General features: G+C 37.0%; 5 protein-coding genes across 7 annotated transcripts; 2 read left to right on the top strand and 3 right to left on the bottom strand.

The window, feature by feature from the left end:
• Nucleotides 1-2,491: 2,491 nt before the first annotated feature.
• LOC109063554 (transcription factor E2F3-like) lies at nt 2,492-16,513 on the bottom strand. Its single transcript, XM_019080601.2, has 7 exons — nt 15,980-16,513; nt 13,845-13,947; nt 13,472-13,691; nt 13,182-13,349; nt 12,947-13,061; nt 4,279-4,417; nt 2,492-4,189 (listed from the first exon to the last, which is right to left on the bottom strand). Exons 1-7 carry the CDS (start codon nt 16,325-16,327, stop codon nt 3,915-3,917), a joined length of 1,368 nt encoding a protein of 455 aa, XP_018936146.1. The 5' UTR covers nt 16,328-16,513; the 3' UTR covers nt 2,492-3,914.
• A 1,349-nt stretch (nt 16,514-17,862) lies between these two features.
• Nucleotides 17,863-25,879, bottom strand: LOC109063530 (serum response factor-binding protein 1-like). Its single transcript, XM_042745513.1, has 3 exons — nt 25,746-25,879; nt 23,239-23,888; nt 17,863-19,658 (listed from the first exon to the last, which is right to left on the bottom strand). The coding sequence occupies exons 2-3, from the start codon at nt 23,866-23,868 to the stop codon at nt 18,054-18,056; spliced, it is 2,235 nt and encodes a 744-aa protein (XP_042601447.1). The 5' UTR covers nt 23,869-23,888; nt 25,746-25,879; the 3' UTR covers nt 17,863-18,053.
• An 88-nt stretch (nt 25,880-25,967) lies between these two features.
• maco1a (macoilin 1a) lies at nt 25,968-37,466 on the top strand. Its single transcript, XM_042745512.1, is given in 11 exon segments — nt 25,968-26,108; nt 27,236-27,377; nt 27,478-27,604; nt 28,823-28,946; nt 29,395-29,573; nt 30,640-31,135; nt 31,213-31,371; nt 32,469-32,651; nt 32,780-32,900; nt 35,504-35,678; nt 35,763-37,466. Coding segments are annotated over 11 exon segments (1,989 nt in total). The 5' UTR covers nt 25,968-26,028; the 3' UTR covers nt 35,966-37,466.
• Nucleotides 37,467-44,085: 6,619 nt separating this feature from the next.
• On the top strand, nt 44,086-58,749 carry ldlrap1a (low density lipoprotein receptor adaptor protein 1a). Of its 3 annotated transcripts, XM_019097225.2 has the most exons (10): nt 44,086-44,497; nt 50,707-50,849; nt 52,413-52,525; nt 53,018-53,132; nt 54,402-54,474; nt 55,349-55,444; nt 55,548-55,648; nt 55,781-55,815; nt 56,790-56,821; nt 58,044-58,749. In XM_019097225.2, exons 1-10 carry the CDS (start codon nt 44,413-44,415, stop codon nt 58,088-58,090), a joined length of 840 nt encoding a protein of 279 aa, XP_018952770.1. In that variant the 5' UTR covers nt 44,086-44,412; the 3' UTR covers nt 58,091-58,749. The 3 variants fall into 3 exon arrangements, with proteins under 3 accessions (XP_018952770.1, XP_018952769.1, XP_018952768.1); XM_019097224.2 differs by lacking the exon at nt 56,790-56,821 and having other exon boundaries at nt 44,147-44,497; nt 55,551-55,648; XM_019097223.2 differs by lacking the exon at nt 56,790-56,821 and having other exon boundaries at nt 44,153-44,497.
• A 7,893-nt stretch (nt 58,750-66,642) lies between these two features.
• fndc5b (fibronectin type III domain containing 5b) lies at nt 66,643-86,234 on the bottom strand. Its single transcript, XM_019100149.2, has 6 exons — nt 85,954-86,234; nt 77,481-77,596; nt 75,921-76,119; nt 72,608-72,697; nt 71,102-71,287; nt 66,643-68,934 (listed from the first exon to the last, which is right to left on the bottom strand). Exons 1-5 carry the CDS (start codon nt 86,030-86,032, stop codon nt 71,148-71,150), a joined length of 624 nt encoding a protein of 207 aa, XP_018955694.1. The 5' UTR covers nt 86,033-86,234; the 3' UTR covers nt 66,643-68,934; nt 71,102-71,147.
• Nucleotides 86,235-144,179: the final 57,945 nt, after the last annotated feature.

The raw sequence follows: 144,179 nt of genomic DNA on the forward strand, positions 1-144,179 counted from the left end.
AGCTGGGTAACCATTATAATGAGGTACAACCAAATGCTAAAAAGCATGATATAAATTAAAATTTATATGAAACTTGCAAACAAATGTTAGAATCAAAAAATAGCACAATATATCAATAGCAGTTAGTTTCACTATCATCATGTCATAACAACTTTCACTCAGCTAATGCTGAAAAACATGATTCTAATGTGATAAAAATTCTAATTTCAATCGAATGTGCAAAGAAGAAGTAAGAAGCAAAAAATAGCACAGTATATCAATAGCAGTTAGTTTCACTAGCATCCTGTCATTCAGTTGCCTTGGTATCCTTTACTACACTTCTTAGCACATACAGACAACCCATGACTGCTTTTCATGGCGTGCAAACATCTCCTCCTGAACTAGGAATATGAATACAAATCAATCTGGATAAGATCACTTACGCAGATGGATTTCAAATAGATGTATATGGTGTTTTATGATGCTTTACAGCATTACGTTATCCTTGTTTATAGTGTCCACAGACCTCTGACCACTGCTGCAAACACAGTGTGGCACAAAAAACCAAAAAGGATCCAGTTGAGCAGTCACACTCACTACTGAAACTCTGAAACAGAGAGCAGAGGGAATGAAGAGCAGCCTGCTTCTGATTGGACACATAGGATGTGGCGAATGGCAGCGTAGCGTAGTCCTCATCCAATCAGTATTCATCAAAACACGCCATGTGCTTTTATGAATGAGGAGAAGCGTATGCTGTGCATGTGCGCACGTGTACGTTCCAGCTTTACTGTAGCACTAATACACGTTTAGTGGAATGAATGACATGCTCCAGAACATAAAACAATCGTTTGTGGCAGTTCAACCGGGTGTTGTGGCTGTATGAGCACTTGGGCTAAAATAAAGGGTGCTTTTGCAACTGTCTGGCTTGAAATTTCCCACCGGAGTCTGTGCGGACAACAGCAGCAGCTGAATGAAGCATTAATCAAGGGCACACAAATATCAGTTTTCACATTACCAATGAGAACAGCTGCAGCCATTTGTTTTAACTGCTGGATGGATGCTATAATTTGAATAACTGATCAAATCTGTGACTTTCCATGAACCTAGTGTCTGGCAAGCAAAACTGGGGAATTAGGTTAAGTGTGTCTGGGCCCTCTTTGGTGTCTCAACAGTGGCCCCTACAGGCGGATTAGAGGGGCGCCACTCAAAACAAATTACATCATAGATTGCCTGCCCCATTCACTTGCTGCTTCTTGCAGACAAAGAGCAGACAGACTTAAAGCTGAGACACATTAGTCTAAACGTGGTGAGATAAGGGGCGTCTGTAGAAGAACGTGTCCGTCTGTTCCTTCTGATGATGCTGGCTGTGCTGATGAACATGGGGCACACAAAAATAATATGAAATTAAACATTTCGTCACCAGGGCTGAAATGATGTGAAATGTCTTTAAAAGGTTTTGAAATGATGATAATGCATTTCATTTGGCAAAAAAGCACTAGAAGAAGCCATGTAAAGTAAATATGCAAGTCATAAAAGTATATATTCTCATTGGGTTTCGAAAGCAGTTTAAGATCCACATTAAATGGCAATGCATTGATTATGAGTGGAATATTGTCAAGATCATTCTTTCAAATGAAGAACCTGCCATCTAATGGCAAGTGAGGGGGAAGACAGGCATCACAGGATGCAACACATTAATACAGAATTAAAAATATATATTACTGCTTATTTAGTCATTTAGAATATATTCACTACTAGTAAATTAGTGGTAAATATATTCTAATTAGAGAGAAAAACAAACCACTGATCAAAACGTAAATAAAAAAAATTTGACAGCACACTAGAGGATCATTAAGCTAAAAAAATAAAAAATAAAAATAAGTTCATCCAACCTTCCATTCATTATTTATTCTAATAGTTAATATTTTATTTGAACTGAAAATTTAGAAATTCCCCAGTGATTCTGCTTACTCCTAATATGGGTCACTATTTTTTCCCCCTCATGGCAGACATTTTCTTTTCATTTCAGTTAATACCAAACACCCTGACCTGACAAAATCATTTTGAATTTGATTCATAAGTCTAATTTCTTGTTAATATCATAATTAAAGTGGCACAGTATACGCTAATGGCGAAACTGGTCAAACTACACGCAACATCATCTTGTTCATTTTATTTTGTAACACTGAGGATTTGAGAAATTTCTCTCAAGAACCAATAAGGATGAACATATATAACCATCTCCTCAGAATGAACAAATTCTGAATGATTGATGTTTAGCACCAACTCAGGACATGACCACAGCATTTACATAGAACTGTACACACACACACACACACACACACACACGCGCATTACACACAAAATCAGCAGGGCAGAACATGCAGAAATTCATAACTTTATTAAAAACAATTTGCAAACAATTGATGCGCAGTTTACAATCCACATATAAAACTTCACATATTCACACACATTGGCACACAAAACTGCCTCTTAATTGTTTAAAAAAAAAAAAAAAAAAAAAAAAAAAAAAACTACATGAGTAAATCAAACTGCACAGTAGAATAGAATACATACTGGTGATTAACCATAACATTTTCTATGCAATACAGCTGCATACATGACCAACACCCTCATTCCAATGCAGAATCAAGAGAACTAGTGAGCATTACACTAATTCAAAATTATGTACCATAATTTACTTTAACCACAGCAAAAACTGCAATAAGTTACTTCACAATTGAAGTATTAAACGATTGAACTCTCCTAAAATGGTTACAGAAAATACAACTAAAGTAACAGATCGGCAGTCTCATTTGCAGGAATAAGGATTGAAAAAGAATTAGAACAGTGACCTGTTTATAAGCATGTAATGAGGCTTTTCCAGAAGATGTGAAAAAATAATAATAATAATAATAATTAAAAAAAAAGTTAATTTAATGGAATGGACAAAAAAGGAGGAGAAATAATGCTGGGGAATTAAAGCTACAAAAAATAAAGCTACTGAAAAACCTACAATTCTCCGTGGGACACTAAATTTTTCATAATCATGTGGCGATTTACGCCACAGATGTCCATGATGGCTTCGTAAGACTTCAGTCTTCAGTGCAATACAGATACTGAAATACATTCAACATTAAGGGGGACTAGACTTTGGAGACATATCCAAAGTACGCTTTCCAACCTAAATTTGAAAAAACAAAAAAAAAAATATTAGCCAAAACTGTAGTTCCAGAACTGGCAGAATCATTACATTGTTTACACAATGAATCACACCGAAATGCATCAACATTTCTTTGCACCAAATCATTTGGTAACAAAAGGGATAAGACACTGTAGCTCAGAAAAAAAAAAAAAAACCTTTGATTTTACCCAGAGATCACCACACAAAGCACTCGCTCCTTGATCTGTGCCCTGAGATGCTGAACACTGGCAAAAAGCAGACTAAATGAAGGAGCACCAAATAGACTTTGGATCATTCAATAAAGAAAGAACTCGCTGATCTTCTTTGATACATAGCTAGCCTATGATGCGGAGATTCTCAAATGGACAGACGTCCACAGATTGTGAGTAGAGAAATACTCCATTTTGAAGAAATTGTGAGCTTTCTGCGTTATTTGTAGAGGTGCCGTCAGGAAAACCAATATGACAAAGTTCACAGACAAATCACACAGCTCATGCAATTCACACTAAAAATAACTTTAAAAGGACATATTTTAGGATACAGAAACTCATCTATACAGTATCAGACAACAAAAACTTTGGATCCCGTAGCAGTAAGATCCATGCGTAAACGGTCAATGTCAAATGCGACAAGGATAATTCTAAAATTCATGAAGTTCAATCTGTAGTTCATCCTCAGAGTTATGCCCAACAATCTCGCCGATCCAGATTTCATTCACGAACTAAGCAGCACCATCAACTAACTTGATCGCTCATATCCTGAGCAGGTCATCCAGTGCTAGCGTGTCCAGGTCACAGGAGTCAAACAGATCACTTATGCCCTGCTCATCACTCAATCCCAGCATGTATTCATCGCTGAGAAGAGCAGGAGACAGCGGCACGAAGGGGATGGACTCCTCCGGCTGCTGGAGAATGGAAGACAAGGAGGAACTGAGGGGTGACATGGGGGCACTTTCAGTCAGGGGCCCATAACCATTAGAGCTGCCGTTCATCTTCACACCATCAGCCATTCCATCTGTAGCGGCTTCTGAAATAGAGAACAGGGGAAAAAAAAAAAAACTTGAAGGATGAACTCAATTGGAAGAACTAAGGTTTTGTTGCTATAGAAGTTCTTGCCTTGGGAGACTTTGAGAAAGGCAGGGTGATTTCCATTCACATCAAGGCCGTTTTGTAGCAGGCTCCCAGAGTCACCACCATCCGTACAGAGAAAAACATCAATGGGACCCTTGGAGCTACTCAGGTGGACCTGTAAACTCTGAATGGACATTAAAAAGGAGTTTAAGTATATGGAACAAATGCAAATCACTTTCACTTAAATGAGCTGCCTCTGCTAGATCCAAAGTAACCATTAGACCCTGTTTACACCAAGCGTATTGAGAAGCATTTTGGTGGACCCGAGCATAAGTAGACAAGTGAGACATTCCCACTTTTGGCCTCGTCTGTCCACTTTCAGTCACTTCTGTCTTGATTTTTTTTTAGGGTAGGGTCATGCGCATTTTACTTTCACTTTCAAATTAGCAGCAATTCAGCGTAAAGCAATTGTTCTTTTTCAGTTCATTTGAGTTATCCCTCTTTTCTTTGCTTTCCTTCGCTTTTAAACCGCTTAAAGGAAATTGTGCGCATTTTACATTCACTTTCAAATTAGCAGCAATTCGGCGTCAATTGCTTGAATGCAATTCAACATACCAATGGTCAGCTGTCAGTGAGCATTTGGCGGACTAGTTTTTTTGGTGTGTTCCACATGTAGGCATGTTGAATCAGTGCAGGGGCCATCAGTGAGTGTAACAACTTTGATTGGATGTTGAGTTTAGTGAACAAGTCCATACACAAATTAAATCAAAAGTGATCCAAACAAGCATTGTTTGTCATGTCAGCAATGAGTCAACTTTTTTATTGTGTTAAATTTACTGGTTGAACATGACAACACAAATCTAAACTACATGGTTTTTATAAATGAATGAGTCAAATTAAGAGGGTTTTTTAACCTGTCAAAATGGCTCTTGAATGAGTTTGACTCATGCCGCAAATGGTTCACTCACTCAGTGAATCAGTTTTTAGAGTGGTTATTGAGTTAACATCTATTTCACTCAACAGCAAGTCATTTCAGCCATATCCAACTCAATAAGCAGAGAGCTGTTAAGGCTCCCCATATACTCTTGCCTGACATCGCATTGTTAGGATTTTATTGATACTCATTAATATTATTGTCCAAAATTTGGTTCAAATGCAGCTTTATCTCCCTACATGAAAAAATTAACCACCATTCAAAACAGGCTTTTTAAAGGTCTAATGCATAAATCCAATATACTGACACCTAAATTTTTCCCAATTGTGACACTGACTTGCCAACTGTATTTACAAGAATACTCAACAAGGTGGGCATTTTGACATACTTTTGTATATTTGACCAATCAGGAAAAATCATCATCCCCATCACTCCAGCTCATTTAGAATTTTTTTATTTTTTGTGTCTGACCGCAATGGACTGTTATCGAAAAACCAATCCTGCTACACGTCAAAGAGCCTCAAGCACATCCACCTATTACATAATCATCATGGACCAATAACAGCTTGAAGTTGTTTAACAGGCACAGTGAAGCCTTCTGGAAAATTTGCGTGAAGGACAAAATTGAAACACCTTGGTTTCAGACAGATTTTGTTTGAATTGACATCATGCTCATGTATTGTACAATTTCACTTCAAGTATTTTTGCTTTCTAGTAACAAAAACAGTAGAACAGGTGCTAGCAAGACCAAGGTTGTGGGTTCAATTCCGAGGTAAAGATAGAACTGATATAAATGTAAATGTGTACCTTGAATGCAATTTAAAGGAATAGTGTCTAACAGATGCATAAATGTAAAAGAAAGAATGTTGGGGACTTTATGGTGCCGTACTTAAGAGAAAGTTCACCGAAATATGAAAAATTACCTGACGATTTACTCACCCTCAAGCCACCCTAGATGCATGTCATATGACTTTCCACTAACTATCATATGTGTGTGTTCCAGCAGATGATTAGGACGAAGGTGTAGCATGTGTTCCGGTGAGAATATTCTAGTCTCCTAAAAGCCGATTTTTGTTTACAGCAAAAGGAAAACCAGACTCCTCTTGGCTTATATCAAAATCCAGAAATTTTTCTTTACAAATCACCATTTTATACTTCTAATACATTATTTGTGTTTTGTTTTGATCTCCACTGCACTTCTGCGTTCGTCACTTCCCACTGGAGCTTACACTATGTTCTCGGCTGGAACACCACTCTCTCAAATTTTCCTGATTTTATCAATTAATTTGAATTTGTTTTGCCATGATTTTATTTTTTAGAAATCAAGGAATCGCGATTTTGAATAGAAATATTACCAAATGTTAGAATTAGTAGGGCTGGGTACCAAACTTCGATGCCTTTATGGTATCGAACGAAAAACTTCGATACTATGAGTATCGAAAAATTATTTATCTTTCGGTGCCAAATTTCGGTTCCAAAAGCCAAGCGGCGTTTTTTTTTTTTTTTTTTTTTGCCAAGCGGCTGTGTCTTGTGTGAGCTTGTAGCATACGTGCATGTAAGGACCTAAATTCACCGTGATTGGCTGTCCACCACCACGTAACCACAAAAAACAATTAAAATACTCTCATACAAAAAAAACAACTTTATACAATGTTCACAAAAAACCAAACCGTTTAAAAAAGCCAAAGAGGCCTAAAGTGTGGCTACACTTTCTAAAAGTGGATGCCGAGTCAGCAAAGTGCAACATTTGCGATAAGAGTATTGCAACCAAAGCCGGCAATACCACCAATTTAATGAAGCATTTGACCATGCACGGGATCAATATGAAGGCAGAAAGTTGCACGGTATTCGACTGTAAAAAGATGGAACCAGAGGAGCCTTTCACCTCATCGGAGTCAAACCTGCCCCCTTCAACATCATCTGGCATTTCTGAGATTGTAGCAGGTAAGAAAGGAAGATATTACCTTTTTAGCGAACAGAATTTAAAGTAATTGTTTACGCTAATGCGAGTGGTTTGAATGTGTGGATGCAACTCTGCGTTGCGATGTAACGTTACCTAGGCGCTAGCTATAACGTTATTCTTTGACCAGGCAACATCTTTGTTTTTCCAACGTAACGTTAGGGTTTCACATTTTAGAAATACTTGACAGATAAGTGTAATTTCACTACTTAAACCGAATGCATCCCCATGACGTTGACTACCACTTTATGTATGTTAGCTTGTGCTGCTAGTCGGTTGCTGTAGCGTTAGCGCTGTTATTTCCCCCTTCACATTAGCCTCTGCACCGGTCCACCCTGATGTTAGGAATAGGAAGACAATACCAGAAGGTGCCAATCCCTTCACACTGGCAGCAAGAGGGAAAATGTCCACGCAAAGATGAGATGAGTGCCACAGAGCAGTCACAAGGTTTATTGTTAAAGGTTTGCTACCTTTTTCGACAGTCAAGGCCCCATGGTGGAGGTGAGCAAGCTATCGATATAGAGTTTTTTTAAAAGGTAGTTTGCCAATATAGCCTCTTTTAGCCTGGATGACTGACATATTACTGTTATTGTCAGTTAAAAAAAAAAATAATAATAATATGAAACCATTATATTGTTAATGTTTTGTGCTCTAATGTCAATAAGGGAGATGATAAGCACCTTAAACCCCCAGTATCAGTCCCCCAGCAGAGACATGTTGTCAAATACACTTATTCCTGCATGGTATGCAGTAGAAAAAGGAAATCTGAAGAGAAAGTTGCAAGTTGTGGCTGATGTGGCGGTGACTGCTGATGGGTGGACCAGTGTGGCTCAAGACCACTATTTGACCGTTTCAGTCCACTATGTGAAAGAAGGTTCCATGATGGAGAATGTACTCCACACAAGGGCAGTCTACACGTCCCAGACAGGGGAAGTCATAACAGAGGAAATAGGAGAAATTCTAGATGAATTTGAAATAAAGCACAAAGTTGTAGCCATCACTGTAGACAATGCAGCAAACATGGATGTGGCAGTGAAAAAGATGAGCATAATAAAGATTGGCTGCTTTGCTCACACACTAAACATTGCTGCTAAAAAACTGTACAATGTGCCCTCCATTTCAAGATGGGCAGGAAGGATCCGTGCAATGGTTGTCTGGTTGAAGAGGTCTAGCCTGGCTAAACCTGTTTTAAAGGAAAAGCAGAAACTTCTCGGTAAGTAGAAATCAAAATACGCTAAACTTATCTTGTCTTGATTAAATTGTTTATTAAACTGTTACCCCAAATGGATAACCAGCTTGGCCCATCGGTCTCTCTCTGTAGGCCTTCCAGAACATGCAGTCATCTTGGATGTTAAGAACAGGTGGAATAGCCTTTTTCTAATGGTGGAGAGGTTCCTTGAGCAGTTCGCTGCCATCCAGGCAGCTGCCATGGACGCTCGGTTAAAGAGGTCAATGGAGAAGGACAGGTATTTGAATTGGCTTGTTCTACTATCAGTGCAGTGCTAAATATCTTTTAAGAAGTTAAATCTTAATAAAACTATGTATGTGGACATTTTCATATGTGAAGTGCTTTGAGGTCTCAGAAAAAGCGCTATATAAATTTAACAAATTATTATTATTATTATTATTTTCAGACTGGAGCGAGTTACTGATGATGACTTCAGAAAAGCAGAGGAGTTTATTAAAGCCATGAAGCTACTGTATACTTCAACACTTTGCATGTCCGCTGAAAGGATTCCAACATTGGGTCAGATTCTGCCCATCTTGGGGAAACTTGTGAACCACTTCACTATAAGTATAGAGAATATGTATGTTTGAGTCTGGCTACCCAATAATGTTGCCATTTTTATTTATTTATTTATTTATTTTTCTGTTTGTAGAAGCAGGCAAAGCTTTCTGCCCTTGAGATTTTTGCAGAGGAAGACATGGCGATAGAACTAACAGCCAACAGCATGACCAGCACCTCAGAGAAGATTCAGGAGGAGATATAGCTCTACAAAGGTTTGCCGTGTACACTCTCTACAGTGAATCCAGCGACTTGGTGTTGTGGTGTATTAAGGAAACAACACAAATCCAATCCAACCCAGCTTGGCAACCAAGGTACCTCACCTCACAGTAAACCACAAATCCACCAAATCAGAGCGTACATTTTCTACGGCTGGGGACACCATTAGCCAGGAGCGGGCCTGTCTGTTGCCAGAAAAAGCCGACATGTTGATCTTTCTGAAGAAAAACTGCTGAGCGGTTACCCACAAACAAAAAAAGATTTTTCAACATAAAGGTTTTTTTTACATTCCTTTGCATTTTAGTTGGTTCAATATTAGCCTGTACACAATATCATTTGCTTATTTATTTATAATATGTTCATGTTGTGGCAAAAAGGTTTCTCTTTTTTTTGTTAATTTTGGCCAAGTTAATATTGATACCAATCCTGAGTGTCTGCTGGCGCACCCCTATCCAAAAAGCACATCCAGGAAGTGTTAAAAGAAATCCTTTAATGTAAAGTGAAAAAAGAATATAACATGGTAAAAATAAAAGTTTTGTGTTTAATGTATTTGTGTTGATGTTGAAATAGATTTTAAAACATATGGTATCGAAAAAAGTATCGTTAGGAACTGGTATCGAAACTGAGGTATCGAAATTGGCACCAGATCTAAAGATTTTGAACAATACCCAGCCCTAAGAATTAGACACTTTGACAATATGCCAGTGATAACAGTAAAGAGAAAAGAACGATCCAACCACATGTCAGTGCACGTGATTAACCGCTCAAGTGTGACGTGCTCTGTGAAGGACCATAAATATAGCGCTAGGCGTCATTCACACAGAATGCGCTTTTGTGTTGACAATGATGTGACGTGGGCAGTGGAATAGGTAAAACATGCAAGATGGGAGTGAACTTATTAACTTGAGCGCAGTGTTTTTAGAATGGCGTTTCATGCATGAGACACTGCAAGAAATGCGAGTGCAACAGTCAAACACTTACATGTTTATACAGAAAAAACAATGGAAAAGCAGCGCAATCAAATAAAAAAAAAACCTGGAAAGAACTACTACTGTATGTCTCATATTTCATGTTTGCAACATGGTGACAGGCTGAAAGCTGCTGAAATTTAAAAAAAAACATTTAAAACATCAAGTCTACTGGTGTTATACCTTCAGTCATTTTAAATTTGAATTACCTTGACTTTTGAGATTTTCTAAAATAGATTTTCTTTAACTTATTTCTTAACACAAAAAACGTAACTAAGGCAAGTTTAGTAAAATTAAGTAGTTTTTCTATAAAAAGATATTTAACAAAAACGGTTTCTTAAACATTTACATCATTTTGACAATGTGTGCTGTACTTGGAATAGAATTTTCTTTAACTAGAGGGGTTAATAAATAAAAAGTAACTTTAAAAATTTAATAGTACAAATTTAAAAATGGACAAAATAAATAAATAAAAAAAAATAAAAAAAAATCGGTCAAACATTCTGGAAATTTTTTTTTTGCAAAATCGCCCAGTCTGTATGTACGAAAGTGAGCTGTGTGGAGCACTTTTTGTGGTGGATGGATGCACTTTATTGGACTTCAAAATCTCAACAGCCATTCACTGCCATTATAAAGAGCCAGGGTTGCGTTTCCAAAAAGCATTGTAAGCCTATGTTGATCGTAGCTCCATTGGTTTCAATGGGTCTACGATGTACTTAAGCTTACAATAAATTTACATAAAGGCTGCAGTTAAAAACAGTCATTTTATTATAACATATAAAATGGTTACCAACAAGGCTTTTGAGTAGTTGTTTAACATTACTAATGTTACCAACAAGGCTTTTGAGTAGTTGTCTAATATTACTAATGTAACATAACGCAAAATACAGTTAAGATTATAAAAAGCATAGAAAATAGTCCTCAACTTGTTTCATTCTTGATGTGAAATGTGTTAAAGGGGTGACTGACTGCTTTTTTTCTAGGCTTGATTGTGTTTATGAGGTGCTGTTTAACATGGGTTAATGCTTTGTTTATAAAAAAAAAAACGCATTTTCTCAATTTACCTTTATTCTACATCGCTCTGTCCCTTCTACTTTGAACGCAGTCTTACATAGCCAGACCCGCCAACTATAAATACCCAACATACCATGGCAGCTTTCTTTGGCCAAGGCCCGCCCATGATTCTGTTCCACGATCTTTAAATATTTTACATACTTTTGAGATTCTAGTGTTTAGTTGATCCTGATAAGCACTCATCGTCACGGTTGTAAACACGACGGCATTCTTCTTTCCTGAGGGGGTTGGCAGCACGGCATCTTTGTTTCCAGCCAGAACCTTAAAGAACGCTACACACACGCCGGGCGTGACGTTTAAGTCTGAGACTACTTTAAACGCTCCTATCAATTCCTAGTTTTATGAAGCCCCTCCCTCAGAAATACACAATGGGCTCAGACTGGTCCGCTGGTCCAGTGTTGTGATTTGCGCCTAGAGTCACGTCTAAACATCACGCCCCTCTCCTCAGCAGTATCTGCTCTAGTTGTATCGTAAACAATGACATTGTCAATATTGCTTATCAATTTGAGCCCGATTGAGACAGAGGATATTAGTGAAGAGAATCGCACAGGACCTGTGCAATCACGGCTCTTAATGGTAAGCTTTGTTGTTGGCTCATACTTTTAGATACGCTTAAAGCAGTAATACAGCATGCCAACCGCTCGCGTGTCCATGTAAAACACTTCTCATAGCTATGTGAATAATATCTGTCTGTTTATACACCGTGTATAACACAGTTTTGTTGGAGCTGACCAGCTGACGATCTGAATGAGAGAGAGAGAGAGAGAGAGAGAGAGAGAGATGCAAAGCAGGGTGATGCGAGGAACAGTATTAAGAAACGCTGTTTTAGAGCATTGATTTTGAAACTTGTGAATCCATTAGAATTGTTAGAAGACAGAATCGCAATTCATGTATAAGTAGACCTTTTTGTGCACCCCTAGTTTTAATGGCATGGCAACAACTCTTCCTCTTCTCTAAAGCAGCACAACATGGCCTCACCCTCTTTAGCCCCTTTCACACTGCGATTCCGGAAAATACACGGGTAATGTGTCCCGGCAATTGTTCCTGGGTCACTAGACTTTGCCCCTTTCACACTGCCAGTGATCTCCCAGAATGTGCATGCGTTCACACACAACCCGTAAAGTTCCCGTAATGACACGTGACATCAGGGTGTGACTTGTAATGTACGAGTCGAAAATGCTAGGCACGTTAACTTTCACTTAAGCTGGTGAACGATCTCAGCTTCATCGCGGAAAGTGAGGAACTAACTGATCTCTGCTTCGTTACAGTTTGCACATATTTGTTTCGCCGCGAACGTTGATCTGCCTTCAAAACACACTAAAAGAGTCGCGCGATAACGTGCATCATCACTACGACACACCCTTTACGGCATTGGTTCTGGCTTTTGTTCACACAGCGCTCGTTCCGGGACTGAACCCGGCAATATTACTAGGTCCCCAACTCGGGACGTGTTTGCGTTCACACAGAAGGTGACCCGGCAATATTCCGGCTGGTCCAACGTGCAATGTGAAAGGGGCTTTTGTTGCATGTTCCCAGGGGAGGGGTTTATCTGGGTTTATGTCATGTCACAAACCCAGGAAGTAACTTCTTGTAGTTCCTATGATCCGCTTTTATAGCCATTAAAACACCAGAATTTTAATAGACGATATCTCCGTTTTCATTGAACGTTCAGCATCGTAACTTTACAGCATCATTACACACTAACATTAAAAAAAGTGAAATCACAATCAACCACCCCTTTTATATGCATAAACAATCTTAAAATACTTTACCTCCTTTGGGTCAGGCACCTCCAACTTGGTTTCAGATGGAGCTTTAACCGCTATGACGGTTTGGTCTTTTAGGCTCTTTATTCTTTGGATGTCCTGATAGGTCACATAGGCATATGTGAGAAAGGTTAAGGACAAAAGAGGGAATTACTTTCATTCCTTCCAGTACTCTCGTTTTCTGATCTTCAGTGGCCATTACACACTTGAGAAAGTACAGATGAGAGCTAATAAAGGATATTTCTGACTGTGTATCTCCTCAGTCATCTGTTGGACGTTACGTGTGCAGGTCTGAATGAGCTCGTCCAGGCGTCTCTCCTCCTGAGTGAGCGCCAGCATCTCTCTGGCCAGGCTGTGACTCTGCACAGCTGGAGATGGAAGCCCACCCTCAGATGGCAAGCTGGAGCCCCTGCAAACAGCAATGAACAAGCCAACTCTTAAAACTCTTTACATCTAAACTAGGAACTCAAATATACTAAACGTCCAAAATAATCAGCATTGCTTAACGCAAACCACTCTTAAGTAACTCACAGCCATTGTATGTTGTTCTTTGACTTCTTCTTGATGAGGCGCACCCCCTCCAGCACGTTGGTGATGTCATACAGACGTCTCTTCTGGACGTTGAGCACAATGGCGGCTTTATTGAGGTCCAGCACTCCATCGGAGGACTGCGCAAGCAGTTGACAGAACTTTTTAGTCAAGAATCCCAAGGATGTGTCGTATCGGGTCTTCTCCGGTGGGGTTTTGGGAGCTGAAATGTAAGAAGTCATTCAATCATTCATAACTCTGCAGCAGAATGAAGGAGGGCTGGTTGGTGATGTAATTATATGGTTTAACTTAATATTAGGTGGCTCTACACGCATCACATCAGCAAAACCATGGAACGACAAAATGAACTTTATACCTTTGGGGACCTTCAGTTTAAGAGCTCCTTTGCGACTCCGAAGGGTTTTAGCTGGCTCGCTGTATTGGTGGTCTGTGATATCTAGCTCAAGTCTCCTTTTAGCCTGTTTCAAGAAAATAAAATATGAAAGTTGACCCAGTCTTTTAGGGTTACTAGATTCCATATACAGTATAAGCACTACACAACTGAAATGCACAGAAAAGCTAAAAAATCCCATTTTATGCAATATTTAGCTAGTCAATGCCCTCATTTTAAGAACAGAACACGTGCATTATTCATAGAAATTGTCTGAGTGGATTGAACCCAACACTTACGTTATTTGGAAAAGTTTGCAAAATGATTGGGTAATAAATCACAAAATCTGCCAATATATTGTCTGTGTCTATTAAAAAGTACATTTATCAAGAGTAACACCTTGTAAGTGCCTAAAAGTGATTTTTTTGCAAACCATTCAGGATTCATCTCACACAAAAAGCAGCAGATATTAGTTTTACCAAATAATACAACACTTAAGTCAACAGCCTTGGAGCAGGGGAAGCAAAATGGCTGTCCTCTATTACCAAAGCCTTAAACTCAGTGACCACTGAGAAACTTAAAGTACCACTGACCCCGAGATAATTATAGATGCAGTCGAGATCTATTTTTTGCGTTTTGCACGTTGCAAAAACGCTGCTGTCATCATAATGTGTTATATAGGAAACAGAGTTTGATGTCATAGGAAGTGCCCTTTTAAAGTGTTGCAAAAATGCATACATGCATTGCAGCTTGTGTAAATGGATAGATAAAATGCATATTTTTGTATTTGGGAAAAAAAAAAAAAAAAAAAAAAAAAAAAAAAAAACTTACTTTATAAACGTTTTATCAAAAAATCAGATTTTTATGAATTTAAGGTCCTACATGTCAAGTTACAACTTGCTATGTCTCTATACAAAAGAGAATAGATTTTTGTAAACCTTCACATTTTGCAGGGGGAATTTTTTTTAAATTTAAGATTTTTTAAACAGTCTCAAAATTAGCAATTTATTGTTTAAAGCAACATAATATTGACATTAAAATGCTCATAGTCGTATATTTAGCCTCACAGTTTTATGGTTTTGATTAATATTCACAATATAATCTGACTTAATCTTGTATGACATTATTTTGTTAGCTTTATTGTTGTTCTTTCATTCATCCCCATCTGCTTTTCTTACCCATGCTTTTTTTGTCCACTTACAATTCATTTCAGTTTTACATTTGTCGTTTTTAAATTGAAACCATCTAAATCTGAAGTAGTTATAATTGCTGCATTGTTTCACGTCATGAACCCTAAAAACAAAACAAAAGTTTGATCTTTTGATCAGCCGTTTAAGTTTGGGTAATATGCAAACCATCGACCTCACGCATGCCAAATTACTTCCTAAAGAGATGCCACTCAGGAGTTTTAGAAGTAAACAACGATAAAAACAACAGTTAGCAAAGCATTTGGCTTAGCACAGAGTCCGCGAGCTCAGAAATGACTCCATCCCCCATCCTAAGACAACAAACCAGGGCCTAGACTCCACTAATGCAAGCTTTTGCAAGTTAAGCAGACTCTTAGACTTACATTATACCATATCTAATCGATATTACACTTCATATGATCGATATCAGCGCTATATAAAGCGATTAACAGCAGCAGCCCTCGAGCTTTCGAAGAAAACTTTAAAAGGCGTGCAACTGGACAACCAACCGAGTTACAAATACTATACTACTGTTATTTTTAGTTTAAAATCAACAGTGCATTAAAGCATATTGTCTCATACAGTTACAGTCGTACTGTCTAATACAGAAAGTTAAATCGTAAAAACAGCAGGGAGTACATTGCGGAAATATGCATGTCTGTTTGTGGCAAACAGTCGTCATGCGTCATTACGCATTTCTGAGGACATTCAATAAATGTCTTAATTAGTTAAGTATCTAAAACGTGCTGATTCGTTTTGCACAATAAACCTGCCTAACGTTACTCCAGATACTGAATGCACAAAGCAGCTCCAGCAGTAGCCATGATGACAGCAGAAGTAGGCTAAGTGGACTTAGCCTAACGACTTAACATTTAACACAGGATTGAATGTGCAACACTTAACGCTAAACACAGATTTACAGCAGAGACTTACCGGGGGTCGTCCCAGTGCGGGTCGCAGTCCTGTCCCGTGTGTCGCTCCTTGTAGAGGAGTGGTGTACAAACTGTCAGCAGAAGCCTCGGGCACACAGACATTATTAGTGGACGGCGGTGTGGTTATTTGTATTCGGGCTGCACTGGAATAAGCTGCACACCGTCGATCGGAAACCGCGCTAAAAACACCGTGTTGTTCACCTCTAACAACCCCTGTTAACATGACTTGTCCCGGGACCGAGGAACCCCCCTTTCTCATGATCCTCAGAGGCGCAGGTTCCCTTTGTCCCACTTGTGCTTTGAGGCTCGTTTTCTCTTTAAACCGAGCGAGTGGATATAAAATAATCATAAATGACGAAAGCGCACAGTGTTAGGAACGCATAGCTGTAATGTGAGTGAAACTGCTAAAGCCTAAGACACCCGATGTAAGCGATTAAAATGCGATGCGAACTCCCTCTCGCTAGAGCGAAAAATGGCTCCAGGAAGCGGACAATGAAGTAGGGGATGAGGTTTACGCGCGAAAGGTCCTCCCGCGAAACTCAGATTTCCCGGGAAATATTTGAAATGGATTTGCATACGCGAAATCATTCGCCAGCACCGTTCTGGTTTCCGCCCTCGAGTGCTGACGTGTAGGTCACTGTGTAGCGGAGCCAATGAAAACGCACGATGGCGGATTTTTTTAATGCACCGGTTTGTCCTCTAGAGGGCGTTAGATATCCGACACATTCTTAGTGCACTACACAGTTTTTATATTCATAACACAAGCATTACTTGGCTCTTTAGATAGATTTTCTAGATTTTGTTGTTGTTTTGTAACAGGATGTGTGTTATTTTGCTATGTCGTCACATGCACTGCTCATTAAATTTGAATGATTGTAGAATAATGTAAAATCATTAAAAAAAAAATTTGTATTGATCATTTGGTAATAAAAACCGATATTTTTATTTAATAAATAAGAAGAGTTTGTCCGTGTCACTTGAATGGTTGTCCACCCAGTCGTTTTGGGGAGTCCTCTCCTTTAAGAAAAGGCCATCCCCTTTAGTGACATCAGAACAGGTTTTTTGTTTCTTCAGTGGCGGGAATTTCAACGACTGAAGTTGGTGACGTTTCAATTGACAAGTTTTCTTCGTCTGAGTTTGCTTACTTGCTTTGCCAGAGCTTAAGTGATTAGAATACTGTATTTTCGAAATATGTACGTTTAAATATACCAAATTCTGTTCAACTGAATAAATGCCTCATGCTTTGTGTGTTCTGCATTATGTGCCCACCCTGTCATCTTGATATTGTACAATAATATTTTGAATAATAATTTAATCACATCTATATAATCCAGTGTGTTCAATATCTAGGTGTGGGGGTAATAACATGCAAACAAAAAACTGCATCCAAATAAGAAGAAATACATGTGCGAGTTTCTTTAAAAAGACATGGTTTACAATTTTTTTTAATGTATTTATAACTTGAAAGCAAACAAATAACCGTTTAAGAAAGAGACATCATACCTTTCTGAAAATATAATTTGCATCTTAATTTTGCAATGAAAACATATTTAACAGTAATAAGTATGTCCATGACAGGAAAACTAAACTAATTTAAATTATTATAAAATATTGTAGAAATTATAATAAAATAACACTAAGAGGGACACCCTCCAGGGTTATACTATGGGCAGAGAATCTTTGTGTAAATTTTTAGAAAACCTTAAAACTAGCATACAGAGAGAAAAAAAAATGTATTGCAACTTTTAAAATATAATCAAATTGGCCATATTATAAGGTTAATATCAACAATACTTATGAGAACTTGGAAGTCTTTAATTGTGCAACTGAAAAACTGGAACTTTATGGGTAAAAACAAATAATAATAAAAAAATGAAAATAAAATAACTTGTACACAGTTTTATCTATGAGATATGTATTACACAATGGGAAATTCACATTGGCTTTGAACAGGAAACAAAAAAACAACTGTTTTACATCTGTGTTTTAATACAAATTCACAGTAAATAGTTTAACAGGAAGAATTTTTCAGTTTTAAAATATAAATGCATCAAATTAAATTGAGCAGCCTTTTCTTAATCATCATCATCAAATCTGATCTTTTTCCCTTGGAACACTGTGATTTGTGCCTGCTGTTCCTTTCTCTTCCTGCTAGCCTCCCATGAGGGATGAAGGGACTGCTGGGGTGGGACTGACATCCTGCCAGGTGGACCTCTGGGATTCCGCTTCTGCTCAAACTGTGGCCTTCCCCTTCCTGCCCCCGAAGGTCCCGCTTTATTTTGTTCAGCAACTTTAAAAGTCTCTCTGTTGGGATTGAATGGACCCGTCCTCCTTTCAGCGCCAAGGTCTTGGCCTTTATATTGAGATGCTTTCATCCTAAACTCAGGACCTTTCCTCTGGTTCTGGAATCGAGGAGGTCTTGGGCCATCACTGCGAGAGCCAAACTTTGCTTTCTGGGAGGACACGCTAGATTTGGACAACACTGAGCAAAACACAGACTGTAATTTACCAAGGTTCGTCTCATGGGGTTTGCCGGTGGCTTCCTTGCCAGTTTTTTGAAGCTCACTCTTTTTCTCCTCGACCTTACTTTGGTTACTTTTCCGTTTCTTGAATTTGCTAACTTTTCCCAGAAAGAAGTCATCATCATCACTCTCTTCAGACTGAGAAGACTGCTTATGGAAACGCTCCTCTGTGCTGTCATCAAAATATTCCTTCTCTTCCTCCTCATCTGATAAATCACTCTCTTCCTTGTCCTTTTCTGCCTCAACCCTCTTGGTCTCAGGCAAGTCATTTTTCTTTGGTGGCTTTAAGGTGGTCTCCATTTCTTTGCTTGCTTTACCAATGTTCTTCTTACTTACAGTTGAAGACTTTTCAGGAGAACTTTTGACATTAGGAGACGTGGCCTCTGCTTTCTTTGATTTGACTTCGACCCTTTTAGATTTTTCTGTTGTGATGACCTTGGAAGGTGGAACCTTTACAAGATCAGAATCTGTACTTTCTGTTGGCTCTGCAACAGAAGACGTGTGGATCTCAGTGGTAGGACTGTTCAGTTTTTCTTCTACCTCATCATCATCCTCTTCACTCCTCACACTCCTCATCTCACCCACATTCTCCTGGTCTTCCTCAGGTTCCTCATCTTCCTCGTCTTCCTCAGGTTCCTCATCCTCCTCAGGTTCCTCGTCTTCCTCAGGTTCTTCTTCTGATTCCTCATCTTCCTCAGGTTCCTCCTCTGGTTCCTCATCTGCATTCTTGGACTGTACCGTATCCAGTTTGTCAGTCTTCTTCTGCTCAGCTTCAGCAGCCTTAGCTCTTTCTTCTTTGATGGCTTCTTTGACCTTCTGGAGCTTGTTGATGAAGCGGGGATGTGTGGCGATGTGTGCAATGGCTCTGTCCACTGGGCTTGCCTGAGGGTCCTGCAAAACCTTCTCAAGGTCAACATTCTCCTGAAGTGCAGTCATGGTCACCTGATCCAGTTTAAGGCTCCTTAAAGCCTTGATTTCTTTCATGATTTCCGCAGCTTTTTCCTGGCTTTCCTTCACCTCAGATTCCTGACCCTTCTTCTTCTTCTTCAGAGAAGCCACTTGCTCTGCCATATTACTGATGATCACCACCCTTGTCCTCTTCACTTCCTTCCTCATCCTGATCACCTCCTCTGGGATGGCAACTGCTTCAGGTGATTCCTGTAAGAGGCAGTTATTTCAGAATAACCTTCAAGTAAAGAGTATTTCAGTGTAATACTGTTTACAGAAAGAGTGAATAAAAGAATGAGTTTCAATGGAATAGTTCATCTATAAAGGAACATTCTTTCATTATTTACTCATCTTCATTCCAAATCTGTATTCTGCTGTTTTCCAGTTAAACACAAAATTGAATTTGTGAAGTATGTACCTCTGTTTTAGGGTCAAAGATCTGTTTAATTTCAGTAGAGCAAAGAGCTCTACAGTCCAGCATTTTTTTTGTTTTAATCAACAGCAGCTGGAACATTTTTATTGTTAAGGTTCTCATTTACACTGTGCACACATTTATCTGCATCATAATTGGTAAACTTTAATGGAATAGTTCAGCCAAAAATTCATTCCAAACCTGTAAGACCTACTTTCATATTCAGAAAACAAATTAAGATATTTTTGATGAAATCCGAGAGCTTTCTGACCCTGCATATACAGTAATGTATCTGACATGTGCCCAGGCCCAGAAACATAGTAAAGACATTGTTTAAATAGTCCATGTGGCATCGGTGGTTCAACCGTAATTTTATGAAGCTATGAGAATAGTTTTTGTGTCCAAATAAAACAAAAATAATGACTCTGTCCAACAATTCTTCTCCTCTGCGTCACCTTCCGTCACCATTCATGAGAGTACGCATGCGTTGTGGTACTCTCAGAATTGTTGTTACGATTACGATATAATTACAGTTGAAGCACTGATGTCACATGGACTATTTTAATGATATCCTTACTATGTTTCTGGGCCTGGGCACATGTCAGATACATTACTGTCTATAGACGGTCAGAAAGCTCTCGGATTTCATCAAAAATATCTTAATTTGTGTTCTGAAGATGAAAGTAGGTCTTACAGGTTTGGAATGACATGAGGGTGAGTAATTAATGACAAAATTTTCATTTTTGGATGAACGAATTATTTAATCTTAAAGTTTCTTTGAATGAGAATGATCATATACACTACCATTCAGTTTGTCCCTTTGTTCACAAAGGCTGCATTTATTTGAGGAAAACCGTACAAAAAAAAATAAAATAAAATAAAAAAAAAATTGTAATACTCTGAAATATTACTACAATGTAAAATATGATTTTTCTATATGAATACATTTTAATAATAATATATTAATTTTAATGTAATTTATTCCTGTGATGGTAAAGAAGCATCATTACTCCAGCCTTCAGTGTCTTCAGTAATCATTGTAATATGCTGCTTTGCTGCTCAATATACAGGTGCTTCGCAATAAATTAGAATGTCGTGGAAAAGTTAATTTCTTTCAGTAACAAATTGTGGAACTCGTGTATTAAATAAATTCAGTGCACATAGACTGAAGTAGTTTAAGTCTTTGGTTCTTTTAATTGTGATGATTTTGGCTCACATTTAACAAAACCCCACAAATTCACAATCTCAACAAATTAGAATACTTCAAAAGACCAAAAAAAAAAAAAAAAAAATTGTTGGCCTATGTTCATTTACTGTACATGTACTCAATACTTGGTAGGGGCTCCTTTTGCTTTAATTACTGCCTCAATTCGGCGTGGCATGGAGGTGATCAGTTTGTGGCGCTGCTGAGGTGGTCTGGAAGCCCAGGTTTCTTTGACAGTGGCCTTCAGCTTATCTGCATTTTTTGGTCTCTTGTTTCTAATTTTCCTCTTGACAATTCCCTATAGATTCTCTCTGGGGTTCAGGTCTGGTGAGTTTGGTGGCCACTCAAGCACACCAACACCATGGTCATTTAACCATCTTTTGGTGCTTTTGGCAGTGTGGGCAGGTGCCAAATCCTGCTGGAAAATGAAATCAGCATCTTCAAAAAGCTGGTCAGCAGAAGGAAGCATGAAGTGCTCCAAAATTTCTTGGTTAACGGGTGCAGTGACTTTGGTTTTCAAAAAACACAATGGACCAACACCAGCATTTGACACTGCACCCCAAATCATCACAGACTGTGGAAACTTAACACTGGACTTCTCAACCCTTCCTCCAGACTCTAGGACCTTGGTTTCCAAATGAAATACAAAACTTGCTCTCATCTGAAAAGAAGACTTTGGACCACTGGGCAACAGTCCAGTTCTTCTTCTCCTTAGCCCAGGTAAGAAGCCTCAGGAGTGGCTTTACAAGAGGAATACGACAACTGTAGCCAAATTCCTCGACACGTCTGTGTGTGGTGGCTCTTGATGCCTTGACCCCAGCCTCAGTCCATTCCTTGTGAAGTTCACTCAAATTCTTGAATCGATTTTGCTTGGCAATCCTCATAAGGCTGCTGTTCTCTTGGTTGGTTGTGCATCTTTTTCTTCTACACTTTTTCTTTCCACTCAACCTTCTGTTAACATGCTTGGATACAGCACTCTGTGAACAGCCAGCTTCTTTTGCAATGAATGTTTGTGGCTTACCCTCCTTGTGAAGGGTGTCAATGATTGTCTTCTGGACAACTGTCAGGTCAGCAGTCTTCCCCATGATTGTGTAGCCTAGTGAACCAAACTGAGAGACCATTTTGAAGGCTCAGGAAACCTTTGCAGGTGTTTTGAGTTGATTAGCTGACTGGCATGTCACCATATTCTAATGTGTTGAGATCGTGAATTGGTGGGTTTTTGTTAAATGTGAGCCAAAATCATCACAATTAAAAGAACCAAAGACTTAAACTACTTCAGTCTGTGTGCACTAAATTTATTTAATACACGAGTTTCACAATTTGAGTTGAATTACTGAAATAAATGAACTTTTCCACGACATTCTAATTTATTGAGATGTACCTGTATATTTCTTATTATTATCAATGTTACAGTTGTGCTGCTAGGTATTTTGGAGCAAACCATGATGCATTTTTCAGCATTTTTGATGAATACATTTGTAGGTTTTGGTGGGGGGGAGTTTAAATCTTGTTTTCAACATCAAATCTCAGGTTTCAAATATCCTGTTTGTTGTTGTTGTTGGCGCATATAAGCAAAAACTGATTTTCAGGTTTACAATTTCAGGTTTACAATTTTCTGGTTATTTTTTTTACTTTGGCCTCATTTTGTTGTAGGAATGTGGATATGGAAATTGGCCATCGCAACTCTAGCAAAATGAATTAGTTAGATAACGGCACTCATCTATCAACAGTGTTGCCAAATTATAGTAACATTGTTGGCATGGTTTTGGCCAATGACGTTTGGTCCTGAGATACACATCTAACCTGACACAACGTGTAATAGAGGAATACTTGATTTGAAAGCATGCAGAGGGAAATATTTTCTGTGAGTATTGACTATCAGCCTCTTCTCTACACAAATCTATCTTATGACTTCAAGAGACAAGAAAAGATTGTGTAAAGATTCTTCAGAAATTCTTCTTTTGTGTTCTACTGAAAAAATAACAACAAATGTGTTTGGAACAACATAAGGCTTATTCATTTTGGGTGAAATATTCATTTAACACTATTTTGTACATTTAGATACAGTGGGTTTTATCTGGGAAGTACTAGGCAATTATAGTTTTGACAAATAATTTCACCTGCACTCAATCTAAACTAAAATATTTCACAAACAACACTTCAAACACACTTACCTCAACTGTTAGTGATTCTTCATTCTGACACTGATTGGTCTGTTCATTTATCGTCTCTAGACTCGTCTTCTGGCTCTCCTGTGAGGAAACATCAATCTCTTCTCGCCTGTCTTCATCTGTCTTTTTATCACCCTCTTCCTCTTTCAGTTTCTCATCATCATCTTCATCGCACTCTGAACCCAAATCATAATCATCGCTGTCTGCTTGTGACTGATCTAGTGATGTGGCATTTTTTGCTTGTTTTTTTGCATTTATTCTCTCTTCTTTGAAGGCTTTGATGGCTGCCTTTATGCTCTGGATTTTCTTGCTGAACTGTGGGTGTGTGGCGATGCGGGCGATGGCTCGTTCGGATAGGCTAGCGTCTTTATTCCGGCACACTTTCTCAAAGCTGATGTCCTTCTGAAGGGCGGCCTTGGTGACGCTGTCAGGCGTGATAGTCTTCAGCTCATGGATCTCCTCCCGAAGTCTTGCCGCTCGTCTGCGGAACTTCTCTAAGTCTGTCTCACTTCCTTTCTTCTTCTCCAGGACTGAGATCTGACGGATGAGTTTCCGGATGAGGAGCACCTTCAACCTTTTAACCTCCACCCTCATTTTGACCACCTCATTGCTGAGGATCAGTACTGCAGGCATCTTTATTTACTTTTTGAAAACTAAAATGAGAAAAAAGCAACAAGTAGTGTAAGCACACTGGTGAAAGATGATTTTTTATTATTTCTTTTTATGTTTTACATATGTTTTAACATCATCCTCATTAAAGGGTTACTCCACCCCAAAATGAAAATTTTGTCATTAATCACTTACCCCCATGTCGTTCCAAACCCGTAAAGCTCCGTTCGTCTTCGGGACACAATTTAAGATGATAACCGGGAGGCTTGTGAGCGCCTTTTTGGAGAATAGGAGCTGAATGCAGGCCATAGCGCCACAAGGATGAGCTGTTTTCTTTCAAATCAAAGCGTAAATACACGTAGAAAACGTATCCTTGTGGCGCGGCTGACACAGAATAGCGTACGCTGCCTGCGTTCAGGTCATATTCTCCAAAATGGCGCTACGGTGATACGGAGAGACACCGAGGAAACGAATTGTTGAATAAAGTTATTATTTTTGTTTTCTTCGTGTACAAAAAGTATTCTCGTCGCTTCATAACGTTACGGTTGAATCACTGATGGCAGATGGACTATTCTGACGATGCTTTTCATTCTTTCCTGGACCTTGACACTGTTATTTATTTGTCAGTCTATGGGACAGTCACAAGCCTCCCGGTTTTCATCCAAAATATCTTAAATTCTTTTCCTAACACTAACTAAGCTTTAAACATTTCATACTAAAATATCTCAAATCACTAATGACACAATTTTCATTATTCTTACTATTATCCCTTTAAGCCATGCTTCTTAATTTCATTTTCACCATTTTCTGTTTTAGATAAATAATCTGGAATAAAAATATTTTGCAACATCATAAATGTCTTTACTGTCACTTTTGAACAATTTAATGTATCTTTGGTGAATATAATAAAATAAGCTGGAGAGAGAGAGACAGCTTTAATTTCTGGACTAAACTATTCTTACAAAAACTACAAAAAAAAAGTAATTTAAAACAAAATATATGTTATTGAAAGTGTTCTTTTTTCTTTCTTTAATTATTTTTAAAGTTACATTTCAAGTCTTGTTTTCAGTATCAAATCACAGGTTTCAAATATAATTGTATTTTTTATAAATTATTAATATTTTTAGTAAAAATCCGTTTTCAGTTGTACAATAATTTTTTTTTCTCTAACTTTTGGCCACATTTGTTGTGAGAATGTGGAAATGGAAATATATTTCCATATTATTTTAATATATTTATAGATATTTTACACATACAGTATGAGCGAATTGTAACAGTAAGAAATTTAATAAATATTAAATAAATACGCACTGCACAGTGGTCATACTGCATCATAATTGCAGTGATCTTTGTGTACATCATCTTAAACATATTGATCAGAACATTTCTTTAAGAGTTTAAAACACAATGGACATTTTAAGACAAGTGAAATGTCATAAAAAACTAATGCTGAACAAGTATTTACATAAATGCAAAATAATCACACAAATGATTAAACATCACAACAGTGCAAGTAAAAAGTATGTGTACGTAATGTTTTAATAAAACTGAGTACTGTGTGCAACATTAGGCAACGCTAATATGATGTTGACATGATCAGATCTGTGAAATCAACACACTAATCTGTGAGTGACTTACAAACATTGCCAATAAACATAGATATAACCTCCCCACGAATTATTCTTACAAAAATGTTACTAAAATAACAATTAATTCTCGCGACATGTCTAACAAGTTTTTGTTTCTTCTCATCCAGCTCAAGCATGGCTGAAGGCATGTGTCGCAGTGATCCGAAGTCTTCTATTTAAAAACACAACGTCTGCACAATATGCCACCAGTTCCACTTCAGTATAACTATACAAACCATCACATCCACAAGTTATGTCAATGTTAACACTTACCTTCACAAAATAAACATTAAAATCAGACAGAAGAGTTGTCCGCTCAGGACGTCGCCATCTTGCCTTGGGAGAGCAGCGCAGAGCGTAGGGCGTCCTTACGTCACGAGGCGTCCAGAATAAAAATGGGAGGGCCTCACGCAGACTGTTTTTATTTATTTCTTCGTGTCTAGTGGAAGGAAAACACTGACAGTCCCGCATTCGCGTAGCGATGCGCATCAATATCAGGACGGTCACGTAGTTTCCCCTCGAGTGCTCAAAGTGACGGGAATCTAAAGGGTGGAGAATGAAGCGGCGCAATGCGGACTGCAGCAAACTCCGTCGCCCGCTGAAACGGAACCGAATCACCGAGGGTATTCACAGCAGGTACGGACGGAGAAGCTCCCGAGCACCGACCGCACCGTAATGGCGTCTCTAAACTGAGCTCGGCCGTTTATAAGCTGTCACAGTCAGATACAGATGACAGTTCACTCCGGCCTGAGTGTGTAGCTTATACCTGGATGCTGGCTTTGTGTATCATCCATAGGCTTCAATAGTGCAGTGCAATATTACACATAGTACTGGCCATGTCATCAATGTTCTTATGCAGCTGTCTTTTATAGCCATCATCACAAGATCCAGTTTATGCAAATGTGTTTCGGTGCTTAGCTGGTCACTGACTGCTCAACCAGCTACAAGACAAAAACATCTTGACCAACCGGTAGCTGGACTGTTGCTGCTCCGACTGGATCTTACAGTAGGGCATTGAGATGTCTTATGACGTGGATGACACATTATCGAAACGTTTCTGCCATCTACACTGTTTTCAACATGTGTTGGGTTATTGTAATGAAGGTAGTCCTGTACAAACTGATTGATTTTAGACTGGTCTTGTTCTAGAAATTTTTAGATTAAACCTTGTGCAAATTAATCTAGTTGTGGTTAATTCCACATGATGCTGTGTTGACCTAGGCCCATCTGAAAAAGAGAGAGAGAGAGAGAGTGTGTCTAAACACTATCCTAATGATTCTGGGCATAAAAGAAAAATTGATAATTTTGACCCATACAATGTGTTGTTGGCTATTGCTATAAATATACCCGTGCTACTTATGACTGCTTTTGTGCTCCAGGGTCACATATGGGGTTCCCACAGTAAAAAATGTCAGGGGGAAAAACCTGGAAGAGTCATGGAAATGCCTGTAGTGATTTAGTGAATGCAAATTTCTATGGCTATGGATGCTCACAGAAGGAGACTACTTTATAAAATGACTTTTGCACACAAATATGTGTAACATAATGAAAATTAAATAATTTATAATAAAAATCTATTTACTTTTTATTGTATCTAAATTAAATTGATACCTGATATATTAATAGAAATCCTCACTAGAAATTATTTTAGAAGTGCTTACATGCATGCACTATGGACAGCTGGGACAATAATCAAAATTCATTTATAAAAAGATTTCAAGAATTAATTTTTATGATTCTTCTGATTTCTCTTGATCTGGCAGTACCTTCCTGTACCTGAAGTTCCTGGTGGTTTGGGCGCTGGTTCTGCTGGCTGATTTTGTGCTGGACTTCAGGTTCGAGTACCTGTGGCCTTTCTGGCTTTTCATCAGGAGCGTTTACGATTCCTTTAGATATCAGGGACTGGTGAGTATTATATAGTATATCAGTTTTATAAACGTCTCTGAGTGACGAGTTCTACACAGGCTAAATCGATCATCCCTACACTTCTCGTCTGATTCCACAGGCGTTCTCTGTGTTCTTTGTGTGTGTCGCATTCACATCAGACATCATCTGCCTCCTGTTCATCCCCAAGCAATGGCTGTTCTTCGCCGCCAGCACGTATGTCTGGGTACAGTACGTGTGGCATACAGGTATTTCAACCTTGCCCAAGCCCCATCTGACTTTCCATGAGTATCATTTTAGGACTAAGGCCGCTTACACACTATAGAGTTGATTGAATTTTAGAGAACACATAAGAGAAATTATTTTGTGAAAGTAATGCGAAGTAATCATGTAACCGGAAGTTGCACAATCTGCCTTAGGCTTCCATTGAACAATGAATACTTCAGACTTGTGCTTTCAGAAACTCAGTTGACTGTTTTCTTGTTTGATTTCAAACTGTCCCAGTTTATTCCACATGTCTGTCCATGAACTGCTCTGTCAGAAGTTTTGCTAGCATGTAAGCACATAAAGCCTTTGTCGCTGATTATTCAGTGGCATAATTCAGGAGCATTCTGCTAAATATTACACAACTGTTCACTTTTATAGTAGTTACTAGAGAGGGTGATGTTGAAAGGGCTTTTCTTATGCAAACGATAGCATTTAGATCTCTTTGGATATTCCTTTATCTTGAATGTGTTTGAGGAGTGGGATTTTCTTTTTTCAAAGCACTTGTTGGTGATTGACATCATAGTTAATGTATTCATAGTTTATTCAAATTTTTTTTTTTATGTTTTTGAAAAGTCTCAATTTGATCGAACACAGACAGGGATCTTATGAAATAATATTACAATTTGAAATAACTGTTTTCTATCTGAATATATATTTAAAATGTAGTTTATTCCTGTGATATCAAAGCAGAATTTTTAGCAATCTTCAATGTCACATGACCTTTCAGGAACAGCAGAGATCTTTGATGGATTTTCAAGTGTTTCTGTCATTATATGGCCTTTTCTTGGGTCGATTCAGGGATACCTCAGGACAGAAGAGGAAAAGAATTGCTGACACTGAGTGATTGTTTCTTGAAAACTGCTTCAATATGCCTTGAGCTGTGACTGTGATTGCTCCTGCTGACACACAACTTGCAGCGTGTCTCTACAAGAGAGGGTGCTTTCAGCAAACTAGGGTTTTGTTTGCAACCTAGAGCTTGTTTTGTGAAGCCCGTGTGACGTTATTGATCTCACAAACAGCCAGTGGCCTTTTATGCAACCTCTTGGTTGTCTAGGTCACTAATGGGCTAGAAGTCATTATAGTTTGAAGAATTATACATTCCTAGATATGCCGTAAGAATGTCATAACAATTACAGGATTCTAGAGATCAATTGTTGAACATTACACATAGATTTCCCTCTCTCTCGTTTTATTTTCAGAGCGAGGTGTGTGTCTACCTACTGTTTCTCTCTGGATTCTCTTCGTCTACATCGAAGCAGCCATCCGATTCAAGGATTTGAAACATTTTCATGTAGACCTTTGCCGTCCGTTCGCAGCTCACTGGTAAGCTTTGCTTGCATTTTACTCGGCCGCATGTCATTGCAAACCTGTATGATCTACTTTCTGTTATGCAACAAAAGAGGAGAAATTCTGAATTATGTTCATGCTACTCTTTTCCAAACAATAAAAAAAAAAAGCAAAAACTCACTAGCTTCACTCACAATGCATCCTTTTGAGTTCCATGTAAAAAAGAAGGTTTTGTCATGTTGGGTGAATTAATATTATCTCTTCAAGTGCAAAGCCACACCACATTATTCTTCACCAGATATAACCATCCTATTATATCGCAGAAGTCAGCTTTGTATTTGTAAACACACTGGTGGCGTCTCCATAGCAGCAGATGGGAGGGTTGCCATCATCTGAAGGTGTCTGATGTTGAGTCATCACTAGTTGTACCAATCATGTTTTATTTCTGTTTTCTGTAACATGCTGTTCTGTTCCCTCATTGCAGCATTGGCTATCCCGTGGTGACGCTGGGATTCGGATTCAAGAGTTATGTGAGCTATAAGATGCGTCTGCGCAAACAAAAGGAGGTGCAGAAGGAAAATGAGTTCTACATGCAGCTCCTACAGCAGGCCCTGCCTCCAGAACAACAGATGCTTCAGAGACAGGAGCGAGAGACAGAGGAGGGTAAGATCACCGTTTGACCGGTTTCATTATATGATCACGTCTTCTTAATTTGTTAAAGGGGAAGCCATGCAAAACAAAGACAAAACAATTTTCATAATTTTCCATTAAAAGAAATTATTTTTGAAATGAAATGCATTAAATTAATGAAAAGTGACAGTAATGACATTTATAATGTTAAATAATAAATATTAATTATATAAGTTTAAATGCTATTCTTGTAATGGGGTCGTGAACTGCCTTTGTGTTTTATTTTGGACTGTTTCCTGAGGTCCACTTATAATGTTATCAAGATTTTTACATCAAAAACATCCTAATTTAGAAGTAATAGGTTATTTTCTGACCCCCCTCATCAGAACACTGTTTGAATAGGTGTGGCGGATTGTAGACTCAGAAGCAAACGCCCACTGCTGTGATTGTCTAATCGTTGTGTATGTTTGACAACGTACATTCCTTGTAGATGGACACTGCTGTTAATTTTTTTGTAGGTCAAAAATGCATAAGTAACTCAATACATATCAAGCGATTTGTAAGAAGAGACAAAGCAATATCCATTACTGTCAATATAATATACAATCCAATATAACTGGGCTTATCATTCATGAAAATTTAGCTTTGCCATCATAAGAAGATATTATATATTAAAATGGGAAATGGTTCCACAATTGGAAATCAGTTATCATAAACATGGTTATTTCAGTTTTATTAAAAAAAAAAAAAAAAAAAATATATATATATATTAGTACTTTTTGGCAACCGAATTAAAGAAATGAAGTTCTAGTTCAATCATCAGACACAGAAATGAAAGGGTCAACTTTAGTGCATTGTAGGAAACTGTGTGTTTTGGATGTATACCACACATTTTTCCTAATGGTATCGAGGTTTTCCATGCATACAGCAAATTTTCATACTGTGTACATTAAACATACTGCAAAAATAATATCCGTCATATGGTAATATTACATAGCCTTTTCATTTGCATGATGCTTTCCGTCTTGTTTCATTTGTAGTCATACAAGTCCGACAGCATTGCCATGTAACCTTAAAATCTCTTTCATTCATTTGGTAGCCACCTCAAAAGGCTTGTCTGAAGCAGACTCGGTGTTAGTGGCTCAGAACGGCACTGCTATTACCAAGAAGCTGCCCATCTCTCTGCCTGAACTGGAGTACAAGGAGAAGGGAGGGAAAGACAAAAAACAGCAGCAAAACAGCATAGGAATAAACAACAACATCCTACAGACTGTGGATGCTAAACTACAGGATATTGAGTATATGGAGAACCACCTAAACACTAAGAGACTCAACAACGAGCTCAGCGGCAGCGCCGAGAACCTGTTCCTGAAAGAGGAGGTGGGCGGTGGAGGAGGAAGCTCTGCCACCTCCAAACATTACAAAAACTCCTCCCCCCACAGCCACAACTCCACCAATGGCAGCGTACCATCCTCCTCGTCTAGTAGGAGTGAAAAGAAACAGAAGTGTGCAGGGAAAAACCTTGCACCTCACAGAGATCTGATGGAGAACTGTATACCTAACAACCAGCTCAGTAAGCCAGAAGCATTAGTGCGGTAAGACTCCTGCTGTGGTCTGATTCAGCAATTGGAGTGCGTTCGTCCTGTTCATTCTCCTTTTCTCTGTCTGGCAGGCTTGAGCAGGACATAAAGAAGCTGAAGGCTGACCTGCAGGCGAGCAGACAGGTGGAGCAAGACCTGCGCAGTCAGATCAGCTCTTTGAGCAGTGCTGAGAGGAGCATGCGCTCTGAGCTCGGCCAGCTCCGCCAGGAGAACGAGTTGCTGCAGAACAAGTGAGAAAGCAGCTGCTTAAAACCCATTCAAGATGATTACCGGTATATGCCAAAACACATTTTACATGGGACTCTGACTGATTAATTGAGGACCACTTGACAGGTGGTGTTTTTCATTGAGGGTGAATATTACTGTCAGTTATTTGAATATGTAAGACTGAAAATTCATCGTTGATATGATAAATGATTGTAATTGGCCAGTCCTAATCAGTGCTCAGAAAGGTACTGGTATACAGGTTGGGCCAATAATTTACACCTGCATAAAGGCCATTCAACTAAAAATACACTATGAAAAAATAAAATGGTTATTTAGACCATTTTTGTTATTGTTAACTAAAACTAGCTAATATTTTTTTGTTGTTGTTGTTAATTAAATGTATATTAGATACAAATTTGTTAATAAGATCAACGTTGCCTTGGCAAAAAAAAAAAATTATTTGTGGAAAATTATATAATAGGATTACAGAATCAAGACGGTTCTATTTCAAAGATTTATGTTTTTATCAAGATAATTTTTTTTTGTTCATATTTACTCATTTTTCAAATTATTTATTTCTAATTTAGTAAATTTTATAAAAAATAAATATAAACTTAATTTCAGCAATTGTTATTTAAATTTATATAGTGTGTGTGTGTGTGTGTGTGTGTGTGTGTATCAGCATCAGTGTTGGCTATCATAAAAAACAACAAAATTACTAAAAGTTTGATTTAAAAAAAAAAAATTACAATTAAACTAAAAACTGAAAATACAGAAAAAAGGTCATTCATAATATTAATAAATAATATAACAGCATATAAATAGTATTAAAATGACACTGATTTTGACCCATATAACTGACGAGTTAGACATTTGATTGTTTTAAACCAGTATATCCCATCAGTAATAATTTGTTATAATATATTTTATTTGAATATCACCTTTCATACTTTAAAATCTCAAATTGAAATGAAAATCATTACAATTGTTAATTATTAGTACACTACTAGCTTACTATTTTCCTGTGGTAACACCTGACTTTGTATCATCAGATGCTCATTTGCATCTCTCTACTTGCACTTGTTTATGGCAGTGTTGATTATGTGTGTCTCTGCATTAGGCTTCATAATGCTGTACAGGCCAAGCAGAAGGACAAGCAAACGATTGTGCAACTGGAGAAGCGGCTTAAGGCAGAACAGGAAGCGCGAGCCGCAGTGGAAAAGCAGCTTGCAGAAGAAAAGAAAAGAAAGAAGATGGAAGAGGCCACAGCCGCACGTGCTGTCGCTCTGGCAGCTGCCTCCAGGTGAGACTTCCCTCAAAAAAATATGCTGCAACCCCGTGTTCTGTGGAATATGTTGCTGTGTGTGTTTCTGTGTCTTGGTTTTGTTATGTCTGTGTGCTGGTGGACTTGACTCTCGCCTCCCTTCACAGAGGAGAGTGCACAGATTCACTGAGGAGTCGCATACGTGAGCTGGAGTCAGAGTGCAAGAAGCTCACACATGACATGAAGCTGAAGGAGGAATAAATCAGAGAGCTCGAGCTCAAAGCACAAGTAAGCCAGAACCCCTGCTGACATGCTGCTTTAAAGAGATACTCCATCACAAAATGAAAATGTTGTCATTAATCACTTACCCCCATGTCATTCCAAACCCGTAAAAGCTTCGTTCGCCTTCGGAGCACAATTTAAGATATTTTGGATGAAAACAGGGAGGCTTGTGACTGTCCCATAGACTGCTAAATAAATAACAGTGTCAAGGTCCAGGAAAGTATGAAAATCATCATCAGAATAGTCCATCTGCCATAAATTATTCAACCGTAACGTTATGAAGCGACGAGAATACTTTTTGTACACGAAGAAAACAAAAATAGCAACTTTATTCAACAATTCCTCTTCTCTGAGTCTCTCCAAATCAGCATAGCGCCATTTAATTGTTTTTGTTCTCGCACAAAAATTACAAAATGGCGCTACGCTGATTTTGAGAGACACAGAGAAGAGGAATTGTTGAATAGTCGTTATTGTTGTTTTCTTTGTGTACAAAAAGTATTCTCGTCGCTTCATAATGTTACGGTTGAATCACTGATAGCAGATGGAGTATTCTGACGATGCTTTTCATACTTTCCTGGACCTTGACACTGTTATTTATTTGGCAGTCTATGGGACAGTCTCAAGCCTCACTGTTTTCATCCAAAATATCTTAAATTGTGTTCCAAAGACGAATTAAGCTTTTACAGGTTTGGAACGACATGGGGGTAAATGAATAATGACAAAATTTTCAGGAGTATCCCTTTAATATGCTTCCCCAAGAGCAGTATTTACAATAAAGCATTCAGGGAGAAATGACCTTTGTGAGGCATATTGTGGTTCAGTTGGTGTGTGATTTGTAGGAGAAAGACATTTTAAAAACATTTAAAATCAACATTTTTTTTTTACTTCAGTGCCCATTAATCCAAAGAAATAATGTTTGTCTTTGTAATTTTTCATTAAATATAAACTTGTTCCACTGCTGGACCAATTTTCTTTTTCAGCTAGTGTTGTCTAGGCCATGAAGGCCTCTGGTTGATGTTAACTCAATACTCAAATAACTATTTAACTGATTTAGTGATGCAAAAATATTTTCATGAAAATACACCAAGATCAAAAAAAAAATAAGATCCGCACACAAGAAATATGCCAAAAAGCTCATATGCATTTATTATCCTGAGGCCACAAATAAAGTGCGAAAGTGCAAGTGTACCAAACGTTTTTGTGTTCAACCCTTCATCAGTGCTATGTTTTCAAGCATACACCTGCGCCCACTTAACAGGCCCATTTACTGTAATCATTACAATATACCGGACATTGATTATGGAACACCATATGGATAAACACACACATACACATTATATATATATATATATATATATATATATATATATATATATATATATATATATATATATATATATATATATAATATATATATATTATATATATAATATATATATTAAATTGTACCCATAGTAAATTCAAAGCCAAAAAACATAAATATTCACATGATTATCATAATTAAATCTACATAAATTATATCAGAGTAAAATAATTATATAATACATCTTTATCGATATATAATTTAACAAATATAGATAAAGTATCAAGCAGCATTTACAAAAAACAACTGAGAATTAATTCGTGTAAAAATACCACCGCTCGAAAGTTTGGGGTCATTAAGTTTTTTTTTTTTTTTCTTTTTTTTTTTAGTACGAGTCAAAATAAGTCTCTTAAGCTCATCAAGCTTGCATCGTAATATTGTGAAATATTATTACATTTTAAAAACACTATTAATAGATTTTAACATGTATTTTATTCCTGTGATGCAAAGCTGAATTTTCAGCATCATTACTCCAGTCTTCAGTGTCACATGATCCTTCAGAAATCATTCTAATATACTGATATGCTGCTCAGGAAACATTTCTGATATTATGTTCTTAATGTTTTGTGGAAACCATGATACATTTTTCAGTATTTCATGATTAATAAAAAGTTGAAAAGAACAGCATTTTTTTTTTAAATAGAAATCTTTTGTAACATTAGAAATGCCTGTGGAGTGCTTATGAGCATTTTAATGCATCCTTTCTGAATAAATTAGCTAAAGTAAAATAAATAAAATTTACCGACCCCAAACTTAGTATAGTAGTGCATAACAGTAGTATACATTTCTGATACGCTTCATGAGCAAATGATTTCCTGAAGTTCTCGGAGATATATATATATAGTGTGCGTGTGTGTGTGTGTGTTTATATGAATAGTGAATCAATAATTATTGATTCGCTGTTCATATAAAAACAGTTAAATATACACATTTGAAACACTTTTTTTTTTTTTTTTTTTTTTTTAAATTGATATTTGGTTTGATTTGGCCTGATTCCTGGATCAAAGTGTTTATTCACTACACGATTGGCTGCAGATTCTCATTCAAGTCTGGAAGCAGCCTCATAGTGTTCAGATGGATCAGATCTAATCTAAAGATCAATTTACCCCTTCATTTATTTTTCTCAAAATATTCTGTTTCACACAGAAATATCTACCAAATTATGGATGTAAAATAAGTTGAATGATGTTGAATGATGACTAAAATGTACCCTCAGATACTAAACTCTTTGTTTCTTTATGTGCAGGAATTGCGCAAATATAAGGAGAACGAAAAGGACACAGAGGTTCTGATGTCAGCGCTGTCGGCCATGCAGGACAAGACCCAGCACCTAGAGAACAGTCTGAGTGCTGAGACCAGAATCAAACTGGATCTCTTTTCAGCGCTCGGAGATGCCAAGAGACAGCTAGAGATCGCTCAAGGTCTGCCCCCTTCCTGTTTTAATGCGTCTCTTAGGCTCGTCTGCTTCTGCTCACTAACCTATTCTCTCTCTTTCCCGCACACAGGTCAGATTTTGCAGAAGGAGCAGGAGATAAAAGAATTGAAGCAGAAGATCGCAGAGGTCTTGGCGGTCATGCCCAGCATCACCTACTCGGCAGAGACCAACAGCATGACCCCTGTGACCCCACATTACTCCTCCAAGTTCATGGACACCAGTCCTTCCAGCTTGGACCCCAATGCCTCCGTCTACCAGCCGCTCAAGAAGTGAATGTCCAATCACATCGTCCACTCTGCTCTTTGATTAGTCTGAGAAGTTCAGTATGCAAACCAATGGGATGGGGTAGTATTTTTGTTTGATTTACCCCTCCTCTGTTAGTATGGCTCTTCTTTGTTGTTGATAAAATAAGTGGAGAAAAATTAGAAAAAGGGATGTCACATTGACCAGAACTGCCCTCCTTGTGTTTAAGGTTATTTTTGAAGCTCTTACACCTCAAATCTTTTCTTGGTTATGGCACTTCAGCCTGTTGAGGTTCTTTTGTCATCCTCCATCTGTTTTGTGAGGTCTTTATGAAGATCTTTCATGATTTTATTAGCGCCTCCTCATCTTTGTGTTGAATCTGAACGGTTTTATCTGCCAGTGACTTCTTTTACTTCCCTGGTATAAACGTACCTTCTTTAAGTTTATTAAATGTAAAAAGAAAAGGGAAAACGTATTGAAATGAGACCGTATTTGGGTATTTGGGATGGAAAAACAATGTGTTTGTTGCAATGTAGTGATTTAAGAATGCATTTCAGTTTAAGTATGACCACAGTATTGTGCATCTTTTTTTTTTTTTTTTTTTTTTTTTTTTGAGGGAGGTAAAAAGCATTTCATTACAGATGTTGGATCGGAGTTGGAAATATTTTAGGTGTCTGTTCCTCCCGTTGATGTTTCCTAAAAGGTCGAAGACACAAAAAAACCCATGTATTTAAAAAGGGACTGATCTTCACATTGTATTTGTTGAGAGAAATGCTGCATAAATATTCGAGAATGTTGTCATATTTTGCAGTCAATGCAAGTCCTTTTTGTTACCGGACAAAATTTAAATAGAATTTAGATGAAACCAGTTGAAAAGCTGAACATATGATGTCTTGTTTGCCAGTTGTTATGTTACACAGTGCCTTGAAATATCTTGTTTAATATAATACATGCCGTATTCACCCACCCCTAGAATCCATCTGATTGGTCAGCACACCACATGACCCTTTTTTTCTTTTTTCAAGAATGGCGTTTAAAATCATCTGCCCTCTTGTTGCCATGTGTTTTGTCAGGGCAGCAGCAAGCCCACTCTAGTCCACTAGTTTTCAATGGTCTGCTGTTTCTGTCATGTCTCTAATTTACATTAACATGTTCATTGCATTCTATAATACTTTCCGAATGGTTTGATTTTGGTAAAATGTGCCAACTTTTCCTCCCTTCCATCATTTAATGTCATTGAGGATAATGCAAACCATGCATCATTTCATAGAGACATCATTCAGTGACTGGGATAACACCTGAAAATCAGTCCATTAATGCTTCATGACAGAGTTCTCCTCCACATTTCTTCTTCAGTGGTTTAAGGTTTGTGTCATGATGCAGGCAGAATATGCTTGTTTGGTTTAGTCCTTGTTTTACAACAGGGCTTTCTTTTTTATTTGTCTACTTTTTGGAAAGTATTACTGTGGATTGCATTTGGTGTTTTTATGGTAAACTTTGTGGAGAGTAAAGAACACGCCTTTGTTTCTCATTGTTTGATCTTTTTATATATAGAACAAAGCTAAATGTTGGTTGTGTGTGTACAGGGGTGTAAAGTACATCTTTACTGTACTTGTTAGGGAAATTTGCACTTCATTCAAATGCCATTGAAATTAAATACTTTATAGTTACTTTTACAAGGGGAGAAAATAATATTTTTTACTCTTTTCAGTGTCATTTTGCCTTACAAATATGTAATAGGTCATAACTTATCTTTTCTCCTTCTTGCATAATGTTATGAATGTTTACAGCAGTCAAAGAATCCAATTTTAATGTGAGATTTAATTGGCTAAAAATCTGGTCATCCGTAATTGTGAAAAGGCTGCAGGGCAATTAGCACAAACTAAATAAAATAAATATAAAACAAAATGCAATATAAAATATATAAAAATTAAAATATATAAAATGTAAAATAAAATACAAAATATACCAAAAAAATCATTATTAGCAATAGAAATTTTAGTTGTTGTTGTTTAAGCTATTGCAGAGGCAGCATTTTTCATTTGTTTAGTTTAAGTTGAAGGACTAAAATAACTACAATGTTATAATAAACTAAATTGACTATATATATATACATAAATACACACACATATATATATATATATATATATATATATATATATATATATATAGACAGACCAATACAACAAAATTACAAATTACAAAATAAAGTTTAATTAGCAATATTATACCACTGATCTGCCTTAGGAAACATTTTGCAGATTTTTAACATTATTATTATTTATACAATTATTATTATTAAAGACATATTGAAATGCTAAAAAGTGCATGAAATTAAAAAATCGTATTTCACTTGTTTGATTTTACAATTTCATCAAAACAAGCCTTAGTTTCAATAGAGGGCTATTTTTTATAGCCACATGAAGGCGACAAAGATGAGATCGGTAACATCTCGGTTACGTATGTAACCACAGTTCCCTGAATAGGGAACGAGATGCTGCGGTGACGTCACCGTATGGGAACACCTTCGGTGTGACGAATGTCTGAAGCCCTATACCATCTCGCCAATCCTATTGGCCAAATAGCGCTTGGGCACCGCCCTACGCATGCGTACGCATCGTATACCCGGGCCGCCGCGCGCTATTTAGCTCAGATTTCATGAACTGAAGAGAAGAACGCTATCAGGTATGGAACGGCCGGGACCGCAGCATCTCGTTCCCTATTCAGGGAACTGTGGTTACATACGTAACCGAGATGTTCCCTTTCATAGGTCACTTCGATGCTGCGGTGACGTCACCGTATGGGAACCCTATACCATAACGCCTGACGTACCTGATAGCTGGGATCCAAGGAAGCATCTGCTCAAGCGGAGAGAACCCGGGAGCCAGGAGCCGTCCTTACATCCAGACTGTAAAACTTGATAAAAGTGCTCGGTGAGGACCATCCCGCCGCAGCACAGATATCAGCCATAGAAGATCCACTGAGGGCCGCCTGAGAGGAAGCGACTGCTCTAGTGGAATGAGCTTTGACTCCTAGAGGCGAGGCGAGACCGCGCGCCTCATAGGCTAAAGATATTGCCTCCACCAAACTAATGGGACATGCGTTGCTTTGTGACAGCATGGCCTCTATTCTTGTGTCCAAAACAGACAAACAGCTGGTCGGACTCACGCCATGAGGCTGATCGATCGACATAAGTCTTAAGCGCTCTGACAGGGCAAAGACTTAGATCTTCTGATCCTGTCCCAGCAGGGGGTAAAGCCTCCAGGACCGTCTGCTGAAAATGAAAGGGGTTCGAAGCGACTTTAGGGACATAATTAGGCCTCGGTCGCAGCAATACCTTCACAAAGCCTGGTGCAAAATCCATGCACGACGGCGAAACAGAAAGAGCCTGTAAATCCCCAACTCTCTTGAGGGAGGATAAAGCCATAAGAAGAACTGTCTTCAAGGTCAGGATTTTATCCGGTACGGTTTCCAAGGGCTCAAACGGATGTCCTGATAGACCTTGCATTACAATAGATAAATCCCATGAGGGAACTCGCACAGGGCGGAAAGGCCTCAGCCGTCGCGCACCTTGTAAAAAGCGAGAGACCAGCGGATGACGGCCCACTGAAGCACCATCCATATATACGTGGTTAGCTGAAATGGCTGCCACATAAACTTTCAAAGTTGCTGGCGTTACTCCATCAGAGAAACGGTCTTGAAGGAACTCCAGTACTGAAGCCACTGGGCAGTAAACTGGGTCTATACTACGAAAACCACACCAGGTCGTAAACAGCTTCCATTTGAAAGCATATAAGCGTCTCGTAGATGCTGCTCTGGAATTCATAATAGTCTCGGAGGTTTCCGCAGAAAGACCGGGACATATTAACTCACTCCGCTCAGAGGCCACGCCCACAGTTTCCACAGATCTGGCCTCGGGTGCCAAATCATCCCTCGTGCTTGCGATAGTAAGTCCTGTCTGAGGGGAATCTCCCATGGAGAGCCCACTATTAGACTGACCAGTTCCGCAAACCACGGCTGTGTGGGCCACCACGGAGCCACCAGCAGCAGCTGCTCCACTTTGTCCAGCCGTATCCTGGACAACACCGCTGGAATTAAACGAATTGGAGGAAAAGCATACAAGCTGGTCCTGGGCCAATCGTGAGCTAACGCATCCAAGCCTAGGGGCGATGGAGGGCATAGGGAGAACCACAGTGGGCAATGCGTAGTCGTGCTCGACGCGAATAAGTCCACTCTCGCCTCTCCGAATATCCGCCATAAAAGGCTCACCGTCTGTGGGTGTAATCTCCATTCCCCCTGCTCCAGAGTCTGTCTGGATAGCAGATCCGCTCCGACGTTCAAACGTCCGGGGACATGAACTGCTCGGATCGATAGAAATCTGTTCCGAGACCAAAGAAGAATACTCCTCGCCAGCCTGCACAGGGGGCGAGAGCGTAACCCTCCTTGATGATTCAGGTATGACACAACCGCCATGTTGTCTGACCTGAGTAGTACATGACGGCCGGTCAGCAGATTTGAGAAATACTGGAGAGCTAGAAAAACTGCCAGTAGTTCCAACCTGTTTATGTGCCAACCGCGTTGTGTCGCTGTCCACACTCCATGAGCTGGGCGCCCTTGACAAACAGCTCCCCAACCGGTCAAAGACGCGTCCGTCGTGACAGTCTCTCGGGAAGCACAAATCCCCAGCCCAACTCCGGCTAGAAGGAACTCGGTTGACATCCACTGTTTTATTGACATAACACACCTCCGTGTCACCGAAATCGTACGATGCGGAAAACAACGGGGTGAAATGTTATGACTTTTCGTCCACCACTGAAAAGGGCGCATGTGAAGTAAGCCCAAACGAATTACGGGGGATGCCGCTGCCATCAGACCTAACAGCCTGAGACACAAACTCACCGTCACTGTGCGGCCTACTTTGAAGTGACGCACGCATGACGTGAGAGACTGAATGCGCGGGAGAGATAGTCTGGCTGTCATCGCGCGAGAGTCCAAAATCTATTCCCAGAAAGGTTATCCGTTGAGAGGGGATTAAAACACTCTTCTGGAAATTCGTGCATAAGCCCAGGCTGCTTAAATGATTCAGCACTAAATCTCGGTGAGAGAGTGCTTGAGTCTGTGATTGAGCTAACACCAGCCAATCGTCCAAGTAATTCAACACACGAACGCCCTGGAGCCGCAACGGGGCCAGAGCTGCGTCCATGCATTTTGAAAAAGTTCGGGGAGCCAGGGCTAAGCCGAACGGAAGAACACGGTATTGATACGCTTTGCCCTCTAAAGCGAATCTGAGGAACTTCCTGTGTCTCTTGATGATCTGAATATGAAAATATGCATCCTTCAGATCGATCGTGACAAACCAAGTGTTTGGTTGAATCTGAGACAAAATGGACTTTACCGTTAACATCTTGAATTTGCTCGTCCTGAGTGCAAGATTCAAACGGCGTAGATCCAATATGGGTCGCAAACCGCCCCCTTTTTTTGGTAAAACAAAATAGCGGCTGTAAAAACCTGACTCCATCTGAGAGGGGTGTACTTCTTCTATAGCTCCTTTCTTCAGCAGAGCTGTCATTTCTTGCCGCAGCACCGCGACTTCCTCTGGTTTCACAACCGTGGGAAGAATTCCGCGGAAAGGAGGCGGGCCCTTTCGAAACTGAATGGTGTATCCGAGACGAATCGTGCGTAACACCCATTGCGAAATGCCGGGCAAGCGTTCCCACGCGGCCCGAAATAGCGTCAGTGGTTTCAAGGTTTCCGCCTTTTTCAGCGTTTTCATACGCGTTAACATGCCCGAATACGGAAAGCTCGCGGCGTCCGTAAGACGGGGAAGCGCGCGCGTCAAATCCGTTGCATCTCGTTGTGTATAATCCTGAAGCGTGTCCACGGCAGGAATTAATCCAACAAGATGAACATCGGGCTCTGCCGCTAGCGAAAAAGCGGCGGCTGTATGAGCCGTCATAAACGGGCCGTCTTTGCCAGACCCTTGTAGCGTTCCTCGGATTCTGAAGGCTGAATCGCGCAGAGTGTCTGAGGAAACGCCTGACATGGTTGCTCGATCCAATGCCGCTCGAAGCGCCTTTTGCGGCGAGACAGTCAATGTTAGAGCGTGGGGACTGCAGTGAGAGGGTTGGATGCGCGAAAAACGTTCCAATAGCGCTCTCTAGCGGAGGGCACAGTCCCTGGCAAGCAGCGAGAATATCAGGAGCTGCTATTAGGAGCCCGAGAGCGAGAGGCATTAGCTGTCGAACTCAGGTCTAATCTTTTCCGCTGTCGCTGGCGAGCTGGTGGAAAAGCCTTAGGACCCCAGTCCTTACGAGGGGGCGCCATAGGCGAAGGCTCTTCCCGTGAGGCAGCCCGTTGGCGGTTTTTGAAGAGGTTGAACGAGACCGCGCGCGGGCGCCTGCCGCCGTTCAGTCTCTCTGGGTCTGCGTGGAATCAGCTGGCGGAAAGCGGCTGATTGCTGTTTCGCTGCCCTAAATTTATCCACCAACCGACGTAACTGCCTCTCCAAACAAAACCGTCCTTAGAAATGGGCGCGTCCATGAGAAAAGATTTATCCTTTTCTTTGATATCGGTGAGATTCAGCCAAAGGTGGCGCTCAACCATAATCAAACCAGCCATGGAACGGCCCACTGCCCGAGCAGTATGTTTGGTAGCGCGTAGCGCCAAATCCGTTGCTCGACGCAGCTCTTTCACAGCCTCGGGTGTGATGCCCTCCCCCTCGTCGAGATCCTTTAAAAGCTCCGCTTGGTAGGCCTGGAGGACCGCCATAGAGTGGAGCGATGCGGCTGCCTGGCCAGCAGCCATGTAAGATTTCCCGACGAGGCTAGACGTGACTCGACACGCCTTCGAAGGAAGGAGGGGGCGAGACTTCCATGCCTTGGCCGAATTAGGCGCCAGATGTTCGGCGAGAGTCTCCTCAACCGGAGGCATCGCTGTATAGCCACGGTTCGCCATATCTGAAATGGTGGTGAAATCCGCAGCCGCAGCGTTCGTGATGAGCGCCGAGTAGGGCTGCTTCCAGGACCTCGAAACCTCCTGGTGGAGGTCCGGGAAAAAAGGCAGGGGCCTACGGGGCTGCGCAGGAGCACGACTAGTTAAAAAACGGTCGTCCAGCTTAGATGAAGGTTGGGCCTCGGCCTTCTCAACCTCCCAATCCAGTCCCAGCTTACCCACCGCACGAGAGACCACATCCAACAGCTCGCTGTAGGAGGGGGAAACGCGCTTCTCCTGTCCGCTAGGAGGGAGAGGGCTGTCCGTATCTGCCACGAAGTCCTCAGACTCCGAGGCCGCGGTGGATAAGACGTCGTCGTCGAACTGCCCACAACCGAAGGAGATAGCATCGTATGCCTCCGGGGTGGGCTGTAAACCCCCCGTCCGAGAACACAACGGGTTCGACGAAGGTGGCATCCTGCACTCGGGTAGGGGAGAGCGAGCGATGTGGAGAAAACTCCAGCGCCGCGCTGTCGTCGTAAGTGAGGTCGCACATGTCTCCCCAAGCCATCGCCTCGTGCGGTGCCTCGGCAGCCGCAGAAGCGACACGGCGGGGGTTAGACGCGGGGGCGACCTTGGAAAACACTTCTACCCTCGAGCGCAGTACTTTAAGTCGCAGGCCATCACAGTGGGGACAAGAGGAAAGGCCACTAAGCGCAGACTGCGCGTGATGTAATCCCAAACAGACTACGCACCTTTCGTGAGTGTCTCCCCTTAGTGATGAACCTGGTACACGGTTCCTTGCACTTCCGAAAGCTCATCGCGTCCGCGAAGAGGAATTAACACTGCTCGAGAAAACCGCTATGAACGCGAGATGATTCCAGGGCACAGATGATTCTCTTTCCTGAAGGAAATGAAATCTGAGTGAAATAGCGCGCGGCGCCCGGGGATACGATGCGTACGCATGCGTAGGGCGGTGCCAAGCGCTATTTGGCCAATAGGATTGGCGAGATGGTATAGGGCTTCAAACATTCGTCACACCGAAGGTGTTCCCATACGGTGACGTCACCGCAGCATCGAAGTGACCTATGAAAGGGAACGTAGATCCCACTATGCTCTCACATGTTTTTCGTGTCTTGCTATTCTGGGAATCACGGACTGTATTCTAACCTTACAAATGTTGACTCGTCAGGCATTATAGGGTGGAATGAACACATCACGGCGCTCATACCAGGTTCCTTATTAGTAAATTGAAAAAAAAAAACCGCTCTTGTTTGATATTCGCGCACAACCATTTGATAAAGCGTGAATCTGACGTGGCTTCGAATGGATTGTTTAACGCCGTTGCCATGGAAACAGAATCTTTGCGCCGCGTAACTCGACCGTAATTTTGATTGACGGATGAAACGCCGCCCAGGAGACGCGGAGACTCAAGTATTCCCACAGATGTCGGCGTCCACACGGCGACAACAAAGTTGAGAGTGAGAGGACGTAGTTCATGGCCAACAGCAGCACCTGAAGACGCTTCTCCGCTTAGAAACCTCGCCATGGACGTGCTAAAATCAGCCAGAAGGGCTTTTATTCGCAGTCCCAGCCTGACCAAACAGTCCCGGAGCTCAGGCAAACACCAGAGTGAGTAACGTTAACGTTATTTGTGTCAACAGCGAGACTTTCGTCTCGTATTGCGTGCTGTAGACCCACTAGCATCTGAATTTGTTTGTTAGAAGGGCTAATTATGTTTGGTAATACACTCAAAAGATTAAGTTTTCCTAATAGTTATGAAGCTCTGTTAGTTAGTTTGTGGGTAAAATGTGTTTTTAAATGGCTCTTGGTTACAATTTAGAAATATTCTCTGAAAAGTTGTTTAATGAAAGGCACAGATGAGTATTTAAGTTACATCTGTTGACGAGATGCACAACCTTCATACGAAGCTACATGTTTTAGGGTTCATTAGTGGATGGCCGGGTCTCAAAACCTGTTGAGCTAACGTTACCTCTCTAGACAGCAGTAATGGCCAAAAACAATGTCTAAGTTTTCAGAAATGGCTTTGCTGGAGCATGTCACCAACACTAGCATGCTTTTCATTAGCCCTCAAAAGCCCAGACATTTTATTTTAGCAAATCACTTTTGCTTTAAGCGCAAATCTCGGGAGAGAAAAAAGTTACGAACTATTTCCAGGGTTGCACAGTTTCACCACTGTAATAATTCACTATACAAGTACATACTTTCTTGGTCCAGGAGGCTGGAATGTGGATCTGCTGCTCTCTGCTCTCACTCTGTGAAGATCCTGAGATATTTCCACACCTCACTAACCTCCTGTAATATATTCTGGGAAAGCACATGCAGTGGCTTTGACCTTTATAAATCTTCCAGTGAGATAACGGAAATTTCAATATGTTCTATATCTCTGAAGGCTCCTCTGACTGTATTAAAAGTTTTGGTAGGCTGCATCCAAAATATTTAGGAATATTTAGCTGTATTATGTGACTTGTGTGAATAAAATAAAATTTTACCCAGCAAGGCCCGCTATTGCTTTTAAAAAGTAACTTTGTCTCAGATTTACACTACTGCATCGGCGACAATAATAGCCTTGTGGGCAAGTGCACTGACTTATAGTGCCATTGCGTTATTATTCGGGCATCCCAAGTTCGAATCCCGGCTCGGATCTTTCCCGATCCTGTCCCTTGTGACTCTCACACTTCACTTCCTGTCAGCTCTATACTATCCTATCATAATAAAAAAAGGCAAAAACAAACAAAAAAGATTTGCGCTACTTAGTTTGGTGTCGAAAAAAAAAAATATATATATATATTTGATAGAAAATGATGTAAAACAGTAATATTGAAAAAAAATACATATATATAAAATGCTTTATTCCTTTCATGCATCAGCATAATTAATACTCCAGTATTCAGTATCACATGACCCTTCAGAAGTCATTGCTGATTTCAAGAAACAGTTATTATTATTATTATTATTATCATCATCATTTATGTTGAAAACAGTTGTGCTGCTTAATATTTTTGTGTGAAGTGCAATGCATTTTTTTTTCTTTTTTCAGGAAAATAGAAATTTCAAAAGAACCGCATTTATAAGAAGTCTTCTGAAACATTATAAATGTCTTTACTGTCACCTTTGATCAATTTAATGCAACTGTGGAATAAAAGTATTAATGCCCCCAAACCTTTAAACTGTAGTGCATGTGGGTTGATATTTTTAAAACTTCACTTATAAATCACTTATAAAATATTAAACGTTAATGATATATTATTAAAAGTAATAATATATTATTACTATTATTTTTTCCCCTTAATTGCCCACGTTTAGTAATTTATAAGTGATAAGTTTTAAAACAGTAATTTATTTGCTTTAAACAATTGTTGCAGTTTTGCTACAGTGGGTCTTTGAGGGTTAATTGAAAAGAGACGTTATGAGAAGGGTGAGAAGTTGCCTACAACGGTTTTGTGAAATAAACATGATGCAAAGCCAGCAGTGTGATTTTGTCGGCATCTGAAATCTGTTTCCTTCTCTTTGGCATCCATCCTGGACTAGTCTACAAGTAGGTACTTGTTTGCTGGCAGTTTCCAAGCCATTCTAAGGCACATTTGTTTCGACAAAGACTTCTTCAAAGTTGCAATGAAGCTCAGAGCAGAGCTTTGAAAGCAGGTGAAGTGGGCTGGCTTGGTCTTTACAAGGGCAACTTTTTTTTTTTTTTTTATTCCTTTAGTGGGACCAGAAAGTTTGCTATGCATTTTCATTTCCCCTTTAATTCTTCCTTGACTTGACAAAAGCAGCTCTGTTTGTTGGCTGAGAGCTGCTTATCTGCATGACCTAGAATGCAAGAAGTCTGCAAGTACACGATTATGATTGTGTTCGGTCATAATTCAGTCACAGTGAAGGCTAAGGCATTGCCAAAATGGTAAAAGTTTCCAACATCAGCAAGCTACCAGTGTTTATAGGTTGTTCTCTCAACGGATGAGTGATGAAGAATAAGACACATTTGTGTGTTTAACATTCTTTTGTTGATTTACTGACCTACTTTTAGCTGCAGTACAGACTTCAACTCATTTCACTCCTTTTTGAGGAATCCAGACAAAGATCTTTTTTATTTGACTGGGCTGCAGTTGTTCATTTTGCCAACTGGATTGTGTATGTTCCCTCTATAAACCAGTGGTTTTAAACTGGTGGGTCATGACCCCAAAAAATGGGTGGCAGGTCTGTTCTGATAGGGTCATGGTTGAGCGGTGAAAAAACAGAGTCAGTGACAATGAGTGTCCATGCTAAATAAAAGGAGCAATTTAGTTTGAATCACATGTACCATGTTCGTAGTATTATAATCTTTTTCATGAGTATGTGTGTGTATGTGTGTGTGTGTGTATATATATATATATATATATATATATATATATATATATATATATATATATATATATATATATATATATATATATATATATATATATATATATATATATATATATATATATTATTTTTTTCCCTTCATGTTGGTTGCACATAACTATGATTTGGTAGATTTTTTTTCCCAAGTATCCATATTTTTATTAATATATGTAATATATTTATTAATTATTTACAGTTACGAAAGCAAAATGAATAGGCTTATTAACTTTCAAATGGGTGGTTCAATAATAATTCACCTTGTTATAGTTCCCTTCCTCTTGTATGTCATAAAGTAAATTAATAAATAATCTGTTTAATGACTCTACAATGCCATGTGGTGTAACCATAATATAAGTAAAAATAAAACATTTTTCTTACGTGTGTTATCATTATCATTATTTTATTAAAAAAAAGTTTTTAAATATATTATGTGTGTGTGTGTGTACTATATCTATCATCTATCTATCTATCTATCTATCTATCTATCTATCATCGATCGATATAATATATATATATATATATATATATATATATATATAGATAGAAAATGGTTACGCCACATAACTTTAATTTGGTTGATTGAAGTTTGTCAGATAATAATATTTTTACAATTGCTTTACTGATGAAAATGTGAATTGCATCTTAATGTATTTTTAATTAATGTAATTGGAAAAAAAGAAATAAAAAAATTAAAATTAGCGTCTTATTGACCCAATACTATATACAGATATTCAAAATTGAAGACAAGTGACTACATTGTGCACAGATAGAAAAATGAATAGACTTGTCAACTTTTAAACAAGGGGTTTGATAACGATTTACCTTATGGTTCATAATTACTTTCCTTCCTCTTGGAAGCATTTAATTCTGCTATCTTCTATGAACACTTCTCATCAGAGTGATCAGAAATGTCCTTCTTGCTGCTCCAAAGTCGTGTGCCTGAACAGAGAAAGTGCGTAGCTTGCAGCAAACATGGCTGCATTGTAATGAAGAGACATTTTTTATGGTGTTTTATAGTGGTGAGATTTATCGCCCGTGCCTCTGGATCTTTGGTGTGTCTTTGCCCTGCACATACTAAAGAGTACAGCAGTCTGATGCAGAGCGCCAGGGAGACGTCCAGCAGCAGCTGTTGAGCCTTTTCCAGGCAGTCCAGTTGATAAAAGCATTCGATATTCACCTCTCATGTTTCACGAGGAGCTGTGTGGAAGTAGAAGCATGAGTTACTGGGAAGACCTGGATTTTAAATGAACTTTTTTATGAAGATTTGTTCACAAAGCTATAGTTTCCCCCAAAGAAATTAGGGTCTGTTTAGCAGTTGTTTGTAATTCACACATAAATCTCTCATATCAAGGTCCTCGTTAACATGTCACCATCGCTTGCGTCATCAACATTTATCTGCATTTGTCTCGAAGCAAGAATGACTTCCTGTTTCTGAGAGTGCTGTTTATTTTTCCATTTTGAAAAATAAACAAAATTACATTTTTTTTTTTTCTCTCTGGCCAAGACTGAAATAACTCCCAACCTTACCATGACCTCAGAGAAGAGAAAAAAAAAAAATCACCATTTTGCACTGTAATCATATCTGGCCCAATAGCCAGTTGAGTTTCTGATTTTGGAGCTTGAAGGCAGGCAGTGGTTTGGGTCACTCCACCCTTGGATGGTTCTTCAGGGACATGGTTATGACAAAGTAGTGCTTCCCCTCTGTGATTAAGGGCCCTTGGGTGTGTCACTAATCAGTATGTCACTAGAGCTGTATTATTACGCCCTTTTCCATCTCTGCATGTCTGTGAATTACCCTGGTTTTACGTTGCTGTTGTAGAGCATCATCAATAATTTCAGCATGATATGTTATTTCAGGAGCTGTGTGGAAAGTAATGATATAGACCCTGCAGCTTCCTAAAGTGATTTAAGGACACAGGAAGTCACTCATCAGCATTACAGTTTCTTTGTAAAGATTTGATCATCTTTGGTCTGACAGGTTTTGTTTATGCCACATTAGAGTTGTGAATTTTGCCCTTGTGACACGTTTCTGTCGGCTGCGCACAAAAACCAGCAATCTCTTTCTAAGACAATGATTCACTGTTTCCTGTGATTATGTATGATTCATTGAACCAGTGGTACAGTAGCTTTAATGGTTGAGCATTTGAGAGGATTCTGGGATTCTAGCAGATCAGTGGCTTGTTCGGACTAAAGTAAATGAGATACAGGAATTGCCTTTTCCTTGTAAATAATATATGACTTAAAAATAGTGCAGTTTATATCATATTGCTCCATGAGAACTTATAGCACTTTTGAATGGTGAGAACATACCAAGAAAGCTTTTTTTTTTTTTTTTTTTTTTTTTTTTTTAACTTTATATTATAACATTTAGGTGGATAATATACTTTAATGGCCTATCTGGGTCATTAGCATTAATTAGGATCATATAGAAAAATTAACACAATAAGGACATACTCTGACTTAAATACCTGTGAAAAACAAACCATTGAGATCATATAGAAAAATGTAACACAAAAGGGTGTATATTCACTATAGCTGTTTAACACATTTGACTAAATGAAAAAAGGTCTTGTCTGTTTTGGATTGGTTCCTTTGTGTTGTAATTCCCAGCATGTGTCTGTGGGGATTATCTGAATTTAAATGTTATAACTCCACTGCCAAAAGCAGTCAGGTGACTGCAGGAGCCACAGATAGTGTTACTAGAGCCAACAGAAATAATGAGAGCCTTTATTTGTGTGCATCTTAGTTAATGGATAGCTGAAACGGCTTAATGTGTTGTAATCCGATTGGGAAATTATGTAGATTTTTAAGGCAGAAGTGTTGGAGGTTTTCTAATCACATTATATAATTGATACATTCCTGGCATCAACATTACAAGTAAAATTTCTCAAGTATTCAAAACAGGCTAATACAATACATGTGTGTTAATATTCAGCCTAACCAAATTATTCCTGTATGTGCAGTAGGGGTTTAAGCAAGACTTTTATATTTTCACATTATAGTTTAAGTGAAGATGAGCTGAGAAAAGACTCTCCAGGATAGAAATTGGCGAAAAATGCTACCAGAAACACTGCTTTAAGAAAGAAATTTCATCTCTTACAGCTGCTCCAGAACTTTGACTGTCTTTTTGTTTTCAGTCAGCCCTGGAAATAAGGATGTACAGAGGCATCCAAAATGTTTTTGGCCTGGAATATCTTTAGATATTTAGAGTCTTTAGAGCAAAGGTCGATTCCAACAAATATTTGCTCGTGTTTTGTTTCTTCCAATATTTCCTAACTGTTCATGACCTCTACAGCACAAGTCTTTGGTGTGCACTTTGAAGCTGTTTGCTGTATGTCCGTGCTGACTTGGTTTAACCATCATATGTGGATGTTTTTGTAGCTGTTTAGTGTTGCCTCATAAACTCTTCACTCTGTTCATCTTTTCTCCCCATGCTCCAGAGCTCCCTGAGAACTGGACTGACACGAGAGAGACTCTTCTGGAGGGAATGACCTTTAACCTTCGGCATCTGGGCATGACTCTGGTGGACCAACCCAAAGGCGAGGAGCTCTCAGCCGCTGCTGTCAAGAGGATTGTTGCCACTGTGAGTTCTGTCATTTGACATATAGCTCGGATTAGGGCTGGACCATAAAACGATAACAGTAATTATTAACACTAACACTAAATGCACTAAATACTAATGAAATTGTTTGTGCATTTTTATTTAATGTACAGATGCATCTCAAAAAATTAGGATGTCATGGAAAAGTTCATTTATTTCAGTAATTCAGCTCAAATTGTGAACTTTGCGTATTAAATAAATTCAATGCACACAGACTGAAGTAGTTTAAGTCTTTGGTTCTTTTAATTGTGATGATTTGGCTCACATTTAACAGTTTTTTAAAATAATAAAGTTACAATTACATAATAATATTTCTACTTCAATTTGTTTTTTTATATAAAAATTTAAATGGTGGCTATCATAAAAAATGATGGATTTATTCAAGCATAAATTAAACATAAGAACAGTAAAAATTACAATGAATATTTTATATGGTGTATATATTTAACATAATACCCCTCTCTACAGTTTATTTTTCTGGCTGACTAACGAGTTTATGGTCAATGTGACGTTTTACAAGTATTGACGTATTTGCGTGGCTGAAACACTGAGCGATTACATGAAACAGGATATTTTATAAAGTTGTACTCTTCCTTTTGACTTACCTTCAGATGTTTAGCTGCCACAACTGTTGAACTGAGGCGCTACAGCGATCTGTAACTCTAGATTAAACGGAGCCAAAATTACAGTTATTGTTTGAATACTGCAATACTATGGACATAAATTGAAACCTGAGACTTTGTTTCATATTAAAAGAACCGAAGCACAATGCTTGTTGTGATTTATTGGATGGGAAGTGCCCTTCGATGTCTATTTACTGAAAACAGGCTAGACTAATCGATTCTTGGAATTTAAGAATCGATGTCGTTCCTAGGGCTGGGCGATTTATCGCATGCGATTGTCACGCGCATTTCGTCAGTAAAGCCGGTTCCCTGATTACCACTAAATCGCCATCACCTGCTTTCAGATGGAGCGGCATTTAATAGACAGAGCCGTAGATCACTGACAAACTACGCAATATCGCGTTCATTATCGCAGATGAATCGCCTTCGATAATGAACGCGATATTGTGTGTGCTTGTCAGTGATCTACGGCTCTGTCTATTAAATGCCGCTCCATCTGAAAGCAGCTGATGGCGATTTAGCGGTAATCACAGAACCAGATTTACTGACAACATTCTCTTTCTATGAAACCTGTAAACCGCATTCACCGGTTCTAACTCTATAGCGACACCAACTCTATAGCAGTTTGCCCGAGCATTGCAATTATTTCACGTTTACTAGAATTCAATCAAATGGCTTTCCTAACACATTTTTGCGTGTGCGCGGCATATTATTTATTTTGCGTGTTCACCACAGAAGAAGTGCGAGGCTGCCCATTGCGAGGCGGAACATTGCCCATAACCCTTAAAGTAATCACACAGAACATCCTAGAATCATGAACCAAGTTCTGCATGGACAAGCACTACTAGGAAATTCAATAGACAACGTAAAAGCAACAATATTAAAATATTTTGTTCTTGTTCATTGTTTTGTTCATTTGTAAGCCAAAGCCAGTGGGAAGAAACTGCCCAAAGTGGCCCTGAAAGTGTCTCCTCAGGGAATCGTCCTGTGTGACATTGTGTCCAACCAGCTGATCGAGAACATTTCCATATTCAGGTGAACTCCACACACCTCCGGCACAACTTCTCTCACATTCACCTGCATGTTAAACATTCACACGCTATGAAATTAATGGTCTCTGTATGCTTCCTCTTCTGAGAAGTGAGCGTGTCTGACCTACAGTGGAGATGATTTATCCCCCCACCCACACACACACACCCACCTCTGAGTCTCTCAATAGGGGACATGTGAAATACAGCATGCTGCAGGAGACCAGCAGTAGTTCCCACAAATCTCATCTTCACAGTTGGATGTGCTTCAGCTGAGCCTACTATCCACACACACACACTTCCTATATTTGTTTAAAGAAAAACAGCAGCCGTCAGTTCCTCGATGTGTAACAGCAATACAAAAAACAGTCCTAGCAGATCCAGCACAGACAGCTGTGTCTGCTCCATATCCATATCTCTGCAAAACATCATTTTTTTATTTACTCAAAACTGACTGCAAGTCCTTAACTCTGGTCTGTTTTGTGACCCTTTCCCCCAGGATATCATACTGCACAGCTGACAAGATGCATGACAAAGTGTTTGCTTTCATCGCCCAGAACCAGCAGAATGAGACACTGGAGTGCCACGCATTCCTCTGTGCCAAACGGAAAGTGGTGAGTGTTTGATGCTTTCCTTATGAAAGCTGTGAATCTTCAGTCACCACAAAGACTTCTGACTGGAACAAAAGCAGTCAAACACAGCATGAAGAAGGGGGACAGTTTTTTCCAGAATAGCTGACTAGCTCACTTTGTGTCTGTTCTTCAAATCATTCACTTCACCATCCAAAAACATGCCTGTTCATGGCTAGATGCTGAGGGTTAGATATAAAAGCTGAAAGGTGAAACAAGTCTGTGACCTATAAACAATTTGAGAAAATTGATGATTATGAATCCATTTTGTTCAATACTAAAAAGGTTTTGGTACAAAAGCAGGTCAATGTAATTATTGATTGTTTATAAATGTAATACTGTACCAAGTATTTGTGTATGCAGTGTATTTTTGCTTTTTTGAGATACTGTGTTGCTAGCTTAGCAACATGCTAATGTAAAACTATTCAAATCAGTTGTGAGAATGGTTGCTTTTTTTCAGTTATTTCAGAAGTGATTTTTAGTTTAGTGAATTTCAGTTTGGTTTTGTTATATTTCATATTCACAAAGAAACGTGCAGCAATAGCTTAATAAAACGAAACCTTTTCATTTACTGTATAATGTCTTCAATCTCATTTTGTTGAAAAAAAAATTGTGAGAAAATCAAAATCGTGAATCGAATCGTGACATCCCTAGTTTAGTGATTATATTCAATGTAATTTGATAAAAATATTATACTTACTATTTTCAATATAATTAATAATGTAGTTAATATAAAATATATTACCTTTTTTAATTTGCTTACTTGGCCCCAATAGTTACAATAATGTGTTTTATGATCAATAGGTTGCAGAACGGAGCTTTTGTGTTATAGACGATATAATCAATGTAATTCATAATATAATAAGTTACTTTATATAAAAATACTGTATTTCATATTCTCTCTTATAAACAATTTATGTATTTAATTCTATCTATCTGTCTGTCTCTAATAGTTACCATAAAGATGTGTTGTTTTATGTCTATATATTATATAGAGAGAGAGGCAGATCTAGTTATATTATTATAGCTCTGTGTGAGATTCAGACTACTTCTGTGCCTTTTGGTTTGATTTGTTTAGATATGTTATGTGGTCTAAGAAGTTTGCAAACCACTGATGACTGATGTTAAAATGACTTAAAAATATGCATATACTGTATATGTTGTATGTTTATGTTGTTCTTGTGTGTATAATGCACAGATACTCTCCTCCTTCCCATCTTAATGACTCGCTCTTGTCTTGTTGTGTTCTCTCAGGCCCAGGCGGTCACACTCACGGTGGCTCAGGCCTTCAGAGTGGCCTTCGAGTTCTGGGAGGTTGCCAAAGAAGGTACAGTGTCATATCTCTTCACAGAACAATGTGGAGGTCGTATATAACTGCAGAGGATCATACGCCACGTGGAAAATAATTTGTCACTTTGTTTTGAAGAATATGCTCTCCTGGTGGGGTCTTTGAGGACATTGAGGCTGTTGTGATTGATTATGGCAGCCGGGCCATGTTATAGAAAAGATGGATACACAAAATGATTTTATTTTTAGATTTGGTAAACAGAAGCCAGTTAATGCAGCACAAAGAAATTCATTGTATATCTTCAACTTTACAAACAAGTTTTCTAAAATGATATGACCAGAATACAACATAATATTAATACTTAAAGGAATGAAAAATTTCCAAAATTAAAATTTACTTACCAAGTGAATGGGTGCCATCAGAACGAGAGTTCAAACAGCTGATAAAAGTAATCCACACCACTCCAGTCCATCAGTTAACATCTTAGTGAAGTGAAAAGCTGTATGTGTTTGTAAGAAATAAATAGATTATTACAATTTTTTTTACTTTAAATGGTTGCTTCTGTCTAAAATATGAGTCATCTCATCTGAATCGGGTGAGAAATATGCACAGATCAAGTGAAAACAGGTTATGGACATTATATTTTGGCCAGACGAAATGGTTTAAAGTTAAAATGCCAGAATGATGGATTTCTTACAAACACAAAGCTTTTGACTTCACAGGACATCAATTGATTGACTGACTGGAGTTGTGTGGATTACTTGTAGATTATCACAATGTGTTTATCAGCTTTTTGAACTCCTCATTCTGAGCAATTGATGTTTTCACTTTGGGATAAACTTTTTGTTTAGTGTTCAGTGAAATGTACGTATATATTTCTGTTTTATTTTATGGTATGTTGCTCTACTTTCAGAGAGAGAGAACCGTGTGAAATGGGATTCAGCTGGAGAGACGTCCAACAGTTCACAGTCAGAGAGATCGGTCAGCCTGAACAGCCTTAAAGTAGGAGGTACAAGCTACTTAAACTCACTGTGCCTTCTGTTCTATTCTTTGTGTGTGTGTGATCTATCACTTTAGCACTTTGATACTAATGGTCTATGTGTCTATTCTAGCAGTAGCTACAGAGAACCTGTTGGACATTGATGATTACTCATCTGCTGTGGAAAATGTGGACAATCCTACCGAATCCAACAACAACAGCACCACCCTATGGGTAAGATCTTGTATTGTACAAGGGCTTTTCTCTTAAATGAGACTCTCAGGGAGGTTTCTACATGAGTGACTGCAGGCCATTAGCTTTGCTTGTCTTGTTACAATTCGACTACCATTTTGTTCCTCTTTTCAGGAGATGGATGATGGTCTGGAAGAGGCTTTTTCAAGGTATGAGGCACCCAAAGCTGTTCTTATCTCCTCTCACAAGCTTCTGTCTCATCTAAATCTCCTTTCTATCTCTCTTCAATGAGGGGCAGGAAGGGCAAATCCTTGAGAAGTGAGCTGCATGTAAAAAACATGCTGATAACCTCTCGCACATCAAGATGATCTCAAACTACAATCTTTCTGTGTTTGTTCTCAAAGATTGTTGGAACCGTTTGAAATATTTCTTTTAGTTTGCTCTGCATACTTCTTGGCCTTTGATTAATCATCCGGAGCAACTGAGCAAAGGCACTTTTCCCATACGGAGGTCTCATGAGACAGATTTTCTGATTGTATTTGTTTATTTTCCACAGAACCAAGCTCCAGCTTTACTTAATAGTACTTTGGCAGGGTATAATTCGCCCTGCAAATGTAGAGTTGGCCTTCAATTATTTATTTTTTATGGCATAAAGATGACAAACCTGACCTGAATATTTGTGCTTTACGAATACAAATGCTTTCAATTATATTTGATTAAATCCCTCAAACAAGGAATGCTTGGAAAGTTTCCTCGACAAGCTTCTTATTTATTTATTTTATTTTTTCTTTCCTATCATCTGTTGTTTTTTTTTTTTTGTTTTTTTTTTTAAACTGGGCCAAATAAATCTAACCTTTTTATTTACTGGATGCAGTTTGTTACTTATTTAGTCATTTATTACTTAATATATGTTTATATAAGTCTTGCATCAGAGGAACTATGTGTTGGCCGAAGGACATTATCAGAATAATTGAAGATGGGAGCAGAGTTATTGAGCAGCAACTTCTTCATCTGGGCTGAAGCAGCTAATGCCTCATTTAGCCTTTCATGCCTACCGGTAGATTAATATCAAAAACTGGCTGCTTCATGCATTATCACTTGTTTTAAAATAGAACTGGTTCTTAAAGGGGTACAGAGAAGCATCCTGCGGCCCTTGATTGTTGTGCTCTCTCTTTGTTCCTAGCTGCAGTTTGGATAGCTATGAGTACTCTCCAGGTAACAAGCACAGGTCCAGTCCTGTAACAATCCAACCTGAGCTTAACTTCCACCCGCTCCATACCCAAATCTGTGTTCTGTTTATATACTGTCTGTCAGTCTGTAACATCATTCCCCTCCACTGTTGTCTTCCAGAACCCTGCCAACTTTCATTGATCAACCCAACCAAATTAGCATCCTGGGCTTGTACTGACCCAACACACAGATATGATTGTGTATTTGATGGCAGGGTTCTGCAATGAACCATATTTAAATTCAGTGTGGTTTTACAATATCCCATCATTCTCAGTATAGCCAGTTTGTATGTTATTTGTGTTTTCATCCTGTTTTTGTTTTTTATCCCTGAACATAACACTTAGTTTAAAATGTAATACGATTACATTGTACTGCATGCCTTCCAACCTTAAATATAAAACCATTTCAGTTGTTAACATAGTAAATAACATAGCTACCAACCAAATGTGGCCTTTCAAGGAATAGTTCACCCAAAAAAACGAAAATTTGTTAAAAAATGTACTTACCCTCAGGCCATCCAATATGTAAATGAGTTTTTTTCTTCATCAAAACCGATCTGTAGAAATGTAGCATTACATCACTTGCTTATCAAGGGATCCTCTGCAGTGAATGGGTGCCGTCAGAATGAGAGTCCAAACAGCTAAATAATAATCCACACAACTCCAGTAAAACTATTAACGTCTTGTGAAGTGAACAACTGCGTGTTTGAAATAAATCCATCAAGATGTTTGTATCTTTAAACAAGTTTTCTATCCATAATATTGCTCTATCCATAATTGAAAAAATATACATACAATAATTGATGGACTGGAGTGGTGTGAATTACTTGTGAATTATTGTGATGTTTTTATCAGCTGTTTGGACTCTCATTCTGACGGCACCCATTCACTGCAGAGGATCCATTGGTGAACAAGTGATGTAATGCTAAATTTATCTGTTCTGATGATGTTCTGATGAAGAAACAGACTCATCTTAGAAAGCCTGAAAGTGAGTACATTTTCTGAAAATGTAAATTTTTGGGGTGAAATATAACTTTAATGAAACCTTTAGAAACATATGAGCAATTCCAGCTTTACAAATGTGACTAAATCAGAGGATTTATACTTCATTTGTACTTATTTACCCAATTACCCATATGTTAATCAAACCTGTACATCTGCATCACTGAAGAGTTTCAGCTGACCTTCTTCTGTCTCTTTCCCCATAGACTCGCTGAGTCTCGTACTAACCCCCAGGTCCTGGACATTGGGGTGATGCCTCAGGACTGGAACTCTGAGACCGACTGGGACAAGACCAATGGAAACGCACCAAACGCCGATGAGCTCTTCAGTCTCTGAGCACAGATAGGTTTGTGGAAGGAAGTAGATCCGGGAACCTCATGCAGGAGTCTTCTGCCAGTCGGGAAAGTGGCACACTGGTCCTTCTTGTCCCGATCATCTGGTCCATCACACCAAAGCAATAGCAGATGAGTTTATTTTTAAAAAAAAAAAAAAAAAAAAAAAAAACCCTATACTATAACTGAGTTTACATGCTTTATTTTTATCAATCAAATTGTATACAGAATAATGTATGTAGATACCAGAGTCAGTATTGTTTCATGTATGTTTATCATATGAAATGTAACATTGTGTATATTCAGGTGCACTGTAGAGTTACTTTAAGGTCTAACCCTGTAGTTTGCTGCTTTGAGATTCATTTATCACCACAATGCTCTTCTTTAATGATAAATTGGCGTTAAATTGACAGTACAGCTTATCTTTAGTGTCTTATGAGGCTTGTGAATAATATTTTGATATATTTACATATTATTTTTTATTTAATCCAGACTGTATGATTGTTATAACACCCAAAGGGGCCATTTAATATTTCTCTAAAAAAATCTAATAAAAGTGTTAATATTATCTAAGAATTAATCCCATTAATATTTTTTTGTCTGTCCTGTGTATACAGTATTCCATGATCATCTTATAATTTGTATTATTATTATTATTATTATTCCTTGATATTTCATTGTTATATTTTATTTTAAATTGAAACTTATGTTGTATTCAACGTTTTAACTATGTCGCATTGCTAGTGCTACACCATCCATTTAATTCAATCAAAAAGCTGCAAAAATTATCAAATGTAATATTAAATATCAAATGTAATATTAAATTAAACATTACATTAATTTTAATATAAATGTAAAATATTAATGTTACATTTAAAATAAAAAAATAAAATCTGTTTATATGTAACTGTATTCTTTATCCTGTAACAGGACAAATTGTTTTGATTATTATTTTTTTAACCATTTTTAGTCACCAGGAGAGGGCAGCATTGCCTTCTAAATTTCTTTGGCTCTTCATCTCCATTTTAGTTTTTGTGTGAAACAGTGTTTTTGTGCATGAGGTGGAGTTCTTTCACTTTTTCTATATTCGTCCTAGATGACACAAAATGCACTTGACACATGTAGAGCAGCTGCAGCAGAGTCTATCTGAAATATCACAGGAGAGTTACTGTGGCGGTGGATGGCGATATATTTGCATGAGGACCCTATACTTCGCCTGAAAATCTCAGACCTGTAAATCAAATACCAAGCAGCTCTTATTGAGAGCTCACTGGATATCAATGCAGATTCTATATAATGGTGTTTTCCTGTAACCCACTGACGGCTTTCCTGTAAGACCTTCATTCATCTTCGGAACACAAATTCAGATATTTTTTGATGAAATCTGAGAGATTTCTGACCCTGCATAGACAGTAATGCAACTGACACATTTAAGGCCCAGAAAGGACATTGTTAAAATAGTCCATGTGACATCAGTGGTTCAACCGTAATGTTATGAAGCTATGAGAATCCTTTGCATGCAAAGAAAACAAAAATAACAACTTTATTCAACAATTTCCTCTCTTCTGTGTGATTCTTCAACGCACATTCATGGAATATTTTAATGATGTCCCTACTACCTTTCTGGGCCTTGAACGTGTCAGTTGCCTTGCCGTCTATGGAGGGTCAGAAAGCTCTTGGATTTCATCAAAAATATCTTAATTTGTGTTCCGAAGATGACTGAAGGTCTTCTGGGTTTGGAACGACTTGAAGGTCAATAATTCTTAACACAATTTTCATTTTTGGGTGAACTATCCCTTTAAGTACATGTGATTTTGTTTGTCAACATGGACTAACTTGACCTTTGTGTTCCTATAAAACTGGAAGTTTTTCCTGTACCTTCTGCCTCAGATTATAGAATGGAACCCAAGCGGTTGTCTTGCGTGTGGTTGTGTGTACATGTGTTAAGTCAGGTGTGCATGTGGGTTGAAGCGTGTGACGCAAAGTGCTCAAGAGAATCCTTGACGCACCGATACACGCGCGCGCACTCGAACAAAAACGTGTCTAAAAACGTGTGGGAGGCTCAGAGCTTCAGAAATGTTCTCCTCTCACGCAATCCATATCCTCTCGCCTGAGGACTTTCCCTTAAACTTCATTGGCATTCGTTCTGTAACGTACCCCTCCAAATTGTGTGAAATGTTCAAGTCGCATTTCCTTTTCTGTCTCTCGTCTATATATAGGTGAATTGTGGGTGAAATGCCATCGATTTTGCTTGAAGCTTACGCTTAACAGCCAGTAAAAATAGATTAAACCTAAAGGGCAGAAAGTCCGGAGCACACAGGCATCTGTATTCACAGCGCTGTCTGTGATTGGCTGATGGGATTTTGCTTGCACTTTAAACACACCAAGGTTGAACAAGATGGATGGGTTTGATCACAGAGAGTCGTTGGAGAATCTGTGGCCCATTACGTTTTACTTCATTTTTTACCTTAGAAGCCATCTCCTATAATTCACTGCTCAGCTGCGGAGTAATTTTGATATAACAGCCATCCTTTGTGTGCGTTTGACCCAGACGAATAGCTCCGATCTGAAAAGTTCCAGCCAAAGGTCTTTAATTTTATGCCGAATGTGTGATATTTCTAACTGTTCAGCTAGTTATAAGTAGTGCTATATTATATGGAGTGCATAGCGGATTTAAAGATTTTTTAAACAGTCAGTGAAGTGTTATTTCTTCATTAGTCAATGATGGCTTAAACACAGCCTGTCAACTTCTTTTTTTTTTTTTTTTACTGAAGAAACAGTTTGGAGGAAGTCCATAATTAAACCATCTTGATTTGATGAGACAGACAGTGTTTTATTGCTATTGTAACCACAAACAAAATGCACAATGTGGTTACAAAAAGGATTTGGATGCTTAATGTATGAATGTCACTGCATTAGATATAAAATATAAAACCGACTGGCATACACTCACTAAAAATGACCCAGTTATACGGACCAGTTGATTAAAAGTAGTTATGAAAATGATAAAAGTGATTTTGTGTCATCTAATGCAGAGATATCCATAGTAATTACAGTCCATTGTTCTGGAAGAGTATGTTCACTTATATTCTATTTCTGATGAAGTGGCCGTGTAAGGTCTGGTTTGAGGCCAGCTAACTGAACATGCGCTTGCTGTCACTGGAAATCTTACGTTTACCTTTTATGAGTCTTGTACGTCATTTTTTTTTTCTTTGTTAAACGCAAGCATTTGGTTTTCTGAGTATCCCACGCTGTTGCAAATTCTGCTAATTTGGCAATTAGACAGTGTTCTTTAGCTGATTAACATCGATGTTGCTAAAATTACAAAAACAACAAAAAAAAAAAGGTTTTGAAAGCATGCAAGAATGTGCTAGACACCTCAAACCAATAATGCTTTGCATCTTACGGCATAGCAAATTGGGTTTATAAATTTATAAAAAATTATAATATTTTAACAAATGTTTTCTTTGTAAAGAAATAGAGAGAGATTTTTGAGATTTTTTTTCCATGTCTTATGTCTCAAAGAAATATAAGAAAAGAAATTTTCCATTTTTTTATATTTTATATAGTTAACCAATTTGAAAGAAATAAATTACACTATCTATATTTATCTAATCTATTATATTTATAAATATATTTATAACCAATAGATGAATAGAAGATACATTAAATATTATATATGATATCTATATATATCTATCTATATATATATATATATATATATATATATATATATAGATATATATAGATATATATGTACATATGTATTTCTCTATGGTGCGAAATAACTTAAAATGTTATTAATGTTAAATGTTAAATGTTAAAAATATACCCGTTTCAAGAAAAAAAATAGCTTTGCAAAAAATAAAAATATAACTCCAAGGAAAAATGAAAATTTTGTGAAAGGAAAAAATTTACAGAAAATATAACTAATTAAAAATATGAATATTTCTAGCAAATATAAATATACCTGTTTCAAGAAAATATAAAAATGCTAAAAAATGAAAACATAACTGAAAATTCTATTGGAAATTTTTTGAAGGAAAAGAAAAACCTTATTAAAATTATAAATATGTCTAGCAAATATAGAAATACATTTGCTAAAAATGTAACTTGAAAATTCCTACTACTTTTTGTCTTCAAATGAAGAAAAACGTACAGAAAAATAATTTGAATAAAAAAAAAAACCTGTTACTTCTAGGTAAGTAATAATAAAATAAAATCCTTACTTTGTAGCCAACAAGTAAACACCTTTTTACTAAACATATGACAAATAATACATTCTAACTCAGAGGGAGATTATACAGAAGTTTCTACAAAATATACAGTAATGGGCTACTAGAGGAAAAAAAAGAACCAGAAACTAGCTTGAAAATACATGATCCTTTATTTTTTGTGGTTGTACATAATTAGACATTTATCTATTTTATGCCCATATAAATTGTATAATTCTGTGTAGAATAGCAGAAACATGCTAGCCCTCATGAAGCATTGTTCAAGAACAACAGTTAACATAGACTCAATGGATTACATAAAACATTCCTTCTGTTTTGAAATCCATGCGTTGTAGTAAATATGTGGAACGAATGTCATCGTCACGTGAGTTATGCACTGCTCTGATTCTAAATTCATCTCATTAATTTGGGTTCTTTAAGGCATGATCTATCTGCTTCGCCTTCAGAAGACATTCAGGATGCTTTACTGGAAATGTTAAGTTGCCACGACACAGAATTATGTACAAGAAATGCTCATTTGAAACACTCTTAATGTAGCATAATCTTAACCTGACACCTTATTTTAAGTTATGGTGTGTAACTGTATGCTGTGGACCGAGGATGATTTCACACAGACTGTCAATACACAGGCCAATGCACTGATTCACAGAAGCTTAACATAAGCATACACATACTCTATCACTGCACTCAAGGCTGTTTGTTCCTCATCATGACAGGCTGATAGAAACAGTAACGTGGGGCCTATTTTTGTTTCTGATTTTAAACAGGGACTGAACTTTTTATGATGGATTATTTATTCTCACTCTTCAAAGATGCTCGTGATGCTTCAAATATAACTTAGAGATTGTTCACTCAAAGATTAAAATTATGGCTTTCGTTCTTATGCAAAACACAGAAGATATGTTTGAACTGTTTTTGAAAGAATAATTTCTTATTATCATTGAAAACAGTTGTGCTGCTTAATATTTTTGTGAAAACCGTGCTCATTTTTTTCAGGATTTTTTTTTTTTTTTTTAATGCATTTAAAGTTCAAAAGAACAGCATTTATTTGAAATGGAAATCTTTTGTCACATAAAAGTCTTTTGATCAATTTAATGCATCCCAATTTATAGTCATTTAAATTTTTGTATTTAAGGGCAGTATAAAATACTACAGTTATGTATTAATATTTTATACATACAATTCTAATTTTATTTTTAAAAAGAAAATGCATCTTAATTTCAAGCAAAAACTTTTTAATAAGCTAAATATCATTTCTTATTTCTTTATTTAGATTTTGACATTTGCATAGATTTCATGTGATCCATGCAATGAAAGTCGAATCAAATGAACATTTTGAACCCCATATATTATTATTTTTTATTTAATGTTTTTCTTTTGTGTTCTGCAGAAAAAGGAAGCCATTGGGGTTTGGATCTTTCAGTTATTTTTTTGGGTGAACCAATACCTTTAAGACATTGACATCCCTACAACTTTTGCTCCCACTATTTTCAGAGTTTGCAAATCTAATGAAAATAAATTAATATCTCTGACAGCTAGTAAATCCTGACAGCAATGATGATAATCTGAAACGTTCTACTCTACAATGAGAGAAACATATTAAGCTCATTTAAGCATTTAGACCATGTGGTTGTTAAATACATTTGGTTCTTAAAGGGATAGTTCACCCAAAAATGAAAATTCTGTTATTATTTACTCTCTCATGCTGTTTTAACCCTATAAGTGTGACTTTCTTGTGTAGAACACAAATGGTGAAATTTAGCAGAATGTTCAAGCTGCTCATTCCCTTACAGTCTTTGGTCCCCATCCACTTGATATGAAAACATCTGCTCGGACATTCTGCTTAATGTCTTCTTCTTATTGAACGAATATGGGTCAGATGGGTTTGGAATGACATGAGGGTTAGTATATGACATCATCTAAACTATCCCTTTTAAGCTTCTCAAACTACAGTAGTTGAGCTATTTGTGTCAGTGTGTTTGTGTTTTAGTCTACGTCATGAGACGAGCACCAGAAGCCCGTCCAGCTTTTCTAACTGACGACACAAGCAAGAGTGCACAAAATGTGATTCCATTTCCTAAATCTCTCCAACTGTGCAGCCTCCGAAAGCTCTCTCGAGTGTCACTAACAGGAGAATTATTCTCTTCAGTAAGTAGCAAATGAGCTGCCTCTCTTAAATTCAGACGTTTGCACTCGTGCTTTGGAGATTTCTCTTTGAAAGGACTTTGGAGGTAAAGAATGGGATAAGCTTGGATTGCAGGAGGGGAATACGTTGCTCATTCTGAAATCATTTCAATCCTGATCGCATGAAACTCTATTAGTGTTGACTGCTGGGTTTCATATGCAGGGGAACAATGTAAGCTGATTTGTATGATTATGGCTGTGTTCAGAATAGCATAATACTATATTAATATTCAGTTTGCATGGGTGCATCTAATTGAAAATGTCCAGGTCATAATTCAACCAAAAAATAAAATAAAAGATATGAAAAGCCTATTTTAGGACCATTGAGATATTTTTCATGACAATTAAGATTTTTTCCCCTCTCAAAATTCTGATTTAAAATGTATTGTATTGATAACTTCCTGAAACTTTTTTTTTATTTTAATTTTTTTATAGGCAGTACAAAAATCCTACCATCATGAACACTATCATTCAAAAGTTTGGGGCTGTTAAAGAGTTGGAAAATGTTTTTGAAAGGATTCTTTTGTATTCAGCAAGGCTGCATTTATTTGATTAAAAATACAGTAAAAATAGTAAAATTTTACAATATTATTACAATTTAAAATACCTGTTTTTTTATTATAACATATTTTAAAATGTAATTTTTTCCTGTGTCAAATGTCAAAGCTGAATTTTCAGCATCATTACTCCAGTCTTCAGTATCACATAATCCTTGTGAAATCATTCTAATATGCTGATTTGCTGATCAAGAAACATTTATTATTATTATCAATGTTGTGCTGCTTAATATTTTTGTGCATACCATTAGATTTTTTTTTTTTTTTTTTTTAGGATTATCTGATGAGTAGAAAGTTCAAAAGAACAGCATTTATTTGAAATAAAAATATTTTGCAACATTACAAAAAACTTGTCGCTTTTGATCAATTTAATGCATCCTTGCTGAATAAGTATTCATTTATTTAAAAAAAAAAAAAAAAAAACCTGACCCTAAACTGCTGAGTGGTATTATGTTAATCTTTAAACATTTTAAAATTATTATTATTATTTTTTTAAATAATAATATCAGCCTAAATACTATAATAATCTTTAGCTTGATATTATTTATAATTATATTTCATTTTTTTCTTTAGAGTTTGGGTTAAAATATGACCCAGACATGAATATGTTTTATAAGATTTGCCAAAATATGCATAATGTAATATTGCAAACAGCAAAGAATACAAACTCAATCTTACATTCCCAGTGTGATGACTTATGATCTCATTCTTCATTATTTGAAACAGACATTTTTTTTATAAATTGGAAAGCAAGCAGTAAGCAGCACACTAGTATTCCACTCCGAACAAAGCCCATATCTGTTCATTATGCCACTTGTGTCACATGAAATGATTAATAATCTGAATGAAAGTGCTGCAGGTTAATACAGGACCCAAAACCTCGACGCATCTCTGAAGAGAAAGCACGTGGCCGGTCTTCTCTGGTTTAAGCCAGTCCTCACACCCAGCCTTCTGTTCTTCTGTGTAAGCGGCTCAGACAGAATATTGATATGAGCCATTTTTCACCCAGCAGTCTGCCTGAGTTCTCTTCCCCATGGCCAAGGTTAATTAACAGTCATTAAAGAAGAAATATACGCTTTCCTCCTCTGGCAGGAATGAAAAACGAAGGTGCGGATGACTCGTAGATGGCAGCGGAGTGAGAGGACAGTACGTTAGCCTGTCACCATGGTGATAGAGACGGGGAGATAATGGTCACCAATGCGGGGATGTTTAATTGTTCTGAGATTCCTCCAGGTGCCTTTTTTAAACACGCTTGATTAATGGTGCAATCCATCCCCACAATGAGGACTTTTGAATATGAATGGCCACCCAGCCTGAAGTACTCTATACGCAAAAGTATATAGAAGTATTAACTTTTACACTCTTCTATGCATTTGAAAAATGAGATTGCTCTATTTCAATCCCACTGCTCAATGTGTACATTTACTAACAGACTAACATGAGTCCTTGTAACTTCATATAAAATACAAACACTCCAACATGCAACCTATAAACTGTCTTTAAAGTCGAACTGCTGCAATGTGGAACTGAACTCAGATCGTGTGGAGTCCCGAATGACCAGCAGCTGAGGGAATCAATGTTTTCGAGAACTCTGACCTGCATTCCCACAATACTTCATTCCTGACATGTGAGGACACTAGGTGATAAGGACACTATACCGTCAGACAGTACACTAACGGTCAAGACTATTTTGTAGTCAAACTGCTTGCCTGTTGTAGATTTAGCTTGAATTGTCAAAAAGAACACTTCTTATAAGTTATACTTCTTAATGAGAGGGAATTTAAAGTTGACATGAAATGTGCTCACAACCCTTTTTACTTTTGTAATGTGGTCTTATCAACCAAATTACTGACTAAATGTTTGTTTACAAAGAGCTTTTTTACTATTTTCTCTACAATAGTGAAAAAAAAAGATGAAAGATATGCATCATGATGATAATTAAATGGTTATTTTTAACTAAAAAATGACTGGAAATGATAAAAACAACATCACGGAATGTTACCAATGAAGTAATGATTTCGAAGAACAAATCTTAGCAGTTTAATACACTTACACTCTTATAAATAAAGGTTCTTCAAAGTGATGCCATAGAAAAACCATTTTTGGTTCCACAAAGAACCATTCAGTCATCTCTTTCTTACCTTTTTTATATTCTGAAGAAACTTCTTTCATAAAGAACTTTTTGTGAAACAGAAAGGTTATTTAGATGTTAAAGGTTCATGGAACCATTTAGACAAAGGTTTTTCCATGGCATTGTGAAGCACCTTTATTTTTAAGAGTGTACCCTTTCCTGTTTGGTGAGGTGATCATCTGATGATCATATATAAAATGTTTGAATATTTGGTTTAAAGGGGTGGTTGCCTTTTTTTTTAAATATAATTTTTCAGATAATTTACCTTTATTCCACACCGTTCTGTCCCTTCTCCTATTAACGCACTGATCATTTCCTGCTTTTATGAAGCCCCTCCCTTAGAAATACGCAATGGGCTCAGATTGGTTATCTGGTCCATTGTGTTGTGATTGGGGGTGGGATCTTATGCTTTCAAAGCTAGCTTGCTATTGCTAGCCTCTCTGAAATCACCTACCCTACTTTTAAAAATGATATTTAACCAGTAAGAAGAAGAAAGAAAAAAAAACGAAGGGATTATCAATCAAGAGTTGAATGGATTGCAAAGAAGCTTATTTTTACCTCTGGAAGAAGAATCTCTCCCGATAAAATTTGGAAGGTATAGTATAAAAGTAAATAGGGTCTGCTTTGATTTCATGTCAACTTTAAGACTGAATTGTTTAAAGAGAAAGAAATCTAAAAGAAAAGCTTGTAGAAAAAAGGCACCCAACTCTATATCATAGTGGCACATAAAAGCGGTAAATAGCCATACTCGTGACCAATATGCTAATCATGAATGTAGTATGAGGACAAAAATAACCATCACTGTACAGTAATGTGCTCATTAGAGACAGCAAGCTGTTGATTTACTTGAGACACACAAGCGGTTAAATACGTTTTCTATCACTATTATAATGTGGAGCTCTTCATCGTCAACGGCTGATGTGCAGTTCGCTGTGATTGGGCCGCAGGTGAGTGAATGCAACGCTGCCGATGTGGTCCATCGTTTTTCCTGTGGATGATTTCCTAAATGCCCTGAGAGCGGGAGTGCTGAGAAGAAAGATCCCACCGCACCAATTAAACCACATCAAATTAGCTAGACTGTCCATGATTGGCTGCTGGAGGGAGGATAATGGAGTAAAGAAACCGAAACTACAAGTGAAAAAGAAGGAACAAAATACACAAGATAGCGACAAGTATGAAGAGATAGTGAAGTATCGTAATATCATCCCTGTCAGAGACCTGATCCTGGTTCGGAGCTGATAATGACGATGAGCTCAGAAAAAAACGCTCTTGCTTCCTTTTCACAACACATCTTCCTGGTTTATTTGGGGTTTATGTGGGGTGGCAGGTTTCTCCTTATCTCTGTGAGTCTACACAGGAGCCGAAGACTCCTGGTGGCGCTGTGTCTCTGGTATTCCAGCTCACAGCAACTGTGTTTGAGTCCTTCAGCTGAGGCAGCCGTGGATATAAACTCAATAACTCGCTTCAAACGTCTCAAGCTTCCAGTTCTGGAACCATCTTGTCCATTTCGTCCTCAAGTTTGTGTCAGTGTGCCAAACAGACAAGCACCAAAGAGTTCGGGTTGGTCGATGGGAATACTAAAAGGTCGTTTGATTGAGGATGAGAGGTGGACTTCACAACTTTGTGATTTGATGGCTTACTTGTTTTGTCTCAGAGCACTTTGGGAAAGACAAAACAAAATGAGAGTTAGACTGCATGTCCTCAAGGAGATATAACTATTGCTTGCAATGCAGTAAAAGAACAGTGTTCAAATTTTAGGTGAGCTTAGGACACTAAATGTGCATCTTATTGTCAGCCAGCTGCACACAGAAATCAATAGGCACTATATTCCAAAACCTAGTGAACTGCCTAGGCAGCAATTTAAGGCATCTTGGATCTGCCATTGAAACAAAGCCTGTTCTAAAACAGGGGTGTCAAACTCAGTTCCTGGAGGGCCGCATCCCTGCAGAGTTTAGTTCCAACACACATACCATTTAGTTTTCAAATAAACCTGAAGGAGTTGATTAGTTGGATCAGGTATGTTTAATTAGGGTTACATCTAAACTCTGCTGGGCTCTGGCCCTCCAGGAACTGTGTTTGACACCCCTGTTCTAAAAGGTTGGCAACATAATTATATTAGCATCACGTGAATCCTTTGTGGACAAGGATGCATTGCGATGAGCAGTCCAGTAAATCCAAAATGGTGGACAAAGTGAGAGAAATGTCAATTGTAAACATACTTCTAATTAATTTAATACTATAAAGCAGTTCTCAATTCCAGTCCTCGCGACCCCTGCTCTGCACGTTTGTTATGTCTCTCTTTGTTAACACACCTGATTCAGATAATCAGCTCGTTAGAAGTGAGCTCCGTGCATGAACTGTGTTCCCACTGACATGGTCCCTACACAGTGTTCATTGCTCCCTACTCCGTGAGCAGGGGAAATCTGTTGAAGTTTACTTCACAATGGAACATTCATTCATGGATTTGCTATGCGCAATATCTTCACACACGGACAAGTGTGACATCATATACCTCTGTAAATAAACACAATTTAAATTCACGTCTCACACACTTCAATGCACTTTGAATGAAACATATACATTCACTTCGAACTGGATTCGGAATATCCTGTGATGTCTACTTCGCAGGGCACTTACGTTCATAAACGTCGTGCTCATATAGACTGTCAAACAAAGTTCAGCCCATAATCAAACACACCTGAAGCAACTAATTAAGGTCATACAAAAATTAAAGGCAAAGCAGGGTTGGGCTAAACAATGCAGGACAGTCGATCGACTTGAATTGAGAACCCCTGAACAAACGTTAAAGCCATAAGCTACAAATTGTGTAAAAGTATTAAAAGGACTGAAATATATACTTATTATATATATATTAAACAAACAATCAAGAAAGACAAACAAATCTATCAATATATATTAATTATTATATACTTATTATATATGTATTATACCATTATGCCAGGAAGACAAACCCATCTAAAAATCTCAATTCATTGTTCATTTTTCAAACTTTAATCCAAAAATGATAAAACATAGAATTATAAAATATGACAATTTCTAATATAATATAATATAATATAATATAATATAATATAATATAATATAATATAATATAATATAATATAATATAATATATAATATAAAGAAATGAATTATATTACATTTATACATAAACTACCATTCAAAAGTTTGGGGTCAGTAGGATTTTTTCTTTTTTTTGTCTCTTATGCTCACCAAGACTGCATTTATTTGTTAGAGTACTTTAAAACATTTAACAGTAAATACAGTAATATTCAGAAATATTACAATTTATAATACATTTTAATATATTTATTATAAAATGTAATTTATTCCTTTGATGCAAAGCTGAATTGTAGTACTTTATTTTATTACTCCTCTCTCTCTCTCTTAAAAAACAAAAACAAATTTGTCAAAAAACAAAAACAAATATATATATATATATATATATATATATATAATATCCATAATATATATATATATTATTATTAAATCCAAAAGGCACTGTATAAAGTTTACAAAAAAACAAACAAACAAAGACAGTGCACATTAGATAAATAGAGTCTGGATGGTCCAGGCTTTCAGAAGTTTAAACTTTGGTTTAACGGTTTAGAACTACAATGAGGAACATCAATACCTTTGATCTGTAACCGTAACATCCTATCAATGTTGAGTAAAATGGTTTGTATTAGAAAAGCAAACAATAAAACATTTCCTAAAAACTACCAAGCAACAAAAGATCAAACTTAATGTGATATTTTTGTATTTTCATTTCTGTCAAGCAAGCACACAAACCAGTGAACATACCTGTCCTGAGGCTAAAGCCTATTATTGCCGACAGGGGAAGGCGTAATTAGACCTTGCTGCGCAGTAGTCCCCCCGTAGGGTGCTCTGGGGTACTGCACTCTGACGAGTTCTTGGCTTTGTCCTTGTTATTGTTGGGCTCGTTGTCTTTGATGATGTCATACTGGCGGCAGAACAGAGCTATCACACCTGTGCACAAACAGGCATGAGAAAGTGAGAGAGAGCCCAACAATTCAGAGAGTTAAAGACAGGATGGCAGAGTGGTAGTGATGGATGGGACGTTGTCGAAAAAAGTATTGATGGATTGCACCATGATTCTGTTCCAAATAATAACATACCAATTATAGCCGGGCTAGAACAGGATGATGAGCTGCGCTGCGGCCCTGAGTTTACGTTGTGCTAGTACTGTCCCGTTTGATCATTTATTCTCTAGACTTCTCAAAGGCTTGATGTGGATTATAAAAATTTAAGGAAGGCCTCTATGACCCAATTATAACATTAGAAACTCTTTCGTCTTTCCTCTGCTTTAGAAGAAAGGAAGGGTTTATGGCCACAGATCTTGAAAACGAAATAAAACTTAATGAAATTTTTATCAAATCCCCATGTTAGAGTTAGAAAGAGTTAGAAATTTTGTAAAACTTACAGAATGTGAATGAATGAAATTAGATTTGAAATGTATTTTTCACTCAGAAATTGCTAGTAAATTGCACAGACACTACAACCATTAAAAAGAAATGGCTAGTAACAATGAGCGCCGTTGTCTCTGCCTCGATCTAGTTCTCATCATGGCAGCAGTCAGACTGGGGCTACTTCAGGCGGTAGCATGGGCGGTCTGAGGGTAACAGTGATTGCAAACCCTCCAGGGAACCAAACCTCGGGGGACCATCACTCCTCTTGCACTCCGCAAGCAGCTGAGCTGCCAAAGGAACTTATTGGGCCCTCTACAAGGAGCGTACCAGCAGTATCCTTCAGCACTACTCCCAACGATCGGATGTCGATCGCTGCATCAGAGGGTGAGCCAGAGCTTTCTAGAGAGGAAGATTCGGCTGTGCTGTTGCACTCAGGGACTGTAGCAATGCATGAATTGGATCAGGAAATGACGGCTTTGCTTTCCCGCTTGGTGGGCAAGGGGTATATGGCAGCAGCTCAGGCTGGTGCGTGTCTGCAAACCATGGCGGTGTTACAGGCATACCAAGCCGACCTGCTAATGGAGTTTGATGAGGGTGAGATCCGCTGATTTCTCTCTCTCTCTCTCTCTCTCTCTCTTTCTCGCTCTATATATAACTTAATTATAAATACTTTTTAAAGCTATACACTTTTTATGATTTAGAAATGTTGTATTCTACAGCATTGATTATGTGACACACATCTATTGATCAAAGTGTGAAAAGATTAAATCACACTCAATCTGACATTTTCAAATTCAATCTAGGTGACTTTGAAATTTGGAAGTACATTTGAGTGAATGTAGCCAAAGTTTCAACAGTAAGAGGATTCTCACATTCTTACCTGCCCACATGACGAGAACCACCACGATGATAATGAGCTCTCCAGCCCTGAGCTGGGCGGCCTGGCCAACCTCCTCCATGGTCACTTCATCTGTGTGAATTCAAACAGTCACAGTTCATTCATATGTTTTCAAAGCCGAAAACATGCACAGCTCTGCAGTTACCAAAGCTCAGGCATCGTGACAACATGCAAACCACAGAAAAATTATTCAAATAATTATTTAATCTAATTAATTCTTTAATTAGCCTCAAGAGGATATAAAGCCTAAAGCAAACATTCTTCTCTGGCTCAGATATGACAAAACAGTCATCATTTTCATCAAACTGGCTGCTTCCAGCCAAACCAAAGTGGAAGCTCATCAGAAGCCATGTTAGAGGATCACTTTAGGGTTGAGCTCTCCTCTCGCTGGGACGAGACCTCAGGGGTCACTTTCTTGTCTGGAGACTGAAAGTGTCTAGTAATTAAGGCCTTGTTCATTAAAAGAAACGACGCAGTGCTCTGGTCTGTTTTCACTGATTAACCGCAGAGGGAAAAGTGAAGTTCTTCAGCGTCCTGCTTATCTGAAGAAGTAGAAACTCACATTTGGTAATGACTGGGAGAAGTTACGCTCGTCTCTTTGTGTGCCTCTTCTTTCTCTGAAGAAAACGTCGATACCCTTCAGGTGAAACTGAAATGTTATTGGATGTCTCAGGCGTTTGAGTGCAGGGGAAAAGTTGGGGCATTTTTCAGCTCACCATCGACATCAATACATGTCATGAGTCCAGTAAGAAAAACAACATGAAGCCACCCTGAAGCGCTGGAGAGGGGAGGCCCGCGGAGAGGAAGATTAACTGTCTGTGTTTATTAGCCGCTCTGGTATTTAGTGAAGTGTGCTGGTGCTCACTTGATTAATTAGAGTGTAAGGTGAGCACTAATGCCTGATGATTAAACTGTTTTTTGTAAATGCTCCTGCTATCTAACTGACACGCACGTCAGTTAAGAGTTAGCCATCCGTAAACCACTCTCTGCTGCGCTCAAGCACATTTCTAACCCAATCCATCACAAATGACTTTAGTGCAGAGTTAACAGATTTTAGATAGATCCCGAAAAAGAGAACTTTAGACCTTAATGAAGAGTGTGCTTTAATTAAAATAACTTGGCAAATCTACAGGTCAGTTTGTAATTTGGTCAAGTTGTCAATTTGTTTATATGCAGAATGTTTCAAAACTTGTAAAAATGCTTCTATTACAATGTAAAAAAAAATACACATTATATTGTTAATTAATAATTATTTTTTCATTCATTTCAAATTTGTATTTTTTTTTTATATTGGTAAAATGTAAACAAGAACTTGAATGAATCTTTTCATTTATTTATTTGTTTGTTTGTTCATTTATTTATTTATTTATTACTATTCTTTGTTAAAAATGATTCAAAATCCTAAAATGTGGTTTAGGGTTTAAATTAGATTTAGATATTTTTGGCCACACTGTATATTATATTATAATGTTTACCACAATTTTTTTTTTTTTTTTTTTTTTTGTGACATAAACCTATGAAATGTTGTTTAACAGTTGATCAGTAGGGTTGTTTTACATTTAAAAAAAAATTAAAAATCCTGAAATCACTATCTAGAGAACAAATATGTTGTTATACACTGCCATACAAAAGTTTGGGTCAGTCTGAATATTTTTTCAAGAGATGTTACTGTTACTGACCCAAAACTTTTGAATAGTAGTGCACATAATTTAATGATAACAAAAGAGATGTGCACTAAATTTATTACTTATTTTTCACATTTTTTTTGTGAGTAAAATTCCCTGAAACTGAATCATGGTTTACTGTTCTTCAAAAGCATAGATATGAGGGATGAAGAGACATTTCGCTGATGTCTGAGGTTACACCTCAGTGAAAACTCCCATGTGGATCCTGCCCGACTCTAACCTGCACGACTGAGAGTTTGACACCAAATGTCATCAGCACGGTCCAGTGCCAAAGACTGACGCTCACCCATAAAATGGCAAGTGTTTCTGGAACATAAACCTCCCCAGCAGATGTTTGTCCAAGTAAGTAGGTCATCGAAATGGATTATACAACAGAATAATTGACTGCATTGTGCATTGCTCTAGATAAGACAAGCTCCTAGTAACAGAAAAATTAATGGGAAAACACAGAAAAGTGAACACTTTATGCCCTGAATTATGACACAACACCATTTTTAGAGCGGTTGTATAACCACCTCCCTGCTGTGTTTTTTTCCCTCTACGGAAGTGATTTGACTGTTAGTCATCCTTTAAATTAATCAATTTTTTTAAACTGTACAAATCTTGCACCATGAATGCATTTTACCAGTATTGTATCTCTCCATATAATAAGCCCCAGAATCTGAATCTCAGATTTATTCTAAAATCTAAATGTTGTCATAATTCATGTCATTCTAAAAGCATATGACTTTGTTTCTTGTAACACAAAGGGACATTTTTTAATAAAATAGGCCTACTAGTTCCATGCATTTGCATTAAATGGATTTTGGTGATTTCAAGCTTCAAAAAGCACCATAAAAGTCATAAATGGGGTCCATACATCCGTAAACTATGAATCATTCAGACCAGGTTGGTGAACTTGGTCCATCACTAAAAGATCTCACTTCAAAGAAGAATCTGTTCATGAGTCAGACATAGCAACATCTCACACAGACCTAAAGTCAGAAATTTCAGTCAATAATGCAATAAATTTCCTGTAATAAAGTGCCTGTACTCCTTATTCCAGCATTTCTCGTGTTATTGCCCCCTTAGCATGAATCGCTTTGTTTTATTCCTATTTATAAGTCGCTTTGGATAAAAGCATCTGCTAAATGAGTAGTGCTAAATGTAAGCTTCAATCTGTTCGAGCTATCATATAGCTTCAGAAGACTTGGAATATAGTGCACAAGGCATATATACTAATTTTATGACGCTGTTATAGAGCTTTTTGTTTTTTTGCAGCTTGACAGCCCCAGTCCTCATTCACTGTCATTATACTAAAAAGAATCACCAGTATATTCCTTTGTTTTCCATTGATAGGAAAGACAGTCATACAGGTTTGGACCAACATAACAGTGAGTGAATGAAGAGTGAATTTACAATTTTTGGTGAGCTGTGCTTTTAAATTTTATATTTTGTTATGGTCCTGCTAGCCCCTCCTGTCACAGCTGCAAGATATAATGTCAAAATGGCAAGAAATTACATTGTATATGCTAAATAAAGTTGCAGTTGCAGGATACAGATTGTTTCCATTTCCAAAATGGTACTCTGAATTATTTCAAATGGTAGTTGTTTTGTGAGTGCTGGCTTACCTGGGCTTTTGGAGGCCAGTTTCTCTGACTCTTTGGGAGTGCGGAACAGAACAGGTTCACTCAGGGGGCTGGTGCCGCTCATGCTAATGGACTGCACATGGACAATGTACTCTGTGTCTTCCTCCAAGTCCCATAATGCACATGAACGAGTGGTGGTGTTCACTTCCTGGATGAATCGCAGCATACGAACGTCCTTTTTCTAGGAACATCAAAATGAATAATAATCTGAGATTGAGAGCGCTAATAATCTAAGAAGAAATGTGGTTGATGCCACAACATGAAATCAAAATCCATCCTATTTAATTTCTTAATACATGTTCCTGGTCTCATTATAAACAGTTGATCAGTGCATGTTATATTTGTGATAATCAATATGTAATATGCAACAACTTCTTATGCAAAAACTCCTCATTTTTAATATTTAATTTAATATTTAATTTGCCCAATAATGCAAATTAGCTACTGGTAATTTTTTTATTTTTATTTTTTTAATTTTAATAACTTCAAATAAATAAACTGCAAATGACACCCCCATGAAAACCAACATAACAAATACCTCATGAATCTTTAGATATTGTTTCTCTTACATTTTTCTTACATGTTTGTGCATGCATCAAAAAATGAGAGAAAGGGGAAATAGTTCATATCCAGTGTAATTTGATAATACTGTTATAATAGCTGGGTTATAATAGCTACAACTAAAACAATAAAAATGTCATTTTCTGAAATAAAATAAACAATAGTTGAAATAAGCAACATTACCCAGTTTCATTTAGTTTAACCTGATGTACTAAAATAATTAAAACTAAAACTGAAATAAAAAATAATAAAACTACAAAAAACCTAACACGCAACATCAGTATAGAAAGTATTAGTACAAGAGCCACCCATCCTACATGTTTCACTCAAATGCATCTTCTAAAAAAAAGTAAACTAAGTTTCACATGCTATTTAATGTTGACTGTAATAATGTCTTTGTCAGATAAGATTTAAAGTGTTCACTAATAAACAGTGCTATTGGCCCAATTCATTCTTAGTGAATTCCCATTATACTTATGATAAGTGGTTGTGATAAGAAAGGAGGAGATAAACAGACGCACACACACACACACACACACACACACACACACACACACACACACACACACACACACACACACACACACACACATACACATATATATATATCCATGCACACTGCAGAAACTCTGTCTCGCTCAGTTTGGTGACAAGTTGTAATGGCTTTGTACTCCAGCAGATGGTCACTGCCGTTCTTATTACAGAGGTCTCCACAGTGACTGCTTTCCTCAAATCTGCTTTTACACACACACAAACTAATGCATGCAAGAATACAACATTTACAGGAAGCTCAAGGCCACCTAAAATATCAATAGCATGTGCCCTCGAAGAGAAAGCAGCCCAGTCTACATTGACACATAATCAACATGCTTACACAAGCATTCCTCCATGATACTGCCTCATTAAACTTGAGTTATGAGGTGATTTTGCCATGTTTTGCACATGTAAGGACTCGGAATTGACCATAAACTGGTTCAATACCTGCTGGGTGATGGCGAACCCAATGACTGGGTCTCCCTCCAGAATGTCCCATGTCACTATTGCCGAGTTCCCCTCCAGTGGTTTGATGGTCACATTGAGCGGAGCAGATAAACTGTCTAAGGATGACAAAAATAAAATACATAAAGGGATAAAAGGTGCTGATGTGACATACTGCAAGACCTCTTGTGCTTACAGTCCCATATTCATGATAAAACACATTAAAACTGCAGAAAATGTGCTTGACTGTGCATTGCGTGCACTCAAATAGGAACTTCAAAGTTCATGTTTGCTTATTTTTAATAATGAAACTTAAAATACTGTAATATATATATATAATCATTATTATTATTATTATTATTTTTTTTTTTGGATTGTTGCAAAGATAATCATTCTTCTATTTTAACTCCTCACTGTGTATGGTAACAATAATGACTTCATTTTCCCAATTTACTGCTGATGCAAAATATAAAAGCACTCAGAAAAATATCATATTTAACCTATTACTTTTAGCTTTACCAGATACAGAATGGACCAGTTACAGTCATCTGTGTCGTTTATTTAACCATTTAACAGAAATAACAGTGAGTAAAATCACTGTCCAGTTGATAAACAGTTTATTTAAAATATAATATCTAAATCAAATATCTTATACCCTCCACCTCCCCCAGCACCACCTGTCTAGATATTTATGCAGCAGTAGCATATATTAAATGCTCACTGAATTAAGTCTATTGGCAGTATCAAGTCCAAACTTTATCTGCTGCAGCAGTGTGCATAATAGATCCTGTCCGCCAATAACAAATACATAATCATTGCCATATCCATCACATTCTAAAATTGTTCTGAGAGTTGTCCTGATTAAAACAGAAACATTTCCTTTATGCTGGAACACAACAGCCTGCCATACACAAGCTAATTGCCTATATAAAGTAAAATAAATCCTATAGTTATGCGGAATGTACACATATACTGAAGCGAAATAGCAGTTCTCATTTGAAATTATCCTTATAACTTTAATTTCCAGTTCAAATGTTGCTAGGGTGTTTCTGTAAGGTCACTTGAATTCAGACCCAAAACACCCAATCACAACTACATAGCCATGATGTTCTTATTAAGATATTCTCATGCATGAGTTTAATTGTGAATTATGAAGGTATTACAATATTCTTTTTTTCACTCCAAATGGTTCATTCTTTTTTCTCTGTTGTCATTCTCTAACTCTTTTTCTAATACCGAAATGAACAGTGCGGTTTGGCTGATGGAAATGCCCTGATGCTTAGCTCTATGTTTGCTCTAGATCAATATTTCCACTGCTCTTTACTTTTATTTACTGTGTGGGAGCTCTTAGATTGTTATCTGAACCAGCCTCTTTGTCTTTGATGGTCATCAAACAAAGAAAATGGCCTGGCACAGCCTAGAGTACACAAAGCCAGCCGCCGTTTGGCACACTGGGCATTTTTTTCATGAATTAAATGGAAATGGTTTGCAGCGAAGACATCAGAAGTTGTGTGTCATCACTTGTCAGAATGATAATATGCCGCTACATAAATCGGTGCGTGAAGATCTAATCATCAGTAATGTTGGTTGACTACAGAGTGAAATGGTTGTCTGCTTAACGTCATCCATCACAATGTAACAAATTCACACCCTGCAGATGGGAAATAATGTATTTAAAGGGGATGACAGACAGAGAAAGCCAGTCATCCCTGAGGACACAATATGTCTCCCACTGGGCAGGATGTGTTTGGAACAGTCATACATTACACTTTAAATAAGGGAGTAATGTAACATGCATTCAGAAACATGCCTTAGTAGTTTATTGATGCCTATGAGAAGCGCCATCGCATTCCAGAATTCATGGTTCATGAAATCTTGCTGTGCAGAAGGTTAGTTTGCCCCAAAATGTAAATTCTGTCATCATTTACTCACCCTCATGTTGTTTTGAATCTCTTGCACCACTTCCCCATAGAAACACAAAAAGAAAAAGAAAGTGTTCTTGTCCATACAATGAAAATATGTACTTTAATATAGAGTCTTATGTTCAGCTTTTGGTTACTAAATGCTTTCAGTGTATGGAAAAGAGCAGCATGAACATTCTGCTAAACTACTTCTTTTGGTGTACATGGAAGAAAATCATGAGGATTTGGGACAACATTAGGATCAGATTTTCATGTTTTGGCTAAGCAATTCCTTTAAAGAAGAAATAATTTGTTCAAAGTTTTCTTATTCCAGTTTAAAGCCACTATAATCAAGCCATTTGACACCTCCCACCTTTAATGGTTAGATGTGTTTTATGTATAATTTGCCTTTTATTTGGATATTTTCCAAAAATCTTCAACACCGGGGCTTCACCTAATACTCGCTGGTGACGCCTTTCAACTTAAATTACCCTCTTAAAAACGAATAAGGTCAAGCTGCCTCGAACACATTTGTTGCCACCACTGAAGAGTTGAGGTTTCAGACATCATGTTAACACATACAGTACATTAATGTAACCTCAGGAACCTCAGGCTAAAGATGTTCATTCAGTCTTTCTGGATCCCATCGGTTGGTAATGGCTTCTCTCATGATACTCATGTTCTATAGGTCCTTGGCTTGCAGCCAGACAGCAAACCTAAAGTGTATTAGTCTGTCTGCGGAGACAAACGTGATTTGAATGTATGGACTCTCAGGGAATTCAATCTCGCAATGAGTACTGCTTAGGAATACAGTCCACTGGAAAAGTTCATGCGATTCATTTTTCAAACTGTCAAACTAAACTCACAATCACATTTGCTAGTCGCCCTTGTAGGAAGCATGAGCGTTCTGGTTCCTATGTGTCTGAGAGGTGTGCAGTCAGGTGGGCAGCGGTGGTCCAGTGGTACTCTTTACCTAGACCTGCAGCCGTGATTTAGGGAGCCCTGGCTATGAGGTGAAACTCCTGGCTTGGCTTGACTGCGTCCACTGTGCCTGGACATGGCAGCCCTCGTAAATATAGCTTAGTGCTGCCGTCCCACAGGAAACCTCGGAGGGATATTTATTGGTGTACATTTTGGTCAGGTAAAGAGTAACCTGAAGCTCATTTGATGGAGAGAGGTTGTGCTATTTTGTTTCAGAGTAAATGTAAATATTTTTTGTGTTTGTATGAGGCTGTCAGGTGCTGCAGCTTTTCAAAACCAGATCACAAGTCTGAATTTGATCAAAAAAGTATTATGGTGCAGCACGAGAAAATTGTACATGACTGATTTTACAATTTTGCATTGCTTCTATAATGAGTGTTCAAGTCTTCAATGTATCTTTAAGAAGACTTTCAGAAAACATAAAAAAGGCAAATTATATAACATGTCCCATCATTAGAAGTGAAATATGTAACTTCTCATTGCATTTCTTCTTAATAGAAATGTTGAAAATGGTTGTGCTTCTTAATAGTTTTGTGGAAAATAACATATAAATATTATTATTTTTAATACTCATTTTTTTAGGATTATTTGATAACTTGAAAGTTCAAAAGTATGGCATTTATTTAAAATCATTTGGAAAAACAATGTAAAAATCATCACTTTGACTTTTAATTTAATGCATTCATGCTGAACAGATTTCATTTTTTTATTTTTCAGATATTATATGTTGTGCATTCAGATGTGACTATAGTTTGGGAGCAAAATTTCCAAAAGTGAGCTATATCTGACAAAAGCTTAATTTGGGGACATTTTAATCGGAAACTCTTTAATCAGCGAATCAATAAAAATCATTTTTCTTTTCTTTTTTTTAAGGTTTATCTTTAGAGTTACAGAGTTTGTCTGCTGTATTATAATTAGCTTTATATAAAAACAAAAAATCTATTGTATGTCCTCATTTAGTGAAGGAAATGTTTGTGTTAGTCAGGTTTTGGTGGGGACTCCATGAATGGTAAAAACTTTATTTAAAGAGTTATTTAAATTGTAGAGACCAGGCAGCCAATAAGCCTAATAAACACTAAATCTTGTGTTAATGGAAATCGAAAAACACAGAAAGGTTTCAGTGAGAGTTAGGGAACAGAAAATATCATTAGTTCAGCATAAAAGTAATAGGAGTCAAAGAAAATCCTCACCGTGATAGGAAAATAGTGAAAAAGTGAGGAAAACTAGCAGCTTAGACCAATTTTTCATTATTTCCTTGACCTGCGAGATTATTTCTCAAAGTAATTTAGCAAAGCTCCCTTATGGGGAGGAAAAACTGAGCCTCTGATTAACAATTCAGTGATGTCAGAGATGACAGGATGCAGTTTGGCCTGAAGTCTGTAAGCGGTTTCACAGCTCAAGCTGACCTCTAGACTGAGAAGATTACACCCTTGAGATTCAAATCCCAGTCTCTGATCCAGAGACCCGTGGCCTGCTTCAACTCAGAGGAAGTGATGCAAACAGCTTCCCTCCAGCATCTAATAACATCTTAGCTTGCCCCACCTGACCGCCTCTTATTTTCAGATACTTCTGACAGTATTTTATGTGAGAGTAATATCAGCCAGTGAGTATCCACCATCATAAAGTTTGTTTTAATTACGGCTTTCAATTCAACATGCTTATTTTGTGATTAATTATAAAAAAAAAAAAAAAAAATAAATAAAAAAAAAAAAACAGCGTCTAAAAATTTACACATTTAATCAAACCCTACGACCCCCACAAAAATAAAAAAAAATAAAAAAAAAAATTACATACATATGTTTAAAATAAATGTTTCATGTTTTTGAAAGAAGTCTGTTATGGTCACCAAATCTGTATTTATTTATATACAGTAATATTGTGAATAAATTAAAATAAATGTTTACAATTTTAATATGTTTTAAAATGTAATTTATTATTGTGATGCTACTATTTTAATACGTTTTAAAATGTAATTTATTCCTGTAATGTCAAAGCTGAATTTTCAGCATCATTACTCCAGTCTTCAGTGTCACATGATCCTTCAGAAATCATTCTAATATGCTGATTTGCTGCTCAAGAAACATTTCTTGAAAAATAATAATAAAAAAAAAAAAATTAACTCTTTTATACATTGATAAGACCTATTATTGATAACTGAGTACCAATCAGCATATGTGACCCAGGTCCACAAAACTAGTCACTGAAACTGATTTACTTACTTTACTTACATCTGAAAGCTGAATAAATAAGTTTTCCATTGATGTATGGTTTGTTAGGTTAGGAGAACATTTGGCAGAGATACAACTATTTGAAAATGTGTAATCTGAGGGTACAAAAAATCTAAATATAGAGAAAAGCGCATTTAAAGTTGTCCAAATGAAGTCCTTAGCAACGCATATTACGTATCATAAATTAAGTTTGACAATTTACAGTATGAAATTTACAAAATACCTGTATACCCGTGCGGCTTAAGACTGATGGTTGTGTGTTTCAGGGTCACATATATTAAAATTATTTCTGAAGGCTCATGTGACCCTGAAGGATAGAGTAATTATGCATAAAATTCAGTTTTACCATCACAGGAATAAATTACTTTTTAAAATATATCAATATCTAAAACAGATATTTAAATGATCACTATATTACTATTTTTACTGTATCTTTGGTGAAAGGAATGCAGCCTTGGCGAGCATAAAAGGTTTCTTTAAAAGACATTAAGATCAATATATATTGGCCTTTTGCCTCTTTTTTAAGTTTTATTATTATTATTATTATTTCATTCAGCAAAAACAGCAGAGAGTAAAACTGTAAATGCATTAACCACTGCACCACAGTTCCAAGCATCTGAGCAATTCAGGCTTCATGTGCCTCACCAAACTACATTTATACCCATATGACAAACAATATATTGATGTGTCTTTTTCTTTGTCTGTTCAAGTATTGCCAGTCTTAATTGGGAGGCTTTTATCAGTTTTTTTTATTTTGTGCAATTAACATTTTACTGAATGACATCCCTAATGTGTCGAAACAAAACATAAGTCTGATAAACTGATATATTTGCTCTAATATGCAATGCACAGGAGCGACTGGCCCCACTAAACAACATCAGACTCATAAAATATTCACAGTGTCCTCCCGTAGCTTTGATGAGATGCCTGACACTGTCAGATGAAACAAACATGTGAGAGCTCAGAGCGAGGAACTCCGCGTTGCACATTGCTGGGGCACCTCTACCTTTCATCACAGGCTTCATAACAAAACCCACCAGGCCTGTAATAAGACCAAACCCTCGAAAGTTGATCAGTTATTCTCTGACATGTTTGTTTCACCTGCTTCCTCTGTTGCTTCTGTGTTTGAAACGGTGTTCTTTTCATAATGGTGAGGAAATGTCACTTGCTCTCTTCATTATTATTCCTCCATCCTGCATCACGTCAGAGCCTCAGTATAAATATGTATGGACAGAGGCGTTGTTGCCTCTCTATACCACATAAAAGAGAAAAGCAGAGTGAAAATGGTTCAGTGTGCTTTGTTTGTGTGTATTGTCAGCTGTGGATGTCTATTATAGTTAATCTGTACATACTGTAATGTTACACATTATCAGCCTCTACACCGTAATCACACAGCACACGCTGTGCTCTTATTTCCACAAACAGAGGAGTATGTTTCCACATCCCAAATTTACGTCTTGACAGATATATAGTACGGCCATATCATTTCACAGCAACTTTTATGATGCACTTCTATTTCTACACTATTATAGCAGTTTATAATTTTTAAATTGCCAAACAGGTGCCGCTGAAGTGAAATAGTAGACTGTTTTAGCAGACTGCCCTCCTTCACCAAACAACTGTAATAGAATGAAATTGCAGGTGACTTCCTCTAGGAAGCTATACATTTAGTCTCTTGATGGCAGTGCTTTTTTATGCAATTAATGTCATTTTCTGTTACATTAAAAATCTGATTATATCTTTTCAGTCAAAAGGGGGCGGGAAAAGCATTTGCTGAAACTTGCTCAGTATAAAATGTCTATTTTTATTTATTTTTTTTAAATAAAGTTATATACAGAATGCAAGCAATATAACAACATTCAGTGCTCTCATCCATTATATCATCAACAAATCTGTCTACAGTGTACAATAATCACAGTAATAATGGTGCATGTTTGGTGTTACAGAAGATTAAAAGGCAACCTAAAAATCATAATATTTAAATTAAATGGTTGTATTCTAGTCAAAAATATCAATTTTTAAATACATTTACAGCAAAGCTACTTTATATAGGTTAAATCATGTAGAAATAGCTCTTAAAGTAACAATTGCAGGTTACCATTTCAAGCAGCATGACATTAGCAAATTTAAAGTCATTTGAAATTACTGCCACTTTTTTCTAAATCACTACGTGATGCACTCGTTTCCATGCCACTACAAACAGAAATATAGCACACATGTGGACCAAACTGCTGAAACCTTGCTCATTAGGACCAGTTATTGTTATGAATATTTACAATTACACTTGCCACCGCATTCATGCACGTTAATGTGCTTTGTAATGGTTTGTAATTTCTTTTCAGTGTTAAAATTGGCACTGGTTTTAATTTAAAAGAAAAAAGATGAATATGCATAATTGTGATAGTCATTCGTTTATATTTGTCATGCAAAATGTTTGCACTGTATTTTCCATAACTAAGTTTTATAGCACTTTACAAAAGTAAATTATTTTAATAATTTATTTCCAAGGTATTTTAAAACAAGATAACAGAAAAGGCTGAACAATCCAAAAAAGGATATTGCCAACAGGCTGATATTGTTATCTGCATACATCTTTGAAACAAGCTAATATTTTTACGATTGCAATGAATAAAAATAATAAAATGCCATGATTCTGGAGACATATCAGGCCAGAGAAAAAGCATACTAACATCGATATTAAATGATGTATTGCTTTGAAAGGTTCAATTAATGGAGAAAGACCAACGCAAATAGCCTGCGATTGAAGGAGAATGGATTTGTGACGTTGACAGTTAAAGTAATCATTATTCTGCTGTAGTTATTTAGCTGTTCTAGTTATCAGATCGTTTCCCATTAAACAAATGAATTCAGTATAGCCTTCTATAAATGTGTCTGCGTCCAGACACATTCCCTAAATCCCACTGCCCTAAAATGTGATCTATTGTGCATTCAAACTGTCATTTCTGTCTGGCGACCAGGTTTCTGCTGTCTCTGTGTACACAATCAATTAGGAGCATATGAAATGTTCACAGCATTTACATGCAGTCTGAATGAACAGTGAAAACCCACGAGCGTCTTGTGCTTCCCAATGGAGGGCTGAACAGGTAGTAGCGCATCATTTATTCATCTCATACCCGCAACCTGTCTGTTCTCTGCCAATGTGAACATACCAGAATGCATCGCACTATGCATATTGTTAGTAGTTAAAAAATAAAACCGTTGCAATTCTGTTTATGCATGCAGAAATAGTTTAATAGGGGTTTATGTCATTTATGTTTCTATATCGTGCGCAAAAAGCCCATAAATGACCATATATACTAATGACATTCCTTACAAAATTAGTAGCCTACAATCACGCAAACTTACCGGCATTAACCGAGGACACGGAGATATAAGCCAAAAACAACAATAACAGCGCAGCGCACGAGCCTTTAATTCCCCACATCCTTCAAGGAATTCTTTACATTCTGTTCGGAAGACGTTGAATCCCATTTACTCGCAAGATTTTTAAACGTATAAGTCGGCGTCTATGTGTTTAACATTCACGACTGGTTGCCGTCTTTATTCCTGCATCAGTCCAGAACAGCACTGGATCTAAGTTCCGTACTTGCCGCAGAAAGTCGACATGAGAGGACTGCGTGAGCCCATTGGACGGCATTTGTCACTATTACCAATGGGACATAATGCATACTTCCTCCAGGGGGCGCTCGGTGGCTCACAAAGCTGAGTCCTCTATTGAAACGCATTCAAATTTAAGTTGGGTTTCAAGAGCATTTCTAAGCCAAAAAGCCTAATGGATTAAATCTGTTATTATAACTCTTCGTGTCTGGCGTATAAACGATAATTCAGTTACAGCAAACGCTGTATAAAGGCTAATTAAAAGGCTATATTCTTCCATCAAAAACGGATGCGATTAGCCCGCCCTAACAGCGTTGAGAAAAGTAACATGCACCACGTGACTACGCTGTCCAAGTTCCAGCAGTGATCTGGACGATTAATTCACACCCGAATAAAGACACTGAGGATCTTTATAATAGAAAAAGCACTGGAATTGAAGAATAAGAGAAGAGTACTTAGACCATTAGGGGGTCTCTCAAAGTGAGGCTTGACCCAAAAAACAAAGGTTGAGGAAGGCTTTAATACTAGGCTACATAAAGGCCTACTAAACACTTTTGATACAACAGCCTTATTTAAATAATATTTCACAACCAGAAAAGTTCACCTAGCACAAAATAAACACTTAGATAAAGTAGCAATAAAATACACTGCTTGTGTGCTTTCTGTTAGGACCATTGACTGACAAAACACTAATTTTGTAACAGCCAGATTTCCTATAGATTTCTGTTTAAGAAGTAAGATTGATCATCTGTGCTACACTGAAGAAAAAAAAAAAAGGTAACCAAACCATAAATCCTGACATTGATTTTACCTAAATACACCCAGCAGACACGGGACATCAGTATAACATCAGGTTGTCGTTGTATCTTGACAGAAGTTGCATTTTGGTTGAGAATAAAATCGAGTTGACATCACTTTTTTGACGCCAACTTGACATTGACTTAACTTTGGATTTTGGTTACACAACCTAAAAACAACAAATATCAACAGACGTTGGTATTGGACATCAAATTAACATTGACATTAGACATTGAATTGACATTGAATTTTGGTCACGTGACATGGCAACCGAAATTTTTCCAAATATCAACATATAATATGATGTTGTGTGCCTGCTAGGCATACATTTATACCAACAATACTACATTTTATGGCTTAAATCAGCAAAAATAGATAAATCATAATCTGGGTTACGACAATACAAACCTTAGCTGATTTGCAAGATTTTCCATAGAAGTTTATACCCCCTCAGCCATAAGTTGCATACTGACTGTAGACAGAGAGACAATGTCTGGGTTGTTAAGCTCCACCTATTTTAGGACTCCCTTTGTCATGGTAATTGCCATTCTACCCGTGTATTACATTTCTATGGTGTAGCCACTACCTGGGACATCGCAATGAGCTCTGCATGACAGCCTCAGCTTTAGCACGCATCGACGGCTTTCAGTGTACAACATGGGGTACACAACTACAAAGCAGCTCAAAATGCGATGACTAAAGCTAAACAGACGGTTCAGTGATTGCTGCTCTATAGTCATCCGCTGCAGCCCGTTCAGTCTCCGAATGAAATTCACAGTGAAAGTGCTGGCAGTGTCTTCATCGCTCCCTCTCGCCTGTTCCTGCCAGAATGCTTACTGAGGGAAACCACTCTTCCTAAATTTGTGGGGGTCTTTCCAGTTCTCTCCTTTCACTCTCGTGCCAAGTGCTGAGAAAATACCCTCTGCGTACTGAAAGGAATTGCCTCAGGATGACACCACTTTAAATTCACACAATGCACTTTCCATTCACACCGTCTGACACATTTTCATTATTCTAATGCACCTACAGTTGGCCTAATGTTGTCAGAATGCCAAGTACAAATATTGAAATACAACATCTACATTTAGGATATGCTGACATTTACAGTTGCAATGCAGATTTTATCAAGTGTGACACTGGGCCTATTAAACACAGTCACTTCTTGACACTGGGCCTATTAAACAGTCACTTCTTGACTTTCATATACTGATGTAGTTCCATTTGGGGTGAGAAAAATTACATATGTGGCCTCTACTACCAACTTCATTTCCACAAGTCACATCTTACTGTACATGCATCTCAAACCACCTTCGAATCTGTATCAAGTGCATCTTGAAGGGCGTTTAATCTTGCGCTGCGTCTGAATATGGCTACTCCATACCATATGGTATGTGAAAATGTGAAAATAACTTTTTCACAGCTTTCAAAAAACAGGTGAAAAGTAACCAGGTGACTGAAGTGCGTATTCGATGGATACTTTAATATCCCATCAAAGTCCATAATGTCTTTCTTTATGTTAAAACATCACAGAGTCACAAAAGTATGAAATAAATGACAGGTCTGATTTAACGCTTGCATTTTTTCAAGATAACTGGCTGATTTTGGTAATGGAATGAACAAAACCTCATAAACTAGCCACTCCTAAAAAGGCACACCACAAGGATCTGATGTGAGACCACTGAAAGGTTCCCATATCTAAATTATTATTATTATTTTTTTTTTTGGATTGGTTAATGAAGAATAGCTTGTGTTTTTCCATGGGTTAACAGCCATTTGAAGGGCCTTTATGGTTGTAAAGTAAGTTTTAGTCCTACCAGACAGTATGCGATTTCAGGTGCAGATTTGATCTTTTTATGAATGGCTATACATTCAGTAAAAAAGCATGAAATACCAATGTTGTTATTGTTACCTAAAACTAAATCTATTAAACATTCATTTAAAAAGTAATTGTAATTGAGAAATAAAGTACAATAAAGTACAATATGTGGGACATTCTTCCATCTTTTTGGCAGATGTTGAGTTGTTTCTTTTTTTAGTGTATATACAGAATGCAAATCTGCTGTTTAGCATTATCCTTTGTCTTTCTCTCTTTCACTGTTTGAATATGTTTATTTGCTTGTGTTTGCATGCATGAATTAGCGCCTATGTAGGCAGAATTTTAATAGGAGTGGGATTTTGATCTAATGAGATTGTGCTGTGGCTGCTTTGGACATAAACTCATATTTACATGGATAGCGTTTATCACTTATCACTTTATTGTGTCACACCAGTGTGAGCCAAATCAGGTTTTAATATTCAGACTCCACTAGTGGTTTGGATCATTGTGGACCCCAGTGAAATTCAATATAGTTGTATATGTAAATTCATTTTTTTTAAGCAGAAACACTCTACAGTGTTTCTTCTGCCTACGGCTGCTGTGTGATGATTGTTGAGTACTAGATCAAGAGGGAAATAGCTCTTAAATGAGAACAAAGATCAATACATAATTAGCATTTGATCAAACAGTTGTTAAAATCTCTTTTTACAATGTTTTACTAAAAACGAATAAATTAGTAAAATCGATAACACTTGAGGGAAGGTGCAAGACTTGCTGAGTTGTCTGTAAGAGAAACATGCTTTTTAGTAATAGAGTGTTGCCTCAGGCTAGAGGTTCTTGTCACAGGAACTCTCAGTAAGAATGGCTGTCCACAGGAGATGTTGGCTGTTTTCAGCGCTGTCTCATCAACATACAGAGAATGTATGCTGAAAGTAGCCTTCGAGGGAGTTGAAGTGAGACTGCCACATTTATGTAATGGCCATATGGCTGCTGTTACACTTGAATGCTCAATCAGATACTCTGTTTCTCTTTCTTAAAGAGATAGTTCACCTAAAATTAAGTTATTATTTATTTGCCCTCATGGTGTTTTAATTGTGTTTTTTTTTTTCTTTTGTGAAAACTGAACTAAAATTTAAAAAAAATTAAAAAAATAAAAACTTAGTGTGTACACACATACACATAATAAATATGGCAAAAGCACTTTTTTATTTAAATTTACTACAAATAAATAAATAAATAAATAATGAATAAATATTCAAAATAAAAACATGAAAATGTAACAACAGAAGCTAATTTAAAATATTCATAAAAACTGTGATAGCATATTAATAGTTCTAAAAACACTGGTTCCCATTCAATGTATGCTCTCACAAAAAGGTATAAACTCTTACACTTAGGTAATATTTAGGGGTAAATAAGGAACAAATATGTACCTTTTAGCTTTTGTACCTTAGGGTTTGTACTTTTTTTTTCCTGAGAGTGTAATTGCATTAAAAAGAGCATCCTGCACATTCTTCATAATTTATCCTTTTGTCATATGCCATTACTAAATGATGTCAGAATTATTATTATTATTATTATTATTATTATTATTTATTTATTTTTTTTTTGGCTGAACTAATTATTTAATCTCTGAATTTCAGTTTCATCCTCTCCCAGGTTCTCATCCTATAGTATTAATTTATCTCTGGATGTAGGTCTTTATAACACTCCCTTCCTATTTTTTTGCAGATAGAAAGAGAAATGAGGGCACAGTGGTTCTGCACACAGTGTAGTTCAGGGCAGCAGATGTAGAGAGTCTATAAACTAGCATGAAGGTGAATCTGTGTCTCGCGTTACTGGGGCTGATCTTGAGGGATAACCCCAGATCTTGTGTTCCTCTGAGCGTAAGGCCATTGTCTGTACTTCTTGATCCATTTCACATTCTCCCAGTAAAGCAGTCATTACTGCAGGGCTGAGGCTTATGGAGATATTATTGCCACAATATGTGAGCGTTTATGTTTTATGTGTTTGAGCATGCATGACTGTAGTCTCAGCCTTACAGTCTGGTCATAATCTATGCACATTAACAGCACATAATTCAAAATGAGCGTTGATTGGTCACTTTACATGTCATTGGGAAGTTCTTGGACAGAACAAGCTGCAATGAGTACTAGGCCTTTCAAAAGTCTGGCTGTGAAGCTGTGAGTGTGTTGGTGTGTTTCAGTTTATTGTTTCTACACCTAAAATAAAGCTAAAGTAGGGAAAAACAACTAAAATTAAGCATTTGTTTTTAGCATCTGGACTCCTAGACCTCACACACTGGTCTCAGTGGGCACTATCTTAGAGAACAAATCACTGAACAGGTTTACAAGATGTCATTTGCTTTATGTTGCAGACGGTCTTGCTGACTCACCGATGGGCCGCAGTGGTTCTGTTGACAGGATGAGAATCTCTGAGCGTGAGCAATGATTGATAGGCAGGGGTGGCGCTTTTCTCTGCATGCAAATGAATAATTTTCTCCTCCATTTTTTTTTCTCTGGCCCCATATATCTTTCTTCTGTTCCTTCTGGAGGTGCTTCAGATGATTCATGCACTTTAGAGAAACTCACACGTTTTAGAGGATTTAATTGACTGCTCCAAAGAGCATCATAAATAATGAATGGTGGTCTGGTGGTCGCTATATTTCCTAATTAAGCTCCATGTCAGAAAGTTCATAGTCATCCGCAGAGCACATTTCAGTTATTGCGACATAATTCCAATGGCACGGATCATGGGATTCTACTTTGTTGGAATGTTTTTCCCTCTGCACTTTAAATAATGTATTGATGAGTCTTGCTAATTATATCCCTTGTGTTAATTGTATTGATTGTGCACCTGTAGTGTATTTCAAATACTGAAAGTATATATTCAATGTAACTGTACTTGTAGATAATATGAAATTAATGAAATAAGTATCCTTATTTCAGAGAGTATGACTGTTTCTTATGAGAGAGCATGACTATGTTTCTTATGTTTCTTAAGTTACTTTTAAAAAGTGCATTTTGTATTAATGTCAAATTAAGTTGTACTTTTTAATCATTATGTTTTAATAATCTTTTAAAAGTAGAACACTTATTCTAAAAGCACATGTAAAGCACTTGTAGTGTGCTATTTGATATTACATTTAAAGTTATATTTTCAATGTACTAAATGCCTTTTCATCATAATGTGCGGTTACAAATGGCATGCAAGCTTCAATAGGAATGATATTAAAGTATATTTTAGTTTACCATAAATGCTTGTCAGTACATTCAGCACGCAGTACACTTTGACCATATTTCCAAGACAATAAGTAATTACGAGTCTACATATAAAGATGCACTTAAGTCCTATAAGTGGGCCAAGAACACTGTAAAGTTCAGTTAATTGCATTTAATATACATTTGAACTATAATCCATTTTCATTTAAATGTAACATGCAGTTAAACGTTCGAAAACATTACATTCAGTTCGCAGTCAAGTATATTATTTTAATGTACATTAATTCTGAAATAAGTACTGTTTTAAATTTTTTTTATTAAAAATGTATTTTATTTTTCACAAATAAAGCAATAAGTAGTAGCCAGGTAATATTGTACTCGTTGAACACAATGTATTATGTTTCCAGATATCTGATAAATGTAACATACTGAATCGTTAAAAGAGACTGGGAATATTTTGGACAAAGAAAGGGGAAAAAAGTAGGAGAAGAGTGAGAGAAAATATGCCGTGAGCAAAAAGACAGAAGAATGAATGGATAGATTTTCATCAGACATAAGAGACCTGACATTCAGAAATCGAGAAACGGAGGAAGAGAGAGAGTGAGCGGCTGCATCCCTACAGTCCAGTTGAAGTTCAACACTTCTGCAAAGTCCCCGACAGCATCTAAGGCCCTGTTTGCTCCTGCTGTTAACATGATAAGTGGTCAGCAAGTGCCCGATGCTGTTTTCACCTGGTGATAATGTGTCTCTAATCAACCTCCTGTGAATACTGTACTGTATGTGTGACTGGATTTCAAGAGGGATGGCTCAGATTAATCTACATAACTTACAATGTTATTGTTTATACATGTTAATAAAGCACAAAAGTCAAAATAAATATCTGGTCATAAGTATAAAAACCTTATTTTAGTGCAGTGGTTGATTGACAGGTGAGTAGGCATTCCTAAAGTACTTGCAATGCATTGATAAGCATTATACTACAAATGCATTGTGTTCAGCTACCTCAGAATGTGATTTTAGTGATCAGATCACAGAACATTTTGGATTTCGACATGTATTTTGTGCTGTCCCATTGCTGGATCACCTCAAACAGATGTTACTACCAGGTGTAAATGGAATATAAAAAAACAAATAAAAAGGACAAGCACACGTTTAGCATAACATTCAAACCCTCTACAACCTTTAAAGTGGGTTGTTGTCTGTTTTTTACTCTCTCTGACCCTCTTTTTCTTCCCAGTGTCCTCCTTGCCTCTCCGCTTCTAGCCATTTCTGGCAGAGAGCTGTTCCTCTGGGTGATTGGTTGTGTAGCGCGGATTTACTTTAGTGATGTTAAATTGCAGAGTTAGCATGAAGCATAAGGAGAAGCTGTCCTCTTGATAAGGAGTTTGTAAATGACCCTCCACTTTACGTCAGCGCTTTCCTCCAGCCCTCAGAAAGGGCTTGCATAAGAAAGCAGTGCCAAGGGGAGGGAACTATTGGCATGATTAGACGTCAATGAGAGCAGCCCTGGCCCTGCTCCATCATCACTGCATCTTAACCACAGAAGAGCTTCTAATTAACCTCCTTGATTTTAATCTCAAATATGCACAGGCACACATACACAGTTCACGGTGAAGGACAACACTCATCAATAAGCCCTCATGATAACACATGCACAAGCAAACACATACAACGGTGGGATATTCCTTTTAAAGGATCATTTACATACATCATTTACATTTTACACACCTGTCTCTGTAAGTGTTTGCTAAAGGTTTATCTTCAAGGTTCAGGTTCATTTTATTCACACACACACCCACACACATACACACACACACACACACACACACACACACACGCGCGCACACACACACACACAAACAAACTGAATTGACTGCTCCAAAATATGAGACACCAATGTTTCAGGAGTTTAGGACACAGAAGATGACACATGCTTATTTGATAACTGTTTTATTCCCTATTTATTTTTATGTATTTTTTAAGATTAACTGTGTTTTTTTTTCCCTCGCAAAGCATTGTTACAGCAGATGCCAGTGTTTCCTATCATAGCAAATATTTGATTTCAAAAACATTATAATAGATATTAAACTATATCTTGTTATGGTTTTAACCTGTATTTAACTTCAGATTGATCTCAAAGTAAGTCTGATTTTATGGTGGCTGTGCATTAAAATTATTTTTTTTTATAATCTTAATTTAAATGTTTGAAAATGACCAACAGTTGAAAACTGTTTAGAAAAGTAATCAAAAAGTAATCAAATGTAATCAGTTACATTGCTTTAATAAAGTATTCAAAATAGTTACACATTACATTTAAAATAGGGTAATTTTTAATCTGTAACTGTTTACATTTCCAAAGTAACTTTCCCAACACTGATTGTAAATTATTAAATCACATTAAAAACGATGAAAAAATATAAAACTATTTATGTAAAGTTTAATGTTAAAATTAAAAACATTTATACAATATTGTATTTATTGCAAAATACTGAGATAACTAAAAAAAATATTTTAGTATCATTGATATACTATTATTGTTTTTGTTAATATTTTGAATGACATATTATTTGATATTCTCTGTTTCAATTTTAATTTTAGTTAAAGTTTTAGTAATTTTGTTGTGTTTTTGTCATTTTTATATATATATTTTTTAAAAAAGTTCTCAGTTTTACTTTATTTAGTTTTAGTTATTTTAGTGCTTCAACTTTAAATTAGAAAAATTATCTGAAATAAAATAGATTATTTATTTATTTATTTATTTATTTATTTTTATCGTTCACTTTATTTTATTGACTTGGAATTCAGACATAATAATATAGATCCTTTACAATAAGATGTATATCATTTATAAAATAGATTATCAAAATGGATTTTCAAAAAATGTGCCGACATCAAAAGAAGTTAGGCTATCTATTACCGGTGCTACTTTTATGTCCACCGTGTTACTCCGCGATCATGCGATCTCGTCTTTAGGTCATTATCGCTACCCTGAGTCTGACAGTGTAAATAATGGCCTCAGTGTGGTGAACCTGTTATGAACAGAACTTTTGATGGATGGCAAGGACTTTGGGAGTCTCTATTTATACCATGAAACCGAAAAACCGGCGAACCGGTAAGAACTCAGTGAACTAGAACTTATAATAGAGGAAGTGGTGTTAAACAGTATTATATCTAGAAGTTAGCAAATTAGCAGATAGAAATCTTGATTTGCAGATAAGGGTCGACCCTGTACAGTTCTGAAACACGTTTTGCCTTTTGTAACACAAAAAGTAGCTAGTAATTAAAACAACAACAACAACAACAACAACAAAAAAACTTATTTTCTTTCATGTGAAATTTATTTTGTTTGTCTACTGAATAATATAACCACAAGTTCCACAGTTAGTTCATAATGCCAAGAAGTATAGCCTACTTTTGTTCAAATTTGTTAGGTACAGTTGAAATACTCCTCTTTATTGGTTTAAAGCAGTCTAACCAACTAATAATTACCAGAAATATTATTTTGAGCTCTTCATTTTATTCCTGTTAAATAGCCCACAGTTCATAAGTAAACCACTTACCAATTTAAGAGTTTATTAAGGAATAGTAGTCTCTTAAATGTTTACCAACAGTTGTACATTGCTTAAACATTGAACAATTAACTGTAACTCATTCACAAACTCATTAATCAATTAAGTCTTACTCAATTTGAATCAACCCAAATGCATCTGATACAGTAGGATTCTACAGAGAATACAGTTGATGATCGTGTGTTTTATTTGTACCCTGCTCACCACCCGGCACGTTTCTCTAAAAGGCTTGATAACACTGAAGGGCTCCACATTTTAAAATATGGCAGTTTTCAGAGGACAGAGTAAAGTAAAAAAAAAAAAAAAAAAACTTAAAAGTTCATATTTGCGCTAAGAAAGGGAGGGTAGTTCATGACCTCCCATGGCGTGTTGTTTTATTTATTATAAGTACTCATTTGCATAATGACACCAGTGGTCAACCGATATTGGTTTTTTGACAGCCGATGCTGACATCTTGGAAAACAGGGTGGCCTATGGCCGATGTAATTTTAATTAATATTTAAGAAACTATTTGAAAATGGATTTTAAAATAGGCTAAATGTGTAAAATAAACATACAGCGAACGACGACAACGAACTAGAGGGAGAATATGAGCACAGGTTACTGTTTTCAGCACCATCAAAATATAAGTCCCACCTCAAACACATCGGCCAAACAGAAAAACTTATCGGCCGATGCCGATATTTGAAAAATTTCAAATATCGGCTGATATATCCGCATTGGCGGTATATCACCCAACCACTAAACGACACTTTTAGCTTTGTTCCTCATACTGTACATAAATACATATGTAATATACATACTGAAAGCTTCATCCGTGTTTGCCCAGCAAAGCTGGCAGGTTAGTTGAAAAAGGCGGGCAGAGATGGAGCCAGATCTGCGTTTGATCAGTAAATATTTACCCAGCCTGTGAGTGGGTGCTACAGCATGCAGAGGACAGTTGCTCGCTGGACAGTGTGTGCTGAGCTCGGCCACCTGGGTGCATGTGTGTGTATGTGTGCATGTGCTTGTGTACACAGCCCAGCATCCCTGCGGACAGATTTAGAGAATTGACTCTCCACTCGCGTCCATGCTGCACTGTAAATCTGATTTTCCCCTAGACTCATATGAAACACACACACACTCTGACCTTTATATATGAACAAATTAAATATTGTATCTGCCAATCGGGGGCAGCAGCTCAATATATCAAAGCATGGCGGCATAGACAAGAGGTTCAATTGTTGTTCAAACCAAACACCAGATGATGGAAGAAATGTGATCAAAGTGACTTTGACTGTTGAACGATTGTTGGAGCTAGACGGCAGTTCCAGTATCTCAACAGCTGCTGATCTCCTGGGAGCGCACAGCAGTCCCTGGAGTTTATAAAGTGTGATGCAAAAAATCAAGAACAAAAGTCTGTTTCATATTACACAAACTCAAGCATGTGTGACGCTCACTGTTTTCAGTGTCTGTTGTCTCACTCTATGAGGATATGAAATTCATCTCAAGAGCTGCTCTGAGAGTCACTTCACAAGATTTTTAGTTTCATTTGACAAAAACTATCATTATTATATATACACACAGAAACTCAAAATAGAAACTCTTCAAAACAGCCAGTTTAACTTGAATTTATCACAGATATATTACTGTTGTACAGTAGAATGTACTTCTCAAAGATATAATAATAATAATAATAATAATAATAATAATACATTACATTTTTTGTAAAGGGATAATCACAATATTTTACAGCCATTTTTTACATTTTATAAACCTCTGCTGTACAGCACTTTGTTAGAAATTAATTTAATTGTTAAATTTTCATTTGATAACATTTTAAAGGATTACGTTGTTTAATAATGTTATAATGTTGTATGCCTTCATTTGATTACGACCATTTTTGATAAGTTTATATTAACAGAAAACATAGAATTTCAGAAAAAATAAAACATCTCATATGGCCATTTAATAAAATACTAAGCTGTTAAAGTTGTATAAATTCAGTTGATTAGACATGCTTTTAGATAATTAAATTTGAATTAAACCATTAAAATGGAATCCAGAAAAATTAAAACGGAAAACACTGAATTTGAGAACAATAAAAAATAATTTGACAAAAACATATATTTCATATAACATCATAGAATTTCATTTCATGTAATTTTTTTTTTAAACTTTAAATAAAATGTTAAAATGTAAAAGTTAACCATTAAAATATTGTGCAGTTTCAGGCATGTGATTTCCTTAACATGATGAATGATTGGACACAGCCTCAAATACTGTTCCAAAGTAGCATTAGATACAGTGTAGATTTAGTTTGTGTTAAGAGCACTAAGCTTTGGCATTTTTCCGACTTGGGACAGTCTTTTGCACTTACATCCTGTCGCATACACACACCAGTGGCCAAGACCACAATGGTGGGTATTTGGTCAGGCACAGCATTTTCTTGGCAATATGAATAGATCCTAATCTCAGCCTTAAAGGGATACTCCACCCCAAAATGAAAATTTTGTCATTAATCACTTACCCCCATGTCGTTCCAAACTCATAAAAGCTCTGTTCGTCTTCGGAACACAATTTAAGTATTTTGGATGAAAACCTGGAAGCCTGTGACTGTCACATAGACTGCCAAGTAGTTACACTCTCAAGGTCCAGAAAAGTATGAAAGACATCTTCAGAATACTCCATCTGCCATCAGTGGTTCAACCTTAACGTTAGGAAGCGACAAGAATACTTTTTGTAAGCGAAGAAAACAAAAATAACGACTTTATTCAACAATTCCTTTGTCAATGTTCTCCTCTGTGTCTCTCCATATCACCGAACGCTGCGTATGCTCTTCTATATCATCCATGCCACAAGGATGCGCTGTTTCTACATGTATTTAGCTTTGATCTGAAAGAAAACAGTGCATCCTTGTGGCGCGGATAACACAGAAGAGCATACGCAGCATACGGTGATATGGAGAGACACAGAGGAGAACGTTGACAAAGGAATTGCAGAATAAAGTTGCTATTTTTGGTTTCTTCGCTTACAAAAAGTGTTCCCGTCACTTCATATAATCCAGATTGCATGTCTGATGGCAGATGGAGTATTCTGACGACGACTTTCATACCTTTTATGGAGCTTGACACTGTTATTTATTTGGCAGTCTATGGGACAGTCACAGGCCTCTCGGTTTTTATCCAAAATATCTTAAATTGTGTTCCAAAGACAAACGGAGCTTTTACGGGTTTGGAACGACATGGGGGTAAGTGATTAATGACAAAATTTTCATTTTGGGGTGGAGTATCCCTTTTAAGATGTCACTGACCTGTCTCGTTTTAGGAACTGTTGGCATCTTGGATTTTCTTTTTTTCAAAACCCAAATAAATAAAGTAATTAATTAAGTAATAAAAATAAATGAATAAACTTGAGTTCATTGTGGTTCGGTCAAATGGTCTAGGGCTGGCAGGTTAGTATGATATTTCTTGCAGTACTGTAATGATAGATAATACCAGTGCACAGTTTTTTTTTTGGAGGCTCTTAAAAAGCTTAAAGAGGCATATTTTCCCCTCTGTTGCATTTGGCATCACTAATGAAATGTTTGGGATTGCGCATCTTGTGTGTTTTTGTGTTGCCATCAGCTGGTGTCATTTTCTTGCAGCTCCAGAGCAATTATTCACATGGCTTTTACGGCTCAGAATATAAAGAGTAATGAGAATTTATCCCTTAAACTGTTGCAGCCTTTAAGTTGCTATAGGAGAATGTCTGCGTTCAGACTCTAAGAGGCTTTTTCACAGGCTCAACTCTGAACCTCATTTTGGTCCCCTGTATTGCATGTCTGGCTGTGTTGGTATTAAAGAAGATATATGAAAGTCCCACTCCAGCAGCATGAAGACAGGCTGGTTGCTTTGCTGGATGTTGATGGGGTTTAATTAGCTCGTAGGCCCTGAGGATGCAGTGAAGACTTCCTGGAATTAGTAAATTGCATTCCTACGCTGCCAGCATTTTCCCATGTCGGGTCTCATTTGTATTCATGGATATTTGGGAGGGGGAAAAAAAATTATACTCCCCAGCTTGCTTTTTGTCTTTGTGTGTTGTGAGGGGAGTTAAACTTATTGTTTAAGGTGCTAGTTTTTTTATGATAGTGGTTGGACTGGCTAACTTATGCCCTGAGTGTTTTCTTCTGTTGAGCCTGTTAAGAACTTCTATTGTATGAACACACACTTGGAGTGATTCATGTGTTACTGTTTGTTTACTGAAACGTCAATGTGGGTTTGCTTTCATGTCCAAAGTAACAAAATATGTTGACTTCTGTATAATGCTGCAGGACATGTAAAAGAGTACAAATACAGATGAAATTATGATTACAAAATATTTTAATAAACATAGTAATTTAAGTTATAGCAATAGCCTAACCCTATATGTATGCAGTGAATGACCCGGAGTAGAAGAAATTGTTGAATAAAGTCACAAAAAGTATTCTTGTAGCTTCATAACATTACGGTTGAACTGCTGATGTTACATGGACTATTTTATCGACCTTTCTGGGCCATAAAATGTAACTTTCTATGCAGGGTCAGAAAGCTCTCAGATTCCATAAAAAAAATCCTAATTTGTGTTACGAAGATAAACAAAACTTACAGGTTTGGAACAACATGAGGGTGAGTAATTAATAACAGAATTTTCCTTTTTTTGAGTGAATTAACCTTTTAATTATAGTGCTGTCAAATGAATAATCGCGATTAATCACATCCAAAATAAAATATTTTGTGTACATAGTATTTGTGTGTGTACTGTGTATATTTATTATGTATATATATATAAATACATACACATGCATGAATATGTTTAAGAAATATGTTATGCTTATATATTAAATATATTTATATATAATATAAATTATTTGAATATAAATATATACATGCAAATACATGTGAATATTTTCTAAATATTTTCTGTATGTGTGTGTCTTTATATATACATAATAAATATAAACAACAGACACACCTATATTATGTAAACAAAAACTTTTATTTTGGATGTGATTAATTGCGAATAATCGTTGCCCAGCACTACTTTTAATGTAAGCCGGATGTACGGCATTCGTTGTGTTGTCATTGTCATGTGACCTACCTGCATTTCATTGTGAATTACAGTTTTCTTCTGCGCCCTCATGGGATAGTAAATTGTCCATTGGATGCATACTTCAGAATCTCAGTGGAAGTAGTAGGTCATCCAGGTACTTTTTGCCTATGAAATTGGACATACTACTCTATTCACATACTGTTTTCCACCAACTATATAGCAGAGAAGTATGTAGCCAGTCACTTGTTTTGTTCTGGTCCTGAATGAATCAGTGTCCTTGAATGATTTGGTTGAGTGAATGATTCATTGCTCACTCATAAAGACAGTCAGAAGAATCTGTGTTTTTGAGTTAATCAGTTGAATGAATGATTCTTGACTCACTCATAAAGACAGTCACTTGTTTTGTCCCTGAATGAATGCATGTGTTGGAGGCAATCGGTTAAACAGATGATTTATGAATCACTCATGAACTGCGTACCAAATCGTGTACTTGTGCACTATTCTGTGACGTTCTGTAGTATAAATAGTGTGAGTAGTGTGTTCACTGAAAGTTTCAAAAATAAAAAGTGCACTTTAAATACGGCCGAAAATCATAAATTTTATAGCATTTATATACAGTGATAAAGGCTAAATACCCGGATGATGCACTTAAATAACTGAAAAAACAAATGTTGGACACTTCATGCACTCAACTGTCGCAGCTTTAATTACATTGCGAAGGGGGAGGGGCTATCAGACTCCAGTTATTGATGACAAAATAACATAAAATTCAAACACTACATGGTTGAGTACATAGTGCATAAGTAAATAAATTTATATGACTTACATATAAATACAGTCGCTTGTTTTGTGCTTGAATGAATCTGTGTCTGTGAATGAATCTTTGAGTAAATGATTCATGACTCACTGATAAAGGCTGTCACTTGTTTTGGGCTTGGCTGAAATGAGTCTTTGGCTGAATCTCTGTATTTACAATTGAGTCACTGAACTCACTTGTTGACATCTAGCATAATGATGTAACCTACGGGAGTAACTGAAAAACTTCAATGGGGCAAGATAAACCCAGTAAATTTGGTAAATTTTACTACGGACTGAAGAGATAAAATAAGACACACTTGATACTGAAGAAATAACATCAAAAATACAAGTACATTAAAGATTTGGAAACCTCTGACTTAAATAGTGAGTGCTTTTTTGCATAAATTGAGAAATTATTCAGAATTGTCCTGAAACTGGTACATCAAAGTATTACTGTTTTTAGTTTTCATGTTTGCAGTTGGGCTTCAGCTTCATCAGACTCATTACTATGAAGGTAATGGCACTCTCACACCACATTAAGTCCTGCTCTGCACTCCTGCCTACACCAGTCCACACTTGCCACGGTTTAATAACCTGTACCACACAGCACACACACACTACACAAACATTTAAATTTGCCTCCTGAGGGGAATGAGAGTGTTTGCACTTGTTTGGGTGGAAAGAGCGAGCTGGATTGAGGGAGATAGCGAGCGGAGGAGAGAGTCAGGGTGAATGCTTGTCGATGCAGGACCTTGTTGAGAACAGGAGCGCTGATGTGTGGGCTCTGATGCATATTTATAAATGTCATGGTGTGGCCCATGAGCCGGTCTGTGTGGATGTGTGAATGAGAACTCCGTAGACACCGGCCTTTTACCCACAATTCCCTCTCATTCTAATGCACATTATAAAATGGCCTATTGTTGTTCCTCCTGGAACATTTCTTTCTTTTATTTTGTTTATGTATTTATTTTTTCCACCAAATTGTTCCAATTATTTTGTTTATGTAAACCTGACATTTCTCAGTAGTTTAATGTTCTTTTACTGATAGACCAGTTAATAGCTCAGAAAATTAACATTAAATTATCTTTGCTAAGAACTAATTATAAACACAATTCTAGATGGATAATATGCATCAAACTTCTTCCATAAAAAATATGAACATAACATTTGAGTAAATGTCAGTGGATTTTCATATGCTATTTTTTTGATTGGTGCATAAGTTTTGTTCAGTTGTGTGTGTTTGTGTGTTTGTAAATTGATAAACAACATGATTATAAGTTACATTTGAAAAGTGTGTGCTTATTTCAGGATACAACAAACAGTTTAAGATTCAATAATATCTTCTTACTACACTGTAAAAAAAATAAAAAAAAAAAAAAAAAAAAAAAAAAAAAACTTTTTTTTTAATTTTATTTTTTTACCAAAGCTGTAAATAAAACAGATTATTGGAGTATGTTTTACAGGAAAAATACTTTGTTTTTCTACTTCAAAAGTTAATGTTTAATTAACTTACCATAATTTGATATGTGTAGCAGCAATACCAGCAAGTGAAAATTGTCTTTGCACCTATTTTTTTCATTGTAGATTTTGACTGGGTCATGTACATAAAAAAAGTTCAGTTTTGAAATTGCTACTGTTTTTCTTAACCTGGCATGGCTAAGAACCTTTTATTTTCTTCTAAGAGTATTTGAACACATCTGACCTGTAAAGCTTCCCTGGATGATTTCTGCTTGCTTTACTGCATTACATCTACAGTATTTAATCTATGTGCAGTGTATTTTGAACTCTCCTAACACCTGTGTAATCTCTGGGGATTACACTCCTGTAGGTTCAGACTATTTGAGAGCTTTTCTACTGTTGGTTTAATATAGATTCAGCAAGTTGCAACTAAAGGAGAGAGAAATGGAGGCAACGAAGGGGCTTGATGAATAACTGCGGTACTGCTGCTGACAGCAGACATCAGAGCTTTGTTTGCACTCCTATTGATGCATGTTTCTGTTTGTGTGTGTGTGTGTGTGCGTCACGCTTGCTGCTTCTAATCCTGAGACGAAAAGCTGTAGTCGCTGTTATCATTTAAAGGCCTTCACTGGAGTATGTTTATAGGGCTGCCAATCGATTACAAATTCAATCCAATTTTAATTAAATTAATGATATGAACTGTCCATTAATTAATCAAATGATTCACATGGTTGTAATTGAGAGAACGCCAACAAATTAAGATGAAGTCATTACATTATTGTGACGGCTAAAGCATTAAATAGATTTACAAAAAACTGAATATGGGAAAACTTTTTTATAGTCAATGAAGTCTGGCATAGACTTGAGAGGTCTATCTATGACATGTTCTTTATATACTGTATGCATGGAAAAAGAATAACTACTCACTCAACAACTCATAGGAAAAGTGTAGTTCTACCAAACATACATTTACTTGAATGTAAAAGTATAGATGTTTTGACAGCATCTGAAATGTAAATAATTTACCTATGGACAACTTTATATACAAAGGTTTATAAATCCTTATTTATCTATTAATTGGTTGATTCTGTTGTATTTATGGCTAATGAGCGTGTTATTCAATCCCAAGTTGTTTAACACCATTCATTTATGTGAATTTAATACTTTTTTTTTTTTTTTTTGTGAATTCTGGAGCCAGCTTATTTAAAAGGATTGCATAATGTTAAGAAGACTACAATTTAAAATCTTAAAATTAATAATGTTTCTGTAATCTTTTAACTATTGCTTACGTAATATTTATTTTGTTTGCCATGGGACAAAAAAATGAGCTTTCTCATGCTGTGACTAAAGAAATTACCATAAAGTATTCTAAAAATACAACATAAAATTATCCTAAATGTAATTAATCAAGCAGCGTTATGACAAAAGAGTTATGTCAGTGATATCAAACACTTACTGGCTCTTGCCTGCTTCACCACAGATTGTGACATGCATGCTTTGAGTGACACATGCAGTTGAATGTGATAAGCATGCCTTCACAAAGTGAATTGAGATAAAATTTTCAGAAATGAAATGTTTCTGCTCTGTATTTGGACTTCTTTGTTACCACTTTATTTTTAAGAAATGGTTAGATGTGGTAGTGGAATTAGTAGTTTTTTGTTTTTTGCTTTTGGAATTGGTAGCTTAATTTGACATTTTTCTTCTCATTGCGTTTTGTGTATTCTTTTTATATGGTCTATAAAACAATTAAAATCTAACTAAACACTTATAGTTTATATATTTTGCATATTACACATTTACATGTTAGCTGCAAATACATAATGATGTATACATTTTAGATTCATTCGATACGTTTCATTATGTTGTGTGTTTCAGCATCTATCCAATGTACAGAAGTAAAAATTTTGGTCTGTTTCAAATGTTACATACTAAATAATGAGACCAGACTGACTTGTCAGGACTAATTTGATGTTAATTAATAGAGAATGTAAGAGTAATCATATTGATTAACTAGCTTAAATTGCTTCCATGGCAGGAAATTGCCTTGTTTTTGTGTGTTGTTGTCTTCAATACCTTGTTATTTGTAAGTCAGCAACTGAGTGGACATTCTACTGCTGTAATCTACACAATCTAGCCAAACACACTCTTTTGTTCTGCTTTGCATCTGTCTGTCGGACAGAAATTCATTCAGAGAAGTGTTTAGTTTGCAAATGTACGTTGGTGTGATTATTTATTGACATTTTCCTCTCAGCATTCAGAGCTCATTTCACTGCTCAGATCAACAGCCACTTGGATCTGATCAATCCACTTCCTGAGTCAGCAACACGCTCTTTGGATCTCACTGTACATACAGGTTACAAAAAGGCAGATAGAAAGAAAGCAAGGTTGATGAAGATGTAGATACAGAAGAATGAATGTTTTGTTTTTCGTGGTCTGCAGGGCTCAAGACTTCCTGTCCTCCACAACAGTTTACCAGCAGCAGATTCACAAGCTCCAATCATTTAACAGCCACCACAGGCCCGCACATCCCCATTTCTTCTTCATGTTCACTGAATCATTCTGCCCCTGTGTGTACTCAGGGGAAGGCGGATCAGAGAAATCCTCTTTCTCTTTGTCTCCTCGCTGGGTGCTCTGCAGCCACCCTATCCTCATTAAAAGGAAATGGGGGCACGTTTGCTATCTCGGCTCGATGATGGAGCAATCCTCTTCTCCTGTGGTTTTTCATTCACTATTATGAGCAAATGGTTTCATTGTCTCTTTACCACCATGCTCTGTCTCTCTTTATTTTTTAATTTCCATCACCAAGAAGCTCTTTCCTCCCGCTTAGGGGTGTTGCGATATACCAGTATTGACAATAACCGTGATATTCAAATCATGAAATATCGACATTGTGTTAATTTAGGGTGTGACGATATACCAGTATTGGCAATAACAACATTTAAAATTAACAGGACTCTTATGATAACAGGACACATAAATACTTCAGCGCCGGTACCTGGTTGACCTCCCAGGTGGCAGTATTGCACCTTAATGCTGACACCTGTCAGACAAGAAGAAGAACCATGTTCAATATTATACAGACAGTAAAGCCCGGCTCACGCTGTGAGATTTTTTTAAAAGTCCTTTAGGATTGTACTTGTCAGACTAGGGCTGCACAATTAAGAATTTCTAATCGCGATTACAATTATGGATTCCACAATTACGTAATTGTTCTAAGCGGCAATTAATGCTATTTTGCATGATTAAGATGCGTTTTTTTTCTTTCTACATGATATCTTAAGGGTTTTTCCCTTTATTTTAATTTTAGTTTTAGCATAATATTATAATACCATTCATATTTTTACTTTTTTATAATTAAAAGAAGAAACCAATCTGATGTATAGTTGACATTTGAGGCTTGATACAAGTTTTTTCAGTTAGAGTGTTTTCAGCTCATTTATTTTCATATAAAAATAAACGGTATGCAGTTGCGTCAAACAGTGGTATAAACATCATTCAATGTAAATTGTGATAATTGTAATTAATAATCGCAATTACAATTTCAAGGAAATAATCGACAATTATGATTTTTGTCATAATCGTGCAACCCTAATTCAGACTGTACGGACATGATGATCATGTCACACTGTGGGATCTCAGTTGTCATTAATGTCAGACTAAACGACAGTCAAGACGTGTTAAAAATAGGTACGTGCAAGAAAACTTGTCCGGAGTACTACGTTATCAACCCATACACATTCAGTGATTGCGAGCTGCATTGCATGCGGGGCTGTAATGTTGGCTATCATTAAAAGTATATGAATGGCGGCAATAATAACTAAACAGCAGTATTTATGCAGAATAGTGCAAGCAGCATTACACACACACATGAAACAGCAGCTCAACCAGTGTTTATCATAGCAAAGGCAACAAATCATATGAATTCTGTGAGCGTAAGAGTTTATGCGGTTAGAAGAAATGTCTAGCATTAATTCTGATCATGGCTTGTTTTAACAAAACAAAGCCAGTTTGATGTTCGTCGTAGGAGATGTCACACTGCAGGTCTGTAAACCAAATCTTCAGACACTGCCAGAAGTTCGTCGGAGCTAAAATTTTATCGCAACAGCCATTAATCGGCTTTCGGTGAACATGTCAAACTAATGGGTTAAAGAGATTAAAATACAGATTCAAATATTTTCTCTTTTGTTATTTCATAGGGAGCTTCAAAGAAGCCAGAGTCTCAGGTTAGCTGCGACCTGATGAAGAAGTAGTGAAAATGCATGTGTCCTGTGTTTATCAGTATCCTTTTGTTTGGTTAAAATTAAAAACTAAATAAACAAAGTAAAAATTAATTTGGCTGATTCCCCAAGGTTTCTATTGATATCGTGAATTCTTTTGGCCACAATAACCATGATGTGAAAAATCTTAATATCGTGAAAAAGCGATGAATCGCATGATGCATTTAGGTGTGATGTACTGTATACGGTGAAGGAGATTCTTGCATTTAAAAATGAAATTTATCCAGTGAATGGAAAGACCATCTTTATATACAGTGTATGTAATGCTTTATAATACACATTACTTTATGTATGTATGACTAGCTATTCTTAGTTAATTAGTGAGAACATTAATCAATGTATATTCAAATAATTCAAGGAATACTTCACCCAGTATTGTCTTTTAAAATTATGGCAGCTTAATGCCTACAAAAATGGCTCGCATGGCCTACAACGAGTTACTTCCCGGGTTTGTGACCCAGATAAACCCCTCCCCCGGGAACATGCAACAAAGAAGGTGAGGCCATGTTGTGCTGCTTTAGAGAAGAGGAAGAGTTGTTGCCATGTCGTTAAAACTAGGGGTGCACAAAAAATCTATTTATATATGAATCACGATTCTGTCTTCTAACAATTCTAATGGATTCACAAGTTTCAAAATCAATGTTCTAAAGCAGCAGTTCTTAATACTTTTCCTCCCTGCTCTGCACACACTCTGCTCTGCATCTCTCTCTCTCTCTCGCTCATTCAGATCATCAGCTCCCAGCTCAGCTCCAACAATGAACTGTTCCAATTATACACTTTGTGTATAGACAGACAGATATATTTCACATAGCTATGAGAAGCGTTAAACATGGACACACATGCGGTTGCCATGCTGTATTAAAGCTTTAATCAGGATAAAACCGTATATTAAAAGCTAACAGAAGCAGTAGCATTTACAAAAAACAGCATATCTAAAAGTATGAGACAACAACAAACAAAGTAACATACCATTCTGAAACCATTCTGAAACGTCCTGTAATTGCACACTGGGTCTCAGTCCGGCTTAAACTGATAAGCAATATTAGTGACGTCATTGTTTACAATACAACACCAGAGCGCATGCCGCTGAGATGAGAGACGTGATGTTTAAATGCGCATTGGCGGTTTAGTGAATCACAACACACTGAGCCAACTAACCAATCTGAGCCCATTGCGTATTTCTGAGGGAGGGGCTTCATAAAAGCAGGAAATCATCAGTTCGTTTTTAGGAGAAGGGAAGAGCGGTGTAGAATAAAGGTAAATTATGTGAAAAATAAAGCATTAACACGTGTTTGACTGCACCACATAAACACAATCAAGCCTAGAAAAAAAAAAAAAAGTCAACCACCCCTTTAAGCCAAAAATGACGTAAATTATTATAAATATATTAATATACTTTATCTTGAATCTAAATTAAAATGCTGAAAAAAACAATGAAAAGAGAAACAAAAATCATATTTATTTTTTTTGCTCCCAATAAATCCAAGTTTTGTCATGAAACTCTAGATCGCGTAGGCTGATGGGTCCTTAGCACAAACTGATGATATTCACATATCATATTCACATATATTCACATCGCAGTGTTAAACTACGTGGCACAAGCTGATTGATTCACGTTGCATACACAGCCAAACAGCTTGCTAGGTTACATTTAAATGCCTGTTTAGCATTTACAAGAGCTCTTTGCAGAGTTCCTCCGAGACCCTCCACGTTCCCCAGCTCCACCTGCATTCGATATCGCTGAGATCACTTTCAAAATTTTTTTTTTTTTTTTTTTCCAGCTGAAGAACAAAAAAGAGAATTCACCTGACTTTAAAACATGTGAACAGATGACAAACTGCAGCGTGCACTTATAATAAATATTGTTATTGTTAATTGGTGTGGATGCTAATATATTTATTGTTATACTTATCTTTATAGTTATCGTTATTTGTGTGACGAGGTTTTACTGATAAAAAGTTTTTTTTTTTTTTTTGCATTTTGCAGTGGCTTCATATGCAGCACATTCAGGCAGAATTTAGTCTGAACTATTAATTACGTAGTAAGGAGAATTATTCTTATATTTGTATTTTCTGCAGTGTTCCTAGTTTCTTGTAAAGCTCAGAGGAGAGTTCACCTTTATGGCCTTTTGAACATGTCTACAAATGCTCATTTGAGCACCTATTCTTAGCATTTCCACACATTCTCCCAGTGGCACAGAAACCTCTTACAGGAGTGTACGTTTGCTTCCTAAAGCTCAGCCAACTCATCTCGCTTATTCAGGGCAGTAAGTTATAAACGCCTCTGCAGTGAGAGACTGATGACGTTGTTTGCCAGTGACCTTGCAGCACCACAACAAACTGATGTGAGCATTGCATAAATACTCCTGTTTGAGTTTAGCCATTACTGACATTATAGCTATTTTCTCATTCACACATTTGCTCCATATGCAGTGACCCAACACGCTCAGGGGGAAGATACCTGTACAAGTTCACTTAACTTGACAGAATTTGTTTATTTGTTTATTTTGATTTCTGAAGGATCATCTGACACCAAAGACTAATGATGCTGAAAATTCAGCTTTGCATCACAGAAATAAATTACAATTTAAAATATATTCAACTAGATAACAGTTGAATTTGTATAACTCCTGTTTTTATTGTTTTATTATATTTTTGATCAAATAAAAACAGCCTTGGTGAGACTTAATTTAAAAAACTGAAATTTTAAAAATCACACATTTTTGAACAGTGGTGTATATTATAATAAATTGAAGTTAATATAGAAAGTGTCATTTGTCATAATTAAATGTTGTGTTTAATTACTGGTGTCTTAATTTGGATTCTAGATTAGTGTTTTTTTTTTAGGGGATGACAAAGGTAGCATGCATTGGGCAATTTCATATTCTTTCCTCTCTTTAAGCTCTTGGCAAAGGTAGCATGCATTTTGACAGCTAGTATAACAAAATGAAGAGCGATTAGGTGTGTAATTGATGTTTTATGTAATTTTATCATTCTTGTTCTGCCACAAAAAAAAAAAAAAAAAAAAAAAAAATGTTGGAACATGTAGTTTTGTCGCTACATAATCATTTTTTGACAGGCTATTTTTCATCAACAGTTCAAACTAAACTGTACATTCAGCATTCGTAATTTATAACCAATACAAATTTGCTTTCAACATGATCCTTTAATAAATGCAGGGCTCAACAATTTGAGCAAACTGTTCATTTTCCCTCTTAGTTTCTGGTGTCGTTCACATCCTTTCAGCTCATATATGATCATTCTGATATGAATTGTGGATATTTGGTTGTCAAAAAGGTCTTGTCAGATTATACTGTTGTTTGAACATCAACAGTTTTATTTTTTCATTGTTAGTTTTTACTTGAAACAAATTTGATAGTATTTTACAGTAAAATTACATACCATTTACAGTTTTACAAACCTTTTTTTGACAGTGCTGTTATTTAACGGGTTGTAGAGGATCTATACTAGTCACTAGCGATGGGCAAAATATAGGGATGGGCGATATGGGCTTAAAAATGTATCACGATAATTTCTGATATTTACTGCGATAACGATATCAATGACGATAATTTAGGGAATCCTGTTTTTTTTTAGAGAAAAGTATTATCTTTCCTAGTTTTACCCAAAATAGGGTTTTGTGAGCAGTAAACACGACTATTTATTTCATACTGGAAGCCGGAGGGCGCGCCCTTGCGCAGAAACTCCACATATGCACAGTAGAAGTAATGCTCCAGGAAATCACTGATATGGACAGAGGTATCCAGTGATCGCTGTAGCTGAATAAAACACAGATAGAGAAATATTGACTGAGGAAACCTGAAGACAATAAACACGCGATTGCACAAAATACATGGTCTGTGTTCTTCAAGCAATCTTGGGTATTTTCATAAGAATAAAGTATATTTATAATGCAATGGTAATCGACATAGCATTTATCACTGTATATAATGCTATAAAATAGTATGATTTCTGCCTTATTCTGTGATACGAAACCACACATCTGATCTCAAAAATAAGTTTATTTGAAACCTGTTATGAAGTTAATATGGAGAAAAAGCACAAAATATCTTTGTTGGACAACAGGTTTGTAAACGACTCATACACATGTAAAACTGTATTGCACACGTGCTACTGTAGTACATTTACTCAAGGCTCAGACCGATTTTTGTCGCACTGTACAGTGTTATCCAAACCTGTTCCAGATTGTAGGAGGAGCTGCTCAATTTCACGTCCGCATTCCTTCACATCACTCCACACAGTCGCACACAGAAATGTGTCATAAACTAGACTTTATCGTTATTATCGTGGGAAGACTAATTTTTATCGTGGGGGAAATCATATGGTAGTTTTGGTATGATGGATTCTGATCTCAACTATCCGTGGATTTACTACCTAGTAATTCAGTTTGAGAAGATGCCAGTATGAGCTTCAGAAATCATATGGTAGTTTTGGTATGATGGATGCTGTTCTGAACTGTGTGATTGCAATGAGCCGTTCTGATGGAAATAGATCCCGTTAAGCGTAATGAAGCTGGCTGGAATCATCGCACCCTCATGAAGCCTAATATATGAGTCTGAGAACCGGCGCTCTCCAAAATCCTTCAGCCTCAAAAAATCATTACCCGCCTCCGCCCTCCTCATCCATACTGTCCTGAGCTGAACCTGTTTCTGGGGGGAACAGACTCTCTGCTTCCCCATCTGACGGCCCCCTCCCCTGCCAAAGACCCCTGTAGGAGCGAGCTGACTTTCAGTGAGTCATGCTCTCAGTTCTTCCTCTGACATTCATGGGGATTTTAATGGCTCAATAAAACAGAATGCTTCGATTAACATAAGGAAGTTTTGTTGGCTTGGGGCCACTTTCAAAGTCACCTGGATTTTTGACTGTGCCGAGCATATTTCACCCCGCAGATGGGCGTATAGGTCATGTATGAACTACATTTCCCAGAGTGCGTCGAGTGTTTGTGGAAACAGTGGGACAGATGTGTGGTGGTCAGCATGCTTCATTAGGTGCCCAGCGTGGTTTGAACTTGGTTTGAGATGTCTAATTAGAACAGGTGTCTCATTCAGGTCCTTTCCTCTGGTGTGTCATTACCTGCTGCTTCCAGTCAAGAACAAGTTTTGCCTGAAGGTGATTTTGGGGAGATTGTGACTATTTCCTGTGCTTCATGTCATCCTCAGAGAGTATTTATCATCGTGAATAATTTACACGGGCCTTCTGTAGGTACTTGTGATGTAAGTGAGCATGTGGACTGAGGGCTGGTTTTTAATGATCTGTTGATGTGCAGTCCAGATTGCAGACTTCTAATGAGGACTGTCCAGCATTAGAGAGGGACTGTCTCAACTCCATCTGTCGTATTATCCCAGTTCTTAGCACTTTGTCTTACTCTGTCATTTTTAACCTGCAAATGCATAGCAAACTTTACCCACCATAAATGGATAGTTCAGCCAAAAATGAAAAATCTGTCATTATTTATTCATCCTCATGTAAATCAAAACCTGTATAAGTTTTGATCTCTTGTGGAACATAAGATATTTTGAAGAATAAACTAAACAGTTTTGGTTCCCATTGACTTTTATTATATGAACAAGAAATACAATGGAACTCATTGGAAATTGAAATGGTTTGGTTCTTCAAAATATCTTCTTCTCCACAGAATAAAGTAAGTCATACAGGTTTGGAACGACATGAGCGTGAGTAAATGATCAGAAAATTAAAGAAAAGTAAAGAAAATGAACAGAAAAGTACATATTAGGTAACATGCATCTTTTTTTTATTATTGACAAACTATTAATACAGTAATACAATTTTTAGCACAAATGCAAAAGAGCAAGTAACAATTTTTGTTGTTGGGAGATGTTTTCATCTAGTAGAAGTGGTCCATGAGCAATTACCGTCCTGCCCTTGAGCATGGCACCTGTCCTGGGGTTGCTCCTGGGGGCTGTCACTATAATAAATCACTTTAAAATAACCTACTGTATGTCAGTTTGGTTAAAACTGCTGCTATTGACTTATTAAATACAAATATGAACATTAATAACATTAATGCTATAGTCAGCATTACTGAAGTTTAATTAAATACTGTAAATGAAAAAAACGTAATAACTAACTAATAAAAACAGCAAAAAAATAAATAAATAAATAAAAATAAATATATTATAAAGCAATAACATTTATTTCTGATTGATTGATTGATTGATTGATAATGTTTATTTCATTCATGGATATTTTCCAACAACAAAAAAAAAACTTACTTCATCATCCCCATATATATAATTTATAAAACCATGATGAAAAGGAGGCAGGGTGAAGAATATCTTATATTTCCTGCCCCCTCAACAATAAAAAAACAACAACAACAACATATCAAATCCCCGTCAATGCATGACGATAACAAATGAAACAAACTAGAAACCAAAACATCAACCTAAAACAGATTCCAAAAGCAAAAGCAAACCATGATCACAACCATCATCATCATCATCAATTTCTATAAGTATTCATCCAAAACAAAAGCAAACCATGATCACAACCATCATCATCATCATCATCAATTTCTATGTGTTCATACAAATCCATTGTTTTCTCTTTAAATCTTTTTTTAAACTGAAATATATTTTTACATTGCTTTAGTCTCATTTTGTAGAGAATTCCAAACTTTCACTCCCACCACTGAAGTACACATTTGTTTTGCTGTTGTCCTTACAGTTTGATACCTAAAATGTCCCTTTCTTCTTCCTTCATTTTCTATAAGGACAAACAAGTATTTTTTGCTTTAAACATAACAATAAGTGTCCGTAATTCGACCAATTCTTTAAATTTTAACAATTTAGAGCCAAAAAATAAGGCATTTGTGTGCTCTCTATAATCTGTTTTAAATATAATTCGTATGACTCTCTTTTGTAATAGAAAGAGTGACTTTGTATTGCTTTGATATGTGTTTCCCCACACCTCCACACAGTAGCTGATGTAGGGCAACACCAGTGCACAATACAAAGTTCTCAATGCCTTATAATCTAACACATGTTTTACCTTATTTAGTACAAAAATACTCTTAGATATCTTTTTTTGTATGTATAAGATATGTGGTTTCCAAGTAAACCCTTCATCTAATAACACACCCAAAAACCTAAATTCCCTAACTTTCATTATTTTTGTTCCTGCTATTGATAGTACAATACTATCATCTTTTTTTCTATTATAAAAAATCATAAACTTTGTTTTCTTTAGATTTAATGACAACCTATTAATGTCAAACCATTCCTTCACTTTAACCATTTCTTGTTCCATACTAATTACCAATTCATTTAAGTCATTTCCTGAGAGGTAAATGTTTGTGTCATCTGCAAATAGAACAAAATTCAATAACTTAGATACATCACAAATGACATTTATTTCTATAGGAATAAATATTTTTATCGACTGATGTTTAATTATTTATTTATTTTTAATTACTTTCATGTGAAGAATTTGTTTTTCTTTTGTTTCCCCTTGCATACAAGCAGAAATCTAATATGTAAAGTAATCATTATTAAAATTTAGTTTATTCAATTTTGCCACAAAATATGACTGGCCTACCGTTTTTTTTTTTTTTTTTTTGTATTTTATTTATTTAAACCTTTTTTTATTTTTTATCAAGGAGACCGCAGAGTCAGTGTAGAGATTGACATGAAATATGAGATGTGTCAAAAATATATATATAAAAAAAAAAAAATCCAAGGAAATATCACTTGTGAGCAATGTTAGTTTAACATTATTTGTATACTATTAATACTAATATAATAATAGTAATATAGTTTTTATTACTATTTTGATTCTGGCTACAATATAAATAGAACTAATAAAACTAAAATAAAAATATAAACTTGTTTCTATTTTCAGTGTTTTCAAAGTTTTAGCTTTATTCCAGTTAGTAATTTTAGGACAAGGCAACATTTCTAATTATATTTTATTTATTTGTTTAGCTTTATTTCAATTACCAAAAGGTTTTTATATACCTATTTTTCATTTTATCTAAGCTGAAATGTAATCAAATTATGCAAAAATGATTTAATTTTGTAAGAAATATTTAAGATTGTTTATAAACTGCAAGAACAATCCCTGTTTTTCCACTGAAATTTCCATCACTATCATGTCTACAATTTCCACTATCAATCAAAATACATTCATTTAGGCTTATGAGAAAAGTGGGGAATATGAAAATAATTTATTATGAAATGATGCATATTTGATGAAACATCTGAATATAGGTCACAACTTTCAAGTTTTCTAGTAACTGATCTCAAAACTGGCATCTATTTAACATCTACAAATATAAACATGCAGAGTTCATTTATGTGCTCTTAGACAAATTTGGTAAATAATTGTAATTGACTAACCATCTCTTCACAACACATTAAACTGCAGACCTTGTATTATACTAAGGCCTATTTCAGACAAATTCAAGATTCCTTTGAATTACAAAATAAAACGGGTATCACGCTCTACATATCTCCTTTTACAAAAGTGCCAGTAATAGGGAATATTTGTGCTCAGCGGTGTGGACTCTTTCAGGCAGACCGATAAGCTCAGTCATTCAGGTGGATAGAGGATAAACATGGCAGTGAATTCCCGGAGAGAGGGATAGGGATTGATTTCCCACTGAAACCTGCTTTAGTGGAGCGTGAGAAAGTGTCAAGGGACTTCATCTCTCCTCACCGCCAGACTGTGTCTGCGGCTCATCTCAGTGCGGGTGAAAGAGCCCATCAACACCATGAGCTAGCACCGCGATTAGCGTTTTATTTGGCCGTGTCGTGTCACTAGCAGTGTAGATGGAGTGTAAGAGCCCGAGACAGAGTGTGAATGTGAGAGAGACGGCTTCCTCTCATTAAACTATTTACACTGCAAAGTGATAGACATAATTATCCAAGTGTTAATGTGAATAAGAGACTAATTAAGTTCGTCACAGAGGAGAAAGAAGAGGCAAGCATGCACACAAACACACACTGATGCTGTGGATGATGGATGGATGATGTAGCAGCGTTGGGGAAGATTGAAACTCATACTCAGTACTCATAATTTAAAGTTCAACCACAGTCAGGCTACCTTTCTACGCTACACTACAAACTGCTAACAAAAATAGCAACAATGAAGCTATTTAAGCATTTTGGTGGTATGGCTCAATATGAAGCAGAATTATCTTGATCAGATTTCTTTATTCAGCAAGGATGCATTAAATTGAACAGATACTTTTACACTAAATACAGATAATAAAACTAGAAAAACACTTATTACACTCATTTATGTAAAGCAGCTATTAAGAGCAACATTTAGCTTCATACTTCACTATAAAAAAGAAAGACGTAAAAATGTTAACTCATGAATTATATGTTGCAAAAAAGTTAATTATATATATAGTAATTAATGCTTTTTTTCAGCAAGGATGCACTTAATCGATCAAAATTAACAGTAAAGGCATTTATAATGTATTAAAATTTTTATTTTTTTTATATGCTACATTCATTTGAACGTTCTATTAAATCCTGAAAAAATGTATCACAGTTTCCACAAAAATATTAATCAGCACAACTGTCTTCAACATTGATTTTTATTTATTTATTTATTTTTAGCAACAAATCAGCACATTAGAACGATTTCTTGAGGATCACATGACTCTGAAGATGAGTCTTCAAAAAGAAAGACATAAAAATGTTAACTCATGAATTATGATATGTTGCAAAAATTTTAATAATATATATAGTAAATAATTCTTTTTTTCCAGCAAGGATGCACTAAATCAATTGAAAGTAACAGTAAAGGCATTTATAATTTTTTTAATTTGTATTTTTTTTTCAATATATGCTCCATTCATTTGATTTTTCTATTAATCAGTAAATCCTGAAAAAATGTATCACAGTTTCCAATGTCTTCAACATTGATTTTTATTTCTTTTTTATTTTTTAGCAACAAATCTGCACAATAGAACGATTTCTTGAGGATCATGTGACTGAGAAGACAAGTAATGATGCTGAAAATTCAGCTTTGCATCACAGGAATAAATTATATTTTAAAACATATTAATTTAAATTGTAACAGTATTTCACAATATTACTGTTTTTACTGTTTTGTCAATTAAATAAATGCAGCCTTGGAGAGCAAAAAAAATGTGCACAAGTCTTTGAATTGTGTTGTGTACTATTTTATTATATTAATTTATATTTATTTATTATGTAATATTTTATCACTATATATTAAGTAGCATTTTCGTATACCCGTGCTATACTGTACATAATATTGCAGTGGGCTTCAAATATTACCATGCTAGATCTAGTAAAATCTGCATGCATTGTAGTTTATCGTTTACTATAGCAAGAATTGTAAGTGCAGCCCTTCCTTGGCAGTGTTGTTGATGTCAGATCATGACGTCACTGGCTGAAACACCACAGTTATGAAAACCGTCATGTCAACTTAAAATCTGATTTTATTTTTTTCCTGTAAGTGGAGTAATTTGTTTACTTGTTGTCTCTGTGGACTTTCCACACAGATATATCTCCTTGAGCGCTGCCACGGGTTGCTGAGGGCAATGGAGATTGATTATTCCTCTAGATATCGTGTTCATAAAATAAGAGCCATATATCCCTGTACATTTGTCTGTCTCCCCTTGCAGATATGCAAAATGCCTCTCAATCTCATATAAATGCCATTTTGACTCATGCTGAGGCTGTTCCATAAAACTCCATAATCATAAACAAAATGCTTCTTCAGAAACATTACAAAGCCAAGGTCAAGGTTTATTGTCTCATGACCATTAATAAAAGTCAAAGCGAAGACGGTCGCCCGACCTTGAATTGAAATACACTGTCTGTCTGCGCTTTGCCCTTGTGTCACTGAGTTCACAGAGTCCCATTCGTCTTTCATACTTTTTTTTAGTGTTATCTTAATCAGCCATTTGCCTTTGTTTATGTATAGCAAGGTCAATCCTTTATGAAGCTTTAACACCTATTTAAAGACCCCATGATATTGCTTAGAACAGGGGTGTCAAACTCAATTCCTGGAGGGCCGGAGCCCTGCAGAGTTTTGTTTCAACTCTAATTAAACACACCTGATCCAACTAATCAAGTTCTTCAGGCTTATTTGAAAACTACATGGTATGTGTGCTGGAGCAGGACTGGAACAAACGTCTGCAGGGCTCCGGCCCTCCAGGAATTGAGTTTGACACCCCTGGCTTAGAGAATGCATTTTTGTTTCCTGTGTTGACATATTTACATATTATCATATCAATAGTCATATTGAAATATAATCATAAAATATTATGAAATTGTGCAGCTTTATAAACAAGCATAGCAACCTTATTTTCGGCTGTCTCAGACAAAAGATTGGCATCGTGAAACAACAATCGTGGCGATTTCTGTGATCATGGCTCCTAATCAGTGTTCCTATGTCGTACAGTGAGAGAGGTTCAAAGATATCCGTTGTCACAGTCTTGTGACAAAGATAGCCTACGATAATTTTCTGGCAGTGTTCAGCATGACCATCGCACAGTGTGTTTGCAGTTACGACCCACATTTACTGACCAGCCAGTAAAACTGCGACATGAAATCAACGCGACATGGCGCTAAAACATAAAACTGCTTACCTCAAGCTCTTATTTCTTCCACTTTCGCCACTCCCACTTTTTTTCAGCACACACAAAAACTACAACTGTCAAAATGTGATTCATTATGCTCTTTTTGTTTACCACTAGTGCATGCTAATGACATTTTATTCTTCTATAGAAACGTGCGTCGTAGCCTACGAGTCAATAGGTGTCATTATCATACAGTCTACATGCATGTCGTACCCAAGTTTATTAGATCCATGTCGCGCAATGTGACCAGCAATGATCTTATAGGATTGCTAAAATCGTGCAGTGTGTAGAAGGCTTAAGGCAAGGAGCAGTCAAACACAATTGCTACTTTTTGTCAGGTGGTTTAAGGGGAGGGACTTTCTCATTCTAGAGAGTTTTTGATTGGACAACAATTTGGATATGCACCTGAGTGCAAGTTAATTCCGTTTCCCAAAAGAGAAAGGTACATTTTAAATGTGTATGCTAAAAGTGAACTGTCAGTGATTAGCATGACACTAGTCTTCAAAGTTAGCACGCTTGCACTACAAGCCACAAAGTTTTTTAAGTGTGTTTCGGACCATGGCTTAATATCATGCCCTTACAACCTCTCTTATGTTTTACATCTCTCTTGGCATATTAACAGGAGTCTTGACTCCAGCAAAAGGGTTTGCTATAGAGAGAGTTTGGAGTGTGTTAGGAGTATGCGGGTGTATGAAATGTGCAATGATTGCCTTCACATGGAGCGGAGAGTCATTTCATAGCCCGACGGGACCGGATAAGATCTCCCAGATGTGCTGCTTATCACTCCTACACTGTGTGGAGAATATTGCCAGATAATCAACTTTGCCACTCTATAATTAGTTCTGGTTCACTAAAGGAAAGTGTCATCATAGATGCTTCCCTTTCTCTCTCTCTCTCTCTCTCTCTCTCTCTCTCTGTTTGTTTGTGGGAACACCTCACAGAAAATACCTCATCTTAAAATCAAAAACAGCTTGCAGGAGAGTGGGCTGGTTTTTTGCTTTTTTAATGAAATTTCATGCAAATGTGGTTATTAGATGCAGGTGCAAAACACACAGAGGTGTGTAGCAAATATCTTCCAACATCTAATTTCTTCTGTTATTAAAGTGATTCAACCATTAGTGGCAAAAGCCATTTTCACTGTTATCTGTCAGAAAAGGATGATCTTTGCATGCACAGACTGTATCCTTAACATTGCTCCTGCCGTTGTGTCCTGACCTCTCTCTAGAGTTTACATGAGGATCAATCTGTCTGTGTTAGGTTCTCTTTATTACAGTCTCTCAGCAGATGGGAAACAACTTCAAGGCTACAGCAGCAGTGCCCTAAATACAAACTGACATGGGAAGTTCTTACCATCTCTTATTCATTGTGCACAAATACATGACCATGTGAAAGAAAGAATGCAAATCTGTAAATTAATGCAGTGTTTAAAAGCAGATATGTGAAGGTTTTTTTAATGCTTGAAATGGGGCTTATGTGTATCATTATTGACACTATTGATTTGTAGAAGACTGAAGTTGGTTAGGTTTTTTAATGGTTTTTAAATCTCTTTTTTCACTAAGGCTGCATTGATTTGATTAAAAATATTCACATTTATGCACTTAGCAGGGCCTCTATCCAAAGCGTCTTACAGTGCATTCAGGCTAACATTTTTTACCTAACGTGTTCCCTGGGAATCGAACCCACAACCTTTTGCACTGTTAATGCAATGCTCTACCACTGAGCCACAGGAACATATTATTACATGTTGCACCCTTTTTCACAATCTTTTGGTTTACTTTGCTGGATATACATAGCAAATGATGACAAAATAAACATTAATGGCTTAATTTCATGAAGTGTGAAATTAATCACGATTAATCAGAGAAAAGGGTGTGATTAATTAGATAACAAATTTTAATCGATTGACAACCTTAATATGTAACTGATGTATTAGCCGCCAATATTTATCAGTCAATTTTTGATTATTTAAAAGCCATCGGCAGTTCGGAAATAGCGTGAAAAGGGCCAATACCGGTGGTTTATTAATTAACTGCATGGAGACAATGAGTTGCATGTCTGTTGCATAATCCAATGTTTTCTCTGGGCAAAATTATTAAATACTTGCCAAAGCAAAATCAAATCTGTACAAAATATAGTTTGTCAGACAACATAGTACGGACTATGCAAACGTAACGCTGACGCATCCAACGAGTGAAATGCCAACTCTCAGCTGTAAATTCATCATAGGTAAGTCACAATGACCGGTAAGTTTTCTACTCAAACTGGTTTCACAGAGGAACATAGGAACAGAAACGTTCAAATACTGATTCTGCTCGGAGTGAACCAATAATTTTTCTCTCTCTCTCTCTCTCTCTCGTTTTTAAGCCCTCCTTTATGCACTTGACCAATATTGGTATCGGTTAAAGAAAACTCTTGTTTTTAGATAACTAAAACTTATGTGACAAAATGCACATTCTGATCTCATTAGACTCATGCTTACACATATAATGTCTTAGTTTTCCTTGTATTTACAAACTGAGGGATGAGGATGATGAAATTATTTTCTGCAGTAGTCAACATGCTGAGTTTGTCAATAGAGCTTAAAGTGTATCGAACCCTTTCATGTGACATGGTTTCTCAAAGCCCTTTGCTCAGAAGGAAAGTTTGTTGTTTTGCGTCATCACATGCTGTTGAATCTCTGAGAAGTGTTCAGGCATGTACACGCTCATTTCTACAGCCTTCTGTTCTCCTGCGTCTTATGTCCGTCTCGTGTGCAGGCGTGTGAAACTGCTTCCGTCAGTCCGTGGCCTCTTCTTCCCCTTTCCACTCCACTAGGAAGCCAAGAACACCCACCACCCCCTGGTTACATAGCACCCTGTATCCATGGAGACCAGCCGAGCCATCTGGAACACAATATCCATGCGGCGTAATCACATTCAGAAGTAATAATCATTTCTTTTAATAAACTCGGGAAAACCTGCAGGATGCGAATACTTTTTTTAGCTCTAACATTTGTCATCCGGACAAGCTCTTGGAAAGGCACTAATGTTCTCATTTTGCCTAATGGTCGCTGTCATGAACCTGTGCGACAAAAACGTCAAACGTGTGGATCTTCTGTACCGACTCAATCACAACACTGCTGTTTACCCATCGCGGTAATAAAGGATGAGGAGATGTGTGGCCTGCACAAGTCTTGCAAACACAGCAGATCACTGTCACTGGAGGTCTGTTTGGCTCTAGTGATAAACCTCTGGCTTACTTTTGTCTGATAACAGTTCACCAAGACTAAATCAAAACCTGTCCCTCGTTATATTCTCTATCTGACACTATCTCCTGAAGTTAATAGGGATAGGTCCCTGAAAGATGAAGGCCCTGTCATTATTTGCTCAACCTCATGTCATTCCAAACCCATGTGCTGTTATTTTTTCTATGGGATGCAGAAGCAAACATTTAGAAGAATAGACCCATGACCAGAAATCATCATGCAAAAAGGACAATTTAAGTGTCATAAAATAGTCTACACAACTTGTGCATTCTATGATTGCATGATTAATTGTATTTTAATTGTGATCAATTTGTTAATTTCTGCTGCTTTGTATTAATTAGGCATAATCGTCTGCGATATTGGCTCACAGATTTTATTTTATTATTATTTTATTTTTGGTCAGAGCTTTTCTTTTAAATGGATACATTTTTCAGTATTTTACTTAATATTTTCAACCTGGCAACCAAGTGAACACACTATCTCTGCAAAAAAACAAAAAAAAAAGATGCTGACGATCTTAAAACACTGACAGTTATATATGTTGGAGTTTAGCAATCGCCATTGCAATATTCTGCTCAAATGTGTAATACATGCTTAAAGTAATGGTTCACCCAAAAATGAACATTCTTTAATTAATTACTCACCCTGTTGTTTCAAACCTGCAAGACCTTAGTTTATCTTCGGAGCACACATTAAGATATTTTTGATGAAATCCAAAAGCTTTCTGACCCTCCATAGACAGCAACACAACTGACACATTCAAGGCCAAGAAAGGTTGTAAGGACATTATTAAAAAAGTCCATGTGACATCAGTAGTTCAACCGTAATTTTATGAAGCTATGAAAATACTTTTTTTAGTATATCTATTAAAACGTACAAAAAACAACAGCAAAAACAACAACAACAACAACAAAAAAAACGTTATACCATATAATCATGACTGTTTTTCTAAAAGCAATTCTATTGCACATTCCCCATTTGAACCTTGTTGGTTGTTGTTAATGTCGTCACACAGGTGATGGAGCAAATTACTATTAATCAGTTTGAGATCTCCTTAATTTCTGATTATGGCTGTAAATAACGCGTGGCATCTGACCACAAATTTGCTGTTTTTGTTCTCCATTGTTTTGCTGTATTTACAGATGTTGACTGGGTTGCGGGTTCCAACGTGCATCATACTCTGATGGTTATCCTTTTAACTTTATTCACCTTCTCTGTAGTGAAAGCTCTCATTATTTAAAAGAACACTGTTGCTCTACTATTTGTCTTTTTAATGCACCCGTTGACTCATATATTCACTGCTCAAAAGTGTCAATGTATCAGCATGGTGAATAGGGACAATCTAGTATAATGAGTTTCTCAACATAGCTTATGCCTCTCTTAACACAGCAGGAGAGTTCAAGTAGAGTCTCTCTCTTTCATCTTCTCTCGTTCTATTATCACTTTCATCTCAAGGGCAGCTTTTGTCCACATATGGGATGACAGATAGTTTGCCGTTGAGTGTTTTTGCCACTCTATTGCATGTGTGCTGTTGGTAACCGAGATCACATTAGTTGTTGGCTTTATGGTTGTGAAAATTAAATTTTTACCCTCTTCACACTTGTGGAATTGGATTTCGTGCAGATTTTTCTGAATTTGCAACTGTGGCGGCAGACAAATGTGCAATTAGTTAGAAGGGGATTATGGAGTTCTGCTGCTCTGGGATCGATTATAACAGAGTCATCAAGCGTTGCTTTATGAGGAACTAAGAGCTGATAGAAAGTAATAGAAGTAGAGCAGGACACAATCTATTTAAATGGTTTATGTGTTGGGATCTCACTCTCAATTTCACTCTCACGGTCAGGTGATTAGGAATGTTTATTACAGGTAATTATTATGGGATTATTGTGAATGCATCCCTCTTAGGCTTAGATTCCCTGCACCTTCATTCGTCTTTAAGCATGCTTAATGACTAAATGTAAAATGTGATGCAAATGGATTTAAATCTGTCTTTTGTGTTATATTTACTGGGGGAAACAAATTACTAATATATATATATTATAAAATACAATTCTTTCATACCCTACTTATTCCATTCCAGAGACTCTTTTGAAACAATCTCTTACGACTCACTGAAGTTTGCATCATTCATTATTCCAGGCCTCTTATACATCTCAAGTCTCTGCATTACCTCCATGTCAACTGTGACATCCGTTTAATCATATTTGCGACAAAGAAATCAATACAGAATTAGCTGAAGCTTTTTAAGCACCAACATCTAACCCCCATTTTCAAATCAGGAAAGTACAGAATCTGCACTCGCCCAGCAAGGTCACCCTCCAACTGGAAAAAAGAAGGCATGTGGAGACAAAAGCAAACAAACCAAAAGCCAGAGAGAAATAACCATAAGCAGAAGCCTTCATAATTCAGCTCTGCTATCAGCAGACACATCCCAGCCTCACAAGCAAATGAGCTTTTCTGAGCCGCAGCCTGTGATAAAGCCTATTGGCTGGCACTGTGCTGCCATACGCAGATAGTAAATCAGAGGCTCATCCCATTATCACTGCAGAAAATGCTTTGTAAAATCTCTGAAGTAGCCACGGCTCCTGTAGAAAGCTCAGAGATGTGGGGAGAGGGATGCGGGCTGAATCGATTGAGAGTTTGAGTGGGCACTGTTGGCATGGAGCTGGACTGAGCAGCACAGCTGGAGCTGTGGATGTTGACTGAACCAGCCAAATCAACTGCCTTCCAGGGGTCTGAAACAGTCGAGAACATGTATTAGACTGCTTAAAGCTTCAAAATGTGAAGAGAAAGATGTGCAAATTTACAACAGACGTTACATGGTACATTTACAGTTGCTGCTGATGAATTCTATTAGGAAACTCAACAGTGCTAAACAAACAATAAAGTTCTTATTGTACAAAACCATGATTTGCACTCACATGAAACAGTCTTCTCTTTTCATTTTATTCTACATTTATCACCAATAGGACATGGACACAAACGTTTCGGTTCAATTGCCTTCTTCAGTGCGTTAAACGAACAATAAAGCCCATAATGGAAACATGCCATCCATTGATTAGATAGAAGTGATTGGTGCTCAATTTAAAATGCTGTTCAGGTTCATTTTCCCAGAAAATGTTTGTTATAAAATCCTGTATTTAAAGGGATAGTTCACCCAAAAATGAAAATTCCGTCATTAATTACTCACCCTCATGTCGTTCTAAACCCATAAGACCTCCGAGTTTGTGGGCTAGTGTGATATTATCCTGCAGTATGTTGACATTTAAACATAAACACAAACATATTCCAGACAAATTTCCTTTAACTTAATTACTGTACATCCTTATTTGCAGATATTTAATATCTTCCATTTAAAAAGTCCCACCCCTGTTGTCCTATCACATCTAAATTTTTACAAGTTTTGGCTTGTAATTGGTGCTTGATCTGTGCATATTTCTCTCCTGATTCAGACAAGATGACTTTTTTTCACTGGAGAAAACAATATTATGTGTTAATTGTGTTGTTTTATCAGCTGTTTGGACTCTCATTCTGACGGCACCCATTCACTGCAGTTTTAATGAAGAAACAAACTCATCTACACCTTGGATGGCCTGAGAGTGAATACATTTTAATTTGTGGAAGAACTATTCCTTTAAACCATTTGCTATGAAGCAGTTTTTCATTTCTTTATCTAATTAAGCATGTAAACTTAAAGGTCCTTGTTGATTGCTTTTTTAAGACATTTAGTTTCAAGTTGGAAGTATTCAGTTAGTACTTTTATGAAATGTATATAAAACTCTCTGTTGTTTTGGTAATTCTGGGATTTAAACGCTTGTCAAACAGTTGCTTTGTACCAGTTCACTTTCACATTTTACTAGAGATCCTTTGTTCTGCTGTGGAAATTCAGTACAAGAACAATTTGCTCTCAGCCAGAAATCACCCATTTGTAAAAACGATATAATGATCTCAGTTACGTAATGGTTTAATGTTGTTAAAAGGTTTAATGTGAGTGTACAATATTCACTTTTCATAGCATTCTTTTTTATTCATTCTTTTTATATATATTTGCGTATAAAGGTAAATAATATGACTGAAAGGAAAGATTCATGTGGGGAAGATATGCTTTGGTTACTGTTGCCAAACCATTCATGTTGTGGTGATGGTTTTTGTACCACAGCCAATCAGGTTGAAGGTCACAGCTTGTTTGTTTTAATGCTCCTTAAATGCAGATGAAGTCATGATGTGCTAACTTGAACATGTCCAATTATTTTCCGCCCAGAAGACCTATTTGCCTCATTTACACTTGCTGGCACAAACACTTTTCTGTTTTCAGAATATAAGCAAACAGAAAGTGATATTTATTCGAGTGAAATGTCTTGCCTTTTCCCTTTTTTTATCACCACAATGTAATTTTTTTTTTTTTTTTGTGCATATGTCCTCAAACACATGCAGATGATCAGTAACACAGACCCTTTTTCCTGTGGTCATATTAGCTGCATTTGTGGTAATTGCTGAACACTGGCTGTGTGGCTCGCTACTTCAGTTTTATTTGTCACTGAATACTTAATTAGGTTTAATGGGTACACTGCCTAAACAACTATGAACCACTCTGTTGTTGGGCTCCAGTAATTCAGCATTATTAGTCACGCAGAACATCAGAACAAATGCATGCACACAAGCACTTAAAACACAAGACATCAGTTGTAGTCACATCAAACAAATGCAGTACAGCTCGATAGATCCACTGAATGACCCTCCATCTCCCGCAGAGGTCAAATACGGAGGAGGGAAGTTCAGAGATCTTCTGGGAAATCTGGTCCTCTCATGAATAATTCTACGAACCGGGGTAAAGTGATGTTGCACTGCCTTTATCTAGTTATCTGTCACTGCCAGGCAGGGGAATACACAAGAAGATGGTAATATTTTATCAGTCATAAACCTTGGTGGTGTTGTGTGTTGTTTTGGGGGGTGTGACTGAACATGGTTTTTCTACTTGCAGTTCTGCTTTGATCGTATCGATAAAGCTGTCGTACTTGTTCTCAGCTGACTCAACCCTGCTGAAAAGACTGGCATGAATTTCCATTTCATTTTTCTATTCATGTTGTTTTCCTATGGTTTTGAAAAACTTTTATACCATTTTCAACAATGCTTTTAATTTAATTGACTCATGTCATGTAAACTAATAACATTTTACTTAAACCTTGAATATACAAGTGTACACATCTTATTTTCCTAGATGTTTTCCAAGGTGAAAAAGAAAAAAAGTATTTGTAAACAATTGCCATTCATAAAGATCATAAAGATCATTGTTTTTAGAGAATTGCACTGTATATTACAACCTGAACAAAATATATAAGTGAAAATATATTAATTGTAAATATATTAGCAAAAAATGATTGTCGAGCAGCATAAATCTGTCTTGTTGGTTAAGCTAGATGGGACACCAGCTTCCAAAACACATTGAGCTATATGCTGGTGAGCAAACTGTACAGTATGTTATTCTTTTCAACAGGGAACATAATACTGAGCTCAGCGCTCGAGCAAAATGAGAGTATCTAATGAGAGAAAATGAGAGCCAGCAGATGCAGAAATATTTTTTGCTATTAAATATCATTTTTGCTGTATTTATGGGATATCTATTGTTATGACATTCACCCTTATGTTTCCATTCTATCCACATAATCTGTCCCTTCTGGAGATTTCTTCCCTCTGTCTCTTGCACTCTCCCCAGCTTTATTTTGAGCCAAACTGACGCTGACACAAAAGCAATTAAACAGAGCCTTGCAAGGAGCACTGAATGCCATTTTCAGTCCCTGCCTCCCACTGACTCAATCAAAACACAAACAAATACACCACCTCCCTATCTCATCGCTCCCTTATCTAGCTTCACATTTGTCTTCTTTTACTGAAAGTGTAAAGTAAATGAGAATTGTCATTCACAGCCATTTGCATATATCGTGATATCACATATTTATGAGCAAAAAATGTAAGACAGGACTTGATTTTATCCATCCAGACTGGATTGGATGATGAAAAGTGGGTTTTAGATACCAGAATGGAGTCAGACCAAATAGAGTAATAACAATAATAATAAAAATAATACATAGAAATATACAGTGGTGTGAAAAATTGTTGGCTGCCTTCCTGATTTCTTTTTTTTTTTTTTGCATGTTTGTCACACGTTAATGTTTCAGATTATCAAACAAATTTAAATATTAGTAAAAGATAACACAAGTGAACACAACATGCAGTTTTTAAATGAAGGTTTACACAATAAAACTAAAACAAAAACCAAAACGTAATGGCCCTGTGTGAAAAAGTGTTTGCCGCCTAAACCTAATAACTGGTTAGGCCACCCTTAGCAGCAACAACTGCAATCAAGCATTTGTGATAACTTGAAATGAGTCTGTTACAGCCCTGTGGAGGACTTTCGGTCCACTTATCTATGCAGAATTGTTGTAATTCAGCCACATTGGAGGGTTTTCGAGCATGAACCGCCTTTTTAAGGTCATGCCACAGCATCTCAATAGGATTCAGGTCAGACTTTGACTCGGCCACTCCAAAGTCTTCATTTTGTTTTTCTTCAGCCATTCAGAGGTGGACTTGCTGGTGTGTTTTGGATCACTGTCCTGCTGCAGAACACAAGTTCGCTTCAGCTTGAGGTCACGAACAGATGGCCGGACATTCTACTTAAGGATTTTTTGGTAAACATCAGAATTCATGTTTCCATTTATCACAGCAAGTCTTCCAGGTCCTGAAGCATCAAAACAGCCCCAGACCATCACACTACCACCACCATATTTTACTGTTGGTATGATGTTCTTTTTCTGAAATGCTGTGTTACTTTTACGCCAGAAGTAATGGGACACACACCTTCCAAAAATTTCATCTTTTGTCTCGTCAGTTCACAGAGTATTTTCCCAAAAGTCTTGGGGATCATCAAGATGTTTTCTGGCAAAACTGAGACGAGCCTTTATGTTCTTTTTGCTCAGCAGCGGTTTTCGTCTTGGAACTCTGCCATGCAGACCATTTTTGCCCCGTCTCTTTCTTATGGTGGAGCCATGAACACTGACCTTAACTGAGGCAAGTGAGGCCTGCAGTTCTTTGGATGTTGTTGTAGGGTCTTTTGTGACCTCTTGAATGAGTCGTCGCTGTGCTCTTGGGGTAATTTTGGTCAGCCGGCCACTCCTGGGAAGGTTCTCCACTGTTCCATGTTTTTGCCATTTGTGAATAATGGCTCTCACTGTGGTTCGCTGGAGTCCCAAAGCTTTAGAAATGACTTTATAACCTTAGATCTCAATTACTTTCTTTCTCATTTGTTTCTGAATTTTTTTGGATGATGTCTAGCTTTTGAGGATCTTTTGGTCTATTTCACTTTGTCAGGCAGGTCCTATTTCTTGATTGAGAACCGGTGTGGCAGTAATCAGGCCTGGGTGTGGCTAGAGAAATTGAACTCAGGTGTGATAAACCACAGTTTTAACAGGGGGGCAAACACTTCTTCACACAGGGCCATGTAGTTTTGGATTTTGTTTTCCATTAATAATAAAAACCTTCATTTAAAAACTGCATGTTGTGTTTACTTGTGTTATCTTTGACTAATATTTAATTTTGTTTGATGATCTGAAACATTAAAGTGTCTCAAACATGTAAAAAAAAAAAAAAAGAAATCAGGAAGGGGGCCAACTCTTTTTCACACCATTGTATTATTATTAATAAATTTAACTGGATCTTTTCATAGAATATACTAAATTCTATGAAAAAAAATTATTACAAACATACACTTTGTGAATCTAATCTATTGTTAGGTGCTTTTGCGTGTGTTTCATTATATTGAATGCACTGTTTGTGATTTGAAGATGTGGCTGAACTCTGAACTGACCATGATCTCCAAGACTGTGGATGTAATATAAATTATAGATTATTCCTTATTTGACTGTTCTAAACCCACTTTATTATTGACCCCTGTTACTCATGACAGTCCTCGACTATACAAGAGATGTTTATGATAAATAGCTGTTCTGTAATGCCCAGAGGCATTATGGACTTCTGAACGCTCATGTCATGCTGTGCATAAGCACACGTTTTCATGTCTCTCTCTACCCCAGCCCATGTCTGACATCGATCTTCTACTGCAAACAAAATTCATGATCACTTTTACAGTTTAGGCTATAGTTGTTCCACTATTCAATTTTAAACCATCTGAAAATGTGCTGGGAGTATCAATAAATGGTACACATACCCTGCTTAATAGTAGCCAATCGTTCTTGATCTGATTCTCTTTGACTCCAAGCTCCCTCGTTGTCTTCAACAATATTTGAAGGCCCCATGGATTTTTAAGATTTTATTAATTTACATGATTTCCATGTCTAGAATCGGTCTACCTCATATACCAGGTGTTTCAAAACAAAAAACAAAAATAAATAAAATAAATGTTGTTGAAGGTGTGCATTCAAACAAGAAATATCTTGACTTATAGTTGTTTTAGTTATATTGTAATTCTTGTTTTGTCTGATAATTTTAAGTCATTATGAGGCCCCCTTGAAAGCTTTCTGAGGACCCCTGGTTGAGGCCCATTGCGCTAAGCAATTGGACATTTGAATAGACTCTTCAAAATAGGTTATTGGCTATCTTTTAAATGGATTTAATGTCTATTTTGAGTTTTAATACTTGTTTTGATTCTAAGCTGCAGCTGTAATGAATCACTGTAAATGTGAATCCTGTGAATTGAGTCGGGGTCCTCAAACTATAATACTACAACCCCCCCAACCCCCTTCAAACCGCTTAATAATTTTTAGTTATACTACTGGTGTTTGGTGGATAGTTCAAATTGAAGTGGAATTGGTTTACTTGTGTAAGTTTATGATTATTATTATTATTTTATGTATAATACATTTCTTATGTTAATTTATCTGCCTATCATGCTTTAGGATTTTTGTCCTCTGGAAAATTTGTTCTTATGCAAATCAACAGTGGTATGACATCTCTAAAGCTTCTAAGTATTTTATAAGGCTGTATATGGAGAATTATTCTTTTTTTTTTCTTCTCCCCCAGAAATACTGTCAGAGAATAGATATCAAAATCTAAAATTTAAACTGATATTAGAGATTCACTCTTTTAAATTTGGCACACTCAGATGTACATTATTTGATGTTTAAAAAGGAGATCAACACAATTTATTTTTTTATGTATAATAATTATGTATAATTATGTATGTATGTACACTGAACAAAATTTGGTGTAGGAAAAGTTTTCACTTACAAATTGCTAGTAACAAGAAACAATTACAAAGAAATAGCAAGTGACACATTGAGTAGGGTTGGGAATCATTAGACATTTTCCATTTCCGGTTCTGATTCCGGTTCCATTAAAATCATTAAACAACTATTAAAAAAATAGTGGTAAGGAAAAATGCACAATACTCAACTACTCAATGCTCAATACAACTGATTACTTACTGTCAACTTAATTTAAAGGTTGGCAATGTCAAACTTCAACATATATATTACAGTATACAAATTTTCCGGTTCTGATTCCATATAAATGAACCAATTTTTTTTTTTTTTTTTTTTACTATTTTACCTTCATTGAATGTAGTGCTGCTGGAAGGTGGTATGTAATGTTGAGTAATGCTAGTCCATCAATCAGCATGTGCTTTAAAATTGATGTTTTTTACACTATCAATAACATTTTGCTTTTCAAGCAGGAAAAAGCTGGTTGGCCAAATAGTCCTTGAGGGCTAAAACACTTGTTCATTTCCCTAAATTAATGAAATATAAACTGTTTACTCATAACCATGTATACACACACTTCATAAAGCCCCATAAATGCATGAAAATACATATTTTCTATCACTTTGTTTATCACTCTTTAAATGACCTGTACACTAAATAATCTAACCCTCATACTTATACATTAGCAGTCTATTTATTTAGCGACATGCACAGCTATCAAAGGCACGAGTGCACGTACAGTCGTGGGAAACGTGTTCGACAGTTAAAGACACAACGCGGCACGTGCGTCTGTGGAGTGCACGTCATTAGAAACAATGTGCTCAGTAATTAAAGAGGCAGAGCGGAGTTTCTGTTCTTTGGTTTGTGACATCCGAAACTTAGAATTCCGAATCATCAGAACACCGGCGCAAGGCTAAACACAGAAATTGCTCACGTGTCACACCAGAACCTTATTAACAACCGAAACCTTAGAAATTGCTCACGGTTCCAGTTCTTTTAAAAAAAACAGGTTCCCAACATTGAGTTAATCAAATTTTGAAGTAGAAAAACTGAACTGTTTTCTTGTAAAACATACAGCAATAATCTCTTTTATTAACAACTTATTTTTTATTAACAAAGTCAATGTACAATTGATTTCCAGAATACCTAAGGCTTCTAGCGAAAAGGTTTCCATGAACATTTTGATAGTTTTTATTATTATTATTATTATTATTATAAAAAAAATAAGTTTTAATTTTTATGTTTTTATTTTAAATTTATACATAAATCTATGGGTTTAAATGAACAGACCAACAGACAACAAACAAAAAATCATTGTTGTCTTAGACTTTTGAGTTCCACACATGAATTTGCAAATTTCACAGACCAGTGACATGTTTGTGTTGACTTATCTTTAGCATTTAGTGTTTAAATAGGTATTTTTATGATATGTACTTGATGAATAATTTAATTAACTTAAAGAGATAGTTCACCCAAAAATGAAAATTTGATGTTTATCTGCTTACCCCCTGGGCATCCAAGATGTAGGTGACTATGTTTCTTCAGTAGAACACAAACAGAGATTTTTCACTCAAACTGTTGCAGTCTGTCAGTCATACAAGGTAAGTGGAAGGGAATAACGGCTTTAAGAGTCAAAAAACAAACACAAACAAAACCAAATTAAACCCTGCGGCTCATGACGGCACGATGTGTAAAGACACAAAACGATCAGTCTGTGCAAAAAACTGAACAGTATTTATATCGTTTTTTTATATCTGATTTGCACCGCGATATCTGAACTGTCCTGAGTGTGTTCGCATCTTCTTCTTCAGCCTGCGCGTGAGGCATCTTCTTCTTCTTGCTTTACGGCGGATCGCAGACTTACAAATGCATTACCGCCACCTATCTCTCAAATGGACCATTGACACTGTATCTACAATCTGAATTAGGAGTGTCAATGTTCAGTCAAAGTTCAGACATTGCGGTGAAAATCAGAGGTAAACAATGATATAAATACTGTTCAGTTTCTTGCACAGACCAATCCTTTTGTGTCTTTACACATTTGTGTATCATCATGAGCCGCAGAGTTAAATTTGATTTTGTTTGTGTATGTTTTTTTGACTCTCAAAGCCGCGATTCCTATCCACTGACATTATATGACTGACAGACTGCAACAGTTTGAGTTAAAAAAAAATTGTTCTATTAAAGAAACAAAGTCACCTACATCTTGGATGCCCTGGGGGTAAGCAGATAAACATAAAATTTTCATATACCTGCTAACTAATATGTTAAACCAGACAATAATTTTTATATTTTCACTCAACAGTTCTCGCACCGAACACCAGGTGACGACATTGTCGCAAAAACCCTTCCCGTCTCTTCCTCCAGCCGCCACCCTTTTTTTCAGCCACCTAGGAATTGGTCTCCTCGTCTTCATTCATGTCACGCTTCGCCGCAAAATATCACGCACATACCCTCGTGTGCATTTACCAGTCTGTGTGGATTCAGCTCTGTCATTTTTACGACCATTCATAGCTCAAGCGTCCATTATACACACGCACAGAAACAGACCCGTTTTACCTGTTACCACTCACTTTTACCAGTCTGCTATGATGAACACCCATGCCGTGTGTCTCTGTGGGTGTGTGTGCGCGCTAGTTAGGATGTGCAGCACGTCTGCTCGGGTTTGGGAAGAGGAAGGGGGGGATGGGGGTCTGACTCTGTTGGAAAGCAGGATTCTGATACTGGCTTACATTTTATTTTGTCTAACTAAACCACTTCTCTCTCTCTCTCTCTCTCTCTCTCTGTGTGTGTGTGTGTTTGTAGGTATGTGCATTGAGCATCACATTAACCGTCGAAGGAAACGCCTACAAATCAGACAGATATAGGTCACAATAGGCATTTTTTGAAGGGAGGGGCAGTGTGTCTTATTTATTTATTTATCCCATTTTCTACTCATTTATTAATTTGCCCTGTGCTTCAGTAATGTAAGAAGGATAGAAAACAGACAGACAGAGTGAGAGAGAGAGAGAGAGACAGGCGCAGCTTCACATGGTTAACACCATGGTCTCTCTGCATGTAGAAAAGGACGAAAGTATCACCATGGAAACACCCATCCAGCCTCCCACCGCTGTTTTCCCCCTTCCGTTTCGCTCCCCTTTTCCTCTCTTTCTCTCTTCTTACCTCCATCTTTTTCCTCCCCCACATCCCTGTCTCTCTCTCTCTTCTTTTCGGTCTCTCTCCTCTGCTGTTCCACCAATCCCCCTCTTCTTTGTCTTTCCATCTTCACTTCTCTAACCTGCCGTCACATCTGTCCATCCCCCATTCTGTCCATCCTCCCAAAAACAAGGGTTGCTCAGCATTCGGTGAGGTGTGATTTTTAGTCTTTCCTGGGAAAATCCACACGTATCCAATCACAGGGAGCGGAATCTATTCCCTTTAGCCAGTATTCCAAGATGTATGGAACGTCCCCTCCCCCCATTCCAAATATGACATGCCTAGAATTCTACTGAGCCAGATTTCTTTTTCATGGTAATTAAATGCTGAGCCTGGATGTGGGTATTATTAGAATCTCCTCTCACTAATTAGCGCAGGACAAAAGGCTTTTGCTCCAAATCTCGCCAGGTTATTTCACATTCTTTTTTCGCTGTCATTCTTTATCAGGTTACCGAGACACATTTTTGATGTTGAAACTGAAACACTTCTTACTATTATTAACATCCGCTCAGAAAGAAAGTGGGCTTACAGCCATACAGCGGTCTGGAATTCGCATAGATATGGGTGCACACATACACGCATTCTGCACCCTCTCTGGGGTTTGTGGTCAGTCTGTTTTTTCATCACACTGTACATCAAAACTCATGTTTCAAGTTCCTTTGAAAAGACATTAAAGGAAGCTGCCTTGGAATTTGTGTGTGCGTTTGTACAGCACGTGTGCGTGTTGTGTGCTGTGTGCATGATGGAGGCTCTGGATAAAGGTGAGGGTGTAAAATGAGACATAACAATGTGGAACCCTCTGGAAACGCATGAAATGATCCTGAAATGACACCATAGTTTCCACCTATAACCCGGCATCCATTTTCACCAGAACAAGTGCTAAAAAAGGGGTGGATGTGAGCCCTCCAGGATTACATTCCTCCATCCTGCCGTTCACAACAAAACCTTATTATCTGAGTTTCAGCATGTGATGACGGCTGATGTAACGCACAAAATAGATCTGAGCTATGGATGCTAAGCAACTATAAGATGTGCCACAGATGCAGCTAAATGAAAATCTACTCCATTTTTAAGATTTCTTCCTCCACGCTGATACATCAGGCTGTTGCTATGTGGACGTTAAGGTGTTTGAGTGTTTGTTTGTTTTTCTTGTTAGTGTGGTGCTATGCAGGTGTAAAGGCTTTTCATTTTTAGTATGTTGCTATATGGTTGCTGAAGAGTTTGGAGTAGTTTTTAACATGTTGCAAAAGAGTGGTTTTTAGCATGTTGTTATGCGGATACAGAGATGCTGTGATTTGGTTTTTAGCATGATGTTAGCAGTGCTGGGTAGTAACTGATTACATTTGACCTGGATTATGTTATCAGATTCCGAAAATTAAGTACTTGTAATTTAGATTATATAGCATTTTAAAGTGCTCGTAATCAGATTACCTTTATGTTTTATAGATTACATGATTACATATTATTTACACAACAGCAGTAAACTATTCTAATTATTCTCTCTCTCTCTCTCTCCCTCCCTCTCTCTCACTTTTAAATTTTTCTTTCTAAAAATCAGAAAATATTCCAGTTTTATGGAACAGCACACACCAGCCGTTAGTCAGGTGACTATCATTACACAGTAAATGGAGAGGCCACATAATTAGTTTAATTTGACATTTTTTTAATTATTAGCTTTTTATCACCTCACAAACCCTCTCCATTTCTTTTAGGAACGCCAGTTTGTGAAAACTTTGTGTAATGTAATGTTTTATGCACTTTATGATGTTGGTTACATAAAATGTAAAGTATTTTCTTACGAGTTAGGACAAAAGTAATACAATAGAAATCAAAAAGTAGTCAGAATACATTACCTATAATATATGTTATCCAGTAGATCACATTACTAACTTAATTTCCTTAATACAAATAAGACAACATAAAAAAAAGAGATCTTTGTTAAATACTTTGTTTTTTCAAGAATGGAGGCCGGAGAATGAGAGGAGAAATTGTTGTACAGTAATGCTGCGGGCTCAAAGCGATGTCCTAATTATCCAAATGGAGAGCCGCGGTCTGGCCAAGAGCCTTTAATTCTCACTCAGGACTTTGTTCGGTTGGCGTGAGGTTGCTTGTTTTTCAAGTAATATGGATTGATGTTCTAAATCCTGTGGTTTAATTTCTATTTGGCTGTTTATAATGCCATCAGACATTTCTTTTATTTATTTGCCCATGCCAGACATAATAAGTGAGTGCGGCCTTCAGGGTGTCGCCCGTAATGAATGAATGTAAGAGAGCACTGAGCTCTGAAATGAAATATATTTCTAGCATATACAATAAAAGACCTTGAGGTTTCAGATGTCCACTTTTCTATGGCATTGATTCCGTTTTACAGGGGGTTTTTATCGTTTTCCAAAGCAGTGGGGGTTTTCCTTTATCATGTCAGGCCACTCTTGTATTTACCTTCTCTCCTTGCTCTGCCTGTGCTGTTGGATTTGCTGTATAGCTGTGTGTTGTAATTACTGGGTTAAAGCCTGTCCTGAGCCTCCCAGATCAATTACAGGTCAGGGTGTAGGACTCCTTTCCCCTCCAGCTACACTCTTTCATCTACTCTACACCTCACGGAGCAGCTATCTCTGCCTGTCCTTTCACACCATTTTGTCCTTCTCTGCTTCTTTTTTTCATCTATATTTCTTCCTGCGTCCCCACTGTGTCTCTCAAATTGCTGTTCTTCTATCACTGTTGTTCTTCACCCTCCTCAGCCCCTAACTGCATTTATTGTATTTTATTGTTCATATGTTCTTCCTGCTCGCATGGAACATTATCTCCCTCAACCAGGAATAGAACCTTTGTTTTTTAATCTTTTGGCTTTGATATTGTGTTAGTCTCTTTCATATAGCATTCAAGTTAATATAAGACCAAGCTCAACATTTGTGAATCACACTATCACAGACAATCCAAAAAAAAAAAAAAAAAAAAAGGTACAAAAGCTGTCACTAGGACAAAACCTTTTCAAAGGGTACACCTTTGTATCCTATTTACTCCATAGGGTGCGTATAAGTATCTTTAAGGTACATATTAGTACCTAAAGTGTACATATTATCACCTAAATTGTATATATTTGTACCTTTTGAAAAGTTACCACCCTAGTGACAGCTTTTGTATATTTTGCAGTGTTATTTTATTATACTTTTAATTATACTTATTATATACTTATTTATTATACTTTTAATTATACTTCTGATTTTGAATTGTTTTTTAGTCAGTTTACTTTTATTTAGTTAAAGTTTAAAATGTTTAATTTTGCTAGGCCTGCTGTTTTGATTCTCATGCAATGTGAATTGATCCACGCCAATGACAGGTCAGCACGGCACAAATTCTGTAACATTGCACTGTTTTGTCCCACTTTCAATGCATTTGGCTTCCCATATGTATGGCTAAACACAGTTTCTCTCGCTCTCAGTCCGGCTGTTTATTGCTGTAGATATGCAAAACAGAGAGACATATAAGCAATGCCCTCTTCTGGAGACGGGGCGGGAATATGCAGCTCATTTTCATTTAAAGCGATACACTCCAAAACAGCTCTCTTTTTTTAGACACACCCCAAAAAAATGACATTTTCCAGCTGTTATAATAAATTATCTTTTGGGTATTTGGGGCTGAAACTTCACAGACACATTCTGGGGACACCCAAGACCAATATTACATCTTGTCAAAAGGGGCGTAATAGGTGAGTTAGTAGGTAGTTGCTAAGTTTAGGCATTGGGTAGGATTAGGGATGCTTTTTGAGTACTAACAAACAGCCAATATGTTTATAATAGGCATGCTAATAACCAACTAGTTAATAGTGAGAACTGGCTCCTGTACTATAAAGTGTTACCATATATCTATACTTCTTTTGCATATTTACAAAATCTTTTCACATATTGATAAGACAATGAATGTTGAACTACTTTCTTTTCAGGCTTTTTCTTCATTGTGGTATCTGGACAGATGTGTTGTTGCTGTATTATGTTTTGTTGTGCTGTGGTGTTATGTTGAGTTGTGTAGTGCTGGGGCGGAGGGTGGATCTGGTGTGGGCAGCTGAGCTGGCCTGTGTGCCCGCCTGGCACTGAGATTGATGCTGTATGGCACTCATGCCTCTAAATCATGGTAATTAGGCGATAGACGCACCCCTGTGATTAGGGCATCCCGCATGGCCCAATGTCTGTTAAACACACACCACACAAACTCTTTTCCAGATACACAGAGAAACATAAAGTGGAAGATGGAAGGATGTGCATGGGGTAAAGATGAAGAACGTGTGGGCAAAGAACATTAAAGATGGAGGAGAGAGAGATAGAGAAGTGAGGAAAGTGAGAAGAACAGAGTGAACCAAAGAGCCAGAATGGATACAGTAAAACAAGATTGAATAAAATATCCAAGTATGGCCAAAGAGATGGTGTTAAGAGGAATAAAGCTGCAGGAGAAGTGAGAGTGAATCATAGAGAGAATGTGAGAAGAATGTGACGGATACTAGTGGTTCAGTCAGCTAAATTACCCCAAATAATATACGCAATTATAGTAGAACGGCCATCACCCGAGAGAAACTCACAACAGTGAGGGACACCCAGCCCAGCTCCTGCGGGTAATGCAGTAGAAATGTGCATCTCTGTAGTGAAGCATATACTAAAGGTCAGAGAGTGACTCAGTGACTGCTGTGTTTGTGTGTGTGAGAGATACTCTAGGGGAATATGGCATAACAGGTTTGTGTAAAGCCCCATTCATATATTCAGCAGAACCCTGTGTATGAACACATATTAACCTAAAAAAGGTGCACATATAAAATCTTTGTGCACCTTTTAAAGGGGTCATCGGATGCTAGTTTCACTTTTACGTGTTGTTTGAACATAAATGTGTGTTGGCAGTGTGTGTACACAGCTACCCTATAATGATAAAAATCCACCCATTGGTTTTTATTTAATTGCTAAAAATAATATCCCCCTTTTCAAATCAGGCTGTTCTCAGCTTCTTGTCTATGTGACATCACACAGACGAAGGTCGCACCCATGATAGTTGATTGACACGGCCGTCTTACCTTAGATTCGAGTGAGCTGTCACAGGCCATTGTTTCAACGCCAGAGCAGATGTAGACAAGACTGTCTCCATAGCGATTGAGGTGTTTTGTTATTGGATGTAATAATGAACATAGCAGTCATCATTTACTCCCGACATTTGAGCCGCTGAAGACGTGTTAATGTTTTCATTTGTAGTGCATTACACACTCAGAATGATCCAATGATGTAACTAAGTTCACTATCTTGATAATTACATGCAGAAGTGAGTCATGGGACACAAATGGGACATAAATGGCACCATTTCCTCTGGACCAGTGATGTGGAGAATGATTCAGGCCATCAAAGGTGGACGCAGGCTCCTGACACATGAACCCTGTGGAATGGACTGACTCATTAACAATTCATGGCTGACTGATTGAGAGATTAATTGTTTCTGTCTAACAGGCATCGGATTGAAGTTTAATACCTCTGTCATTTGTTATCTACACTGTCTGTCACCCTCTCACACACATTCTCCCCGTCTATCTCTCTATCAGACTTACGGACAGCCACCCCTACCTCAATCTATCCCTGGAGAGTAATAAAATAAAACAATTACGTTCATTCTGTGTGTCCATATCGCTGGTTCTAGGCAGCGTACACTATACAAGATAAAGGACTTTCCGCCAGTGTAAAGAGCACAGAAGGAACTGGGCCACCCACCCTCCAACACAAACACATAGCCCACACCACAGCTAAATATACTCCCAATTACAACACCACGCTTCATTTATTATGCAACTCCCCACTCCGAAAGATCCATCTGTGTGTGCTTGTGTTCATATTTGATTATAAAGGCCCTTGCTCTTCGGCAGTTTTCTGGGGTTGTTTTTGAACGCATTTAGAAGAGCAAAAACGTGCTGTCCCTTGTTAAACATCTCTCAAAGCTTCAACCTGTTGGCCCTTCTGGTTGTACCAAGGCCTCATGATGATGCCAGTCTGGAGCTCACAGGAATGAGAGGAACGTTCCTCTGCTAATCTGGGTCACACAGGCACCATCTGCCTTGACAAGATTACTGGGTAGTAGGACAAGAAATCCTTTCTCTTTGGCCAGATTAAACATGAAATATAGGACGGGGGTAGAGGGAGGAAGAAAGGAGGAGAGAGATGGGGGTTTGTCTGGACAGGACATGTGTCAGGGGCCGATGGCTGGGTCAGTGCTTCCAGGACAAACAGTATTAAAAATAAATACACTCTTAAAAATAAAGGTTCCAAAAGGAGGGTTTTTTTTACAGCGATGCCATAAAAGAACCAGTTTTGGTTCCCCAAGAATCTTTCAGTCAACAGTTCTTAAAATAACCTTTTTTTTTTTTTTTTGTGAAGAACATTTTAATAATCTAAAGAAGCTTTTTGTACTGTAAAAAAAAACTTTTGTGGAATGGATGGTAAAGGTTTTGTGAAACCATTGGTTCCAATTAAGAACCTTTATTTTTAAGAGTGTACATCTTTTTGCAGTTTCTTGAACCTAATTGAAACCTGATTATTGTATCTGCTATAATGTTCATCAAATCACCAGATACATAGAGACAAGAGAGCCAGTTCTGTGTTGTTCTTTTGACACTCACTGTTGCTTAGCAAAATACTCGGCAAAATATAGTAGTTTTATGTAACAATAGAGGCTCTGGGTATGTGACCAAAAGCATGAATCTTATTGGGTGGCCATTTTCCTTTGCACTGTGATGGAAAAGCTATTAGACCATCTCTCTGTAAAAAACAAAAAAAATAAACATATACATCATGCAACATCTGAACAGATGCATTAACAGCCGTTCATTCAAATTCAAATTAAAATATATTTATCACACTGAACATTCTCGCTGAATGTTCGATTTGGTGTGAACTGCACTTAAACCAAACAGGTTTTCAAGCAGGGGATGCATGAATAGCAAGTGTACAATAAATCTCCTTATGTATAGATTAAACTTTACTTCCAGTGTTTGATGTTAGCATGTTGCTTAGCTAACAAATCAGTATTCTGTTTAGTATGTCAAATGCATAACATACACAGGTATCAGACAAAATAGTAAAATAGTATTGGCCGCTTTATTGATACTTTCAGTGATTTCATATCAACTTCATACCGTGTAACTTCATCTGCCATCTTAGATGCATTTCTATACAGAGCTTGTTGCAGTGCATTCTGGGATTGCCTTCACCCATACATGCAATGGTGATTTAGAATTTAGCTAAAAAGAGTAGGTCTAAAGGTTTGAAACAGCCTTCAGTGATGCCATTGAGTTTGGCTAATGCTGACAAGTGTTGTTTAGTTTTATCCAGATTTACTCACAATTTGATTAGATATTTTAGTTTTTCAGATGCTACCAACATAGGCAGCTCCCTTCTGAGGTAACATCTTACCTGAAAGTGACTGCTTGTAAATGATCCCCTGCTGAAAAACAAAACATAACGATAAATAAAACATCATAAACCAGCTTAACCATTTTCTGGTCATGGCTGGTCTCCCAGCCTGGTCAAGCTGATATATTGGCTGGTTTTAAAAGGGTTTTAGGGATTTTACAGCTTGTCCAAGCCATCTTAAACCAGCAAATATAGCTTAACACCACCAAACCACTATAGGCTGGTTTAAACAGGTTTTGAAGCAGGGTTTACATAAATAGAATATTTGCAGCACAAATAACTCTTCTCGTGGGAACTTTTTTTCTACCAATTGAGTTTGATGTAAATAAGGGGTTATAAAAGCATTATTGGCAGGGAATGCCCCTTATACTTGAGAATGGCCATGTATGAAGTGTTTCTTGGAGGTTATAGTACATTAAAGATTGATCATTTGACTTTTACATATGCCAGATGACCTGTAAATGCATAAAAACTGTTTCAATTGCAGTTTTGTGATATACTCCTTTTTCGAATAGCCTGAAAAACCACCTCTTGCAAGCATAAAAATGTTTTTGCGCTATATGGGAGTTTTTGCAAATTTTGTTTCCATTAGGTGTATTTTCAATTCACAATTTCAATTTGCATAATTTGAAGTTTAATGGAAATAGAGCTATTGATGCTGTCAAGTGCTGTTTGGCTTGGTCTAGAATTTACCCACAGTTTATTCGATATTTTTAGTTGTTTTGATTGTCACATAGTATACCTATATAGGCAGCTCCCTTTTAAGTTCGCATCCTGACTGAAAGGGACTACTTTTAAATGATCCCCTGCCAAAAAAAACATCATAAATCAGTCTAAGCTATAGTTTGCTTGTCTTGGCTGGTTTTAGTGTGTATTCACACCTGTCTTGTTTGATTTGATTGAATCGAACTCAAGTATACTTCCCCCTTTGGTGCGATCTTTTGGGCAGATGTGAATACAGCAATCGCACTCAGGTGAAGAGCTCCAGCTGAAGAGTGGTCTCGGTCCGCTTCCAAACGAACTCTGGTACGGTTGAATGGATGTCCTTAGCACACGTCTAGTTTTGTTTACAATTTCTGGTTCACTTGCAAAAGAGCAGTGTGAAAGCGAACTGCACCAAACAAACTAACAAAAATATATAAATAAATCAACATTGTATTTGCTCCGGACGAAAGCAAGTTAACTAGTGGACTTTCCTGGTGTGAATACACCATTAGAGGGGTTTGTCCAGGCTAACTTAAGCCACCAAATCAGTTTAAACTCATTTTAGACAGTGTTTTGTAGCAGATTTCATGTGTTTAAACATGTCCGTCTGACTGTGCGAATGCTCTCTGTATCTGTATGATCTCGTGTGCGTGGCGGCACGGCGCAGGTGAAAGCGTGCTCTGGTGGCTCTCGAGACGAAGGCGTGAAATGAAAGTCGATGCCGTCACCATGGAAACGCCGTTTCCCCTCTCGCTTTCTTCTTTTCGGTGCTCCGCTGTGCTTTGAGTGGCGTTTCTTTTGATGAGAAGCTCTCACAAAATGGCAGCCCTGCCTCGGCTCTCGCTCGCTCACGTTTGTTCCACTTCTTCCTGCGGCTCATTTCATCTGTTTCTCGATCCATCTTTCTTCGTGCTGATGCAAGTGTCACCATTTCTGTAACAACCTGTCATTATCAATAAGGCATGGACACCGTTAATAGAGCTCATCAAACGTTAAATCACGCAGATAAACAAACACACTGTCACTGTGACTTGTTTACCAGTGGCAGAGAAGAACTCAGCATCAAGCCAGTGATGGTCTAATTAGATGTGTGTGAAGCTCGACTACACTGAGCCCACAGAAAGAGCAAGAGACAGAGGAAATGTATGAAGACATAGGGCCGATTCTGTCATCTGTTGGCGAGGGGGTGACATCAGGCTGTGCTCTGTGTTCCTGAGCACAGCTGTGTTACATTGTTTATTCTATTTCCATATCGAGAACAGAGGGATGAGCTGTGCTCTTGTGTGTATGAATATGTTCAGGAATGCTTTAGCACTGACCGTAGGTGTTTCAGAAATTATCAGGTAGCAAATCCTGTCAAAACATATGAGATTTGAAACCTTTTGCTTCTGAGAAGAGCTACAAATACAGTATAAAGGGCAGAAATTAACAGATACTTTGGAAATGTAACTGGCTACAGATTACAAGTTACCTATCAAAAAAGTAATGTTATGTAACTTTTTCAGTTACTTTATAAAAGTAATGTAACTGATTACATTTGATTACTTTTTAATTACTTTTCTAAATTTCTGATGTTTTCAACTGTTAATCATTTTCAA

The sequence above is a fragment of the Cyprinus carpio genome, chromosome B19, assembly GCF_018340385.1.
Source record: "Cyprinus carpio isolate SPL01 chromosome B19, ASM1834038v1, whole genome shotgun sequence".
Lineage (NCBI taxonomy): Eukaryota > Metazoa > Chordata > Actinopteri > Cypriniformes > Cyprinidae > Cyprinus > Cyprinus carpio.

Coding starts and splice junctions, on each gene's coding strand:
- LOC109063554 (XM_019080601.2), bottom strand. CDS start 16,327: ATGATTATTTTATATCCACTCGCTCGGTTTAAAGAGAAAACGAGCCTC. Junction 13,948..15,979: donor CCGCACTGGGACGACCCCCG/GTAAGTCTCTGC, acceptor TTCTTGAAACAG/GCTAAAAGGAGACTTGAGCT. Junction 4,418..12,946: donor AGGTGCCTGACCCAAAGGAG/GTAAAGTATTTT, acceptor ATGTCCATTCAG/AGTTTACAGGTCCACCTGAG.
- LOC109063530 (XM_042745513.1), bottom strand. CDS start 23,868: ATGCCTGCAGTACTGATCCTCAGCAATGAGGTGGTCAAAATGAGGGTG. Junction 19,659..23,238: donor AAGAATCACTAACAGTTGAG/GTAAGTGTGTTT, acceptor TGCCTCTTACAG/GAATCACCTGAAGCAGTTGC.
- ldlrap1a (XM_019097223.2), top strand. CDS start 44,413: ATGGACGTGCTAAAATCAGCCAGAAGGGCTTTTATTCGCAGTCCCAGC. Junction 55,649..55,780: donor ACAACAGCACCACCCTATGG/GTAAGATCTTGT, acceptor TCCTCTTTTCAG/GAGATGGATGATGGTCTGGA. Junction 55,816..58,043: donor CTGGAAGAGGCTTTTTCAAG/GTATGAGGCACC, acceptor CTTTCCCCATAG/ACTCGCTGAGTCTCGTACTA.
- fndc5b (XM_019100149.2), bottom strand. CDS start 86,032: ATGTGGGGAATTAAAGGCTCGTGCGCTGCGCTGTTATTGTTGTTTTTG. Junction 76,120..77,480: donor GGTTCGCCATCACCCAGCAG/GTATTGAACCAG, acceptor TGATGTTCCTAG/AAAAAGGACGTTCGTATGCT. Junction 72,698..75,920: donor ACTGGCCTCCAAAAGCCCAG/GTAAGCCAGCAC, acceptor GAATTCACACAG/ATGAAGTGACCATGGAGGAG.